This window comes from Panicum virgatum, chromosome 3N, assembly GCF_016808335.1.
Source record: "Panicum virgatum strain AP13 chromosome 3N, P.virgatum_v5, whole genome shotgun sequence".
Classification (NCBI taxonomy): domain Eukaryota; kingdom Viridiplantae; phylum Streptophyta; class Magnoliopsida; order Poales; family Poaceae; genus Panicum; species Panicum virgatum.
The window spans coordinates 8593112-8710707 of NC_053147.1; the positions used below are offsets into that span (position 1 = coordinate 8593112).

Here is a 117596-nt window from a genome sequence, read left to right on the forward strand (position 1 = left end):
GACACTGGGTTAAGAAACCCCTCGTACGCAATAAAAATATGATACTGTGTAATTATTTATGTGTGCTTAACATTCTTTTTTGCCGAAGAACTGAGAAAATGTCGCCACTGAAGTTCTTGACACGGAATGTTTTCCACTACGTTCTACAGTCAACACTAGCAAGCTAGAAATACACGTTGGACCATGTAACCGTTTGAAATGTCCATACGAGACTAATGTTCTAGATGCGTGGATGATCAATTCTTGATTTGGGAGGTCAATATTGTTAGTGACAAACGTCACCACCCTAATATTTGATGTTCACGTTACTTACGCCAATATTCAAACAAAAAAAATGTCCATTCGCTGACGCCAGTCCAAAGAAGCCAGCCAGCTGCTACTTCGTCCAGGTCCAGTTCACACAGTCAAGTCCAAACCCAGAACGTGCGCACCACGACTCGTACAAAAATGAAGCCGAGAACGAAAGAGTCGCACGAGCGCGGCTGCTTCGGCGCGACACGACGACCGGGGCGCCATGCACCGGTGGCGAGCAGGAAGAGCGCACCACCACCACCCCTTGCTCCCGGCGGCGGCCGTCCTGACCCACCTCCTCCTCGCCGCAGCCGCCGCCGCTGGCGCCGATGAACCGGGCACGCCGGCGATCCTTGCCACGGTGTGCGGGGCCACGCAGACGCCGGACCCGGAGGGCTTCGACGTCAGCTTCGTCACCACCCTGGAGATGATCTACCAGAACGTCACGCGCTCCGGCTTCGGCGCCACGGGCTCCGGCGCCGGCAACAACACCGTCTTCGGCCTCGGCCAGTGCCTCGCCTACCTCTCCCCGACCGACTGCCAGCTCTGCTACGCGCAGAGCCGCGTGAAGCTGCCCCACTGCCTCCCGGCCGACGGCGGCCGCATCTACCTCGACGGCTGCTTCCTCCGCTACGGCGCCGACAACTTCACCGCCGTCGCCACCGACGCCAGCGACACCGCGGTGTGCGGCTCCAACGCCACCGGCGCCCCGCCCGCGCCGGGGTTCGCGGCGGCCGCCGCGGCGCTGGTGCAGAACGTCACGGCGGCCGCGCCGGGCGCGAGGGACTACTACTACGCCTCGTCGTCCCCGGACTCCGGGCGCGCGCTGCGGGCGTACGCCGCGGCGCAGTGCTGGAGGTCGCTCAACGCCAGCGCGTGCGCGGCGTGCGTGGCGAGCGCGCGCGACCGGGTGCTCCGCCAGTGCCTGCCGGGCGCCGCCGAGGGGTACGGCCTGAACGCCGGCTGCGTCGTCAGGTACTCGACGTGGCCGTTCTACCTGCCGGCCGCCGCCGCCGCCGGCGGCGGATCATCCTGTGAGTACATTTTTTGCATTAAATATTAGTGGCTCCATTATTTCTTCCTGGAAAAAGGACGTTTTGTTGGACTTTCTGGTCTGTTCTTGGTCCAAAAAGTTTCACGGGGAAGATCAGAGATGCGTGCCGTGTCTGAATTTTAGTGATTGCAACAAGTCATGTGCTTGTTGTGTGGATGCGAGTAGTATCATGGAAATAGAAAAGATCCATAGGGTTAAACTGCAAAGTCCGTAGATACAAGAACATCACATTTGACATTACTTCCTCCAAAGTTATTCTGAGCTTGACATTTTTTTACTTTGGTTTTTCACGGCAGCACGGCACATAGTTATCATCGTCGTCGCTTTGGTCTTCTCGGCACTGGCCGTCATCGGCATAGCGTTCGTCTGGACGAAAATGCGGCCGAGAAGAGACGATCTCCATGACGGTATGTAAACGGCAACATGCCATTGGCACCTGATGCCAAATTCCTATGATAACTGACATGGCGCCATGCCATTGGCCACACTGCGCAGACATGGACGGCTCCGGCGAGGTCATCCGCGCCATCGCCGCGTCGCACCTCAGCTTCAAGTACCAGGAGCTGCGGCAGGCGACCGACGAGTTCAACCAGATCAACAAGCTCGGCCAGGGCGGCTACGGGTCGGTTTACAAGGTATTCTGAAAAAAATGTTCAGATTCGTGAATTGTCTGAACATGTACTGTCTGCATTGCAACTACTACTGTACTGGTCCTGTGAATTGTTTGTGATTGCAACGACGGCTTTGGTTTCTGACCTGCGTGGTGGCGTAGGGTGTGCTGCCGGACGGCGGGGAGGTGGCCGTGAAGCGGCTCTTCTTCAACACGCGGCAGTGGGCGGACCAGTTCTTCAACGAGGTGCGGCTCGTCAGCCAGGTGCAGCACAAGAACCTGGTGAAGCTGCTCGGCTGCAGCGTCGAGGGCCCCGAGAGCCTCCTCGTCTACGAGTACCTCTGCAACACCAGCCTCGACCACTACCTGTTTGGTATCCTCAATGACCTCCCATCTGAATCTCCTCTGCACCTGAAATGAAAACGTGTGGGGGTTGCATCTCTGACCTCCCGTGCTCGCCATGGCGGCGCAGACGCGTTCAAGAAGAACGCACTGGATTGGGAGCGGCGGTTCGAGATCATCCTCGGGACGGCGGAGGGGCTGTCCTACCTGCACAATGCTTCGGAGATCAGGATCATACACAGGGACATCAAGGCCAGCAACATACTGCTGGACGAGAGGTTCAGGCCTAAGATCGCCGATTTCGGCCTGGCGAGGAACTTCATGGAAGATCAGAGCCACCTCAGCACTGGTCTGGCTGGGACCTTGTAAGTTGGAGCCCGGCCTCAAGATGCGTATCATAAAACAATAGCAAGAAATGGCACTCATACTCCATTGTTCTTGCACAGTGGGTACATGGCTCCAGAGTACATCGTGCACGGGCAGCTGACGGAGAAGGCCGACATCTACAGCTACGGCGTGCTGGTCCTCGAGATCATCACCGGTCGGAAGAACCACAACTCGGTGGCTTCGTCGGCAGAAGGCCTTTCCCTCATGGCACTGGTACAAATTCTTCTAGCATCCCACCATACTGTCAGTGTCAGGTAGTAGTAGTACTACTACTAGCTACTGTGGCATTTTCAGAAAACCTGATGGATGCTCTGTGTTTCCTCAGATATGGAAGCACTACAACGCAGGGACCCTGACGGAACTCCTGGACCCGAACCTTCGCGAGCAGTGCTCGGAGGAGGAAGCCCTGCAGGTGTTCCACGTCGGGCTGCTCTGCGCCCAGGCGTCGCCGAACCTCAGGCCGCCGATGTGGAAGGTGGTCGAGATGCTGAGCGGCCGGGACAAGGTGCTTCCCCGGCCGACCCAGCCCCCGTTCATCAATGTCAAGGGGTCGAACGCGAAGAGCGACGGCTCAGGGTCGACGTCTCTTCTGTCGAGCTCGGACAAGTCGCCGTTCTCGCTGAACCAGCTCTCGGTGAGCGGGGTGGAGGCCAGGTAAACGGTGTGGATGCTGATGTTAACGATTATCCGTCGTTATTTTTAGGACGCGTTTGACTTTTTTTGGTCATGGATCTTTCGTCGATCTGATAACCTTACACTTGAGTGCCATGTGTAAGTAAGTCTTCGGAAGAATGATTCCTGCTTGTAAGTAGTAGACATCCAGAAAATGTTGGATCTTGGTATTCTCCAAACATTCAGAGCACAGCCGTCTCGATCACAGTCGCGAAGAATTTTCTTTCTTGTAATCGCTACGTAACTGAAAGTTAACGTTCAAACTAATGCTAAAATGAAACAGTAATACAAACAGCCAGTAAAAGTCAGACAACTCATACGTCAGTCAATATTGAGTTATTGACTGAGAAAACACCGATTGCTTCTGCATAAATTGGAGACCTTTGCTTCAAAAAAAAAAGATTGGAGACCTAATCAACACTAATTAGCCGCCTCATTTGCGTCACAAAGAGCAGTAATCAAGCTGCTGTTTCCCTTTCGGAAAGTCAAGCACACGGATTAATTCATCAAGGCGGGGACGGGCAACATGAGACCTCAACCTTCATGGTCTGATCAGAGATTCAGAGCTGATGCTGCTGGCGCCGCCTGGAATGCTCCTGAATTTACTGGCTGCGTGATCTGGTCCAGCTATAGATGGCCAACGGGCCAGCCCGGCACGACATCAGGCTAGCACGACCCGTTAGTGCTCGGCCCGTCGTGCCTCACGGGCTAGGCCGCTGCGTGCTTCGTGCCTGGTCTTCGGCTCAGGCACGGCACTATGGGCTATTTTTCGAGCCGTGCCGACCCGTGAAGCGCGCCCAAAGCAACGGGCTGTGCCAGCCCACAACCCGATTTCCAGCTCATCCGCGAACTCAAGGCGAGGTGGAGGAGTGGCGCGCGCGGTCACCGGAGCAGGGGACGGTCGGAGGCGAGTGGCGGCCGACAGATCCAAAGACGAGAGGTCGAGAGCCGACAATAGAGAGCGAGAGCGAGTGAGCGGCGGGCCGCTGATCTGGGTTTGGGGGGAGGCGGGGCGGGCGGCTGGTGAGGGTCCAGGTCGTGGCTCGCTGGCCATCGTGCTCGCTGGCTGTGGCTCCCGCGGGGGCCGAGAAGGAGGAGGCGCTCCCGCAGGCGGCGACGGCTGGCGGCGTTCATGGCAGTACGGGAGGACGAGGAGGCGGGAGGGGGCGCCGGGCGGGCTGGATCTGAGGTGGTGAGGTGCCGGCGGTGCCGTGGCGGCGGTAGGCGGTAGGGTAGGGGATTTTAGGGTTAGGGTTGAGGGGCGGGGAGGGGGTCGGCATTTTATATGGGGGAGGGGGGAATTTCGTGGGCTGGGCCGGCAGCAGGAGAGAGCCGTGGGGGGCGCTACAGGGGCCGTTGGGACCGGGCAGCCCACGTGCCTGGTGTGTGGCCCAGGCACGGCCTGCACCCCGGGCCGTGTCAAGCTAGGCCCGTAGGTCACCGGACCGGGCTGTATTTGGACCGAACCAAAAAAACGGGCTTTGGGCCGGGCTAGTGGGCTCGGGCTGCTTGGCCATATATAGGTCCAGCCTTGTCGATTTGTGCAGGTTTGTCAAAATTTACTGCTGAGGAGGAGTGAATGGGACAGCAGCGGAATGGCCTGACCGGACCAGTGGCGCCAAAGAATATTGATGAGCAGGTTAAGTGTTCGCCGCCGTCCAAGTCCAAGTCCTAGACGGGGACGGTTGAACGACCAGCATCAGCGTTTGTCAAACTGAAGACAGAAGCAGGCGCTACCGTTCTACTTCACGCCTCCAAGCTTTTTCTTCCGGTGCACATACTAGAGGACTGGCAACAAAAAGGTGGTGCCATACTGCCATGCGGCCACGGTGAGCTTTTTGGTACGCGTTACGTAATTTTCTCGTGTGAAAAACAAGATGAGCATTTGAAAACGGTGTGATAATTCTTAGGGAAATGGTGTGCACACAGCACACGCTTCAAGAGTTCTCAGAAATTATTATTATTATTATTACTATTATTATTATTATTATTCTGTAAAGCAAGCGTATTGTAGATCTAAGCACTCAAGAACAGAAGACGTACGAGGGCAATCTTCACGTGTAACAGACTAAACGTGCAGAACTATGCACACAGCGGAATCGTTCGCACTGTTAGAAGAGAAAAACCAGTGTGTTTCAGCTCTACTGAAAACGGGCTGGAGTTTGATCTCGAGGTTTAGCATGAACATACAAAGCTCAAAAGAGTTATAAAAAATAATATTATAGATATAATTATGAAAATATTGAATGTAAATTTTGCATTAACCTAAACCATTAGATAATTACAAAAAATAATATTATAGATATTTTTCTATTAGCTTTCCAATTCAACACATATTTACGAATGTAGCTTAAATAAATTTATTCTGTATGGCTATTCACATATGTCATTTTGCTTCACAACTCAAATGAAATCAAAATATTTGTGATTTGTTATTCTATTTTCAAATCTCTTCTTTATTAATCTTATTTATGACATACTTTTATTTATCTATTGTTATTTAAAAATCAAATACAAATTAACTACTCATTTTTATTATTTTTATTATATATTTAAGTATATAATAATAATATTTTACATGAACTATTTAGTTCATTTGTAATTTCTTTTTAACTTCAAATTTAATAATTTATTAGTTGTGCTTAACATATATAATTCATCAAGCTATTTTCCATCATAGTCTGCTTCTCAATCCCTATACAAATCTACTACTAATATTTTCATTTTTTCTAATAAATTTATATATTCATTAGTCGTATTCAATATGGACTCTTTACTTTGACTGTTATTCTTTATATTTTTATTTCGAATTTTACTGTTTAATAATTTTATTAAATATGTACTTTTTTCAAGTGCTAATTTTTATTTTTATTTTTAGTTCAAAGTTCAGCTATTTTAATCGTATTCGTTATGGACTCTTTGGTCAAATCCTAGTTTTCTCTGTATCTTAAATTTTGAATTTGCTACTCTATAATCATGTTCAGCAAAGACTCTTAATTATTAATCATATTTAACATGCACTCTTGAGATCTTTATAAAATCCAATGGTGTAAATCTTCTCCCTTTAGATATCTGCATCATACTATTTATGAATAGCGAGGAGGGGGTGAGAGCATGGTTAACCAAACCGGTGGGAACCGGTCCGGCCCGGTTTCGGTTTGGGCCGGTATCAAACCGGCCCAAATTCAAAACTCAAATTTGAATTAAAAAATGAAAAATTTCTTAAAATTTTTTAAAATACTTCAAGGTGCGACGAATCTAATGGTGTCAAATTTTCTCAAAAATTCGTTCATTTACTATAGTTTGCGAAATTTTGAAGTTAAATCAAAAAAGAAAAAGAAAAAACCGATAGCCCATTAAGGCCCATCGCGCGGCAGCGGCCAATTAACCCCCCCCCCCCCCAAGTATCCCTTAGCCCCGGTTAGCCACCTGAGGAGCTCGGTTTACCGGCCTGGAGAAGCGGTTGAAAGGATCACCGGGGTGTCCGACCCTAGAGGGGGAGGGGGTGAATAGGGTCGCTAATTGCTTTTTAACCTAGGGTTCAAACTACTTGCATAAGATAAACCTAACACGTCCTATACATGCTAGTTATGACTAAGGTTTATCTATGCTACTCTCTACTTACCCCTAAAAAGACTTGCAACCTAGCTAATCCTAATCAAACTAACTAGGAAAGTAAAGGTATGCAAGGTAGAGTAAATGCAGAAACGTAATGCGGTAAGTAAAGAGGTAAGTGCAAGATGGATGCAAACTCCCGAGTAGACACGGTCATGTAACGTGGTTCGGCATAAACGCCTACGTCCACGGGACACCGAGGCTCTTCCGATCACCGTATTGCACTACGCCACCAAGGCGATGCCGGCAAGCAAAGGCAAGTACCCACAAGACACTAAGTCTCGTGCACCACCACCGTCTCTCTCGGTCACCCGGCCGAAATCCACTACGGAGCTTCTCCACCAAGGAGGGGGCCTCCTCTTCCCCCGCACAAAGTGTCGTTGCCACTCCACACCAAGACGGAGGGTCACACAACGGATCACAAGTTGCTTGTCGCAGCAAGACTTCTCTCAAGGGAGCTCTCGCAAGAACTAATCCCTATTACAAGTACTAAGCACTCTCACAAGTGTGCTTAAGCCTATATGATGTACAATGAAGCTCTATGGTGGTTGGAGATGATCTTTGGCTCTTGTATACTTCCTTGGTCTCCAGCACTCTCAAATGAGCCGTGAGGTGGCATATATATAGCCCACACACCCCAAACTAGCCGTTAGAAAAAGGCTGACAAAAACCCTTAACGTCGGTTGATCCGACGCTCAACTTTTTGTCATCACCGGTTTAACCGGTGAGTGCATTTTCCAACTAGGCGTTATACTTCAACGGCTACTTCAATCGACCGACGTAATCAACCGGTGAATGTAATATAAACGCCGGTTCAACCGGTGAGTGAAACTTCTTCTCCTTCCTTGGAAAACCATCCTTCTAGACAACTGCACCGATGTGTTTGACCGGTGATACATCGGATCAACCGGTGTATGTATTTTTCCTGATCTTCATCTGGCAATGCACCGACGTATGCTTTTTCTTCAACGTCGGTTAATCCGGTGAGTGTTCCTTCAGTTTCTTGCTCCTGGACAATTACACCGACGTATGCTTTTTCTTCAACGTCGGTTAATCCGGTGAGTGTTCCTTCAGTTTCTTGCTAGCGGAACCCCCATAGGGGCGGCCCTTCGGGCCTTGCTACGTCTCTCTTCTGTTTGTCATCACTTGAACCTAAAAGCCTGAGAATAGTCATCTTAACAATCACATTAGTCCAAGTGTTGTGTTGTCTATATCAATCACCAAAACATTATATTGAAATATGGCATGAGAGGCCATTTTCGCTACAGCGGTAAACCGGCCACGAGCGGCGGTAAGCCGCGGCCAGGTAAGTTCCCCCCTATGATTTAGAGTATTAGATGATTTGTTTTAGGATTTAGGTGTATGACTTAGGTGTATTTAGAATGTAGGTAAGGTTTATTTGTATTAGATGATTTTTTGCACTATGTAGTAGGATTTTAGGTGTATGACTAGGGTTTAGGTAGATTTGATTTAGGTGTATTAGATGATTTTTGACACTATGACTTAGGAGTTAGAATATTAGATGATATGTTTTTGTTGTCCATGTATGCAGATAGACAATGACAGGCAGAGATGTTGTATGGGAACACGGTGAAAATCTTTATCCCGGATGACGATGCAACTATTGTCGTACGCAGAAAGGAGGAGGTGGTGCGACTAGATTGAAACAACATTTGGCTGGGCGCGTGGCAGAGGTAGTCCATTGTAGGAATGTGCCACCTGATGTGCGGGACTTCTTTCAGCGTGACATTGATAGGGCAAAGAAGGCAACTGCTGACCGGGCTTGAGAGAGGTTGAGACGAGAGAAGTCTGCAGCGGAGGAAAACTATCCCGGTGATGAAAAAGATGAGGAGGCTCAGGTGCAGCATGACATGGATCTATCGAGAGAGGAAGCAGAGTTACGACGGGGGGTGGAACAGAGAGGAGGTGCATACGAGCGTGGATGGGGTAGTGGTTCGACGAGGGGAAATGCTATGCAGAGGATGTTTCGAATGGCCACTTCGCAGAGGGAGAGTCCGGTGGTGGAGGACTATAACTTGGCAGCTGGTGGGAGAAGAGGAATGACGCAACCAAGGATTGATATAGACTCCTGGACGCAGAAGGGTAAAATGCAAAGGAAGCTATTGATAAAGCTTTGTCAAAATTTTTCCATATTGTAGGAGTACCTGGAAGATAGGCTGACAGTCCATACTTTGTCAGCGCGGTCAGGGAGACACAGAAGTGGTGTAAGTTTTCTTTCATTGGAATGACATCTATGAGCTTACATTCTTGTATCTCATGATTTTCATATGGTTGCAGGTGAAGGTATCACATCACCTACTAGACGGAATATTGATGGCAAGTACCTTGATCAGAACGAGCAAGACTTGAAGACGAGGTACGTAAAGTTTCAGAAAGACTGGCTCTTATTTGGCGTCACGTTGATGTGTGATTCATGGACTGGCCCGACGAGGATGAGTGTCATCAACTTTTTGATATATTGCAATGGGGTCATGTGGTTCCATAAGTCTATTGATGCGAGTGGAAGAACTCAAGATGCTGCATATTTGCTCAAGGTAGCCCCTAAACATGTTCCATTCACATTGAGTATGTTTTGACATGTTACTAAACAATCTGTCTTTATTTGCAGGAGATTCGAAAGATGGTGGAGGAGATTGGACCGGAGAATGTCGTGCATCTTAGTTCAGGAATGACAGACAACATCGGTGTGGACGGGCCAAACTTGGTAACACTACAAGGCTGAGCTGCTTAGAGTGCAAGGTATCGCTTTGATGTCCACCGCCGAATACCAAACCGCGTTCCAAATGGGGGTCTTTCCATTCCTACGTTGAACTTTTATTTGATGTGTATAAGTGTATGACTCGGTATTTGTATGCACGTTTATTACTATTGTATTTGTATGCATGATTATAAATTGTTGCTTTGGTGTAGTCATTTACATTAATATGTGCATAGCTCATGCTGAATTTTTTATTTATTTCACACCGGGAAACCACTTTTAACCGTCGGAAGATATCATTAAATCAACGGTAAACCGGCCAAATCGGTCGGTAAACCGGTCTAACCGGCCGGTATACCGGTACGAACTGGTTGCATTACGACTTTTGAATTCAAATTTGACTTCAACTGGTTTGGACCGGTTTCCGGCCAAACCGGTCCGGTATACCGAAACCGGACCCGCTGGTTTGACCGGACCAGTTGGTTTTTTAAACCCTGGGTGAGGCGAAATTTCTATTCATCGCGTGTCACCAAAGACCCTATTCATCTTCTTCCTCCAGCTGCGGTGATCGGACTTCGAGGAATGGGGTTGCTGGGGGCGCCTGTGGCCATCGGCACCTTACAAGGGGCGGTGCAGCGAGGAGACGGGGGCGCTGTCGTCTGCCAATGGTCGGAGGATTACCAGTGGGCCAAGGAAGCTTGACGTCACAGTGGAGGTGGGCGGTGGAAGCAGACCGGGATGGCGACGCTGCCGGGACGATGGCGGGGTGGAGGCGTTTGGGTGCTGTGAATTGTCATTATTGTGGGTGGAAAATTGGCATCAATCGGTCATTTTTGGACTGAAATAGCTGAACCTACACACCTTACATATGTACGCTTGAGTCTCTCACTCTCTCTTATCTCTCTGCACACGTATGCACGCGTGTTGTGTGTTCGGGGGAAAAAAGGTATTGTCTCCCTAAGATAGGAAATTGATGTCTGGTAATTTTTCCCTATATATGAATGGTCGATATTATTTTCACAGTATGCGGTGAATTAGGGAACACTGTATTTACATTTGGATACAAAAGGATAGTATCTGAATGTGTAAGCTATTTGATCAGGCGATACATTGCTCTGTCCCGCTTCGACAGAAACTGGACATCAGGTTCTTTGCGTGTTTGAACTTTTTGTTATGTGGAAAGCTAGTTTCCAAGGGATCACTTCTCTATACTGGTGAGGGTATTGGTAAGTGTGCGATCGAGTTTGCTAGCACTCGAGACTCAGTGTTATTAGTCGCTGTAATAAGGAAATAATTAAAAGCTGAAAGATGACCTGCAACGCAATCAAGGATTTGCTAGCATGCGAGGACGATGGTAAAGTGTGTGAGGTTGCTGGCATTGCTGTTCTTTAGAGAGGTGACGGGACGGGACGGGACATGCCTGCTTGGCTGCTTTTCTTGCTTGGATGTATATGTCTAGAAGTCTTGAGATAAAATCTAGCTGATGTGTGTTTCATCATCGTATCATTCACCAAGAAATGGAGGACGTACAGGGTCGTGTCATATAGCAGTCAACCAAGCGGTACACGGAAGTAGTCTTGGAATCGAACTTGGAGTCGGTTCATCGGCACGTCAATTTATCCTTGAGCAACGGAAGCACCAGTTTGTATTGTGATAGAGGCCTATGAGGGTGTAACTCTCTGCTCACCAAAGTTCATACCCACACGATTACACACGCATCAATGTCCTGAATGTCCTGAACGCATCAATCACAACATTAAATATATGTAGAGGTGAAATGTCTATAAAAGAGTAAACGAAAGTATAATACTCCCTCCGTGTTTGTAAATGAAGTTGTTTTGGGTTTTTCTTAAGTCAAACATTTTAAACTTTGACTATAAATAAATTTTTTTGGGTTGAGTTTGAAAATATGAAAGTGATGTAAGTAGATTCATTTTGAAATGTAGTTTCATAAAATATATATTGACAATATTTTATAAATTTTAATAAGATAGTGGTCAAAGTTGTTTTTAGCGACTGTATCGATATCCGAAACAACTTCCTTTAGCAACCTGGAGGGAGTATAATAGCTTGTTTGGCACTGTCATCTAGGTCTCCAAACTACTAGATTTAGGGCTTGTTTGGATATAAAGGATAATCCTTAGCCCTCACCTTTTAACTCCAAATTATCCCTCATGCATCCAAACATGTGGGATAATTTTGAACTAAAGTGGATTATCCCTCATGCATCTAAACATGTGGGATAATTTTGAGCTAAAGTGGATTATCCCTCCCAAAATCCTTAGCCCCTCGAAGAGGTGATAATGGGGCTAATTTTGCATGGCCCCCACAAAAGGATGAGTATGCACACACACCTAGACATGAAAATGAAAGAGAGAGTGTGGGCATTAACCCATGGATTCAAACAACCCGCCTTGAGCTAATCCTTAACCTACCAATACAACGCTAAATATTATCCCTCAAAATTAGCCATGAGCTAATGTTTCGAACAGGGCCTTAAGAGTTTTGTGTCATTCAACTTGTTAGTGGATTACTCCATCGAAACCTCATAATCAAAATTTAATCACATAATTAGCATGTCAACTATGCATGTGCCATCCTTTTGAGACCCACAAGTCAGTGGTAGAGTGCCTTGTCTGTCCCCTCTGTCTCTCGGTCTCTCCCTCTCCCCCATCTCTGGAAATTTTCATTTACAGTCTTGTTTGAGCTTGAGCTGTTAGTCATGTAGGGGTCTCTTTATTTTAAAATATATCAAATTCTGGTGGTAACACAGTCGATTCACAAGCCTTCTTTAATTTCCGCACTAAGCTCAATTTTCTCTCGGCTCATTAATTAACCCTGTTAATTTATGGCGATAACACATGCCCCCCAAGTTTCAAAGTATGAATGCTTTGAAACTTTGTATAGTCGATGCCTCAATCTGCATGACAGACTCAGCACCTCGGCTCTTCTGATGTTGCTCTTCTGATGGCTGATGCTTTACTGATAGCTGACGCAAAGAGACGAATCGACTTTACTCCTCCTGCTAAATAACTTGGATCTTTTGAATAGAAAATAACTTCACTCCTCAAATGATTCTCTCAAATCGCTCAATGTGTATGATTCCTCATCAAAGCATTATATTGCCTCCTTTCTCCCTATCTCTAGTATGGCTTTTTGTGGAGTTCAGGGTAGGGAATGAATAGGTAGCATACTCGGGCCGCACATGTTGCAAAGTCAAAGACCGGACCCAATAGAGAAAGCAAGTCATACAATCATATCAAGATGTGCATGTGTGTCATCCTTTTGCAGAACTCTCCCTTTTATCTTTTGCTGAGATATGAGCTGTCTTTCATTTTTCTTTCTTCTTTTTTTCTTCTCATGCTTTTTGGGGCACGGACATTTATATTTTTTTTCTTCTTTTTTTTACATAGCCCAAATCTTTCTACATGATGAATATAAAGAGTTCTGTCAAAAAAGGAATGGAGCATTTTTATGGATGGAAGGCATATACTTGCGTAACTTCTAGTGTAGAAGTCAGCATATGAGTGGTTGAGTACATGGAGTGTATGTGATCTTGATCTTAAAAATATGAAGCGAATCTCACAAGGATCACAAAGAATTTGACAATGCTCAATGCAAACACAAGCAGCATATGTATAAAGGTTTTAAATGTGTATATATGGCTCTGGTAGGAATTTAGCATATCACTGAGGAGCTAAGCTATTTAAATCCAAAATTCCCAAGTATTTTGCAGTAAGAAATAAAGTTTGCTCATCATACCGGTATCAGTAGTGTTGGCGGCATCGGCAATTTGTTGGTGATCTCCTGTAGCTCCCCGATGCTCTCAACAATTGGTCGATAGAATAGATCCTGCTCTTTTTTTATATGCTGGAGGTGATGCAATGCATCGGCTTTCCTTAATGTTACTATTCCTGGAGGTGATGGCAACGCATCGGCTTTCCTCACTTTCCCTTGAGGCGATGGCAACATATCAGCTCCCCACACTGTTCCTGGAGGTGATGGGTTTCAACTCAACGTGTTGGCCTTTTATAATACAGCCAGATGGATTTCATCGGCTCTTGTTATTCGCCTTCCCACATGCTCGGGAAATATTTCTTGAGGTGCTGGCCATTGACGGCTACAGGAAACTTGACACCGTCTAATTCTTCAAGCATGTACACATTTCCAGGCAGGACCTGATCAACCTTGTACGACCCATGCCAAGTTGTAGACCATTTACCATACTTCCTATCTTTAGTTCCCAATGGTGGCACTGCCTCCCAAACCAGGTCTCCAACCTGGAAATTTTTTGGCTTGACTATTTTGTTGTATGCACGAGCGACTTTAGCCTTGTTTTCCTTGATCTTCTCAAGTGACCAAAGTCTTAGCTCTGTGAGATCCTCCACATTGTCGCTCATCAAGGCTGCATACTCCTCAGCTGATAGATCATTTTGGAACTCAACATGCCTCGATCCGGCCGTGATCTCCCATGGCAACATAGCGTCTTGATCGTAGACCAGATGGTATGGTGACGTCTTGATGGATCCGTGACACGAAATACGATATGCCCACAAAGCCTCTGACAACACCTCATGCCAGCACCTAGGATATTCATAGATCTTCCTTTTGATCAGCTTGATAAGGCTCTGGTTGGATGCTTCAGCCTGTCCATTAGCCTGGGCATAATATGGGGATGATCTTATCAGCTTGAACCCCATGTCATCGGCGAACTTCCTAAATTCCTCCGATATAAAGACCGATCCCCCATCGTTTGTAATGGTCTGGGGAATCCCGAACCTATGAATGATGTGCTCTTTAACGAAACTGATCACATCTTTCGATGTCACCGACCTTATGGGTACCGCCTCCACCCATTTCGTGAAATAATCCATGACAGCCAACACCCATTGGTGACCTTTGCTGGATGGCGGGTTGATCTGGCCAATCATATCCATGGCTCAACCCCTGAACGGTCATGGCTTAATGATAGGATTCATTATTGATGCCGGCACCATCTGAATCTTGCCGAATCTCTAACATGCCTGACATCCCTTGTAATATTTAAAGCAGTCCTCAAGCATGGTAGGCCAGTAATATCCCGATCGCCTAATCAGCCACTTCATCTTATGAGCCGATTGATGAGTACCGCAGACTTCCTCATGAACCTCATGCAAGAGCTGATTCAACTCCGAAGGCCCCAGACATTTAAGCAGCAGTCCTTCCGAAGTCCTGTAAAACATATCGTCCCCTATCAGAACATACTTCATAGCTTTGAGTCTTATCCTTCTGGGTGCCCCCCGAGCCGAATCCTTCAAATAATTGAAGATATCGGCTCTCCAATCTCCAGGTTCTAGAAATTGAACCTCTACATTTACCCCATTGGTTGTTTCCTTGTATCCGGAAGCCATCTGTGCCAAGTCATTGGCTTCATTGTTCAAAATCCTACGTATCTAGTGGAAATTAATGTACCTGAATTGTGACATCAACTCACGGCACTGCATCCATATCGGAAAAAGAGCCTCGCTCTCACATCTGTATTCTTCCGTGAGCTGAGAAATCACCAGTTTCGAATCCCCAAAGATTTCCACCGCTTCTGCACCAGCTTCCAGGAGTAATTCCATCCCCTTGCGAACGGCCTCATACTCTACTAAATTATTGGTGCATGGAGTGGTCATCCTGATGGAAAAGGAATAAGTCGCCCCTCGAGGCGATACCAAAATAATTCCTACACCGCACCCATCATCACACGCCGATCCGTCGAAAAACATGGCCCATGGACGTATGAAAAGTGCAGCCACATCAGTGCTGATCCTGTCTGCAATGATCTGCCAGTGCCTGTCCCTTGACTGCCGTTGCCGGTTGATATCGGATATCGAACTCTGACAGCGCGAACATCCACTTTCCGAGTCGGCCTTTCAGAACAGAAGCCGACAGCATATGCTTTATGACATCCGATTTGCAAATAACAATTGTTTCCGCCGAGAGTAAAATATGACGAAGCTTTGTACATGTAAAGAATAAATAGAGACAAAGCTTTTCAATCTCAGGGTATCTGGTCTCGGCATCCAACATGCGCCTACTAAGGTAGAACACAACCCTTTCCTGTCTGTCATGCTTCTGAACCAGCACCAAGGCGATGGAGGTGTCGCCTACAGATAAGTATACGTAGAAGGGCCTGTCCTGCTGTGGAGGAACCAAAACTGGATGCTTCGATAAGTATTCCTTGATTTTGTCAAAAGCTTGCTGCTGCTCTGCCCCCCAGTGAAATTCATCATCGGACTTGATTTTCACGAGACCCATGAATGGCTCGATACGTCCAGACAGATTGGAGATGAATCGTCTGATAAAGTTGATTTTGCCGATGAGCTTCTGGAACTCCTTTTTCGTAGTAGGCGATCTCATCGTCCTTATAGCTTCTTGACTTTTTAGACCGATCTCGATCCCTCGCTCATGTACCAGGAATCCTAAGAACTGACTGGCCGATACACCAAAGGCGCATTTCTTCGAGTTCATTCTGAGCCCAAACCTCCGAGTCCGCTCCAATACCTTACGCAAATCTTCCAGATGTCCCCCAGCTGATGTGGATTTGACCACGACATCATCAATGTAGATTTCTACCAGTTTGCCGATGAGATCATGAAAAATGTAATTCATGGCGCGTTGATATGTCGCACCGGCATTTTTCAATCCAAAGGTCATAACCAAGTACTCGAACAAGCCGACCGCGCCTGGTACTCTGAACGCGGTCTTACTTATATCCTCTAGGGCCTTGAAGATCTGGTTGTAGCGGCATTACCATCCATAAAGCTCAGCATTTTGTGACCGGCAGCTGCATTGATCAATGTTTCCGCGACGGGGCATCGGGAACTCGTCCTTTGGCGTTGCTCTGTTGAGGTCTCTGAAATCCACACAGACTCGCCATCGGCCATCCTTCTTTTGTACAGGGACCACGCTGGAGATCCATTCTCCATACAGACATGGCCTGATGAACCCTGCGTCCAACATTTTTAGCACCTCTTTCTTAACCTCCTCTAGGATTTCGGCCTTCATCTGTCGTGCTCATTGTTGAAACGGCCGAAATCCTTTCTTAGGTGGGAGCCGATGTTCGACAATGCTTCTATCTAGACCGGGCATTTCAGTATAATCCCAAGTGAAATAGTCCCGGTATTCTTTCAATAGTGCTATCATCGGCTCACGCAGGCTCGGGTCTAACCTTTTGCTGATAAATGTTGGTTGCGGCTTATCCCCGGGACCTATATCGACTTCCTCCAAATCGTTAGCTGATGTAAACCCATACCCCAACTTGCCGTCGCCTGTAAAATCAACTATGGATGCAGGCAACTCGTCGTCATCTGCCACATCGACAGCAAATACGGAGAGATAACAAAAGAAAATTTTCGGCCGACCGCACGGGCTGGCCGTTTCTGTATTACCATTCAAAACTGAATGCTCATTAACTAACCAACTGCCAGAGCAGGCTATTGTTTGTTCATAATGTAACAGTTTCAACTCCAAATAAGAATTATCTACCTTTTGGGGCCGGTCGCTGGGACCGGCCTCTCTAAACCTGCTGAATTCCGTAGCGTGCCAGGATGTGTTTATTCTGTGAGGCCAGTGGATAAAACCAGCCTCAATCCGTTTTTTATCACTTCGATCTGATCAGAGTCTTCTAGCACAATCCCTGAGATCGGCTCTTGTCCTTCTGCATCCCAGGCGTTCATGTCTGCGAGCGAAACCTCGCTGGACTCATCTGCACGGACCACCTCCACTTCATCGCCATCCCGTTGAACCAAATACTGGTGCATTGTGGAAGGAACACAACAATTGGCGTGAACCCAATCCCTCCCAAGCAGCACTGTGTACGTACTCTTACTGTTGATGAAGAACGAAGTTGGGACGATCTTACGACCAACTGTCAACTCCACATTGAGGACGCCCTTTGCCTCCGATGGCTGCCCGTTGAAATCATTGAGCATTATGTTGGTCTTGATAAAGTCAGCAGCAGAACGACCCAATCGGCGCAGCACTGAATACGGCATTAAATTAACTGCGGCACCAGTATCGACCAACATCCTGTTCACAGGCTTGCCATCGATGAGGCCCTTGAGATATAACCCCTTCAGGTGTTTGTAGCTTTTCTCCTTGGGCTTCTCGAAGATGATCGGCTGGGGGCCAAGATCGAGCTGTGCGACGGCCAACTCCTCTGGTTGGGGCGCCCGAAACTCTGATGGGAGCACGAACACCATATTCACATCAGCCGATGGCTTCTCAACGGCTTTTGGCTGCTTGGGGCGCCACTCCCTCCTTGGAGGGCGCCTTTCCACCCTTCGCGGGTGCCAAACTTGCTCCGCGAGATCCGGACGCGCCTTCCTCAGCACGTCGAGGTACCTTGCTTCCACCTCTTCGAGATTGCGTAAGCGCTACACTCTGCGCTTCTGCGAGCGACTAAGTCCGTCAGGACACCATCGTGGACGATGATACTTATCCTCTCCTTCGAGCTCAAGATCATCCCTGGATGGCCGCTCAACATGGTCGTCGTGACGCGCTTTGGGCCCCAAGCGCCGGAACACCGACGTCTCGCCTGACTGGCATCCCCGAGGCCTGCACTCCAGGCAATCATCGATAGTAGGCAATCGGCTCATGCCAGAATTCCAACAGTACCTGAAGAACGGGCAATGCCAATGGTCACGCACAGCCTGGCGCCTCCCCAGCGTTCTCCCCGTGCGGTGCTCGTACTCCTCCTCTTCCGATTCATACCGGCAACGTAGCTTGTACTGATACTCGTATTTTTCAAGAAGCTGATTGGAAGCTGGGAGTTGATTGCGGATGTGACGCACTTGTTCTTCAGTAATATGTTGCTGCTCCGACTCGTCTTCATCTTGGGGCCGTTTGCCAGAATCGGCCTCTCTAAATCTATGCTCGTCACGGCGGCGTATGGGTCCCGCCATGTTAATCTGGAACGCAAAATTCTGGCCCTCAGGTCTAAGATCCGCCAGCTCCACCACGTTAGCCTGTGGGAACGGTTGACTGTCAACCTTCATCGTGTGTTGGGCCAGAATTAATCGGCCTTGCTCAATAGCCGATTGGATCTGCCGACGCAGCTCCTTACAGTCATTCGTGGCATGGGTGAATGACTGGTGCCACTTGCAGTATGGCCTCCCTTGCAGCTCTTGCGTCGTTGGCAGCTTGTGATACTTTGGAAGCTTCAACTGCTTTTTCTTGAGCAGTAAGTCGAATATCTGCTCTGCCTTGGCCACGTCAAAATCAAAGCCCTTCACAAGCCCCTTCTGTTTGACCCACTTGCATGGGACGGGGTTTGCCCCCTGGGTCCACTCTGCCACAGCCACTTCTTGTTCCCCGCTAGAATCATCAGAATCATCTGCTTGGGCCATATTCACATGGTGCTTGAATTTTTCCTGGTATAGCTCAGGGTGATAGTGTTCATACGTCGTGAGCTTCTGTACCATGTGTGCCAGAGAGGTGAATTCCAACTGAAAAGCCAGATCCTTGATTGGCTTAGCGAGCCCCAGAACTGCCAAATCGACTGCCTCCTTTTCTGTGATGCGCGATTAGTAGCATCGATTCTTAACTTCTCTGAAGCGCTGCACGTACTCCGACACACTTTCCCCTCATTTCTGCTTGACTTGGGCGAGGTCAGCAATCCCGGCTTCAGCAGCCTCTGAGTGATACTGGGTGTGGAACTGATCTTCCAGCTGCCTCCAAGTACGGATCAAATCTGGGGCCAATGATGTGTACCAACCAAAGGCTGAGCCCGTGAGAGACTGGCAGAAGAACCGGACCCTCAGAGGATCCGATACTGAAATCATCCCGAGCTGCGTTAGGTATCGGCTCACATGCTCGATGGAGCTGGCCCCTTCTGCCCCGCTGAACTTGGTGAACTCCGGGAGCCGATACTTGGGTGGCAACGGGATCAAGTCGTAGTCGCTTGGGTACGGCTTGGAATAGCCGATCGCCTTTCTCTTGGGCAGAATGCCGAACTAGTCCCTTAGTATTGCGCTGATCTGTTCCACACTAAGAACTCCTGGGGCCGAGGGCTCAGAACTCGGCCCGGTAGCGTACTTCGCTAGCCATGCTTGTTTCTCCGCATCTATCCCTGAAGCTCCTGTACTCACCAACTGTCCCGCGCGTGTTGGGTTGATGTTGTCAGGTATGTACACGCACGTGTAGCCGTGTGGGATCTCCTTAGGCGGCTCGCTCAGGAACTGGATTTCCCCGGGATCACCGCCGATCTTGTAGACGACGTAGATCGGCGAACTCTGCGGCCCTGGAGTTGTGAGTGAGTATGGCAATGGCGGCCTAGACTGAGTGGGGCCTCTCCCCTGTGACTCCCCAGGATTGGTCCCGACGGGGAGTACTGGTTCTTGATCACCTCCTGGACGACGCGATGTGCCACACGCTCGAGCTCGTTCACCAGGCTTTCTGAGTGCCGATGAAGCGAGTGAGCCACCATGTAGTTCATCTCCTGGCGCAAGGCTCTGGTGCGCTCCTCTGATGGTACGGACAGGTCGACGTTGTCAAGAGCGCCTTCGGGTGAAAACCCCTTCCACCTGATGCCGTGGTTGCGGGTCCTCTCGAAAGAACCAATGAGATCGGCTTCGAACTGAGCTTTGACCTCATCATACTTCTGCTAGTGTTCGGGGGTCAGCTCTTCATACGTGACAGGGTTGGCGCTGGCTGGCACCGGTCCCTCGGTCAACGTCCCAGATCCTGGCACACGCCGACGCTTCCGGAGATGCAGGTGAAAGGATCGATGGACCAAGAGGGGGTGAATTGGGCCTTTTTCAATTTCTAAAACACAATAAAGCAACCTTAACCTATGCAATGCTAGTAAGGCACCAATTCACCAACCGATAACTAAGCTACCTACACAAGCTAAGAGAGATATAAAGAGAAGTAAAGCCTAGTAAGGTAGAGCTAAGTTATGATCTCTAAGTCAAGCACATGAATAAATTGCATGAAAGAAAATGCTTGAATAAAGAGAGTGGACAAGAGACGACCAGATTTTTTCCCGTGGTGTCGATGTGTTGGCACACACCCCTAATCCACGTTGTGACACTCACTAAGAGTCTTGTCACCTTCCAAGTCACCGAGACTTGGGCGCTCACTAAGAGTCTCCGTTCACCATCCCGGCGTGGCGGAGATCAAGCCATGTACAATCTTCTTCTCCGGGCTCCCACAATCCTTGGCAAGCTCTGCGAGAAACACCTCGATCACCAAGATCGCCTAGGTGATGCCAATCACCAAGAGTAACAAGCTAGGGCCTTCACTTGAGCAAGAACCGATCACCAAGAATGGATGCACACAAGCTTCTCTCTACTCAAGTCCTTAGCCTTGCTTCTTGAATGATTGAATGATCAATTTGATGGAAGATGAAGCTCAAGGTGGCTCTTGACTGTTGTATTAGTGTATGGATGTTGCCCTGGTGTCAAGAGTAGCAAAATGGCCCATTGGAGGGGTATATATAGGCAGCTCACACGAATAGAGCCGTTGGAGAAAAGCTGCCAGAAAACTGCGTAGCGCCGGTTAATCCGACGATCCTCCAATAGCCAGCGTCGGTTTAACCGATGAATGTAAACTGCCCCTTCTGAAAACTAGCCATTACAACTTGGGCAGATTAACCGACGTATCATCAGTTTAACCGGTGAGTGTAGTTGTCCACTGATCAACTGAAAAACCAAGTCTCTGGACAACTGCACCGACGTTAACTCAAACCAAATCGTCGGTTTAACCGGTGAGTATAATCTTGAAATACCCTGGAAAAACCAACTCTCTGGACAACTGCACCGACGTTAATTTTGAACATTGTCGGTTAATCTGGTGTTAATACTGTCCAGACACTGATCACAACGTTTAACCGATGTATAGAAAATGGTCAGCGTCGGTTAAACCGGTGTATTGAACTTTTTCTGTTTTTGCCTTTTCTGATTTGAGTCTTGAATGAAAACCAAATATTCTTGAGATATGAGTTGAAAACCACTTATTTGAACTTCTAAGAACCTGAGTGACCATAGTGTGCATCCATTTTTGAAAGATCATGTCCATGCTCAAGTTACTTGGCCTTAACCCCTCTTAATAATGCGACCTCTACAAAACTATAAAACCTATACTAATCTAAGTGTCCTTCTCAACCTTGTGACACTTAGTACTAGAAAGATCCTTAGTCTTGTTATAATCTTGAGTTGAATACGAGATCGCCTTTTTGAATAATGAAATTGAGGGGCCTCTTTTGACATGTGACCAAATGAGCGATAATGATTTATTAAGCTGCACAAACTCATTAGTCACAATAATGATTGTCATTAATCACCGAAACATACCTTGAGGGCCTAGATGCTTACAGCAGGGCGTGCCACCTGACCTATACCTGATCAGGAAGGTACAAACGTGCTCTCGATGGTTTGCCTGCATGCATAAACACGTGTAAACATTAGTCCGAGCCGTGGTTAGCTCCCCGGGACGACTCTTGCATCGGCTTTAAAGAGCTGATCGAGTCCCGGTGTCAGATCGGATCTGCATATCTAGATGTTAATAGATAAAGCAAATAACTGCAAAAACTGCTTCAATTAGATCTAGTTAATCCAATCCACGACGGTAAAAGCTTCACTGCTAGATCGGAACATCCTACACGTAATTAGGCCTAACGAGCGTAATAGATAACCAAACCTTAACCAGAAAAGAGGCCTAAGAATAAGCGAAAGCCGATTCCCGGATCAATCCCTATTAAGATCAATGCGAAGCATCTAATACGTCGCCGGATCATCCAACCCGTTTGCAAGGCCTAACCTAGCAGATATTAAGCTGATTCTTAAGTATAAGAACAAACCATAACAGATTAGATCTACTAGATAAAAAAGAAGCAGGGTGTTATCTCTATGCGATTAATTTCTATGCAACGAGAATTAGCATAAAATTAATACATGATCACGCAGAGATAACATGATATTCGTAAATGATAAACAACAAGAGCATGATAGATCTACTAAAGGTCGTGCTACGAACATCAGGATAACTAGAACTACTCGCCATAAAAAATGCTTCAGTACGAGTAATACCAAGGTAAAAGCAAGAACAATGCTGCCCTGATCACAAGAAGTGATCAGGGCAGCATGACGCTTACTTGGATGAAACCCTAGGATTAGGGGTGGCGGTGCGCCGAGAATTGTTGTTGCGAGACGTGATGTCGTTCTTTCTTTTACGAATGTCATAGGGTACATATTTATAGTCTTGTAGACTTGACGACCAAGTTAAACAAAACCTAGTTCAATACGAAAACTAATCTATCTCTAATGATTATAGATAAAGAGAGGCCATCGGCTCCCGACGCATACAGATAAGAAAAGCCCATCGGCTCTTGGCATGGACCACAATCGCCTCTTCCCTGGACAATCTGTATACGCCATCGGCAGCTTCGGCCCATATCCTTCTCGACCAAATTCTGGTGGTAACACAACCGATTCACAAGCCTTCTTTAATTTCCGCACTAAGCCCAATTTGCTCTCGGCCTATTAATTAACCCTGTTAATTTATGGAGATAACACCGGCGCCGGCCCCTCTTCTGCGCCGAGCACGACCCCCTTCTTCACGTCGCCGAGCGGCAGCCGGTGGCCGGCGCCTCCTCCTCCTCCTCCTCCGTTCCGCGGCCACCTCGCCCCTCCCCCCATCGACGCGCGGTGGCTGGTACTGCCGCCTCCTTCCTGCCCCGCAACGCGACCGGCGCCGCACCTATCGACGCCACAGCGGCGCCATCTCCTTCGTGCCTATGAGCTTGTGGTCTAATCGGGCCGATGGGCCAGACCGACACGGAAAACAAACCCTCGTGCCATGCTTGGGCTGAGACCAAGGCACATGAGCTGGCCCGCCCGACGCAATTAAGTAAGCAGCCCAATTGTGCCGGGCCGAGTTGGGCCCGAGCCATGTCGTGCCGAGCGGCCCGAATGGCCAACTATAGTATAGAATGGGCCAGCAGCCAAACTACCAGCATCAGTGTTCGCTGAAACAGAAGACAGAATGCGGTGCACAGTGTTCGATGATAGTTAAGAGGTTACATGCACGAATCTCAAACAATATATAATTATGGCAAAAAAAAATGTAGGCAGTTTCGATCGGCGGGGAAAATAAACAAATGAATCACCGTAAAAGCAAAGTAATAAAATTTTGTTTCTACAAGAAAATTGAGTTGGGTGCTGCTAATTAACTTCAGTAGGGAAGATAAGATTGTGCTGAAAGTAACACCATCTATCCGTTTGGCTTTGACCTTGGAGTGGGTTTCTGGTGTTATACTTAGTGCTTGAAGGATCCGTAGGTCTGCAGTATAGTGGAGATGAAGGTGATGAATGTGACGAACTCGGCGACGACGGCCCATGGCACGGTGAAGTAGTTGCGCTGCACGTCCGCCCACATCACGAAGAGCGGGTACTGGCTCCGCTCCCGCAGCTTCTGCAGCGTCTCCCCGAGGTAGCTCTTCTCCAGCTCCCCCGCCGCCTCGCTCGCCGCGCCCACCTGCCGGAAGAAGCGCGCCACGTCCTCCTTGCTCTCGCTCCCCGTCGCGGCGCTCTGCACCACCTCCGCCGCCACCAGCTCCCCCGCGTCCTCCGCCGACTGCACCAGCTTCGCCATGAGCCATACGTACGCCGACACGGCCCCGGCGCGCTGCTCCGCCGACTGCTCGAACGCCATCAGGTTCAGCAGCAGCGGCGCCGTCCGGAACTCGATCCGCAGCTGCGGCAGCCGCAGCCGGTCCTCGTGCGCCAGCTTCAAGGCCAGCGGCACCGGCCAGCACCGACGCGATGCCCGCCGGGGCCTTGCTGCTGCTCCCGCCGCGCGCCTTCTTGAACTGCACCCACATCCGCTTCAGGTCGCTCGCCGACGGCAGGTCCTCCCGCCCGTAGCTCGCGCGCCACCGCCGCTCCTCGGGCAGGATCGGGTACAGCAGTGGCACCAGGAGCAGCACCGGGAGGCGCCGCAGCAGCCGCGCCGCCTCCTGCATCATCTCCAGCGTCGCGCCGTCCTGGATCCGCGGCGGCGGCTCCCACCTGGTGCGCGCCGCGCTGACCATCGCGTGAAGCAGGTGCAGGATGTGGCACACGGCGTCCGCGTGCGGCAGCGCCTCGCTCATGTCGCGGCCCTTCTCGCCGCCGAGGTAGTAGAGCGCCAGCTTCATGAGCAGGACCGGCGGGGCGTAGCCCGTGGAGTCGAACTCCGGCAGCCTGGTGCTGCTGATGAGGTCGGCGAGGACGAAGAACGGGATCTGGTTCTCGGCGAGGATGAGGTCCACGGACAGCTGCGCCGGGCCGAACGGCGTGGCGTGCAGCGACTGCTCCTCCTTGCCGGTGGCGACGTTGACGAGGTGCTCGAGGATGAAGCAGCCGTCGAGCACCAGCATCTGAATCAAGTCCTCGGCCCTGACGTCGTCCACGTCCTCGGCGGCGTACATGGCGCGTGCCTCCCGCTCGCGCGCGGCGGCGAGGCGGACGTACCCCTGGATGATGCCGAGGTGGCCCGCCGGGTCCGGGTGGCCGCGGGAGATGAGGCTGTGGAGGTAAGCCATCTTGAGGCGGTTGCCCGGGCGGAGGCGGCGCTTGGCGTCCTTGGCGTGGAGCGGGCCGATGGCGACGAGCCCCGGCGTGTAGGCGTCCGGGTTGGGGATGCGGACGTGGCCCGGGACGCGGGACACGCGGTGGGTGCTCACCATGATCCGGTCCTGCTCCGTCGCCGCAGCGTCCTCCTGCTGCTGCGTCAGGCGGCGCGCCAGCCACTCCACGTGCACCGTGATGTCGTCGCCGGCCCTGGCCGGCATGGTCGGCGGTGTCTAGTTAGCTAGAGTTGTCCACCAAGGGTGCCGCAGGCCGCAGCACTGTAGGCGACCACCATGCATTATATAGGTATAGGCAGGGTGGACATGAGGGAGGGAGGGAGGCAGATCAAGGTAACATCATGGATGGATGGCATCTGAACCGAGAAAGATTAGAGACGATGATGACATGGACACGCAAGAATTTCAGCATACGATCTCTGGAGTGATGAAATGGGGGATTCGTAGCTTCCCTTGCTAACAAAGATGATCTAATACTGTGCTAGCTAGTGTGGCAGGAGGGGACGATTCCTTGCTTTGCCGGCACAGCAGGATATGCGCGCGTGAGCCTTGTCTTTTTCAGTGTAGTTATTTGCGTCCAAAATCAGATTGGTTTGAGTTGGGGAAGAGTTTTATGCCATATGCAGGCAGACCTGGTTGCTTTGCACCCATGAGGTGATTCTGATTGGAGCAAGGATCGGGACTGAAGCTTTTAAGCGATCATCATTTGATCAAGGGTGTACCTACACATGATCTTGTTGTGTGTTCAGAGCTCAGACTCCATGTCTGGCAACTGCAGTACTAGTAATTGGAAGCTAGGCACTTCTTTGTTTTACTGAACTGTCGATGTTACCTCGGCCATTAGTGCTACCATGGAGGATTTACGATTTTGTCAGGATGCAGTCTGCTGGGTGACATTAGGTTCATAATTACAGGTAGGGAGGTCAGAGAATTATGCACAATCGTCAGAGGTCTATTTCCCATTATTTCACAAAGACAATACGTCAACGTGTATGCATTGCAATGTAGAATTGGTATACCACAGTTATCTTAGATTGTTGCACGATACTACTGACAGGACATATATGGTGGGTTCCAGTAAGGATCAAAACAGGGGCACCATCACTGGGCAAGTACCATCTTAATATCTTATCTATGCTCATACTTGTTCCCAAGCAGTGTATCAAACTTGGGGGCAACTGAGATCATCCGGGCCACTATTTCTGCCGAGCTCCCTGCGTCTCCTCGCGTTTGTGCAAATGTCCAAGCAGGGTTCCTTGAGTGCTTTGTCACTATCAAGAGGTGGTGGCGGCAACCCAAAGCTGAACTGAAATAAACGACAGCGTAAACTGTGTTATCAGGTGGTGTGCTTTATCTCGGACTTTGGTTGTATATTGCACAAAAGTGGGCATGTACAGATAGCATGCCATAGCTTTTGTTTAGCCTGACAATCTAGTACACACTGAAAGTCTGGAACTATATTACCTGGCAGCTATAGTCTTCTAAATTTGGCTCCATGTATAAATCAACGCCCATGTGTTCTTTGAAGAAAGTCTGAAAATAGAAAGTGCAATTCATTCAGGAACTTTCTTTCGGGTGGGGGGGGGGGGGCATTTTGAAGACCATTCCGTGAAACCGACGATAGCCATACAAAAAGCATAGCCAGATTGCATATCATTGTGCCTGTACTTTTGATATACAATTCCACTTGGGCACAAGAGGCAATAGCGGTAAAGGAATATCTGGAGGATAGAAATCTAGAATTCCATATGCAACACATTAGCAAACCTGAGTTGGCAGTTTGCACGTGTTGATGCAGATACCAAGGCATTTGCTCTCTTCCAGATACTTGCATTTCTCAATGAACACCTGGTGATTGTCATCAAGAAAATCAAACATGATTTCAACCAGAGTCTTAGCAAAGAAAAAAAATCAAACAAAGTTGGAACAAATTGATACCCCACTTGACCAAGATTTTCCATTAGGCAGAGTGATGGAATTAACTGAACATGTGCCCATCAACCATTGGCATGAAAGTGCTGTCGCTCTAGCTTCTCAAGTAAGACGCCAGCAATTCAAGATAAACCAAGTTAAATAGAGAAGAATATGAAGTATAATTGGAAATGATGTACTATTTCCTTGATGTGAACTCACCGAGCATCATGGCAGCTAGTTGACCATGAGCAATTGGTGCTAAAAGAGCTTTGTAAAGAACAAGCAAGAGAGGCGGAAACAATGATTGTAGTACTCTGACCTGGTGTTTTTAAGGAGGAGAGATGCAGAAAACTAAAATTGATTTAGGTATTAAGTTCACGTGCTAGATAGATGTCCAACATAATAGACTTGGGAGGAAAAAGAGAGGTGATATACAGCTGCCTGCTCAGTCTCTGAAGCACTCTTCCCCTTGACCATGAGACGATTTGCAACCTCCATCAACCCGGCATACCCAGGCTTTTCGGAATCCCATCCAACCTCCTACAGCTTTTCAGAGAATTAAAAATGTAATCGCATGTCTTTTGTTCGAAACTAAGATATCATATATTGACCTAGAATTTAGTAAATACAAGTGAATAGGTGATTGGTGTTATAACTAATTGTACCTTATCCGAATTCACATGAATTTTTCTTTTACCACTTCCAGGGAATTGTCACATTAGATGCAAGTGTAATTTTTCCATTGATATGGCATTGAGTATTTTACGTTTCTGGAGTGGCAGGCTGTCTGAAAACTATGGTAACATATGAAATCTGCCATTTTAACTTTTTTATGGTTGAAATCTGAAAGGAATATAGGTCCCCCCCCCCCCCCCCCCCCCGAGAAAAAAAAACTGAATTCAACAGATTGAGCATTCAATTTAGATTATAACATAATAATAATAAAAATCCCATTTCCGAGATAGAGAGTTTCGAGCTGGTTCTTTGCTATTACCAGAGTACATACTGCGATAAACTAATAACTGCCGGTGCAAGTTTATCCATGTGCGTGGCGTCAATTCTCAGGATCAGTCAAGCTATTTTTGTTCTTTTTGAAGAGAATTAGTCAAGCTATTTGGAAGCAAAGCAGAGTCTATTGTCGAGTAATGTTCAGAAGATTCCTCTATCTATCCTGACAGAACCCTGAACCAACGAAGTCAATATTGTCAATTCATTCACTCTTCCATCGACCGAAAAGAAGCTAGCACATTCGTGTAAGGTTTAACTGCAGGAAGGAAGGAGTGGGTCGATGGAGCTCACCTCCACCATCTTGCGTCGGAAGAAGGCGAGGAGGAGGTCGTCCGCGAAGGAGGGCCGGTATTTGCGGCTCTTCCCCGGCGCGGCCGCAGCATCGACCTGCATCGAAACCAAGTAGCACCACACCATCACCTCCGGCCACTGCCGCAGATGGACAGACAGATAAAGGTGCGTTGTCTGGTACCGAAAAAATCACCTGCGGCGAGGAGGAGCGGAGCCGGCGGCTAGGCCGGCGGCCGAGCAGGAGAGGAGAGGGCGGCCACGAGGAGGAGGAGGAAGACGGCGGGCCGCGGGAGGCGAGGGGCAGGCCGCGTGTCGCGAGCGGCGTCGCCATGGACACGGACAACCGCGAGGTCCGCTGGCGCTGGTGGTGGGAGAGTGAGGACGACGGCGAGCGAAGCATCGGGGATAGCCGGCCCGCGAGGACCCACAGGCTCCGCAGCTGTGTGGGACCCAGTCCAATAATGGAAGAATCCTTATGTCATGGGCCATCGGACAGCCCAAGTAAAAACACAGTCGTTTCAGTTTCAAAAACACACACACACAGTCGTTTCTTCACAAAAAAAAAGAAGAAAAAAGAAAAAAAGAGTCGTCTCCGTCGATTACTTGTGGACGGCCGACGACGCTTGCCGGCTCGGCCCCGCACCAGGTTAACATTTTCGGTCGAATTTCGCCGAAATTTCGGTATTTTTTTCGTTTTTGCTATACACTGGGAAAAGAAATTTCGGTATTTTTCGTCATTTTCTGTTTTCAAATTTAAAAATTCAAAAATATTTATAAAAAATTCGGAAAAATATGATAAAAAACTAGGTGTTCTTCTGAGCAAATAGGACTAGAACACACTCAAATCTAAGATCATTTGCTAGGCTAAAATTGCATTTTAGTTAAAAAACAAGGTTATTTGTAGTCTAATGAGGTAGAATTTATAGTTGAAAGTTGGCATGCTTTCAGAATGCTTTAACAATTCTCTATACAAATTGAATAAAAAAAATTCAAACACTGTCACATGAATTGATAACCAATTCAAATCATGTTTGTCCTGGATTTAAAACAATTTTCAATTGGATCAACCAATGTCTCTGAAATTTTATAGGCATATCCGCAATAACAAGAATAATAAAAGTCTAGTTGAGGCCCAAGAGAGAAAATGGAAATTGTCATATGAAATGACAAGACTTTTAATTGGTAGTTTTTGAAATAATTAAATAACTTTCAAGCCATTACTCAAATGAAAAAGTTCCTGAAACAAAAGTTGTAGATCTCGGAAAACTGAACAAAGTTGGTATTCAAAAGTTTTTCATTTGACCTCGGAAACAGTAGGAAAATCACAACTGACATCATTTTCCGGTCGAAAATCACCGAATTTCGGTCGAAATCACCGAAATTTCGTTTTTGAATTTGAATTCTCTTTCCGTTCGGAATTAGCAAAATTTGGCGAAATTTCGGCCGAAATTTTGTTTCCGGCAGTTGGCGGGATTCGGTAAAAAAAACGAAAAGGTAAACCCTGCCTCGCACGCCTACTTGGGCTGGAGAGGGCCGGGAGAGCCGCTGGAAGCAGCGCGCGTTGCTGGCGTGGATGCGGATGCAGAACGGCAGAACCCATAGCGGCGGCGGACTCGAACGGGTAATATATATATATATATATATATATATATATATATATATATATATATATATATATATATATATATATATATATATATATATATATATATATATATATATATCGAAGGGCAATTTTGTTAACTTCTGTCTGTAAGATAAATGAATAATGCATCTAGAATTACAACTTTGGAGCTTTTGTTTCTGATAGCAACAAAGTTTTTGAGTGCTACAGTAACTGACAACGTTTGACCACTGATTAGGAGTATTAAATGTGGATAACTGACAAAACTCATTCCACAACTCCCGAGTGAAATTGCGAGACGAATCTTTTAAGCCTAATTGAACTATGATTGAACAATGTCGTGCTACAATAACCAACCTCTAATGACAAATTAATTAGTCTTAATAAATTCGTCTCGTGATTTCCCGTCCATCCATATAATTAGTTTTATAATTAGTCTATGTTTAATACTTTTAATTAGTGGTCAAATGTTGTCTAAACCTTTTCACCCAAAATTTTTTGGGAACTAAACTCCCCCATAACACACTTGGAGCTACACAAGTTAACAGAATGTGTCTCTATCTCTTGGATCAACAATGGAAGAGTCGCTCGAGCTCGTCGGTGGGGTTGGCCAGCCACGCGCAGAAGAGGCACGCGGGCACGGTCACCGATGCCGCCGATAGCGCGGCCAGGCAGCCGAAGTGTGCCGCGTCCTTGGCGACCACCGCCACGGCCATCATGGCGAGCTCGGCGAGGCTGGCCACTGCGATCTCCGTCGCGCCGATGAGCTTGGCCTTTCCCATCGGGTTCCCCGTCTGCACCACCTGCAGGCTGACCACGCTGTACGCCATGTGCCCCAGCCGCGACGCCACCTGCATCATCCATGCAGTAATGCACAATGGTCAATCGATGATCGTATGAAAAAAAAAGTCCAGGCTCAAGCTATGGCTGCTCCACCCATGGCGAGATAGGAGGTGGCGGCCTTACGATCAAGCCGAGGAAGGCGAATAGGGAGCCTTGCCGTGAGACGGGGCCGGTGAGGAAGACCAGGACCGCCGCGCCGAGGAGCGCGCTCTGAGCGATCAGCCCAGCAGCTCCGGCCTGTCACGGTGGAACGGAAGATAGTAAGGCCGGCAACATTCGGTTTCAGAACTGGAACGATCGAGCACGATGTCATGTTCCTTGGATGAATGCATGACCTAGCTGGTCCTGGCTTTACCTTGAGGATGCCCAGCTCCTTGACGAGCTTTGGAACCATGAACAATTCGCTAGTATAGTAGTATACGGCGAGCTCGATGATCACCGAACGAAGAATATACAGGGGAGACAACGCAAGCATCTGTGCTGCTGCGCGTACCGTGGTGGATGAGGAACGTGGTCATGAGAGCGCCGGGGCGCGAGCGCGACGTTGAAGCAGACGAGCACGTAGGCGAGGCTCGCCGGAAGGACGGGCTGGCGGAGGTACTTCGTCCAGCCGTGCCTGATGGTCGCCCAGGCCTCGTCAGCTGCCATTAGAGAGAGGGGAACAAACAAAGTTTACAACTGCTCTACTAGTGCACTTAAGCTTCCTCGATTGATCACAGTGGCCTACAGTTCAGGCCGCTTACCCTTTTTCCTGATGCTGAAAGGAGGATCTGTGTGCGTGCTCCCATGTTCAGAGAGCTGGAGCGAGCCCAGACTGGTAGAGTGGTCGAAGATGCCGTCAGCGAGTCGATTCATCGCACCACCTAGAAATAACTGTAGAACAAATAAGGGATTTAAGACCTTCTGAAACTGGCGAATGCAGCATACTAATGAGAATGAGAACTACTGTCGGAGGCACCAGAAGTGGGAGAGCGCAGAGCGAGATGGCGCAGGAGAGCCTGATGCAGGTCAGCGGCTCGTTCCTGGAGAGCAGGACGGCGAAGATTGACGCCCCTGCCGTCTGCACACACGACAGCACGCGCAGATTACAGGAGATATATAGTAACAGAACGGGATGTCTAGAGCTTGCAATGACCATGCCGGTGCGCACCTCGCAGAGGAGGTCAACTCTGCTGAGCGTCGCGTTCGCTCGCGCCAGCGCGATCGGCCTGCCTTCCCCTGCTAGCTTCAGCCACAGTCACAACAAGTGGCAGCAGCGTTCTCATGAGCGAAACTGGCTTCAAATCTGACCTTTTTAGGGGAATGCGTGCTCGGGAGTTAAGTCACCTGCACGACGAAGTCGCGCTCGGCGACGACGCCGAGGGAGACGCAGGAGAGCCGGTCGACGGCGGTGGACGCCACCAGCACCGCGAAGGCGCGAACCACGGCTGCAGGAGCAGCGCCGGCGCCGTGGAAGCCCGGGGGAGCGTGAACGCGTACGCGATCATCGCGGCCGACACCCAGTGCGCTGCGGTCTGACACGCCACTGGCACTGTCAGAACTAGCTAGCTGATATAGAATCAGGCACACGGATCCTTGTTGCATTCACCTGGATCACGGTCAGATATCTGTACGCGGGGATCCGAGGGAGCGAGCTGATGAGCTCCCCGACCAGCGGACCGGCCGCGAACACCACGAGCTGCGCATCGGAATTTCGTCAGAGGTCAAAGCTAGTCTGCAAAGATCGAGCGTGGATTGAATTGCAATCAGATGGCAGTAACAGAGCATGGCGCACCTTGGTGAAGAAGCCGAGGACGGCGACGGGGAGGAGGCTCGGGTGGAGCGTGGCCATGGCGGCGGGCCAGGCGAAGTTCCAGAGCTGCTCGGTCACGTTCCCGGCGAGGCAGGCCGCGTACAAAGCTGTCATGGCGCCCGGGTAAGCAGCGGTTTCGCCCAAGAGGCGATCGCCGTCGGTGTCCCTGCTCCGAAGGGCGGCGACGGGAGACGAGCCGGCGGCGGGCTCGCCGTCCTTGAGCAGGGTCAGCTCTGTCCGGAGGATGTCGGAGGAAAGCTGGACAAAGGGCAGGACGTCGACCTCCTTCTCGGCAGCGGCGGCGAGGCCCGTCGCGCCGGCGCGGTCCGGGGAGGCGCAGCTCGCGGCGGCGCGCCTTGCTGGCACTAGACTGCAACAATGCGCAACACGGCACGCGGGCACGGTACGGTGAGGTTGCGAGGACAGGGAGAGGCGAGGGCAGAGCAGCACGCTCGGTACCCACCTGTACGGCGGAGCCGCGACTCGACGGCCGACTGGGCTCCGCGCAGACGACGTGCGGGGAGGGAGGACGCGCCGGGAGGTGGCGGCGTGCTGCGAGTGAGGCGGGGCGAGCAGCTTGGACACGGACGCCGCCATGGCCGTCGGCCCGGGCCCCCGTCGCCGTCCTCTGCGCGGGAGCCGAAACGGATAAGGTGGATGGTTCGCCGTCCTCTGAATGAAAATAGTTTTGAACAATAAAATTAGTTATAAGTTTTTGAAAGTGAGCTGTCCAGACTAGGAAAATTCCGCCAGATGAAGGTAAGGTTACCGCGGGTTCATCCGACTGCAGACATTCATTCGGTGGCAAGCAGTGGTATAGATGAGTAAATTTTTTTGATGGGATGTGTATTTTTTAAAATTCGTAAAATAAAAAATATAAAAATTCAAGATGCCTGATTGGATCGGCCCATGAACACGCGGGTCACGCGCGGGAAGGGTCCCCCTGATTTGCCCGCGCGCGCCCACTTTTATTAGCCGTCTCCATCCTCACACACAGTGAAGCCTCTGGCGCTCCCCCACTCGGATTCGATCGGATTCTTTCTTCCTCGGCCGGCGTCCAGCGCGGGACGGAACGAGCCTCCAAATGGCAGGTGCGTCCCCCGCCCGCTCGCGCGCCCGCGCGCGCTTCCGGCGGCGCCCGTCCGCGCACCTGACCGGGTTCTCCTCTCTCCTCCTCTCGCAGCCACGCGACGGCCGGCGTCGGGGGCGAAGCCCAGGGGTGGCGGCGGAGGCGCGGGGAGGAGGAGCGCGTGGCTGGCCGAGGACGGGAGCAAGCGCTGGGGGGAGGCATTCTTCCTGCTCTACACGCCCTTCTGGCTCACGCTCTGCCTCGGCATCATCGTCCCCTTCAAGCTCTACGAGGTACTCCTGGTTGATCTGCGGCGGCATGCTTGGTTTGGTTATCGGTTCATGCTTCATCGGTCGGGTCCTCGATCCGATCTGTTGGATCTCGGCCGTGTTCTTGGAGTGGAGTGGGTTAGCGGATAAATTATTAAATTATCTAAGACATTCTTGGATTTTTGTGCCATGTGCAGAGGTTCACGGAGCTGGAGTACCTTATTCTCGGATTGGTGTCCACCGTGCCGGCGTTCCTCATCCCCCTCTTCCTCGTAGGGAAGGTAAATAAATAACACCCTCTTGTTCCCTCGTCTCTGTCAGCTCGTCAACATTTGCTCTATGTCATTGTCATTCTTTTAGAGGACAATGTAGATGTAATTTCACTGATATGTATTAGCCATCTGCCACCATTAGGTGAGACCAAAAAAACCTGCAATCGAGAAACACTGAGTGCCTGTATGCAACAACATAGGCATAATTAAAACTGAAAATCCAGAGTGGCGCTTGTCTTGGTGCGTGATGGCTGGGTAGGAAGGAAAATATTAAACACTTGGTATGGGGAGAGACTAAGGTTGGTGATGTTTTGGTGTTGCCACTTGCCAGATCTTGAGATTTTAAAGATTTAAGCACCCACCAGTATGGGTCCTTTTGCCTATGCCCCCCTCCCCTATGTGCTCAGAATTTTACAAATGTCGGCCACAAGCCCAATGGCATAGCTTGCGCCTTGCAGGCTCACTGTGCTTGAACAAACACTAGATGCGCTCTTCTTCCCACCTTTGGGACGACCTGGTTATTTTTTTAATCATGTATCAAAATAGGTTCAGTTTCTATGTACTCATGAAGACAACCACATGATTGATTTGTACAACTCATACCAGGTCGCATGTTAGTGTGTCCTCATTGCTTAGTTTACTCCTGAACGTTTGCTCTTGTTCTGTCATTCCATTACTTTACTTCCATTTTGCGTGCTGGCTATCATTCTGGAGATAAAAAGAAAAGAGCTGGTGTTTGACTTTTTTGGTGCCCCTAAAGATACAGCAATTCATTTTTTTATTAAAAATGCACTCATTTTCGTAAGAATATTTAATTTGAACCTTTCTTTTTAACATAAAGAGAATTCATATGTTCACAAACTAATTCATCTATACTTTCACTTTTCAGGCAGATAGTGTTAGAAGTTTGAAAGATCGATACTGGGTCAAGGTAATTATTCTCTCTGTGAATCATTTGTGGCAATTTATGTTTTATAGAAGTCGTTTTCACTTAATAGGTCAACATTTTGTAAATTGTATTTGTTACTGTACATCGGCTCCTAAAATTTCAGCTAGTTAACTTTAATGAGTTGCAGTTTGATCTGGTGAGTGCTGGAAAAACAAAATTCTTGGTGGCATATAATGAATATTTGGGATTTTTGCCAATTTGTATATGATTAATTGGCACTTTAAAAATTATTTATAATCTTAATTTAGTGTCCAGTTACTCTAATGATTCTGTAGCCATCTAGTAATGGTCTAATACAAGGAACTAGACTTGTACTAGTTCTCAACTGTTTATGGGCTTCCTTTGGGTGCTGAGGATTTGTTGGTTAATTTATCTTTTTAACATTATTTGCTAAAAATCCAAAATGCATCTTATCATTGCAGGCTAATATCTGGATTATAATTTTTAGCTATGTTGGTAACTACTTCTGGACACATTACTTCTTCACGGTCCTTGGTGCTTCGTATACTTTTCCATCATGGCGGATGAATAATGTAAGATTTGATGGCCTATAGTTGTTCGTGTTGATGTTATCCCTCATTTGCAGTGGCATCTCTACTGTACACATGCACAGTTATAAGACTGCGATTTGTTATCACGTGTGCCAACATGCTTGTGATTGCATAAGTAGAGGTTTCGTGTTTCCAATCCTATGTAAGAGCAGTTAAACTGAATTCTCTCTATCTTAGGTAAGTTTAGGTCAATTCAATGTTAGTTTTTCCGATGTTGCGGCTCAGCTGGTTTAGTGAGATTGTGTCTCCTATCTGTGGCGTTTTGGGTATGCAAGGTCTAGTTCCACCTCTATCTACTTTTCTCTATGCTCTACTGAAATTTGATGTACTACCAATAATTTTTCATAAACAAGGTGGGGGCTGCAATGCACCTGTTTCTTTCCTTCCAGTAAATGGCCAAAAAACGTGGTATTTACTTATCACGTGGAACGACTCTGGTATCAAGATTTGCATCCAATTTTGCAAGGTTCACCTATATTAGCACCTTTTCTGAAAGTTTTATTGTACTTGAATTTGATGATGGAAATGTGCATGCTTACTTCTCTTCCTACGTCATATACACCCTTCCATCAGTTTTCTTTCATCGAAAACTCGAAATAGGTGATAGTGGAAACTAGTTAGCTACCTGGCATGTATATTCTACAAAAAAAAAAGACTCCTTTGTTGTGCAATCAATGGATTATAATCACTTTTCTGCTTTTGTCAATTCTTTCTTAATACAAATTTAATCCGAGTATTACACAAATTACTTCTCGCAAATGTGTCAAAGAACCTTTGTGCCCATTTTGCTGAGTTAATCATAGATCATTGTTCTAGTAGTTTCTATAATTTGTAACGTTTCTTTAATTACTTTCATGTTTCAGGTACCCCACACGACGTTTCTCCTGACTCATGCTTGTTTCCTGTTCTATCATATGGCGTCAAATATGACACTTCGCAGATTACGTCACTCTATAGCTCACTTACCACAGTCTATTCGGTGGTTATTTGAAGCCGCATGGATTTTGGCACTTTCATACTTCATAGCATTCCTGGAGACCCTAGCCATTGCAAATGTATGCTCGAGCGTATATTTCTAGTTAACTTCCTGATTTCTATTTCTAGCGAAACTAATTTTCCTTTTAATATACCGTGTTTGATGAGTTCATGTCTTATTACAGTAAAGAGTTTAATGGTCACCAATTTGTAGTGGTGTTTCTGTATGTCCCTTGCTTAGTCAATTGGGCACCCGCATATCATTTGATTCATTTCCAATGTTTGCATGCTGGACCTGGTAGACAGTTCAGGAATCTGGTCATTTGGACATACATAGTCGTTGACAATGGAACATAAAGCTTCTAAATAAACCATGTTTTTTAAGACTCATTATTTCAGTGAGTTATGTGCATGTACCATTAGTTGCAAATTTACATGATGTGATAGTTCCCATTATTTTCCCTGAACACAATGTGTTAGTTTCATTTGACCATTGTTGTACTCTGAGAAAAAGATGATTGTTTTGATTAAATTATTGCAAGTATTGGGTCTATTATCATCAGATCATGTGACAATAATCGTGGAGTTTAACTAATTGAGAGCATCCATCTATCAATTCCTTTTGGCATGACATGCTTCCTGTTAGTCATGTGGAAAAATATAGCTTGAATCTATAATTGGTAGCCTGCATAATGGAAGAGTCACGGTTCATTTGGATTAACTATATACACCAAATTTAGGATAAATATTCAAATCTGACCATAAGTTTGGGCAGGTATGATTGTTCAGTACATTTTGTTTCTGGGCATGGTTGACACGGTTTATGTTCGATAAGATGGCCTGCTTATGAAACCAAATACAACTCATATTGCTTTTCATGTTTCAAGAATGTTATCTAAGAAGCCAAGCTTTCATGTTTGTACTTTGTAGATATATGTGACGGTATCTGTCTATTTCTTGTTTCCACATGCTAATGGTTGAAGTTTTTCTGCTGACTTTTGCAGTTCCCGTATTATGAATTTGTGGATCGGGATATAATGTATAAAATAGGTTCATTGTTCTACGCAATATACTTCATTGTCAGTTTCCCAATGTTTTCAAGGTAAACTTGAATCCACCTTATATATGATCAACTAGTTCCTACAGATATTCTTTTTGCTCAATTTCTTGTACTTGAATGCATCTAGCCCCCCTTTATCATCAATTACTATTTCTTTGTGTTTTATCCACCATGCTGTTTGCCTTTGATAATAAATCAGACTCTGTTTTATCTGTCTTAAGTTTACCCAAACATCTATTTATACTAAGATGTATTGAACATGTGTAGCACCTCTCAACCCTCAAGCACCAAAATAGTATGAATTTAAAGTTTTGGCTGGGTATGTGGGAGTTTCAGTTCCTTGAGTTCTGTGAATTTTGTTAATCCATGTTTTGTCTATGTGAAGAATAATGTTTAGTCTGAGATTAAGTAACCAAATCATATGTATCATCACCTTACGAAGTAAGGGAACCAAATAGTTGCACTTCCCATGTTTTAATTTAGTTGACAAGTCGTGGCTACGATTTGGTTCAGTGCTTGTTTTATAGAAAACACAGATAATCATCATAACCTCAATGCAACCTACTGAGCCTCTGCTACTTGTGATTCAGGATCGATGAGAAAGATGAGAAGTGGAACCTGTCCAGGGTAGCTGTTGACTCTTTGGGCGCGGCGATGCTCGTTACGATAATACTGGACCTGTGGCGCATATTTTTGGGGCCAATAGTGCCCATCCCCGAGTCGAGGCAGTGCGGTCAGCCGGGGCTCGCGTGGTTCCAGCCGCAGAACTAAAGCATCTGATCCGGTGAAGCTGCAGGTATCCTGTGTTTCCACGAACATTATTGGGGACTGATAAAATCCTCCTCTCCCTTTGAAGGCTGAGGCTGCGCCGGAGAGGCATGATGTGAAGTGTAGAGCGGCTGTGGCATCGTGAATATTTGCGTGTTGTGATCTTGTAATGTTGTGTATCAGGTCCATGCCATACTGTAATATGCATGTATCTGTAGTCTATCTGTACGAGATGTGTAGCTTCGCCATCCCGTGGTCCGCAACATTGCTGTAGAAACGAGAATGATACATTTTTTTGGGGTTTTGTTTTGCATTTCATTATTGCCATCCATTTGATTGGAATAATAGTAATAGCTATCGTCAAGGGTGCATTCTTTACAGCAGACAGCAGTGGTGGTTATTCCTCCTCTTTTTTTTTTTTTTTTTGGGGGGGGGCATTCTAGCTGCCCACCTAGTTAACTTGAGTTGCTAAGGATCGTCATAGGTTTTGGCAATTGGTGAATATAGTATTCCAAACAAAATTGTAAGGAAGAAACACTAGCCCAAACGGTCGCGAAGAAAAAAAGAAACGCTTTGCCCAAGGCCCATGGCCTGTAGTCCTTTGGGCTACAAATCAGTGTTATACTATCCACATCAAGAAGTTGTGTAGGAGTAGCAACTAAGCATGTAGACTAGAGATGATGGCACACAAAAAGGCAATGATCTAATTCTAATCATGCTTTCTCCATGGAGAAACAAACACTAGTCGCAAAAAAAAAAGAGAAACAAACACTAGCGATCCAATTCATTCATCAATCTAGACTATAGAGAGAGAGGAGAGAGAAACGCATCGACGCAAGCACACCTACATGATGGAGAAGACGGGCATACAGCGAGTAGGTGCTTCCAGTCCACGGCAAACGGCTTGGCACTCGAGCACCGACCCTGCACCCTGGGCTGGCTCCCGACGCTCCGCCGCCGACGCCGACGCCGACGCCGACGCAGGCGCGGGGCCTCCAAGGACGGGGGCAGCAGCAACACGTGTGGCGTGGCCCACTGCGAGATGGAGAGGCTCATCATCAATCCAATCGGTCCCCGGGTACCGCTAATTTACGGTCAACCGTACGGGAAGCGTCCGGTCGATTTTCCGACCACACTTTTTTTTCATTTTTAGAAATTTTTTTGTCGTTTTCTGAGAAAAATGAATTCATACATTTTTTATGAGTCAAAAAAAATTTCAAGTGAAAATTTAGTGGGTAGAAAAATTTCAAGAAACAAATTGGTGAGATAAAGAAAATTTACGAGAAAATTTTTGACAAAGAGAAATTTATCAAATGGAAGAAACAAAAAAAGTACATCAAAAAAATTTTGTATGCAAAGAACCAAAAAAAACTGGATCTGGGCCGCTGCCGGACCCACCGCGCCCCGCCGCCGCCGGACCCGCCGCTCCCCGCCGCAGGACCGTCTCGTGCCGCCGGACCCGCCCCTCGCGCCGCCCGCCCCGCAGTCCCCGCCGCGCCTCCCACCCCGCCACCGACTCGCCATGGAGTTACCGTGGGGGAGGGGGAGTGAAGGGGGAAGGGGAGGGGGATCTGGGAGCGGACGGACCGGGGGCGTGGGGGAGGGGGAGTGAAGGGGGGAAGGGGAGGGGATCTGGGGCGCGCGGATGGGTTAGGGTGACGGGGTGCGGGCGGACAGGCCGGGGTGACCGTGAGTTTGGAAACTCACGGTCAACCTTAAACTCAGCATTCCGTCGGTCCCCTGCCCTGCCCTGCCCGCAAGAGAGGAAAGAAAAAGCACATCCAAATCTGCCAACGCGACGCTTTTGTCTGGTCGTCATGCTCGAGCGCTGCCGCCGCGGTCATCAGGGCCCTGTTTGGACGTCCAGATCCAAAATTTTAGATAGAAGAATCTTAGTTTTTAGAGTATTAAATAAAATCTAATCACAAAACTAATTGCAGATCTCTATGGCTACTTTGCGAGATGATTCAAACAAGTATATTAATCCATGATTAGTGGATAGTTACTGTAGCATCACTGTAACAAATCATGGCTTAATTACCGTTATTAGATTCGTCGCGAAAAATTACACCCATCTATAAAAAAATTTCGCAAATAGACTTTGTTTAATATATCATACATATAAAATTCCTTGATCCAAAAATTTGGATCCCTGTAACCAAACAGGACCCAAGGCTTCCAGTGGGCGGCGCGCCGCGGCGAGGTGTCCAAATCGTCCAAATCTTCCAGAAGCACACGGCGCCGCTCAACTAGTAATGGATAGAGGGGTAGAAATACCCTACAAGGAAGCTAAGACCTACAATCTATTCTCGCACACCGCAATCTATTCTTTATTGTTGTTTATTGTTGTCTGTTCATGTGCAGAGCACGATCGGATGAGGAAAGAAAACGGAAAAACCCTACAATCTATTCTCGCACACCGCAATCTATTCTTTATTGTTGTTTATTGTTGTCTGTTCATGTGCAGAGCACGATCGGATGAGGAAAGAAAACGGAAAAACCCCGGTGAGAATCACAGGCCGAGCAAAGCTCGAACCCGCGACCGGCGGCTCGCGCCACTCGAGCCTTTACCGTCCGAGCTACCGCTCGTTCTCTAGAGGGGCGGAAAAGTTGTGTGTAGCAACAATGACGAAAGCCGTACTAAAAAGGAACAACAATGGATCGGAGGCCCTGGTGGTGACTCATCAGGAGGCTCCAAGCAAAGACGATACTAATACGGCCTGAAATACCCATCCAGGCAGAAACCTTTCATTTTCTAGTACCTGAAAGGAACTTTTAACAACTCTTCTTTCAAGATCAAAGGGTGAGGTCGGTTCAAGACTTGCTACAAGAAAAATTATTAACGAAACAAAAAAGCCTTGCTAGAACAATAATATATTTACGAAGGAGAAGGTCCTGCTAAAAGAATAGAGTAATATCCTTTCCGTCGGTTGGTGAGTTGGTCAGGGTCCTTACCCTTGTGCTTGGCACGTAGGGAGGACAGGTGTAGCACTCACTGCGACTGCTCCTCCTTGCTTGAGCTGGCCAACATCGACCAGCAGACCCTGCCTTGTTTATCTCGTGTCTGATCATGTCCTCGGTCAGACCCCACACGTGATTTAAAATCTTCTGCAGACATCACCAATGAATGGTGACAATGAAGCTGCTCCTGCACCTTTTCTATCCTGAGGGTAGCTCCACTCCACTACGTCAAGTGCTAGTCTTTAGCAAAATTCACTTTGGGGGCTACATGCTAAAGTTAAATTGTTCAGCATTATCTAGATGATCGATAATACCGATGCCACGTACTCCCTCCATAAAAAAATAGAACATTCTATGAATTCTATAATAAATTATTAAGGAAGTAAAATAATTTATTGTCCATCTTCACACTAATTAATTGTTATGTGCATAAAAAGAAAAAATGAACAAAATTTGAACATAAAATAATTTGTTCGTTTAGAAAGATGGGAGAAGATATCTATTATCTTATTATTTGGCCAACAAACGGAGCCTCCACGTTCGCTTTCAAGGCCTAGAAATTCCCAGTTAATCGAAGAAAAATAGAAAAATAAAAATTACCCACCACTACCATTACGATAAAAATTAGTCTAAAATATCCCTATGCCTAATTAAAAATCACCCACCAATGCTATTATGAAAATTAAATATAAAATACCAATTAGCTATGTATAAGTTACAAACATATACTATTAGTAAAAACTAAAGTTAACAATAATTAATCAAAATAAAATGAAAATAAGAATAATTATATGCATAATATTATTAAAGCTCAACAAATCAAATTGTTATTACAGGTAGATCATATTTGAATTGTTTTAACCAACAATAAGACATAATTTACGATAATGAATATGATGATGTATGATAAAAAATAAGTTTTGCAACAATATAGCTAATTTTTGAATTTTCAATACTAGCCGCGCAAATGCGCGGATTGTACGCCTAGTTAATTATATTAGAGCTGCAGCTGTTAGAGTTTGAACAGCTAATTGCACTACAACTGTCTAGTGTTTATCCTTAGGCGACTCAACATCCACAGGATATTTCAATTTGCAAGTCCGAGGACGTTTTCCTTGCAAGTCTGCGTCAATCGCCTTAAAATAACACAAAGTATTTTTGGTTTTTGTCAATTGGAAGCAGCTGGCTAGCTGTCTAGCTGACGCCGGCGGAGAGCGGCGTCGAGACCGACGCGCACGTCCAAGGTCTTCGATTTCCCTTCTCCGTGGGCTCTGTGACAACAAGGGTTCAGCAAAACCTTGGGCTGCGTGATTAAAGAAAAAACAACCAGCATCTTGCGCTTTTATGGACTCCAGCACTATCATCTACGCACGTCATCGAGCAAATCCTGCTACTAGTAGTGCTTGTTTACCCAAAACGGCGAGGTAAAATTTTAAGCAGGTCCGTTTGCCATAATATATCAGCAGCTCGATTCATAGCCATATTTTATTAATTGTGGTCTAAACTTGGGAGGGCTTCAGCTATTTTACATAAATCGAGATAGTGTAGCGTCAAACTGTTTTGTAAGCCGAGGTAAAAATGAAATAGAGCTTGAATGATGCCGCAATTTATAATTCACGTCGAAGCCGTTTTGGGAGACTAAACCAAAAGTAGAGGAGTTTTTACCTCTAGTCACCAAATGTGAAAGACGTTTGCAGGCCACCTCAATGTTTTTATCCCAGGCTGGACGGCTACAAATGACAAATGCAGTCTTTACTTCCTTACCAATGTTTCACTTGGGTACTTATCTTTTACCCAAGACAGTGATTGATCAAATAGACAAGTATAGAAAGCATTGTTTTTGGAGAGGGTCTAACATCAATGCAAAAGGACCACCAAAAGCAGCATGGAAAATGGTTTGTTTACCAAAGGAAGGAGGTCTGGGAGTCCTCAACCTCAAAACTCAAAATGAGGCTATGCTGTTAAAAAATCTTCACAAATTCTTTAACAAAGTGGATACTCCTTGGGTGCAGCTGATCTGGGACAAGCACTATGGAAATGGCAGATTGCCCTCACAAATCAAAAAAGGTTCTTTTTGGTGGAGAGATAATCTAAAGCTTTTAGATGCTTTTAAAGGAATGGCAGTGGTCAACATTCAAGATGGCTCCACTTGTTTGTTTTGGTTTGACCTTTGGGGTGGGCAGGTGCAAAATCATACTTATCCGGAACTATTCTCGTTTGCAAAAAATAAGCTGCTGTCAGTGCAAAAAGCCCTAGAAGTTGAGCCCTTCCACAGAATGTTTCACTTACCACTTTCGGAGGAAGCTTTTCAACAGATGGAACTTCTTCATCAATTACTTCAAGAACAATATTTTTCAAATAGTACAGATTTATGGCACTATATTTGGGGCTCTCCACTATTTTCTTCCAAGAAGGCCTATTTGCACCTAACTGGACATGCTCAAGTACATGCAGTCTTTTCTTGGCTCTGGAAATCAAGTTGTCAAAATAAACATAAGGTTTTATTTTGGCTTCTTCTTAAGTATCGACTCAGTACTAGGAATATCCTCCGAAGAAAAACAATGGTTCTTGATTCGTATGCTTGTGAGTTATGCAACACTGGTCAAGAAGAAATGTTGGAACATCTCTTCTTTTCAATGCCCATTCGCTGTATCATGTTGGAATCTATTACATCTTCAAGTCCCACTTCAAGCAACAGTTTTGGAAATTATGGACAGTCTAGCAGCTCAGCTTCGCATGCCCATTTTTATGAACACCTTAATCCTTCTCTGCTGGACAATCTGGTGCACAAGGAATGGAGTTATCTTTGAAAATCAAAGTGCATCTTTGCCTAGCTGCAAAGTTTTTTTCAAGAAAGAGATCACACTGCTTTTGCATCGTGTGAAACCCAAACATCAAGTTTGTTTAGAAGAATGGACAAACTCCTTTGGTTAATCTTTTTACTTGGTCTGATTTTCTTTGTAACTTTTTTTGTCTCTTGAGACAAAACTTTCTGTAAAGACTCTTTTCTAATTTTGATATATATTTAATCAGTAGGGGATCCACATCCCCTCCTGTTGCTTAAAAAAAAAAGCCGTTTTGGGAGAAGCCATCCAAACGCCCCTGTTGCATGACCAATGTACCCATTGGTTACAGATATACATAGATTTTGTTTATCCTTAGTCAAATATTTTTCTACTTTAGCTAGCAACCTCTAAGAGCGTCTCCAAGAAATTTTTTATATCTTCTCTAATTTATAGGAATAGATATTTTGATTAAAAATCAGTTCCAACAGACTCTTTAATTGAATATCCAAATATGGATATTGTTCATTCTGGATTTCATGCTAGCTAAAGATGGAGAGCAAGGATGGATCTCTAGACTGTGCACAAGATATAGAAAAGTTATTGTAGAATACAAAGTCATAGAAAATAATTTTTACTCAAGTGACTTCAAATGATGATCCAAAGAATAGATTTGAGAAAAGCTCTCGAAGATGCTCTAAAATTTAGGTGTATATACTCTTATTTCATAGTATAATTTGTAAATTTTGACTTTGACCACGCTGACAATGCCAATGTTTGACTTAAATGTGGTTCTTAAAAAAGGCCAGTCACGCTCTTATTAGATGGTTTGTTCCATTTTTTCTAATCTAAGCTTAAGAAGTTGGCAAAATGTAGCTCTACTAAAAATTTAGAGAAAGCAGGCGCATCTTCCAAAGTTTTTCTAAATTTGATTCTCTAAATTATTATTTAGAGAGCCTTATACATAAAAATCGTTTTCTATATATTTTCACTCTCCAACAGTTTTTCTATATCTTGTGTACCCTCTATAATGTCATTTTCGTTATCTATCTTTGGCTACCTAGAAACGTGGAATTGAGAATGGACACACTTAGATAATCACTTAGAGAATCTGTTGGAGGGTAATTTTTCATCAAAATTTCTCTTTCTAATAATAAGGAGAGAGATATAAAAAGTTTCTTAAAGATACAGAAGAATCAAAAGTGGATATTCGGTGTGAGGACAAAGGAAGTCTTTTTCTCCTCCCGGACCCGGAGATTCAGTCTCCTAAATTTACGCTGTACTCAGTTGGAGCATGTAAAAATTTGCATGTAAATTTTTTGGCGCTTTGACCACTAATTAAATGTATTAAATGAAGTCTAATTATAAAACCAACTCAACAATTATGATATTATAGTAGTTACTATAGCTAATGATGTCTTTGACCGTATGATTAGAAAATGATTAGGTGCGGTTACTATAGCATCACTGTAGCCAATCATGGTGAAACTTGGCTCATTAGATTCGTCTCGAAAAGTTACACTCATCCATAAAAAAATTTCACAAATAAACTTCGTTTAGTATTCCATGTATGTATTCGTCTTTTTGTGTAAAATTTTACTGAACACGGGCTCAGGAAGAGATAAGAAGAGGCGGCAAAAATAAAGCGCCAGCACGATCACGGTGCGGATCACCCATTTGGCGATCCGACGGCCGGCGATGGGTTCTGCGGGAGGAACGGGATTAAATACCGCGTGATCCCCGAGGCAGCAGGCGGGCAAATCTGGATGCTTCCAACCCTGCCCTGCCCTGCCCCGGGACGCACGGGACCCCCCCCCCCCCCCACTCTGCCTTCCTCTCCCCCCTCCCCGATCCCCAAGCACTCTCCCCTCCCCTCCCCTCTCCTCCCGTTGCTCACGCGTGGGTTCGCGAGTCGCCGCCCTTTCCTCCCCGGGTTCGGTGGCCGCGCAGGCCGGGGAGTTCTCGATTCGGCGGGGGGATCGCCATGGGAGGGCGCGCCGTGGCCGCTGCAGCTCTGTAGGTGGGGCTCCTGCTCTTACCGTTTCCTCTGTTCGGATTTCTCTGCTACTCGTTGTTTATATGGGGGGAAGCTGTGATTTTTTGAGGAATCTAGGGGATTTGAGGGCGTGATTCGGGTAGAGAGTGTGTGGTTTTATCCCCCTCTTGCTGGGGTGGTGTATGCGTGGGCCTAAAAGCTGCAATTTTGATGGAATCGCGGTGTTCCTAGGAGCCTACCTCCTCTATGAACTTTTTTTTATTACAGAGAGGGGCTTTTAATTTCCTGCATTTCCCCTCCTCTCCAACGGCCTCCGCCAGAAATTCGTGCGGGGTCTGTTCCCCTCTCCACACTGCGCGTGTTCGCTTGTCTTTTTCCGTGTCGGATTCCTGTTACAGGATAAGCTCGGCGGTGCGGCGAGCTTGACCGTAGGCCGTACCTGACCTCGTCCTACTGCGTGTCCTCTTCCCCGCGTCATTTCTGCATGCTCTGACTGCCAATTGCCCAGCAAATTCGAAGGATTCTTCCGGTTCTGTTTGGTCACCTAACGTTTCAGGTGCCAAATCAAAGTTTTTTATTTCCTTTTTTTTCCTCTTCTCTTTCCCCATGCTTTCTAACTGCCGTTCAGTTTAGGTGTAACGAAAAGAAGATTAGTTTGTTTTCTGACTGGTGTTGGGTTCTTATGTGCATGCTTGGTTTGTCCTTGCCCTGTTTCGGTGGATGATTTAGTTGCGCCCTCCTGTTTTCTCATTTGGAGTAGTGCCTGACTCGAAATGGTGATGGTTTGGCCTCCATTTTTAGAGTAGTTTGGGTAAGAAATAGCATTCCCTTTCTGCCACGACCAAAATGAGGTTGCCATTGCTCCAAATGGGACGTTTCTTGCGATCAAGAGTAGGTAGTTTCGATGCCCCTGCTTGGGGCCTAGCTGAGCAACTTTTTTTTCTTCAAATAAAAAAAAGCAAGCAGGAGAGATTGCCATGTGTAAGCAATGCCATGCTTTGTTTGCTTGCAAAGCCTCGTGTGAAAGGGAGGCAACCGAGGGGAGGGAGAACGACTGTAGCGGCCTTGCTTGTGACGTTAAACAAGGATAAAGGTTGCCACCTTTGCGTGTTTCCCTCCCGCGCTTCTGCTTAATTTAGGCAGCCTGTTTTCTCTCTTTGTACCACCTCTTGTTAGGAAGCAACCTCCTTTATTTTTCTGCCCTCGTTCCATGAGTCCTAACACGCGTTGCATGTGTGATTTTCTTGTAATGGTTAGACTTTCTAGGAATCCGTCGGGTGTTTTAGTTTGGTAATTCAGGTAGGGAAGTTTGAAACTGTTTCTTGTTTGATTCATTCTTTGGTTACACCTATCCTCTGATTTAGACTTTTTAACTGGAGTAACCTAATTTGTGCCTAACTTATCTCCACAGGTAGCTGGTATTTCAGAGGCAACTTCTCCTGATTGACGGAGGGGAGCTCTGATTCGTGATTCCTAGTATAAGAGAGTTTTTTCTATTGATGTTTTAGATCCAAGTACACAAGTTTTTGCAGTGCTGATGGAGGTTAAGGATGGCCAGGATCCTTTGGTCGACCTGGAGAGTGGTAATGGCACTGCAATAAGCAATCATACCAATGGTGTGGATGCTAGTTTCTCAGTAGGTCACGGAAGAACAGCGTCTAATGGTGTGTGGAATGGTTGCGTGGGCGCTAATGGATGTTTGAAGGATGACAAGAATCAGCACATGGATTGCTCCCCTCTTGCTTCAGATGTTGTTGCTAAAAACGGAGACGACACGAAGTCTGAAGGGGAGGAGAAGCTGGGCCTTCTGGACAGTTCAGGAGGGGAGAAAGCAAAGAAGAAGCGGTCAAAAAAGCCACCACGGCCACCAAGGCCGTTGACACCTACACCATTGGATGTTTCTGACCAAAAGCTCCTCAATGAACTGAGTGAGCTTGCAATGTTGAAAAAGGCGAGGATTGAGAGAATGAAGGCTTTGAAGAAGATGAAGAATGCCAAACAAGGGGCATCAGGTGGCAACTTATGCCCACTGATCATTACCATTATCTTCTGCATCGTCATACTCTGGCAAGGTATGCCAAATTAGTTCAATTTTAGGGATACTGTTGGTTGACATGCTTGTACCGAACAGAAGTTTATATCATGAATAAAAACCTTGATTAACCCCAGACAAACCTTGTCAATTAGAAATTCTTTTCTGTTACTACGTTGATAGCTGCTAATGAAAAATTGCTGCATTTGCTTCACAGTTAAATATCCTGTCAAACTTTAGCAAAATTAGTTACATAATTGCCAGAGTATATATTATTAGACCTTCAGAAGTTCTATATTGCCCTGCCCATTTAGGATAGCCTGGGTACTGGACTTTGTAAGCTTATGTTCTCAGCAGATGGCATCTGCCCTGCAGTAATGTTAAAAAGGCTAGATCGTGTGCTTCTATTTGCTTTGTATGTTCAAATTTTCTTTTATTACTTCTCATAATATGAATTGAATATGAGACTAATTTGAGACATGATTGACAAGAATAGTCAGCAAAGAACTTTCAGTTGCCACTTGATATAACTTCTGCAACACTGCCAACTTTTGTCCCGATAAATATTTTAGAATATGGTTTGTTGATCCAAAGGATAACTTCAACGAGGTGTAGTGATAGTGAAACCAAATAATAGTAATACTAGAGTTGGTTCATCAGAAAACATTTCCTCAAAGCTTCTCATCTGGGATTTGCAGGTTTTTTCTCAGGACATGGTTCGGCCGTAAGTTTCCATGGATCTCCTGAATCATCAATTAGAGCACATAGCAGTCTGATCTCCATCAGGTTCTACAAGAACCATTCTAATGTGAGACCACCCAGTGTGACCACTGCAGCTCCAGAGTAAGTGAACTTGTTTTGTTAGCTTATATATCTGGGAATACTCGTTGCAATTCTTTTTTCTGTTTAGCATCGAACTTTGTATATGTTACGTATCATGCTTTATCTGATGCTGATCCCAATGTTTTCTTGAACCTTCGCAGTAATGTCGAAGCGGTCTCGACGCTGGCGAATCATAACCAAGCGAGAAGGTTGGCTCGATGATGGCACGTGGTGGCCACCACCATGCGCCTCAAAACTCGCCACATTTTGAAGCCTCATCTCGACCCGGGTTATGTAAATTTTCGGAGACCGTTAGCGCGCTTCCTCGAGGCGCCATCCTCCTCGCTGTAAAAATGAACTCCTAGTGTGTTGTGCGCCCGGGTCGTACGCTAACTAGTGGACCTGTTGGCTGCCGTGCCCTTTGGTCACGGCACTTAGAAAGGAAAGCAAGCTGTATGCCCGATTACAATAATAAAGGTTTGCGCTTAATAATGAAAGCTCATATGATGCACCTTGTGCTGTACAAATGCTGCATGTGTTAGTCTGGGGCTGAGATTTGCGGTGCCGCCCAGTATATGCTGTGGCCGGTTGCTGTTCATGTGCAGAGGTTAACTGAAAAAAGTATCAGTTCAGAATGTTAAAGAGCTAGATTCACAGGAGCATCTGTTGCAGCTGGAAATTCTCAGCTCAGACTCCAGAGTCCAGACTGTTCAGTGAGATCCAGGAAAGATGCATACAGGTTGTAGATCTGTTGCAATGCGCGTAGCGTGGATGCTCCAGGTATTTGTTCCAGAGGTCGCTGGACGATCTGATCAGATACGATTCAGATGATCAGATCGGATCCACAGGTTTCTGTCTCCCGTCTCCGTGTGCAATTTTCAGTGTTGTAATGGCAAGTTCCACATGGCACTGCTTGCTGACCAGACTGACACTAACTTGTGAGGAGAGGCCAGCACGAGCACGACGCGTCTGTTTGTGACAGCGTAACACGTACTACACGCCTTGTGAGTTGACTTGTGCAGATGGAGTACACCTACACAAGCACTAGATCTCCGCTGTTTGACTTGGTCTGAACGAAATATAGCTTTGATACTATGTGTGTGTGTTTTGAGTGCTCTAGTGCTAAATGCCACATGACATTGTTTCCTAAGCGGAAGCTTCTGAACCGGCCGGTGAGAAGCGTTTATGGGCTCAGTCTGCGAGTTAGACTTCCTTGAACTGGTTAAGTAAAAGCACTAGATCACGCTACCATGACTGTCGAGCTTAATGCTCATTGACTATTTGACCTAGGAAGGATAGATGGCTTCACGTACAGGCAAGTTGTGGTTGGGTGTGTAATAGACTAATCGACCCCTATGACAATATACTTCATCCATTCCAAATTATAGATTATTTTAATTTTTCTAAATGCATAACTTTTGTTGTTGGGTGTGTCTAGATATAAAATAAAAATAAAAAAAAAATAGTTATTAAAAGTCCAAACGACCTACTAATTTAGGAGTAGAAAAGGAAATATTCATTCATTCTCCAAAACTTAGTTGACTGACTACCTCCTTAATTTTATTGTTCTCAAGCCATCCTAGTTATGCGTCATTGTACAAGGGATCTTTATTCCATTATTATCTTGAAAAAGGAAAACTAGTGAGACAGAAATGGAGAATGGAGGTCTTCTTACATGAGTGGAACACTGGGCCGAATCTTTTTGATTGAGATGGCCCATTTGTCCTCGCTTGTCGATCCAAATAAGCGAAACTGTGCGATCCATTGTGCTACCAGGGCCCAAATCGATCGCGATCCCCCCTGATCAAACCGGAGGACGAGGCACATTCGGGGAAGGAACCCGAACTCGTCGTAATTTCCGAAATTGCCCCCATATCAAAGCCCCCGCGCATTCGAACGGACCTCACCTGCGCGCCATGTGTTCGATCAAATGCCGCCTCCTCCTCAGGCCGCTCTGCTGTCACCGCAGCCGCCACTTCTCCACGGCGGCGGCGAACTCTAGCCTCCCACGGAGGAATCATGCAGAGGATCTTCCACGGGGGGCTGGTCCGCCTCCCGCGCCGGGCGCCGGGGACGCTGCGAGAGCCCACGAGGCGGCGGTCAAGCGGCTCGCGGCGGCGGGCGACGTGGACGGCGTGCAGCTCGCGCTGCAGGAGATGCGGCTCCGCGGGGTTCCCTGCACCGAGGGCGCCCTCGTCGCCGCCATCCGCGCCTTCGCCCGCGCGGGGGCGCCCGACCGCGCGCTCAAGACGTTCTACCGCGCGGTCCACGACCTCGGCTGCGCGCGCCCCACCGCGCCGCGGCTCTACAACCACCTCATCGACGCGTTGCTGCGGGAGAACATGGTCGCGGCCGTCGTGCCGGTCTACGAGAACATGAAGAGAGACGGCGTCGAGCCCAACGTGTTCACCTACAACCTGCTGGTCAAGGCGCTGTGCCAGAACAATCGGGTCGGGGCCGCCCGCAGGATGCTCGACGAAATGGCCAGGAAGGGGTGTCCCCCGGACGACGTGACCCACGCCACCATCGTATCCGCGATGTGCAAGCACGGCAGGGTGGAAGAGGCCAGAGAGGTGCTGGCTGTGGCACCGCCAGTGTGCGCCTCATACAATGCCGTCGTTCTAGCTCTGTGCTGCGAATTCAGGATGCAGGACGTGTTTTTGATTGTCGAGGAGATGGTTCAGAGGGGATTGCGGCCTAATGTCATCACGTACACAACTATAGTTGACACGTTCTGCAAGGCCAGGGAGCTGAGGATGGCATACGCCATTCTAGCTAAGATGGTGGTGACCGGATGCACTCCAAATGTCCCAACATTCACTGCGTTGGTGAAAGGTCTCTTTGATAGTGGATGTTTCCATGATGCACTCCGCATGTGGAAATGGATGGTGGCTGAAGGATGGGCACCGTCAACGGTATCTTACAATGTTCTCATCCATGGCCTTTGCAGCTTTGGTGATCTCAAGGGAGCATTGTCTGTTCTCAATGGCATGGAGCAACATGGCTGTTTTCCTGATGTGAGGACCTGCTCCACTCTTATTGATGGTTTCTCCAAAGCTGGGGACCTAGATGGTGCCATGTCAATATGGAATGACATGGCAGGTGCTGGTTGCAAGCCAAATGTTGTTGTTTACACGAACATGGTGGATGTGTTTTGCAAGAAGTTGATGTTCGATCAGGCTGAGAATCTTATTGATAAGATGCTATTTGAAAATTGTCTTCCTAACACAGTGACTTTCAACACATTGATCAGAAACCTGTGCGACTGTGGAAGAGTCAGGAGAGCTCTAGGTGTGTTCCATGAGATGAGAAGATGCCCGCCAAATGATCGGACTTATAACGAGTTGCTTCATGGTCTTTTTAGAGAGGGAAACCGTGAAGACGCCCTTCAAATGGTGAATGAGATGAGAAACCATGGCATGGAGTTGAGTCTAGTAACATACAACACAGTAGTAAGTGGTCTTTGTCAGATGAAAATGAGCAGAGAAGCTATGCTGTTTCTGGGGAGAATGATAGTTCAAGGAATCCAACCAGATGCAGTTACCTTCAATGCAATGATTCATGCTTACTGCAAGGAAGGGAAAATCAGGATGGCTGCTTGGATGTTAGGTGGGATGAATGCAGTGAACTGCCCTCGGAACATAGTTGCATACACTATTCTGATGGCAGAGCTTTGCAATCAGCATAGGATGGAAGATGCCATGGTGTACCTACTAAAAATGTTATACGAAGGTATACATCCAAATACAGCAACATGGAATGTGTTGGTCCGTGGAGCTTTTAGAAACCTTGGCTGCATTGAACCAATCGATTTGTTCCAGCATATTACCACAGAATTATCGGCAGGGATCTGAGTTTCACTATTGCCATTCTTTGAGGTACGTTATATTATGTAACTTTAACAATCTTTGATCACAATGAACAAATTACATCTCATTTATAAATATTCCGATGACAGTAATCAGATGAGTTGAGGTTATGAAGATGTTCCTTGAGGTCTCATTAGGAGGCATCAGTCAAACTCACGTAAGCTTCACTTGTCCTATCACTGTGCAGTTGAATCCATTACAGTGCACTGTGCAAAATATCAATGTTTCCTGAGAACTTTGAAAATTTCAGTCATGGATAGTTATTATTTACCATCAGCATATGTTCTCGGTTCAAGTCATTAGCACTTGGTCTTACTGTCACGGGAGTACGATGGGATGAATGCACGAGGGCGAAGATTGTACTTGAAAGTGGTCGGGGCGGGGGATGCGGCCCTGGACCCTGATGGCACGGCGGAGCTGTGATGGCAGCTCGATGGCGCACTGTGATGGCAGGGCAATGAGGAAGAGATGGATTACAATCTTCTGCCTAACTAAACCACGCAGGGTCAGGGCTTATATGCTGCCGAGCCCATGCACAAAAATCCTAACAAACTTAATATCTAAACCAACTAGCTAACAAACTTATTATCCAAGCTAACTAGCCAACAAAATAGCTTATCGCAGTCTTCGCTAAACCTTCTGCTACCATGGTTTTCTTCTTGTTATGCCGGCTGTAGAAGAGGCCCCAGATGACACTTACACTCGTACAAGTAAACTTTTGTACGAAATGCTTTCCAAAATATGGTTACTAGTAGCTTCTGCACTCTCGTCATGCTTATTTACATTGGGACATGGAGACACAGACAAAAAATGTTTCTTGGACACAATTCTTTCTTACAAATTTCCATTGTCTATAACTATAATGCAAGTTCATAAAGGGGTTGTAGTCTTTTAGAAACTGATTTGGAGTTGGAAGTAAGAATCTGGTAGTCCCTAGGTGCTAGGCAGGCGACATGGCGATGCCTTCTGCTCATATGGGTTAGGCAAGGCGGGAGCGCGTAAAATAGTGTCTGAGTACTGCCTGTATGGGCTAGGATGCCACATTTGGGACAGTGGGGTGAAGTGGGTCGATGTTTTCAAAAAAGATGCTAGGTACTTTCTGTTCGCCAGCTGGTAGGTGAAGATCTTCAGAACCCTGGTTGAGACTCATGTGATCACCGTAGCTATACAATGGCACCATATACATTTTATTTCTTACAAATAGCCCTGAGTAGTTGATTGTCAAGGTTCAATACAAGATTTACAACGATGTTTCTCTTTTCAGCTTACGATAAAACAGCACACATATTTTCACTTAGCTTTGGCAGCATTCTTCTGTGTTTCCAGCTTTTTGTAAACTGTATCGATCTCGGACTGCACATATAGAACATCGGATTAGAACTACTCAAAATCAGCAAGAAAGGCTGACTGAAGAAGATCAAGAATCTCATCTGCCTCACCTGGTAATATTTCAGCATATTGTTTCTTCTCTTCTTCATTGTTGCCGTCACCAGATCCCTTTCAATGTCAAAAGGTATATGATCCAACACTATGCCTTTGATGTACTCGAAACCTCGTAGCTGATTTGTGGAAGACAATGACGGTTACCATATGGAACACTCAGAAGTGCAGCGAAAGGGTGAAACGCAAGAAGTCTACAGAACTAAGCTACTTACTCTTTTCTTTTCTTATACAAATGCAGGAAACAGGCACAAACATCACTACTTATGATAATTTAAGGTGTGACATGATAAAGTATTTAATCCATCCTATAAGTTTGTCAGAGTGAATAGATGACCTTACCTTGTTCTTCTGTGCAACAGCTGCCAGCTCTTTCAGGATATACTCTTTAAGGCCTTCAAGTTTGCAGATTTCACTGAAAGACCCTTTGTAGCCGTTGGACTCTGCCCACTTCATGGTGTTTTCTTCATGTGGATTGACTACTGCAACTAAATTTGATCTGAAGCTGTCCCCATATACCCAGATCTAGAGAAAGACGGAAATGGCAGTTTTAGATGTTGACCAGTATTCTCTCTTAATTCAATTTACTATATCCACTCAATTTTTTTTCTTACATCTTCAACAAGTGGAGGGAAGCCATATACTTTCTCGAGGTACTCAACTGCAACATACTCCCCCTGTGATAACTTAAATATGTTCTTTTTTCGGTCAATTACCTTCAGGATTCCATCCGGGCTCATCTCTCCAATGTCGCCTTAAAATAAGAGAGTGTCTAAGCATTCTATTGCAGAACCTTATCTATTTTTTTGTTAAATTAAATATTCACCTGTATGAAACCATCCATCAACAATGGCTTCGTTTGTGAGCTCAGGATTTTTGTAGTACCCAGCGAAGAGAGACTTCCCTCGGATGCATATTTCACCTCGTGAAGGGACACCAAGTGGATCATAGCCCATCTCAGGTACTTCTTCCAGTCGTATTTCAGTGTAAGTGGCTGGTACGCCAACACTTCCAACCAGGGCCATGTCATCAATATAGCAGACTGTGCTAGGTCCCAGTGTTTCTGTTAAACCTGAGCAAAGGCCAAGAAATCCAACCTCATTGGTTTCTTTTGGCTAACTCAGGATTTACAACTGGAAAAAACAGCTGTCCTAAACGATCTTGCTTCTTGTTATAAGGAGTAAGGTGCAAGCAAGTACAATAAAGCTAAATACTTCACACAGTAAGTTGGCAAAAGTTCAGAAAACTAGTATTTGCAGTGAAAAATATGAAATTGTGATTCATATCATAGGACTATGATAGTAAAAAGGAAACCTGAGCTCGACATAGACAAGTAATGGCATTAAAAGTGTTTAATTCTCTTTTATTATACTCTACTCTCTACCCATTTCTCTATAATAAACATTGCGAAAACAGCCTAAGGTATTCCTTTTTTAACATTGAATCAGTAACTTTGTTTTGATGCTACAGGAAACTGTAGAAAGTATTACCATAGCCTTGGATAAAGTATGCACAGGTGGTCACTCTCAAGAACTCTTCAATCTCAGTACTTAATGGAGCCCCTCCTGAGATTAATAAGCGAAGACGACCTCCAAGCCTTGCCTTGACCTAATGAAGCAAATGACAAGGAAGTACCCAGTATAGAAATTGTGAGTACTGCTTCTTTGACTCTAGAGACTTTTTGTTCTCAATTAGATACTTATGCCTAAGGAATATGGAACCTTGCGAAAAGCCAGCATGTCCGCAAAAGGTGAAGCAGTTTTGTGTGAGTAGCCTGATTTCATGCTTGCCAGTTTGCTGGATTACAAAAGCTACAGTAAGCACTAAGCAGACATAACTGATTTGCAGCTTGAGGGAACTCATGATGCCAAACCACTTACCGGTTGTACAAAACATTAAAAATCACCCTTCTAAGTGGTCTGAGTTCCGCAATGGCTTTTAAGATACCTAGAGCCAGTCATAATAGGTTGTCTGAGTTAACAAATTATGAGCTTAAATTATACAGAATACAGATACGTTCTAATTTCACTACCTTCATAAATTCTTTCATACACTCGGGGTACTCCAACTAGTAGAGTTGGCTTTAGCTCCTGGATATCGTCCCTTAAGGCATTCAAATCCTGAAAAAAAGGAAATATTTGATTGTGCTTTTAAATGATAACGAATGACTACTTGTATGATTAGAAAGGCTAATGTATAGCGGATTGACTCACTCCGTGGTAATAGCCAATTGAGGCTCCTTTGTGAAAGAAATACTCTTCGATCATGCGGTCAAGAATGTGAGCAAGTGGGAGAAAGGATAGAAAGACATCATCTGTTGTCATCTGATTATATGAAGGCACCGAGTTAGGCATAAAACGGAACAATCTATTGAATCATATTCGGAGCAGTAAAATTTAAGGGAAGGGAGAGACCTTATCATCGAACTGATCCATAAAGAGGTTCACTCCTTTTACATACAGGGCATGGCTTTCATGGGTCAGGATCACACCTTTGGGCTTTCCGCTTGTTCCACTTGTATACATGATAGTACATATATCATTTTCTTTCGGAGGGCAAGGTTGACTAGGATTAACTTTTCCCTGAAAAATCCAATTCCGATGCTCACTCAAAACATATATGCCATTAAAACATTGTTAGGTCATTTCAAATATAATTTTTACAAACGCGACTACAAAACTGACTGATAGGTTTTTCCCCCCGTAGAGTTTATAGGGTTAATTGTAAACATCGTACAATATATGTACCTACCACTTTTAAGAAATCATTCCAGGAGTATACTTTCATCCCAATCTCATCTGCTTCTTTGATCTGCTCCCTTGTTGCCAAAGTGAATGCCACCAATGCTGTATTCATATTTGGATAATGATGTTAGAAAATATATTCTTTCCAAATTACAAATGGGCCCTATTGCCTTTGCTTACCTTTTAGCCTCTTAGCAGACTTGCAATTTGGGGATAGTATCTGCACATGAAAAGCTCTCATGTAATGTCAGAATTCAAGATGAAAAATACTAAAGATAGTGACATAGTTGATCCATCTTAATTATACCTCTTTTATTTTCTTGTCCTGTATGAAGACAACATCAATCTCAGCATGATCAATAATGTAGTCAACAGCTCCTGCACCTGTACACCATGGAAAGGTATTAATGCTAAAACCCTGATGCATGGCATGTTTTTTAATTAAGAACGTATGTTTTTATTAAAAACATATGCATTTCAAATATTTTTATTAATCATTCTGAAACATTCTATGATGAGGGTCCAATACTATTTAATGGTTTCCAACTTACCTAAAGTATCGTATAGTGGGACACAGATTAGACTGTAGCCATTGCAAGCCTGCAAAAGTTTATTGTGGATTAACGTTTTATTTGGAAAAGGAGGAAATTAACAGTTAACATTCATATAAGTCACTGATGGTTACCTGCATTGCCACTATCCACTGAGGGCAATTGGATCCATAGATTCCGACCCTGGAACCCTAGTACCAGTGTAAGTCAAACAAAGAATCATTAGTTTGCCTGGTTCATGTGAATGATACATGATCTATATGACATATGCAGAGCCCAATTTACCAACATTGGAATAGTTACGTGGAGTTGAAAGTTAGCTTAAGTTTATGCTCTTACTGGTGGCACTCCGAGCTGCTGCAATGCTGAGCCAACTTGCAGCACTTCATCGTAGACCTCCTTGTATGATTTCCACAAGTAGGGCCCTGGCTAAAAAATGGAAACAGAGAAGTTTTCACCAATTATACAGAAAATTATAATTAAGAAAGACCAGATACATAATATGCATGACCCCATCATTCATGTGAGCCTACCACTCCATCTTTAAGTGGACGCCACCCAAGCATCCGGTTGGTGGGATACTTGTCTGCTGCTACCCTGCATGAACACAAGCAAACGGTGGTTATTGATTTTCTTAGCACTGTACATAATTATACTCGGCTCTTTTTTTTGCACCAGTTATTTTCCACACAATATGAGTAAAAAAAGTTTCCATGTATGGTATGCTAAATTACATTATATATGAAGTTGAAATATAAAGTTTCCCCTTTCCAAAAAAAATATGAAGGCTGAAATGTCTTTTGATTTATTCTCTTTGGCATTATAATCTACAGGTGCTCTAAAAGATGTCAGATGAAGTTCAATTGGTGCAACATTACTTCAAGACTAATGCTGGACATGCTTATTGAATTGTTGATGCCATGCTATGGCATGTTTCAATTTCTGTTTCATAGCAAGTGCTACTTGAATCCAACTGCCCCTGAAGATTCCTTCAAATTTAAACAGTTTATGCAGAAAGAGTAAACAAAGAAAAGGATAGAGCACAAAAGATCCTTAAAGTACAGAGAACACTTCAAGTTTTAGACTTTTAGTGCAGAATTTGCTTTGGTGGCTACAAAAAGAAACATCTCGTCCTCCTCAAAGTCATACATGTGCTCATACGAAAAACTATAATCATATTTTCTTAACAGCAGTAGACAACCAAGCATTTGCGGAACATAAAGATAGATGACATATACTGGAAGAGTTGTACGTATTCTGTTTAAATTATTGTTTACTACAGCCTTTGCCTTTGTCATTGATAAAAAGGTGTGTAACACTGCAAATTTGTAACAGACACTAAAGAAGCATATAAATTAGACAAGTGAGCTTTATTGTTGTTTCAGTTGTGTGTTACCTGAACACATCCCATGATGTTTTCATGTCAGGCTCAAGCTGTGGGAATCCATCCTTGGCCAGCACGCTCCGGAACACTGGCCCTACCGCTGGTTGGCCATCCTTGCCGGGCTTCCCATCTTCCACTTTAATCGTGAAGATGTTCTTCGGGTTTGCCTCCATCTCTTAGGATGGCGTCAAAGCCTCTGACATCCAGAACTCAAGGTTAGTTCCTCTCAGAACTTCTGATTTTGTCACTCTGTGACTCCCTTAAAAGATGTATTTGAAGCACAGTAATTGAACCCAAAAAAATCGTGTGCTAAGAAAAAGAGAAAAATCTACTAAGCATGGAGTTGAATAGTGAGCAGAGGAATCTTCCACGGAAGACTATCTTAGACTTTATAGCTCCTCTAAGATCCTATTTGACATTATTAGAAAATGATATCCTTGTGTGCGTGTCTAGTCGAAGAACATTGCTGACTTTCAGGTTTTGTTGATCAAACTTACAGAGAGAGAGAGAGAGAGAGAGAGAGAGAGAGAGAGAGAGAGAGAGAGAGAGAGAGAGAGAGAGAGCTTACAGACAAAGGAGCTGGAAAGGGTAGAGCTCTTGGACCGAGTTGAGAAGAAGCTCGCACCGATCCCCTGTCGACGAGAGGAAGAGAGGTCTCTTTGCTATATAAGCTGCGCGCTGGGGGCGCCATGGCGAAGAATAGTTGTGCGGCGATGGAGAAGTGGCGTCGGTGGGGCCCACATGTTGAGAGACCGAGCGCTCGACCTGAAACCGCTTACCCCCCAGGTTTAGAGAGAATCTTCCAAAAAATTAAGCTTTGTGTGCTTAGCGCGTGAGCAATCGATCTTTCGTACAGAGATTGAGCGTCATCACACGCACGCGCAGATAGAGAGAGAGAGTGCAGATGGGAGAAAGAGAGAGGGTGGTTGGCCCAGGAATAACTAGTGTACCTTCCTTTCCCTATCAGTTGGTCCGTAAGGTCAATCGTCACAAAATTACCCAGTAGAACATGATGCGTTTTTTTCACTGCACTAACATGTTAAGAAAAGTTTTGTCATACACATCCACATGATTTACACTTGAGGTTTAGCCGCTGTTTGTTGGGGCCGTGGAATAGAACCACACAGTGGTGGCGATACTATCCATGCATGGACAACATTGTATAATTTCTATGCTTGAAAAAAAAGGAAAGAAAAACATGTCCTGCCCCGGTTTCATGGGAAACCGAAGGCGCTGAGATCATAGCCGAGAAACAGACGAAAGCTCATTTAAAAAGTGGCACGGATAGCGTGACATTAGTTCGCAGAAAGAGATCAAAGTCAGGCAGCGTCATGTGTTCCACAGATTCAAAAGCCTTTTTTCTGAGCAAAGATAAAGTTCCATGTTTATATATATAACAGAAAATTTTGTTTGTGCAGTGTAGGACTAGGAGACGATAGAGAGGCAGCGGTCCGCACTCCGTCTGGAGATATGATGGCTGTCAGGCTGTACGTATGGTGCTGGTGACTGGCGACCTCTCAGCATCGACGTCCCTTGGTGGTTGGACGTAAGGTAACATTACACTACAAGGCTTCTGTTGGATGTCTCCAGCTTTCTGTCTAATTTGCTGTTATCTTTCTTTCCTTCATCTCCTGGGTACCAATAAAATCTGAATTTTCCTGATCTGGCCTCTGGGATATAGCTCTAAAACGTTGCGACATGCTGAGCGTTACTCCGACACGGGTGCAGTCGTGCAGATGTTGAACTCGAAAAAATTCTTCTGGGCACTCACATACCAGTCGGAATGCACACATACATGGGTGTGGAATCTGACAGAGGTGCTGTCGGACTCGGCGCGGGGGGGTGGGTGGGGGTTGTGCCTTAACGCTGCATATTATTATATTGTGTTAAGAAGAAGAGTGAAATTGTTCGATTAGTGCACAAGGTGCACTAATAATAAGACAATAGAAACAAGAGACAACACACTCCCGCCTAAGACAACCTAGCTGATGAGCTCCAGACAATATGAACAGTGCGCTTTCCTCATGATCTATTAAATGTAATCAAGTAGTAAGACTTACTGAGTTATCAAGTAACCACTAACCAACAGTATCAATCAACCAGTTGGCAACTTGACTTAGGATTATCTGGTCATTGACTGAGTCGTGTTTTTTTTCTTTCAGTTAAATTTCTTTATTATTTTGAGAACGGTTTATAGGAAAACTTGGTTGGCCGTGTAAAAGTTTTCGCGAAAACGTTTTAGTCATTTGATCACTAATTTAGAGTATTAAATAAAGTCTAATTGCTGTAGTAAATGATCAATTAATTACCGTCATTAGATTCGTCTCGAAAAATTACACCCATCCCTAAAAAGATTTTGTAAATAGACTTCATTTAATACTCTATGCATGCGAGATTCTCTTTTCGGAAAACGTGTGTGTAAAAATCACTGTAGAAGTTAACTCTTTCCCATGCGAGGATGCCAATTCTGCTCTCGGAGAAAATAAAATTAAGAAGACTATACACACAATCACTGCGTTCTGCTTGTTGCTCCAGCTCCAGCCGAACAGTATTTTTCTCTCACACCGCTCCAACTCCAGCCTCCAGCTCCAGCTAACCCAACAGTATTTTTTCTCTCACACCACTCCAGCTACAGCCTGCCGAACGCAGTAAATGGAGTCTTACCGCTCTATTACGTGACCGAGCTATCAAGGCCTGTAATATTCACTTGGTTTTAAGCTTTCAGAAATGTGTTGTTACCCAACAACAGATGGTGTACATGATGATTCCCATCAAGGAATAAATGATCAACAGTATATCAGCCGTACTGTAGAGTAATTAACCGATCGTGTTTGTTTTTCCAGGGAGGGAGATGCACGTCCTGTTAATGGCCCCAGCATCAATGTAGCAACACTGCTACTGCGTCCTGCATGCATGTGGGTGTGAGAGCGAGTGTCGTTTCACCGTGGTCTGCAACCTGCCAACCTCTGTCTATCTCTCTCTCTCTGACAATCCCCCCCCCCCCCCCCCCCACACCCCCACAAATATGCAGGAGCAACATTGCAATCTACTCCACGGCTAGCCAGCTGTAGGTGAAACAGTAGTGCCATTGATGCATGGTATGGGGCTAGGCTCTATGCATGTTGGGCAAGGTGGACAGTGGCCTTGTTTGGCTCAAGCACTTTTTTCGGAAGTCCCTATTACATCAAAAGTAATCTTACTATTTTATAGTATTAAATAAAATCTGTTTATAAATGTTTTTTGACAGCTGAGTGCTTTTTCGCGAGACGAATCTAATGAGCCTAATTAATTCATAATTTGCTACAGTGATGCTACAGTAACCATTCGCTAATCATATATTAAGATACCTCATTAGATTCGTCTCTCAGTTTAGCCCCAGGGTTCTGCAGTTAGTTTTATAATTAATATTTATTTAATACTTCTAAATATTAAAAAGTCCCTAGGACTTTTTTGAAGTCTCGTTTCTAAACACCCCCTTAGGCTTGCTCCAACGGTGCCCTCTATATGACCCCCACCCCACGTAGGGGGAGCTTTGGGGGAAAATCCGATCCAACGGTTCCCCCCAAAGCTCCCCCTATATCTCTAATCACACCGTTTCTTCATGATATTAATCTCGTTTGAGCCCCGTAACATGATGATAATACGTATTATGACAGTACAAATACTGTATGATTTTTTTAAAAATTCAAAAATGATAAATTAATAGTTAGTTAATGAGTGATAGTATATAGAGGGAATAGATATGGAGAGAATGGTTGGAGAGGAGTTATAGAGGGAGGAATCTTTTGGAGGGAGGTAGTAAAATATAGTAAATAGTACGTTTGGGGAGAGTTGGATGGGGGGAATGGTTGGAGATAGCCTTAGACATGGGCCCTGGTTGGTTCGGCCGTTCTTTCTTGTATCGTAGAACGTACGTTTTCTAATAAAAAAATTTCGTATGCATGGAGTACTAAATAAAATTTATTTATAAAATCTTTTTAAAGATGGATGTAACTTTTCGTGACGAATCTAATGACGATAATTAATTGATGATTGACTACAGTGATGCTACAGTAACCATCATCTAATCGCACAGTCAAAGGTCTAATTATATTCTTCAGAGTTCCTAGCGCAGGGATTCTGAAGTTGGTTTTGTAAACTGGTTTTATTTGACACCGTAATTAGTGGTCAAACTATGTTCTAGAATCTCTAGAAAACAAACCAAACAGGGCCATACTTATGGGCCAACATTAATTTGGTTGTTCATGCCTATCCGTGTTTTAAAAAAAATTATCGGCTGATTACATTATTAGGTCACTGCACGGTGAAGTACTGGATTGCATTCGTATGGGTCAATTAATTTGTAAGGTAGTAGAGGTGTTGGTTGGGCTGCTTGCTACCGGTATAAGTATCAATAACACAGGGAATGCTCAACCTCTTTCCAAGATTAAAAAAAAAGCTCAAACTTAAAGGTCTCATGTTGCTTTTTTTTAAAAAAAACTTGAGATATGGCTTTTCTTTAGAGGAAATTGAGATATGCTAGGTCAGTTTGATCACGATGCCTCTCCACAAATTTGTTTCCCACGCAGTTTCATCTCCCAACCCCCGCGCTATCTGCAGTTGGTTGCAATCAGCTGAAAATGGGTCCTATTTGCCTCTCGTGACAAAAGGAAAAATATCATTACCTCCGTATAGGAAGCGGTTAGCAAGGTGAACCGTTGTCTCAACTAGACGAGTTCTTTCAATTTTCATAAATCTGTTTAGGACTACTGCATTGATCGTTCCTGCAAGTGCACTGCATTTCAGTCTTTCCTTTTTCTTTTTCAGATGATCTGAGAGCTCTTTGTGCACAAGGGCATAGTACTTGACAGGGCCATTTAACAGGCCACACCTACCAGCCCCTGTCCAGGACTCAATTGTGTGGGTCAGGTCTCAGGCTCCGTCCACTGGACCATCCGTTCATTCCATTGCCGGAAAGAGGAGCCAAGCAATGGAGGCTGCCGAACAAAGAGAGCAGGAAAGCAGCCATAGTGGCGATGTCATGCAGATGCAGAGTGGGTGGGGGCAGTTGGACTTAACTCCGCCTTGTTGCATCCGCCCCGCCAGCACAGCTTCACACGCCAAGGGAAGCGCTTGGCCTGGCCTGAATTTTGTAAACGCAGCAAGCTGATGCGTCTCATTCTCCTTCCTACACTTCGTTCAGGTAAATGGAATGACTTACATGAATGCAGTTCCCTACTTCTCTCGCTAGCGTGCTTTGGTGATTACAAGTCTAGTTCCCTAATAGGTGTCCTGAAACTTGGGATAACAGTGTCAAGATCACACGCAATTAATTTATTGTTTATTGCTCTATCTAATCTAATCCTGTGTGGGTGCAGGACAACTCCCAGGGTCAAGGGAAACTGCACCTGGACGTGGTCTCATGATGAACGGTTGGCATCCGGACAACTACTCTAGCTATGATGATTGATAGCTTCCGGACGACATATCGTTGTGTCTGCTGGGCATATATACTTGTCAAAGAAGATCATCTGGTGGACCATTTCTTCATTCACCTAATCTAACAACATTTGCAAACCAAAACTTAATGCATTAAAAGGCAGATGTCTCACCACAGGACCGCAATGATTTCGTAAGTTTTTCGCCAAGCAAATGGTTGGGAGAAATACTGTTTTTACCGAGCCCGTTGATGCTGGATTAACGAGGCAGATTAAAGATATCATGTGGCACTACATCGTGAGCAACCGGACAAAGTTGTTTGGTGATCCGCACATGCTAAAGTCACCAACTTCCGGTGATGACTGAGGAGATCAGGACATGGGCAGGGGAATGTTGACGAGGCAGGGGCTCCATGCAAGATGGTTTGGTGATCTGTAATTCCAAATGGCAGATAGATCAACAAGTTTACGATTATGGTTGGTGGTCTGTAATTCTAGTGAAATCTTGATTGCTTTTTTAGTTATTGATTGATGGTTAAATAAAATCGAAAGGTTTTAACTTGGACAATGCATGTGTAAATTAAAGCGCGCGAGCAGCATCAACGACACCCTTTAAATTTAGGAAAAAGTTCAATTTTCACTCTCGAACTATCGCAAAAGTCTAATTTTCAACATTCAACTACGAAATTGGACAACATAGGTCATCCAACTGTACAAAACCGGGCAAATTTGGCCCTTGGGTGGTTTTGAAGGTGGTTTTGCATTTTCTAAAAAAATTAAATAAATCTAATTAGATTTAAAAAATCAAAACTAATTCACTTTAAATCAGAAAAATATGAAACTAGTACCCAAATTTTTCTAAAAATATAACCTATCTATTATTGCTCCATTTGAATCTTAGTTATTAAAAACAATAGTCATAGCTGCAAGTAGCCAAATATTATGAACATAAAAAATAGATCTGAATAGCTCACAAGTCATGTGACAATAGATAGGTTACATTTTTAGAAAACTTTTGAGACCCATTTCATAATTTTTTGACTTAAAATGAATTACTTATAAATTTTTTTAGTGTAAAATTGAATATTTTTAATTCTCACAAAATGTAAAACCACCTTCGAAACCACCCCAGGGGCTAAATTTGTCCGGTTTTGACAGTTGGATGACCTATGTTGTCCGGTTTCATAGTTGAAAGTTGAAAATTGGACTTTTACGATAATTAGAGGATGTAAACTGGACTTTTCTCTTAAATCTATCTGTTCATCCTCATCTCGCTTGCATTGCCTGGCCCTGCTGCCTGCATGCCTAGCTACCTCAACGACAGGCTAGGTCACAATGCAAGTGATCGCGCGCCGCCTGCCACGATCGACCCACGAGTTGCTCCGATCCATCTTTTTCTCACTTCACTGGAAGCATGGATGTAGTCAGTAGTGCATGGTGGTCCGCCGCCCATGCATGCCTCCATGGTACGGTGGCCTAGTCGTAGTAGCGTAACACGTACGTGGCTGCCGGCAATCGCACACGGCGTGCCGGTCGCTGCTAGCAGCTGTGGTACCGCCCGGTAGCACTGCATGCACGCTACAGAGTACAGTACACCGAGAACAGCTAGCTCGTCGTCGTCGACGACGACGACGCAGCGCGGCGCGGCGCCTCACCGTAAATGTAACCATGCATCTCGATCCGGAGCAATGGAAGCTCGCTCCATCAGCTTGGGGGTTAATTTGGTGGAGGGCATGCACGAAACAACAGAAATGCATGTGTAATCTCGATGGAAACAAGGAATGCGCGCGGCATGTGTACTAGCTAGACGGTGGAGTACGGTCGGCGACGAACGCCGGCCGGCGAGGCGGCGACAGCTAGCGGAGTGCGTGATCGCAACGCGGAAAACGCAGCGGATATGATGGACGGCGCTCCGGCCATGTGATCTGACGACGGAGTAATTGGGGTTTCCTGCTACTGCTGGTGTGCGCTGGTGGTCGCTCTCGCTCTGCCTGTGTCCATCAAGGATTCAAGCAGTAGCAGCAGCTGTGCTGCTGCCTGCTACTAGTAGCACTGTGCTTTATACTGCCTTTTTTTTCTGTTTCCATTCAAGTGCTTTAAAAGCGTTAGCTGCTGGCCGGCTTTGTACTCGCATCGCATGTACCGCTCTCCAACTGCGGAGAGGATATTAGGGGTGTGTTTAGATCACTTTGTATTTTACATTTTTATATTTTTAGAAGAAAATTTTCAATATTTGAAATATTAAATGTAAACTAATCACAAAACTAATTACAGATCTCGTCTGTAAACTACGAAACGAATTTAATGAGCCTACCTAATCTATCATTAGAGCATGTTTACTATAGTAATTTAGTGTCTAATTAAATCATAATTAGGCTTATTAGATTCGTCTCGCGATTTACAGTCCATTTATATAATGTGATTTATTTTTTTACTACATTTAGTATACCATATAAATAATTTACAAAAATTTTACGTTTTAGAATCTAAACAACACTTAGGATGTTCGATTCAACCCCCCCCCACCCACCCACACACACCGGGTCTTGCTATTGATTTTTTGGTTGAAAAGATGGGGGGTGCGTCAGTTAAGGCGGTAGTCATTTTCACCGCACGTTTCAGTCTTTATTATCCGTATCCACCTCTACAACGACTGAGAGAAAAAAAACTTTCCTTGTTGCACGAAAACACGATTTTGGACCCGGCAACTCGGGTAGATGTTATCGTGACCATGAATTCTGTACCGAGATCTGTGCTATCTTGTCTCATATGAGTGTATTACCATGTATTTCATTTTTGTTGGGCTGTATCTCTGCATCTGTTTGCAGTGAGTCTGCTGCGATGTGATAGAAAGGTGTCAGGTGATGCCCCCTGTCTGCTGCATCTGTTGCTAGCTGTTAATGTGTTGTTGGGTTAGTTCAATTTTTTTTAAACGCCACTCCTGCCAGCTGTTAATGTGTTCAATTTTTGAACCACCGCTCCTGCTAGCACATTCAAATTTCAAATGTTTTGATATTTAACATTTTTTTTCAAATGTTCTGATATTTAATGCTTTTTTTTCATTAGACTGTACGAGGCATGCGTCAGTTATTAAATATTCTGATATTTCAAATGGGTACCATATATATTTCCCAGCCGTTGAATCTGAACATCTAATAAGTATTAATACCATATTTAATTGCATATGCCTAGTACAATCTATTACATGATCTCACATGTAATATGGAAAGAATCCCCTACAGAACCAACTCTGTTTTAAAATATTTTAATTAATATTTAAATTATACTAGTTTGTACAAGCATAAAATTTGTTACATATTCTCGTTTGTACATCCTTGTACAGACAAACTCTTTAAGAATCGAGTTTATAATACTTCAATTAATATCTAAATTATTTACTACATACATTCCTCTTCCGCCTTACTAATACTCCATACAACCTCCTACCCAGTACACCCCAGTACCCCTTCACCACCGAGTCATGTAAGTGGCGCGAACCAGGTAACTGGTACCAGGAGATACCGCCTTAAGTTGAAGTTCTAGGTGATGAACCTTGAGCATTTGAGCATTTTACCTTGTACCATCTAACACTAGGTGGATGATGGAGAAAAAATTTTAAATACTTTTCATGCTTCCAGTCCAGCGGTACATTCTGGCACCACATCCACATAGATAACCCTGGTAGTACCGTCTCATCCCTCGTAGCACACCTAAGCAGCGATATAAACATTGAATTACTAACAAAATAATAAAATTTCATCTCAAGTGAGCAGATTAACTAGTTAAACAAGGACATGCCTTAATCATAGTACCGCGTCAGTTAGGAATGCAAAAAAAAACCATGTTCCAAGGGTATGTTTAGTCTTTCAAAAAAAGATAATGGACTGATAAATTCTTTTTTTTGCAGTTGATTGACATGTATGCAACTTGAATTAGAAAATTATATCATTTTCTTATTGTTGTAGACATATACATGAAGCAATGTGTTAATGAAAGAGATGTTCAATAGTTAGAGGAGTGCATTTAGACAATATACACAGGAAGAGATGTTGAATATGAAGCAAAAAACTGAATTAGCAGCTACACTTATGCAGCCAATTAACCAACCAAAACAGTAGGACCGGCAAGCATAAACATCATCCATAAAATGAAGCACAGTGATTATGCAAGAGTCAGCAAAATAATTTGTGCCGTCTTCAGTAGTGACCTTAACTCCATTGTATTGCCGGGAAATTTTGGTGACCCTGGAGATCATCATTCAAGTACAGTAAGCAACTTTGTTTGTCATTGGATGCAGTAAAAGTGGAATGACCAATGGAGTAAAAATGGAACTGGGGTCATTCCTTTCAGACATACAGAATGAAGATTTCAGATGCTTATTCAGTGCAATTATATTTTTGCTAGTGTTCTATTCACCAAACATAATAACCATGGCAAGAGTACACTCCAACAATTTAAGATACGTGAGAGAAACAAACCTTTGATTAAGCCTGATGTCAAGACCTCGAGCAAGAGCCTCAATAACAGGATAATACCCATTTACCATTAGCCCATGACCTCCTGCAGATTGAAAATGAAAGGAAAGGTTAGTCAGACTTAACATGCTGGACCTAACCTGCCCTAAGTTTTATCCTACAGTTAGCTTTTTTTGAAACCTTATCCTACAGTCAGCTAAATGGTTGAGTTTCATTTCACTCGAGGGCATGGCACTAACCTGATCCCATTTTTTGAGAGAGATTTCATCTGCATCTGCAGCAAACCATGCCTCGAGCCGGCAGACACACCATTTCAGGACCTGGTCATCTAGCCCTTCCAGCCTACCAAAGTGGCAACTATGTCAGTCAAGTACTAGCCAAAGAGAAGATTTCATGATTTATATTAAATTTCAACATGGTACAATGACACAGTGATAGAAAAAATTACTTTAGATGGGGGTGCCTCTCAAACACAATAGAAATTGCCTGTAGAAGGGGCACGTCATGTTCCTGTTCATCACGCACTTTCACCGTCTGTAATGCAGGACAGCAGAAAGTGAGCTAAAAATGCTCTTAAAAGAAACACCCAAAGCACTCTACATATGAATGAGTTCACTCTGTACCTCTTCAAGAATTCTTTCAAATGTTTCTCCAACTTTATCAACTGTATCCTTTGGGACCTGATTGCCATCCTTATCAAATAGAGCATAGCTGCAGAGGAATCAATGAAACACATTGAGATGCATGAACATGATCAAGATCACAGTGGAAAATGAATTTGAGTATATCAGATAATAGGTACCTTTCTAAATCATGATCATACAGAACAGAGTTGTCATCGCTGGTGCGATATAACCTCAGCCCGAGATAGCCGATCAATGGTGCCAGTGAATTCTCATTGCACACACCGTGCAGCCTGAATTTGACAAAGACCAACGAAAAGGTAAGTAATAGCTTACACTAGGGAAATCTTCAGTGGTCGTGCTGAGCAATTCAAGTTAAGGCAAGGCAACTAACCATGAGGCTCCCATATCAATTGTGCATCCAAATGAGTAATGAGTATGAACACGTCCACCAATACGATCTCCGAACTCCAGAACAGTCACCTGATCATGCAGAATCGGAGTCGGTAACATGAACACTCACCACATATGAGCATCACTGACTCACTGTAGATGAAAGTAGGTACATCACTCATCAGTTACCTTAAAAGAAGAATTGGAGAGAGCACGAGCAGCTGCCACGCCCGAGATGCACCGGCGACTGGCATTGGACAAGTTACTAATGCCTCCTGATTGAGCAAGTTATCAGTGACATCATTGAACGCCTTGGACCACCGGCGACTGGCATCCGTGGGGCCTGGCCACGCTGCTTGCTGATCGCCGCATCGATCGCGCGCAAGCCTCGGAGCAGCCCGCCTCGGGGCAAAGCTGGACGTCGTCGTCCCCCCGCGCCCTGTGCCGGCCGATGCCGCCATGTACTACTGCAGGATGTACTGCACCGACGAGGTCTCCTGCAACGACTAACACCATATCGAGCGCGGTCGCCGGCGTTAGAACAGAACACGAAATTGCTGCCGCATTTGCCAAGGCGAAGCTCGCGAACAGAGGAGACCGAGATACGACTGACAATGGGGGCGCCATGGACGGAGAGATGCGGCAGCGGCTCCGTGGCGGAGGCCGAGACGGAAGCGAGCGCCGCGCCCATGATGTCGAGGAGGAGGCGGAGCGGCGGAACGACTCGTCGCCGGCCATCAGCGGGGTGCAGTATAGGTGGCCGCGGACCCACTGTTTGAACCCATCCCGTCGTCCGGACTCCTCGCCAGACGCGTCGCCCCTCGGCCACCTCCGGGGTCCTCTATGAGCGGCGCCAGAGCCTCGCCGCCTGGGCAGAGGCTGCCGGAGTGGGCCCTCCCTTGCGACGAGGGTGCAGACGAAGACGATGAAAATGAGGGTGAAGCAGAAGCCCGCGAGTGCAAGTGCCATGCTCGACGACACGCCGGAGCCCATGGCGGCAGCCTCCACCTCAGCACCCCTCATTTCCCCACGCCGGCACCAGATCTACCATCGGGGTCGCCGGATCTAGCCCCTATGCCACTGGATCTGCACGGCGCAGCGCCGGCTCGTGGCCATAGTCTGCGCTGTCCCCGACACCGCCAAGGGCCCCACCTCCATCCGCAACGGCCCCCTCTCCACCTGGATCCACGCGCTCCGTGCGCGAGGCGCTGCGCGGGCAGGCTGCGACGCCGCCGCCGTCGCGAGTTCCGCCAGGCCCTTCCTCGCGGGCCTCATGGCGCCGCTCGTGTGCAGCGCGAACGCGAACCGGCTCACGGACGCCGTCGAGGAGCGCGAGCGCCTCGCGGGTCCCCCTTGACACCACCCGAACTTGGACGCACGCAACACCGCCAATGGGTTGGATCGGGACCTGCCATCACCGGATCCGGCTCGGGTGGTAGTGGATCTAGCCCCCGGCGGCACCGCCATGGCCGTTGCGGGCTCCGGCAGCGAATCGGTGGTGAGTGGAGAGAGAAAGGAGAGCGAAGAGAGAGGTGACATGTTCAAATGATTTTGAATCGCAACGTGAGATGGGGATTGGTGTTATATTATGTACACCGGCTGTACCTGTACACGTATAATACACATGATATGACAGCCCCAGCAGAGTCTGCCTTACCACTGACAAATGCACAAATCTCCAAGTACATATCAAGAGTACAAATAACAGGTACCCGACTACCCTGCTCCTATAAATCTTCATTCCTTGTTGCATTGCAGAGTAGCAAGTGTTGTCAGGGTATCCAACACCTCTACCCCGGACATTCCTTTCCTTTCGTACAAAGTCCTGTCATTTCGACCAAATGCCATGACACGAAACCAGGCGCACGCAAAACCATTCCTCATCCAATCCAATTCATGGCAGGCTGGCAGCGCTCTGCACGGCCGTGACTCCACTGCAGGATCCTGGGGGAAGTTAAGAAGGAAAAAAAAAGCAGGCGATCGTGACCCTCCAACCGCTGTACCGGAATTGAAAGAGCCAAGGATCGATCTCTTTTCAGCAGCCCGGACCCGGACCCGGACCCGGAGCAAAGCTGATCGCGACGGCGTCTGTGGCTGCATCTCATTGCACCCGTCAGGCAGGATGCGGGGAACAAGAAGCTGCCCCTTCCGAGTTCTTCCAACACGCCACAACCACCTGAGAACGCTGATTTGATGAGCCATTAGCCCATAATTCAGTTAAGTCACACAAACAACGCAAACAATCGACTCGTCAGACTGACAATAACCATCTACGATAACCGAAAGAGAAGAGATTCAGCTGGCAAGCGTACGAGGCACCAGCAAGAAGTTAAGCTGGGAGTGTTGGATCAGTCCACTTTACGTGATGATCAAACCAAACAGCCTAGCATCCAAGGACACGAGTAGCTGTTCTCCCGTTTCATGCTGCCACAGTGCTCTGCTCCCAGTACATGTGGCGGCTGATGACACGAGGGCCTGCCGCCTGCCCTAGCTCATCTGATCGTCGCACACCGGGCAAGGGCATTACTCGGCCATGTTCTCGCCCCCAGAGCACATTGAATTCACTACTTAAGAAGCCACCATGAGGTGGCCCAGATTCTCAATCAGGGAGCCTTCTTAAATTGCAGCATGTGACCTTGCCAGACGATGAATTGAACGTTCGACAGTGAAAGTACGGGCACTTGGCGTGGTTTTGAGTTAGGCCCCGTTTAGTTCCCAAATTTTTTCCAACAAACCGTCACATCGAATCTTTCCAAAATATAATTAAAAAATAACTAATTACACAATTTAACTGATTAGTACAAGATGAATCTTTTAAGCCTAATTAATTTATGATTGGATATTATTTATCAAGTAATAACGAAACGTGCTACATTAATTTTTCGCGAACTTTTCGCGAACTAAACAGACCCTTATTTATATTCGAAATAAGATCAAGCAAGCTACTGCAAAAAAGTTCCATGAAATGATCAAGCTTTTTGAAAAAAAATATATATATATATATTCATGGATGTTCAAGCAAGCTACTGAAAACATGGCACGGATGAAGATACTAGAGCGATCGTGGTCACTCAACTCTCTAACATTAGCACTGCAGATTCCAGATGCCAGTTCTTGACCATCAACACTAGCAGAATGCGCCTACCGGAATGCACACCTGATCTGACGGAGTGGCAACTTGCAGCAAGTGCAAAATGATCGTCACCCAACTCGCTGACCTTTGCCATGCGTATGACACGAGTGAACTTGAGTGCGGAGAGGACAGGGGCGTGATAAGCTAGTAAGGCCATTCATTTGGGTGTTACTGCTACCCCCAAGGTCCTATACAAAAGTGTGCGCCCAGTTCTTCAGCCTTCACATATCCAGTGCCTGAAAAGGGTTGTGGATTGCCGATCAGATTGTGTGCGACAAACAAATCTGTAGCGCAGCCAGAGTATAATATGATATCATGACAACTAAGCTAAAGAAAACAAAAAGGAATGCAAGCGGACTATATCCAGCGACAGTAGCAGTTACGACCAAATTGTTTGCCATGGATTCCTTAGGAACCACAACCAAAGACACAGGGAAAACTGATAAGCGAAGCGTACCGGGGAGGCCCGCATCCACCTTCCACCCATCCAGTCGCAGTGAAACCTCAGCTGTCCGTGCTCGAATTCCTTCTCTTCCTTAAAAGGCCTGAAGTAGACCATGTACTTCTGGTTGCTGATAACCTTGGATACCACACCAACCCACCATCCATCGTTGCAGAAGGCATCAACCTCGTCAAGTAACTTGAATCCGTCAACAACAGGGATATGTGGAGGGGAAGGTCTAATGTGCCGTGCTTCTACAGCTTCTGTCAAGGGTTTGGTCCCGTCATCGGCCTTCAGTGCAGCATATTCCACCAGAAACTTGCTGCCAGCAGATTTAAGAACAGTTGCCTCAAACCAAACTCCTTGATAACCTTCCTCATCGCTGCTGACTTCAACCTTGACGCCATGTGTAAATTTTGGTTTGAGTGCATTCTGGAAGAGACAATCAAAGGCATAAAAGAGCAAATTGGTTAGTTAGGCACATGGTTTGAGTGCATTCTGGAAGAGACAATCAAAGGCATAAAAGAGCAAATTGGTTAGTTAGGCACATTATTAGCAGTTAAAAAGGAATTAAACTGTGCATCATCCCTATTATGATCTTGTAATTAATCTTGTAGTTTCAGAACATACAGGAAAGCGAAAATACTTTCTAGATTACAACTAACCTAAGAGGAACATCCTTACCATAACTTTGATCGACACTTCGAACAGGATAAAAGAAGAGAACAAGCACCATGTAAATTTTGCTTTAAATACATTCTAAAAAAGGCATAAATAGTACATCATGAAAATTTGGTTAGGTACATTAGCAATTATAAGGCATAATAAAAAGTAGCACATGGATAAACAGCTATTGCTATGTGCTTCTCCCACACATCAGAATGAGCATGACAATCTTTGTTAGAGTATATTAGGCAACTTCGGATATGGTTAGTTTCGGATTGATTGTAATCTCGAGATAACCTTCCTTATCCCGGGATAACCTAAGAGGAGAGGCTACTTGCCCTCCAAGCCACTCCAAGTCATGTACTCCTATATATTCGCCTTAGAGGCTCAATGCAATACATCCCACGCAATCCTTATTGATTACATGGTATCACGAGACTAGGTTATAAACCCTAGGCCTCCGCTTCCGCTTCCGCTTCCGCTTCCGCTGCCGCACGCCGCCCCCGGGGAAAAGGCATGCCAGGGTAATATAGCTGAGAGTTTGTAGGCAGCTTATGAAAGGCACATACAACCTCAAGCAAACAACTGTCTTAATTGGTGGCAGCAACCAGCCCCAGATATACAGCATACAATGTGGTCCGCATTCAAACCAATAACACTCGAGACAATGCAGAAGATGTGAACCTGTAGGAGAGAATAATGGCTTGTATTCCTCCAAACCCTAGAAGGGTGGAATATATAGTTCCTATACATGGGCCTCTATACATGGGCTCAATATACACCAACCCCCCCCCCCCCCCCCCCCCGCGCAGTCTGAACTACCGGCGCAGCGGTGTTCAAGACTGGACAACAAGAAGTGCAAGTCAATCTCTACGTGTTTCGTCCGCTGATGCTGGACGAGGTTGGTGGAGAGATACATGCCGCTGACGTTGTCGCAGTAGACGAGCGTGCTCTTGGCGAGCGGGCTGTGGAGCTCCGCCAAGAGTTATCGTAGCCAGGACGCCTCCGCCACGCCGTTAGCGACAGCACGGTACTCCGCCTCGGCACTGGAGCGGGAGACAACCGGCTGCCGCTTGGACGACTAGGAGACCAGGTTGCCGCCGAGAAAGACGGCGTAGCCGGAAGTGGATCGACGAGTGTCCGGACAGCCAGCCCAATCAGCGTCGTTGTAGACAACCAACTCAGCAGAGGACGAGCGATGAAGAACTAGACCGAGGTCCACAGTGCCACGGACGTAGCGGAGGAGACGCTTCAGCGCAGCAAGGTGTGACTCTCGGGGATCATGCATATGGAGACAGACCTGCTGAACCGCGTAGGTGAGGTTCGGCCTGGTGAAGGTGAGGTACTGCAAAGCGCCGGCCAGACTCCGGTAGCCAGTAGGATTAGCCACCGGAGCACCCAGATCAGCAGACAGCTTCGCCTGAGTGTCGACATGAGTGGAGCAGGGCTTGCAATCAGTCATCCCAACCCGCCCCAGAATATCAAGTGCGTACTGCCGCTGGTGAAGGAGAAGACCAGACGGGCGAGGCTCAACAGTGACGCCCAAGAAATAGTGGAGCTGACCCAGATCCTTCATAGCAAACTCCTGCTGCAGAGAGGAGATGTCACTCTGAAGCAATCGCTGACTGGAGGCTGTGAGCACAATGTTATCGACATATAGCAGCAGATAGGCAGTCTCATCCCCACGGCGGTAGATGAAGAGAGACGTGTCAGACTTGGCCTAGACTTGGCCTCGATGAACCCCAATGTCAGCAAAAACGTGGCAATCCGAGAGTACCAAGCCCGAGGAGCCTGCTTCAGACCATAAAGAGACTTGTTGAACCGGCAGACCATATCCGGACGACTCGAGTCCACAAATCCCGCTGGCTGAGAGCAGTAGACAGTCTCTGACAGAGTGCCGCGAAGAAAGGCATTCTTCACGTCCAGCTGGTGCACAGACCAAGAGCGCGAGTGCAAATGAGAGGACCGTGTGCACCGTAGCGGGCTTCACGACTGGACTGAAGGTCTCGTCATAGTCCACACCAGGCCGCTGTGTGAACCCCCGGAGAACCCAGCTAGCCTTGTATCGCTCCAGTGTGCCATCAGCCCGACGCTTATGCGTCCAGATCCACTTGCCAGTCACCACATTGCAACCAGACGGACGCGGCACGAGGTCCCACGTCTGGTTGGGAAGAAGAGCCGCGTACTCCTCTTCCATCGCGCGACGCCAGTGAGGATCTGCTAAGGCATCGCGGACAGAGGAGGGTACCGGAGAGACCCGCGGCTCGCCCTCTGTGGCGGAGAGAGTCGCGGCCTGAGACGCCATCCGCCGAGTCACCATGGGATGGATATGCCGAGGATCCCGATGGATGACTGGTGGGTGGTACACCGCCGGCTCCGGTGTAGAAGGCGGCGGCGACGGCTCCGGTGTAGGCGCCGCAGGAGCCTCCGGGCCTGGAGGTGGCGCCGGTGTCGGCGCCGAACGACGCCGGCACACCTGCACCGGCTGAGCGTACCGCGGCGGCGCCAGTGTCGGCGCCGAGCGACGCCGGTACACCTGCACCGGCTGAGCGTACCGCGCAGGTGCAGGGAGAGGCACCGGGGCCGCTCGTGGCGCAGCAGGGATCACCGGAAGCGGCGCCGGTGTGCCGGGAAAACCTGCAGGGAAAGGACGGACAGGAAAAGGTGGCTGAACCACCGGGTCAGTCGGAAACAGAGACTCCAGCTCAGGGTCAGGAGAAGGTGTGGCGGAGGGGAAATCCGACTCGTCAAAGACGACGTGTCGGGAGATCAGGACGCGGCGAGAGGTGAGGTCAAATCATCGGTACCCCTTGTGGTCAGGGAAGTAACCAAGAAACACACAACGAGTCGAGCGGGGCGCCAGCTTGTGAGGAGTAGTGGCGGAGGTGTTAGGGTAACACGCACACCCGAAGACCCGAAGGTGGTCGTAGCGAGGGGTACCGAAAAGAGCGTGGTGTGGAGTGGGAGCAGGAGAAGCAGTGGACGGAAGACGGTTGAGCAAGTAGGTGGCGGTGTGGAGGCTCTCAGCCCAGAAACGCGGGGGCAGAGAGGCCTGGATCAGAAGGGTTCGCACGACGTTGTTCGTCGTGCGAATCATCCGCTTAGCCTTGCCGTTCTGAGGAGAGGTATACGGATAAGACATACGCAGCTGAACACCCCGAGAGAGGAAGAAAGAACGGGAGGTGGAGTTGTCGAACTCCCGCCCGTTGTCACACTGGACGGCCTTAACGGTGAGGCCGAACTGAGTGGACACCCAGACAAAGAAGTGGAGGAGGGTGGAAAAGGTCTCAGACTTGGCACGAAAAGGAAACGTCCAAGAGTAGTGCGAGAAATCATCGACCACCACCAGATAGTACTTATAACCAAAAAGACTAAGTACAGGAGAGGTCCACAGGTCACAGTGAACAAGATCAAATGCATGCATCGCATGAGAAGAAGAAAAAGGGAGCCGAACATGACGACCGAGCTGGCAGGCATGGCAGAGGGGCTCAGCAGGAGCCTTAGTACCAGGAACATCGGTACTACGACTGAGCTGAGCCAGAACGTCGCGGCCAGGCTGACCAAGACGGCGGTGTCAGGTGGTGGAAGACGGCGTCGCGGCAAAAGCGGCAGACCAAGACAGCCAGGGCGAAGAAGAAGGCGAGAGTGGTGCAGCGGAAGAAGGCGGGCAAAGGGTGTAAAGGGGTCCCGTGCTGTCACACCGGAGTAGCGGACGCCGGGAGGCCGAATCCTTTATAGTGATGCCAGAAGAATCAACCTCGATGGAACAAGAATTGTCAGCTGTAAACTGACGAATGGAAAGAAGGTTATGAACCATCTAAGGAGCAACAAGGACATTGGGAAGACGAAAGGAGCCAGGAGCAGAACCCACGGTGGTGACAGGAAGAAAAGACCCGTCACCAACCATGATGGAAGAAGGACAAGAGGGGCGTGGGGGTCGGACAGAAGAGAGAATACCGGCATGTGGGGTGGGGTGGAAGGAGGCACCCGAGTCGGCGATCCACTCAGTGCTGACCGGCGGCGTCCGCCCCATGACGCTGAAGGACTGCGCGAACAGGGGAGCAGTAGCGGCGAGCATGGCCGCCGGCTGGGGCTGAGGACGAGCCCCCCCTCTGACCCTGAAACGGCCACATCGGGATGCGCCCTGGCCATGGGGCGCTGAAGGATGGCCAGGGCGTACCTCCAGGGCCAGGAGTAGGAGTGGGAGCCGGAGTTGAGGTCAGAGTGCCCCGACGGCCTCCACCAGTACCACCAGAGGTAGCGCCACCAGTACCACCACCACGTCCGCCCCGATGACAACGCCCGCGGCCTCCCCCGCTCCCGGTCTGGAGAGGAGTACCAAGGAGGGGGTCGGTCCGGGATCCAGATCCAAAGGGCGGAGCCTGGTGGGTCTTGGCGGCGAGGAGGGCCGCGGCGAGAGCAGCTTCGACCGTAGTAGCGCCGGCGGCGATCGGCCGCCCGCTGAAGGTGGCGGCGGCGAACGGCGCGTCTGCGGGGGGCATCCCGAACGCAGGCCACGCGGCGGCGAGGGAGGCAGCGGCCCGCGCGGGGTCCCTGGGCGCGACGGCAGCGACGGCAGCCTGCGCGGTGGGCACCCGCGCGGCCTGCGCGGCCGCGAGGCGGGAGGCGGCGACGGCGCTGGGCGCGCCCACGGCCGCGGCGCCCGCGCCCTGGGCGGTGGCGATGGCAGCGGCGCCCGCGGCGGCCACGGCGTGCGCAGCGGCGGCGACCCAGGGGCGGCGGCCCAGGGGGCGGCCGGCCTAGGGGGAGGCGGCCCTGGCGGCAGCGGCGGCGCGCCCCCTGCACCAGTCGCGCCAAGGGTCGGCTCAGGGGGAGGCGGCCATGCGCCCGTGGCCGACGTAGGGAGCTGCGCCAGGGGAGGTGCCAGCGGCGGGGGCCAGGGGCAGCCCGAGGAGGCGCCCGCGGCGGCGGGTGCTAGGGGCAGCGCGCCCACGGCGGCGGCGCCCAGAGCAGGGGAGGCGAGCGCGGCGGCGGAGCCCGGGGCCAGCGCCCCCGTGGTGGCGGCGTCCGCAGCGGCGGCCGGCGCTGGCGCAAGGACGTCTGTAGGGTCGAGATGGCGGACTAGAGGGGCAAACTTGTTTGCATATCGGTCATCTAGTGCCACTTGAGCGATCTAACATTTCGATATTGCTAGGATCGAGTGGCGTGGTGAGATCAAGTGAAAGTTCTTTGAAAATGATTGTGAAATGCTAACACACATGCACATGGTGTTGTTCACGTCGTGGTGTTGGTACATTTGCAAAGGAGAAAGAGTTGGAGTTGATGTTTATGAACTTGGGGAAGCAAGAAAGGCTTTTCGGTGTTCTTCGGAGATTAGGTTGGCTCTTGGAGTGAAATACTGCTTTGATCCATTGTGTTTTGAATCAAATATTCAGTTGGGTTGTGTAGCCCTCTGAATAAGCTTTCCATAGAGTCCAAGATCACCAAATTTGGACATTGGAACTAAGAGTTATGGTCGTTTTACCGAGGTACATTTCTGCTGGAAATAGACCTGCGGACGGTCCGCTCCTTGGGGGCGGACGGTCCGCCGTTATCTCGGATGAGCTCGAACAAAACCGTTTTTGGCTCTGTTGGTGGTCCAAAATGAACTACGGACCGTCCGGTCCATGGGGGCGGACCGTCCGCCTTTAAAAGCTGAAACGGGCGCAGACACTTGTTAGTTCTGTCTTGGATGTCCAAATTGTACTGCGGACAATCCGGCCCTTGGGGGCGGACGGTCCGCCTCCTACTGAAAATTCTGGGACAGAAACACTGCAGTTTCTGTGTGCTCACTTTTTGAACGGTGGACGGTCCGCCCCTGGGGTGCGGACAGTCCGCCGGTCACTTCCAGATTTAGTCAGAGACGTTTGCAAATCGGTTGGTTCGAAGTTTTGAACCGCGGACGGTCCGCCCCAGGGGTGCGGACAGTCCGCCCGGGGCTCTAACGGTCGACTCTGACACATAATCATTGCAGTTCTAGCCGTTGGTTTTGAATGGCGGACGGTCCGGTCTCTGTGAGGCGGACAGTCTGCGAAAACTCTGTTTTCACGGGATTTGAGTGTAACGGCTAGTTTGGGGCCTCCCTCTATAAATAGAGGGTGTGGCCGACCATTTGAGGTTGCTGAGCACCTTGGGGACTTGGTGTCCATGTGTGAGAGTGCTTGAGAGCCCTCTACTCACTCTAACTTGATAGTAATCATCCGATCGAGTGAGAGAGCGATTCTAGTGCGATTGCTTTGAGAGATTGCATCGAGTGGCACTAGGTGATCGTGTTGCAAGCCGGTGTGCTTGTTACTCTTGGAGGTTGCCACCTCCTAGACGGCTTGGTGGCAAGAGACTCCGTTGAAGCCCGCAAGAAGATTGTGCGGTGCTCCGGAGAAGAGATTGTGAGGGGTATTGTGCTCACCCCGCGGGAGCCGCGAAGAGCAACTCTAGTTGAGCGAAACGTGAAGAGCAACAAGTGGTTCGGCCGGATCATGTGCTAGAGCTCGGTGTGGGCACTCCACGTGGGAGAGTGTGACTTGAGAGTCACCACTAGGAAGAGGATCGGCGGCAACCTTGGAGCTTATCTCAACGGGGATTAGCTTGGTGGCAACCAAGTGAACCTCGGGATAAAAATCACGGTGTCAATTTTGTCTACTCTTCTCGGTGGTTTGCATTCTCCAAATCACAAGCCTTGTATTTACATTCATATATATTTTGTGCTTGTGTAGTTGCTCTCTAGTGATTAGTTAGCTTGTGTAGCTTGCTAATCATCTTCTTACTTGTGTAGCTAGAAGTAGAGATCCTAGTGTAACTAGTTAGCTTGTGTAGTTTAATTAGTTGCTCTTGCTTAGATTGTGTAGCTAAGCAAGTTGTGCTCTTGGGTTTGAATTGTGTATCCTTGTCCTTGAGCATCTAGTGAGCTTAGGTTTGGGTTTGTGCTTTTGCTCATTAGAATTATGTAGGAGCTCCCTTTGTTTGTGAAGTACTAGTGCTTAGTCTTGTGTGGCTTGGCATTAGAATTGTTAGGAGAGCTTTTGCTAGCTTGGCACTCCATTTGCTTTGTGTAGGATTTTTTTGGAGGTGCCTTAGAGTCATAGTTAGAGGGGTGAAGTCTTGGCTAAGCGAATAGTTTCAATTCCGCATAAGTTTCAGTTAGCCGGCGCAATTAGTTTTAGAAAAGACTATTCACCCCCCTGTAGTCCGCCATCTCGACCCTACAATGTCCAGGGCGGCGGCCGGGGCGCGCCAGAGGCCACGGGGGCCAGCGCCCGCAGCGCCAGGGCCAGGCCCGGCAGATCCAGCAGCAAGGGAGCGCCAGGCCAAGGGGCCTGCACCCGATCCAGCAGCAGGGGAGAATGGAGGGAAGGAGGAGAGGGGAGGGAAGGAGAGGGCCGGCGGCCGGCCGGCCATGGAGGCGGCGGCTGGTGAGGTAGGAGAGGAGAGAGAGACAATAATACCATGTAGGAGAGAATAATGGCTTGTATTCCTCCAAACTCTAGAAGGGTGGGATATATAGTTCTTATACATGAGTCTCTAGATGGGTCTCTATACATGGGCTCAATATACACCAACAGAACCAAAATGCTTGAGTAAAGGAAGATTATTGGTGTAAAGCAAACTTCACATCCAAATAAAAAAAATACAGAGGCTTTGTTCTTAGCTCACAGAAAGTGCCTGATAATCATGACGTAAGGAGCTACATGATATATTATAGACATCCCAGGGGAAAACTTCACGGTGATCAATTGATCACATGTAAAGAAATAAAAGCAGAGAACTAAAGAGACTAGATATTATATCTTTTCTACAGAAGTGAAAGGACAAGAACCAGATAATGCTTTGGAATGAAACAGAACCACTGCAATCAACTTCCTCGTGGATCATACATTGGCATGATATCAGATTCCAAGAAGGCATGAACTAGGAGTATATGTTAAGAGATTACACAATACAACATATTCCCAATATTAGGATGCAAATTCAACCAAAGTTCCCATCTATATTGATTATCTTAGCTAAGAACTTTTGGGCCTGGTGGGCATTCTCTCATTTTTAATACGTATATATATGTACTTACTAAAGAGTGAAAGAAAAATAACCCACAATAAATAACAATTCAGGGTCTGATTTTAAGCAAAAGTGAATTTCTATAATACAAAGTCTGCAGACTAGTCAGCTGTACGTTATTCTTTGAGTTCCAAGAGAACCAAGCCAGCCATACAAAGGAAACAGAATGCAAGCAACATTTGCTTGCAAAGTCAATACCTAAGCCATCTAAACAACAGACACATGCTAAGATTCTACCATTTGATATTCCAATTGCAGAAATCATTATACTTCATTAGCATTGTCAAAAGAAACTGAAACTTCCAGAGAACAAACAAAGGCGAATGTAAAGTGTATTGTATTTTTGTGTTACTGAAGCAGATGTTGTGACTGTGAAATGTGCAAGAACTAAAGACTTCCATATAAGCAATACTTAACCAAACAAAACTTCATGGAACATAATTTAGATTTTTTTAATAATCATAATTTAGATCTTAACAATGTCACATCTGAATGAAACTGTGGAACTGGCCAACTGACTACAAATCGAAACAGAAGCTTCAAGGTTGTAACATCTACTTCCAATTTAATATGTCCAAAGAACAGCATCTGCATCAGAAATGGTGCAAAATTCAATGCACCATTTATCGTAAATTCATAACTTAAAAATATCTAACACAAATTGCAGCCAATAGTTAAAATCTCATATGCTAACAAAACATGTAAATTTCACTCATTTCAGAAGTCACATATGTGATTAGTTAAAATAAGAACAGAGCAACCCAGGAAGTGTGAACAATAGCTGCATCAAATTCATGTTCAACAAATATTTGAAAGAAATATAGATCCTCGGGAGTTTGCACAGACCTGTGATTCTTGTTTCCATTGACCATCAACCCAGTCATATCGAAGCCTCAGTAATTTCTGGCTCAACTGAACTTCCACCACTAAATGTGCCGGCTTAATTGTGTATTTTAATTCTGGATGAACCTCAGTAATCACACCTAGCCACCAGCCACCACCTTGGAATGCTTCAACCTCATCATTGATGCAGAAACTAAGAGCTGATGCTTGTGGTGGGCAAGGCCTGACATGCTTCACATCAACAATCTCCTCAGACAAGGCAATGCCACCACTCTTTGAAACAGTGTACTCCACTAAGAGGTTGTTCTTCCAGATATTCTTCGCCACAACTGCAGGTAACCAAGCAACAACAGAATCATTTTCCACTTTGGAAACTTCTATTTGCATTCCTTTTGTGTATGGCATTGTCCTGGGTATCTCCTGGCAGGCAACAAAGAAGTGGTTTAACACTCAGAACAGACCAGAGGGGTAAGAAACATTATACGGGTTACAGAAAAGAAAAAAAAACTAATACAAGAGCTAATCTAACGTGACCAACACAATTGAGGAAAAATACAGATGTTGAAGCCCACATATTTATGTTAGCAATCAAAGAAGAAAATTGAATTAATGTAAATGACCTAACTTCTAACCAACAATGCTAAGCAGTAAAACACTACTAGGAGATCCAACAGCATCCATCTCTAGCACATCTACTATGCAGCTGAAATAGAAAAATCATTCAAAGATTTTTGCTTTCAACAGAAAGCATTGTAACATCATTAGGAAATTGAGGGCTAACTACTTCTTCAATAGTTTTGAGCATTCTGACTTGACGAGGCTAATATCAACTAGTATCACTTCATTCCAGCACCATCATCTCTAATTGAACATATTCAGCGCATCCAAGTAGCTTGCTTTGGTAACTCAGCTTAAATGCTTAATATACAATCTTGTGACTGGTAATATTCCAGCCAGCTGCCAGCAGGATCACAAGCACAACATCTCGCGAGGTCCATACTCCATATCCTGCAACATCTTGATCCCTTCTCTAACTCCTGAATTTCTCAAGACATGCATCTCTATCTGTTCCAACTTCCAACTTCCAACGTCCAGGTTTTCAAACTAATCCAAGGATCGCCATTTCTAACGCTAACAATGGAACCACATAGAATGACTGAAAGGACATGGTTTTTCACTGACTCATCAGAAGATGGAAACTCTTTTTTTTTTAAAGAAGATGGAAACTTTTAGTACCATGCTATCGGGGGAGCACCACTCGCCGTCGGCCCACTCGAGGTGGGGGCGGACGTCGGAGGCGTCGAACTCCATGACCTCCCTGGTCTCCGGGAAGCCCACCTTCACCTTCCCGGTCCCGTCCGCCCTGCCGAGGGCGACCCCGAACCACCAGGCGTCGTCCAGGAGCGCATCGACGGCGGCGTGCACCGCGGGCGCCTCCCCCGAGGCGGGCGCCCGGAGCGGCGGCGGGCGCGGGCGGAGGTTCCGAGCCGGCACGGCCTCCCGGAGTTTGCGGTCGGAGTCCTCGGACTCGAGGAGGGCGTCGTACTCGATGGTGTAGCCCCGGGGCTTGGTGCTGGGCCCCACGACGACTGCCGCGAAGTGGGCACCGCGCAGGCCGGGCTCGTCAGGGATCACCTCCACGAGGTCGCCGGGGTTAAACGCCTCGGCATGCTGCAACGACGCCGCGTCGCGGCGGCGGGGTGTTCGCGGCGGGCGCATTGGGGCAGCGGTGGTGGGAGCTCGGCGGAGGGGAAGGTGGAGGTGGGGGGAACTGGAGTGTACTGCACGAGACAACAGGGTTCCTACGGCCCGGGGAGAAGCTACCCGCCGTTGGATCTGCACGTGGACGGCCAGATCACTGCAGGATTCCACATTCAGGGACCGTCACTGTCCAACTTTCAAAAATTTGTAAAAAATTGCAAATGTGACTTCTGAAGACAGAAATGAAAATCATATTGGAATTACCTAGGAATACAAATCTATCGATGCATTTTGACTAATCGTTGGTGAAGCGTGACTTCTCTAAAATAAAATAAGTTCTATAAAATGAATGAGTACATTACAGGAAACAGTTCAATTCCCACAGAATTAGTCTTCACAGACAAATCCCACAGAACTTGGAAACAATTTCGTCGCATAGCCATCTTTTTGACAATTTTTTATCCAAACATGAGCAGATTTGATGTGGAACAGAGACTTTTCGCATAGATGCAAAACCACTAGGTTTGCAATAGTTTCACAACATTTTTCCATTCATAGCACAAGCATGTGGAGTGCCAACTGAACTCCGTAAGCAAACTCTTTAGCAATCAACCAAGTACAGACCAGACCTGCTCAACTAACTCTCACACACGCAGCAACTGAGGGGGCAAAACGGCAAAGCCAGTTCTGCATTTTGCATATGCACATCACTAACCATTGTATCATTACAGGTGCAAACTCAACTGCATCTTCAGATGCACTACTTACTGATGTGAGCTTAACGAGATCAGCTTTATTAATTGCAATTTACAAGGATATCTCCCTGTTCTCCCTCCGAAGAGGCTCTGCAATTAGAGATAAATTTCTTGTTACAAACTCCAGGACTTCCCCGGCTTATATAACGCCAGCTACTAACAAATCCCTAACAAACCTGACCTGATAAGATTGCCTTCCAACTATCCTAACCTCTTGCTGATCTTCTGACGAAACTAACACCCAACTTGCCGACCCCTACCCCTGCTTGGCCCTACGCCTATAGGTACGCCCAACAAAGGCATCCACAACACTCACCGACAGCCCAAGACGCTCGATGAAGGGTTCAACTATTGGACGAACTTGATCGGCCAGAGCTTGGGCCTCCGCAGGCATGCATGCATACCCCTTGCTTAAGATCCCGATATCTAGATCAGGGACATGATTTTTCAGAATTCCAAGAGCATGGGAAGCGACCATCACAGCGCCCCGGGGTAGCGCAGCTTCAATGCAGGACTTCTGCTCATCCAAATCAACGAGCTTCTTTTTCAGGTCTTCAATCTCCTTGTCCTTCAGCTTGAGTCTTTGTTCAAGGCTTGCCTGCTTGTTCCTCACCTCCCGAAGGTGCTGTGCATCAGCTACAAGCCAAAACAAGGGTGTAAGAGAATGAACCAGATGCTGGAGCCTAGAAGCGTGGAACTCATGATGACATGATCAGAAGAATTAAAGCACCAACCTTCATGGGCTGCTCGGAGTTTGGCCACCTGTCCCTCCATTTCCTTGGCCTTAGTCGCTGAATGATCTAGTTGAGACTGGGCTTGAAGCCATTGCTCTCGGCAATCTTTCAGCTCTTTGATTATGTCATCCAAGGGAGTGGGCAGGGATTTGGCTGGGGACTTGGTGCACGTCCCTACCTCAGGAACAGTATTCTGTACTGCCTCATTCCTCTGGACATCAGATTCCCGAGTATGGGGTGAGACGGTGGTGTCTGGAACAGCTGCAGGCCTGAAATCAAAAGTAGCATCATGAGCGAAATTCTCCAAAAAGAGAACTCTGCAAAACACACCAAGCCCACATAACTCACTGAATCATTGGAAGAGACAGCTTCAGAATGGTTTTCCTCCTTTGAGCACGTGCAGGAGTGGGCTCAGGTTGTGGAGCAGGTTCCGCCTGACCGGAATTCCCTCAAACAGGTTTCAGTGATGTAACACAAGCAAATAAATGGCTGAACACTATCATCAGCGGTACCTGCTCATCTGGACGAGGGGCATCTCTGAGCAGATGCTTTTCTTGGAGGTCTGGATATATCTCCTTGGAAGACGACTCGCAGAGCTTGTTTTCTTCAGATGGCCTGAGTTTGGGAGACCTGTGTTTCTTCGCCAGGCATGGCGCAAGGTCCGGCAGTCCATCAGCTAGAGTTTTCCTCTTCTTTATTGAAGCAGCTCTGGGAGGAGTGCCGGATTTGGGAGTAGTGCTCTTCCAAGAAAAAGAGAGATTATTTGGTTGTTTCTTTTTCCTAGGAACAGCAGTATCCTTGCCGCGTGCAACCTCAATCCAAGCTCCACCAAACTCTTCATCATTGCTGCTGACATTCTGAAAAGGACAACCAAAGGGCATAAAAAAAGAAACATTAGCAGTTAAAAAGGAATAACACACAGTTGTGCATCATCACTATTATGTGCTTCTAACTAATATAGTAGTTTCAGAACATGCAGAAAAGCAGATACTTTGAAGATTAGCCAACCTAAGAGGAACATTCTACCATAACTTTGATCGACACTAAAAACTCAGTAAAAGAATAGAACAAGCATTGTGTAAATTTTGCTATTGATACATTCTAAAAAAAGAGACACAAGAAATAATTTGGTTAGGTACATTACCAAATTATAAGAGATAAAACACAGTAGCACATTATCCGCATTATGAGCGTGTAACCTATCTTGCAGTTTCAGAACATACAGGAAACATACAGTGACACTAAGGGCACCAAATTCAAGTTTAACAAATATCTGAAAGAAATAGATTATAGGGAGATTTGTGCGGACCTGTAGACCATAAACCCAGTCATATCTAGGCCTCAGTAATTTTTGGCTCAACTGAACTTTCATCCCTAAATGTGCTGACTTGAATGTGTATTTTAATTCTGGATGAACATCAGTGATCACCCCTAGCCACCAGCCACCGCCTTGGAATGCTTCAACCTCATCATTGATGCAGAAGCTAATATCTGATGCTTGTGGTGGGCAAGGCCTGACGTGCTTCACATCAACAATCTCATCAGGCAATGCAGTACCATCATTATTCGAAACAGTGTAATCCACTAAGAGGTTGTTCTTCCAGAAAATCTTCGCAACAAATGCAGGCAACCAAGCAACAACAGAATTATCTACCAACTTGGAAACTTCAATTTTCATTCCTTTCGTGTAAGGCACTGCCTCGGTTTTCTCCTAGCAGGCAAAGTGTAGTGGTTTAGCACTCAATGAACAGCCCAAAGGAGGGGGTGAAACTTTATACAGGTTAAAAAAAAACTTATAACAAGAGCTAATCTACAATAACGAGGGGAAAATGCAGATATTGACTCCTATAAATTTCCGTTAGCAATCAAGAAAGGAAATTGAATTATCACAAATGATCTAACTTGTAAGCAACAACGCCAGGCAGTGAAACCACGCTAGGAAGTGCAACAGCATATATATCTCTAACATATCTAACATCTACTACCTGACATAGAAACTTCTTCAAAGATTTAATTTCCAACAGAAAGTGTTTGTAACATCATTCGGAATTGAGGGCTCACAACTTCTTTCAATAGTTTCGAGCATTCTGGCTTCACAAGGCTCAAAAGTAGAAAAGGAAAAAGACAAGTACAGATAGACTAGTAAGACTTCATCCCAGCACTATCCATCTCCAATCGAACACATTCAACATTCAACGCACCCAATACCTTATTTTGGTTGGCAACTCAATTTAACAAAAAATCGGATGTCTGGCAATCTTCTGGCCAGCAGGACGACAAGCACAATTTCCATGTGCTGCAACATCCAGAACCCTTCTCTAACTGCTGAATTACTCAAGCTAATATAGATAGAAATCAATCAAATACAATGGTAGGTACGAATGGTATCACACAGGTCATAGCAGTATAGCACCCATCCCTATCCGTTCCAATGTCGACATTGTTCTCACTCTACCAAATCTCCAACCGACGATATATCATATATATGGGATCACCATTTCTAACCCTAATAATGAATCAACTGGAAATACGGAAAAGGGTGGAATTTTTCACGGATTAGGCCAGTCTCAGTGGGAGTTTCATGGGCACAATTACTAGACTGGGAACTACTAGGTAACTATGCGAGACGAGTTTTATGGTGATGAAACTCTCCTCACATCTTATGAAACTCTATCATTCTCTCTTCTTGTCATGTCAGCAAAATTGATGATATTTAAGCTATAAAACTCTCCATAAAACTCTCATTGAGACTAGCCTTAGTGGCTCGTCGAAAGATGGGAGGCCTTATTACCATGCCCCGGGCGGAGCGCTGCTTAAAAGAGCCGCGGACCCACTCGAGGTGGGGTCGGACGTCGGCGGCGTCGAACTCCATGACCTCCCGCGTCTCCGGGAAGCACACCCTGACCTTCCCGTCCCTGTCCACAACGCCGAGGTCGACCCCGAGCCACCAGGCGTCGTCGAGGAATGCGTCGACGGCGGCGTGCTCCACGGCCTCCCCCGAGGCGGACCAGCGTGGCGGCGGGCGCGGGCGGAGGATCTGCGCCGGCACGACCTCCCGGAGCGGGAGGTCGGAGTCCTCGCGCTCGAGGGGGGCATCGTACTCGACGGTGTAGCTGGTGGGGCTGCGCGCCAAGACGACGGCGGCGTAGTGGGCGGTCCCGTGCAGGCCGGGCTCGTCGGGGACCACCTCCACGGGGTTCCCCGGGATCGGCTTGGGCGAGTGCCGGCGGCGTGGCTTTTGTAGCGGCCGCATTGGCGCGGCGGAGATGGGGGGAGGGAGGGGAACTGCCGGACTGGGGGGGGGGGGGGGGGGGGGGGGCTGCACGAGACCGGAAGACTGGAAATGGAAGAGAGCAAAACAGAGAAGAGCACGTGACAGGGTTCTATTCGCCGTTGGATCTGCCACGTGGACAGCCAGGTCACCGCAGTGTGCGTTATCCAGACATTTTTTTTCCGAAAGTCTGTTGTGCCGCACAAACGAAATTTTAGGCCCAAGGTGATGGTCAATGGACTGATTGTCTGAAAAGAGGGCCCAAAACAGTTGAAAACTAGCCCAATAATAAAGAGAAGCAGATCGATCGCGTTTGGGCCTCATCAAAACGAAAGGAAGAGACAAAGAAAGAGAAAACCCTCACCACTGACTTGACAAGCGACCCCAGCCATCAACTAACTGTCCCAATGGCCATCAAATGTCATCATCTATTCATCTGCATCAATGGGGCTTTGAATTTCACCACCATGGATCGATCACATGGCACACAGCAACACAGGCCGTGTTTGGTTGATGTGTGAAAAAGTTTTGATGGAAACTTTTTGGTACTTTGACCACCAATTAAGGGTATTAAATAAAGTCTAATTACAAAATTACCTCCACAACTATAATACTGTAGCAGTTACTCTAACTGATGAGGCCTTTGACCGTACGATTAGTGAATAATTGAGCGCGGTCACTGTAGCATCACTGTAGACAATCATGATGAAACTTGAGTCATTAGATTCGTCTCGAAAAGTTACACTCATCCCTGAAAAAGTTTTGCAAATAAATTTCATTTAGTACTCCATGCGGGCATTCGTCTTTTTGTGAAATTGTGATGTGACTTGTAACCAAACATGGCCACAGCATAGCACATCACTGTGCTGTGGCAGATGCAGATATGCATGTTCAGCATGGGCTGTATGTGGTAGCTAATCAGCTAGCTATTCCCGCATACTATGCATTATGTTGTGGGCTGCAGCAGAGTAGCAGACAGCTGCCTGCATGGAGGGACTGATCGAGGCAACTGAGAGAGCAGATATAGCACGCATACACCTGTCTGAATGAATTTTTGCTGCTTCGATTTGGTAATCATATATGCCGTCTGCTTGGAATTAATGCCAAGAAGTATGTCTCTCATCCCATCTCGATCCTTGTATATATTTATTGTTATTGGTGTCTGTTATCAGAAATCAGCTTCCCATCCTCTCCATCAGAAGACCCAAGCAGTCAGTGCAATACTGAAAATTGAGCAAGTTAGTAGACAAGAAGTCGAGAAACTGCTCTCTTCTGCAGCAGCTAGCCATGTTTATGCAAACTGTTGTTTATTTATTTGACAGGCATGGCTGGGACATGTCTGATCCCTCTCCTGAATCCAGGGTGTCTTGAAGACCACATGCTCCCCCATTCTCAAGGAGAAGAGAGAGAGAGAGAGACGGGGCCATACTATTAACCATCGTCTCTAGCTCCTCCTTCCATGCATGGGGACTCAGCACGAAAACGACGACGCTAGCTTCTTCTTCTTCTTCTTCTCTATTACTATAGCGCACTTCAAATTGTGTGCTCCTCCACGTGCACGCCATCAGATGGCTTGGGAGTTTGGAGCACTGCGAGTTCGAGCAATACAGTATACTAGTAGTACTCCAGTCTCCAGGTTTCAGCTCTCTCATGCACATCGAGTTTGTGAGCTGACGACGTGCACCGGTTAACTGCTCCAACAACGACGCAGATGAAAAGGGAAATGTAATGCAGATATCATTGTGTATAGAGGTCAGTGAGTGATCTTCATGTATAAGTAATTGGTGCAAAGCACATTTTGGGAGGAATGTATGTGTGCCTTGGGGGATTCCATGATACAACTTGGTCGCTTTCCCTTGTCATCTTCACAAGACTAGATGTCTTTTTTTACTCTTCATCACAAGCAAATTTCTATAACCATATATCTGCAGATGATGGTACTTTTACAATTAAAGAGAAATACATAAGTGAGCTGTGTTATTAGCTTGAGATCAGCAAATAAATCTCTATGCAATCAGATGCACGAGTTTGGTGATTTACAATTAAAGAAAAAAGTGCGTAAGTGGACTGTGTTAGCTGGAGATCATGACAAAAGAAGAGGGGTGAGAAAAGGACAGAGATTCCCCTCCTTGTCTGAGAGCCAGGCTAAAAGGCTTGGGACTTGGGAGCCACTTGCCCGCTGCTCCCAGTTCAAGGAGGCCCTCCATATCAGCCCATCAGATTTGCCACTACTCCCTGTTTGGAGTATAAATAATTGTGCATCCAAGTGAGCGAGGACCGAGCAGCAAACTATAGTAGTGAGGGTGAGGGATATGTGCAGTGGAGCCTGGTCTTCTCTCATGTGCCACTGATTGCGGCTAGGTTATTACCAATATCTCTCTGCTGGCCGGGATAGTGGGATCTGAATAACTTTATAGCCTCAGCTCGATCAAGAGCAGGTGATCTTCATTTCTCATGCATGTTATTACTTATTACTCCTTGCTTTCAGTTATTTGATTCTTTCCTGCAGCTTCAGCTTCTTTTTGCACTTCACAGTAACAGTAGCCTATAGTTTTTGCTGCTCTCCTTCTCGTCATGTTCACTAGCTCGCGGTGTGTTCTTCTCTGAATTATTTTGTCCCTTTGAGATGTGTTCTAGGACCTTAATAATCTCCGGACGGACAGCTTGTATTCTAGATCTCCCCTAGCTACTTAGTCACTCTTTATTCCTTGTTTCCGGCATATCTCATCTTCTGGAAACTAGCTGCTAGCTAGTGTACTTGTGATCATTAATTTCCTTGCTTTCCTGCAGATCTCTGATCCCAAGCTGCCCAACATCATGGTGAACGATGACCCTCTGGATGGTGAAAACCCTAGAGCTCACACTGCGAATAGCATCCATGTAAGGGTATTACTAATTTACTATCATTCCTTTGAGCTTGGAAAGAATATATATATATATATATATATATATATATATATATATATATATATATATATATATATATACTGTTCTTGCAGTGATATGTCTATTGTTCTCTGCATCTTTCCAACAGGATAACAAGAGGGACCAAATGTTCAACCTGTTTTCATCCCATGATCAGTACATCAAAATGACGGTGTTTGACTTCGTCATCCAAACCGCCACCAAATCTTCAAGCCGACCCCGATTGCAAGGACAAGCTAGCACGGTCGCTCCCGCATAGCCTTTGAACTGGTGCTATCCCGATTGAGCTTTTCATACCTCTCCTCTCTGCAGCCCATTTTTTTTTCTGGTTTCTCCTACCAGAATTAGCATTCTTGACCTTGTAAGGCCTCTTCTTGACCTTGTAAGGCCCTGCCCCTGCGCTTGGCTCCTCCTTGCGCCTCTTGCCCGCTTCTTTCTTTTCGTGCGGGGAATCAGTCTAACCATTACCGTGTTTGCCAAGCTCCCGCAACCACCTATTCCCTGCTCCCTTCTATCCCTCCTGAGCTAGTAGCTTATCCCATGCATGTAACCATACATGTTTGATTTATATAAAGTGTTGGATTAATCTACTTTGTTTGTAAGAGTGGTAATAATCTGGTTTCTTTCTCTCATGACGGAGGCAATACCCGGCCATGTGCACTGCCCGCTATATATACTCCTTTATTTGGCATATGCCTTATAGTTTTAAAAGAGACATAAGAGATGCCGGTTAAAGTTTCTTTTCTTGCAATAAACCACATGACAACGAACTAATTAAGCTATCTATTATCTTATTATTTGGCCAACAAACGGAGCCTCCACATTTGCTCTCAAAGCCTAGAAATTCCCACGTTAATCGAAGAAAAAATAGAAAAAAAATTACCCACCACTACCATTATAATAAAAATTAGCCTAAAATATCCGTGTACCTAATTAAAAATCACCCACCCATGCCATTATAAAAAATTAAATATAAAATATCATTTAGCTATTATCAGTTACAACATACTATTAATAAAAACTAAGGTAACAACAATCAATCAAACCAAAAAGAAAATAAAAATAATTATATGCATAATATTATTAAAGCTCAACAAATTAAATTGTTATTATAGATAGATCATATTTGAATTATTTTAACCATGACATAATTTATGATAATGAACAGGGTGATGTATGGTAACAAATAGTACAATCTTTAAAAAATAGTAAAGATACAACAACATACAAATATTTAAAATTTTAATACTAGCCGTGCAAATACGCGGGCTATACGACTAATTCATCAAGAACAAGCAGCCGGGTGATGAAATGAAACCAAATCAAACAATGCCGGCCGGCCACTTCGATCTATCTACTCGTCTCGGATCGGACCAGCTAGCTTCAGAGCTTCCTGCCGGCCGATCGGTGACATGAGTGCACGCAAGTGTGTGTTCGCTACTTCGCTGGCTTTGCTGCATCCCGCTCCCAGGCATGTGCATAATGCATGAGAGCATGAGAGACTGACGACTGACGACTGACTACTGGAGCATGCATTGCAGTTGCAGAGCAGAGGCGTGCACACTAGCTGCCGCAGGTTATGCATGCCATCTTTTTGTGTAGCTTTATCAGGGCAGGCATCCGATCCGGCCACTTGTTGGGGGACGGTCCGGTGGTCGATCGGATCGTCGTCGTCGTCGTCGTCTCTCTCTCTCTCATCGATGTCGTGCAGCAAGCAGGACCACTGCCTGCGGTAGATTTAGGACTGCTAATGGGTTGGGTTGAAATGAGTTTTATGGGGTGGGTTTTGAAATGGAGTGTGTTTGGATGAATTAAAATGGGTTGTATTAGTTAATGGGGTGGGTCGGGGCGGGTTCTATATAAATGCGGGTTGGGGTGGGTTGAAATGGATATTTTTTACAAAATAGTATAACTATATATAAATGTGGGTCCCACGTGAGAGCTGGACTCTGAAATTAAAACCACGTGTTTATATCAGAAAATTTTATTGAAATTGACTGAATTTTGTTGGAGATGACTCAGTACGACTGGCAGCTATTTTGTGCAAAGCAGTGTGGCTAGAACTACCTGTGGGCCCCACACGAAGAGCCGGACCCTGGAATTAAAACATCGCGTTCACACTATAAAATTTTATCGAAATTGACTGAAATTTGTTGGAGATGACTCAGTACGACTGGCAGCTACTCTGTGCAAAACAGCGTGGCCAGAACTACACGTTGGCTCCACATCAAGAGCCGGACCCTATAATTAAAATCTCGCGTTCACACTATAAAATTTTATCGAAATTGACTGAAATTTTTAGAGATGAGTCAATATGACTGACAGATACTCTGTGCAAAGTAGTGTGGCTAGATATATATGTGGTCCCTATATTAAGTGTAGAACCATTAAATTCCTCTGCATAGTAGAACCCATGGATTTTTATGGTTTTTATGGGTTACCCGTTTATAATGGGGCGGGTTGGTTAGAGTTAAGAAATTAACTAATTGGGTTGGGTGAGGTTGGGTATCTAAATATGTTAATTTTGGGTGGGGTTGGGTATGGTGCGGGTTCCAACCCATTAGCAGGGCTAGGTAGATTATTATTTGGTAGCTTTGCTACTGCAGATCAGCAATTCAGTATGGCTGGTTGGCGTAGCCCGCGGTACAGCTCGCGGAGTCATGGTCATGGACATGCATGGTCTCCCCGGCGGGCCTGCAAATTAAAGCTCAGCGTGACATGATATAGCTAGCATGCAGCGCCGCCAGCAGTGGGATGTGCATTGCAGCATGCGCTCGGATGGTTGCCGCGCTGGACCTCATTTGTTCACCGGCTAGCTCAGCTCATCCACGGACGATTCGCGCAGCCGATGCAGATCTCTGTGCAGTGTAGGAGACTATACACAGCAGATCACAGATTGGATAGATTCCCTGCGAGCTCGCATGCGTTGCGTGCTGCCTGCTGAGCTATTACTCACTCCCTCCCGAAAAGAATGCAACTCTTGCTTCTGATAAGTCAAATAATTTCAAATTTAATCAAATTTATATAAAAATTACTAACATTCATATCTCCTAAATAAATTTAGCATGAAAACATATTTTTTTCGACGAACCAATGAGAGGAGTATATAACATACTACATGACTAATCTAATTATACTTATTTTGTAATATAAATGGTAATGCAATTTTATATAAATTTTCTCAAATTTAAAATTTTTTAACTTCTCGGGAAAAGCGGGAGTTGTATTTTTTGTGGGATGGAGATCGGAGGGAGTACTTGCTGCATGCAACTCCGGTCCCGTGCGTGCCTACGCGCCCAAGCCGGTCCTTTTCTTTTCCATGCGTGCCTGCACAACACCTCGAGTCCTCGACCGATCTCTGAATGTACGTATACGGCCTGATCCGTTCATGTCATGTGTCGCCGTCGACACGTACGTGCGCTGCGTGCCTGATCGACAACGACATCAGTAGTACACACGTGTACTGGGCCACCTGTAACTTTTTTGCAGAAATTGCTCCCGAGTGGTACAGTGCCACTACTCGTTGTCCGGTCCAGTCATTCATGCGCATGTGTGTGTTGGCCGGGACCTTGGAGGAGCGTAGCGACTCCTGAATCCTCATCACGAGCTTTGTGAGCCACTGATCGAGCCAGCTAGCTGTCTGTGTCCCGTGGATGGCGATCGATGCATGTGCTGCACTTTCTGCACGTACTACGTGCATGCTGTACTCCATCTATGCATCCGTGTAAAGCGTTCGATCTTACTTTGCTCTCACGTGACGACGTAACGTATAGTACTCATCAGCTTGTTTGTCCCGGATGTTCCTTCTCATCAGCACGTGGTAAAAAAGTGCAGCCGAATAGATAGAACAGGCCGCAACTCACCTCGTTCGGCCTACGGAAGGAGCTGGGCCGCAATGCAACTTATACACATTGTCCTTCAATTCGACCTATATATGGGCCTTCGATTATATGTATTGGAGCTCTGCTTTGTCATTCACTTCCAAATCCCTTCATTCAACTCATGTGTCCATACGCGAAAGGGACTGTAGTCTAGTGGTTATAAGAGCCCCGATAGCACTTGAGGTCCTGGGTTCGACTCCCCTTGGGAGCGAATATTCTGAGATTTAATGGCGTTGTGCATTAAGTGGTAGGCGACGTTCCCGTCGACAGCGATGCGTCTGTGGTGACTTCGTCAATCTCAAGAATTTGCCGGCTCAGTCTTCGAAGATGCTCATAGGGGTAGGGTTTGCGTACGTGTGTTCATAGGGGTGTGAGTGTGCGTGCATTGTGAGTGTCTGAGTTGTACCGTGTAATCTATAAAAAAAACTCATATGTCCATACTAAACGCAACACACTAAGTCTATTTTAATTGTTTTCCTTGTTTTACAAAAGAAGCAAAATTTGAAATGTACTATTGTTCTAACATTTCAAAATTGTCTGTGGAGCGAAAAAAATATGAGGACGAAGAAGAGAAAGCTGGAATGGATAACAGGCGGCAGCACAGCCCACCGATAATGAATGTCGTCAGTAGGCGGCCGTATTATGCACCCACAATTTTGTTTCCATATTTGGTATTTGCTTCATGTGTTAATTATTTGATATAACTGAATGGAGGGAGTAATTATCATCATTTCGAAATCCACATATCTAAATATCTAACTAATAAATGTTCACATATACGTACGTTGCTGTTTATATCAATCGAACTGTTCGAATGTTTGACTCTTGGAAAACAAATTGCGCATTGTGTTTTTCTTAAGATAAATTATGCTAGTGAACCACGTGTCGCTTGCATGCGTTTTGCAAACTCGAGTTCTAGCTTCATCATTCAAATCTCTCTCTCTCTCTCTCTCCCTCTCTCTCCCTCTCTCTCTCTACTAGAAATGCTTGCCGCGTATGCCATGTATGTGTGGTCTCCTTGCAGTGTTGATGAGCTTGTCAGCTATTGGATTATGATTATCTGGAACATCAATACTTGACTGAACCTTGTCAACATATATAAACTGTCGAAGTTGTAGTTTATTTGTCACATATGTCGAGTGCGAGGAATCTAAAACTTTAATGAAGATGTGGATTTAAAGAAACGCGGTCCAGCGATTTTCACATACTTTCACAAGTGGATTTAATATTTTTTTGAGAACCTTTAGTAGTATCCGTAGAGTAAGAGACACCATAATTTGAGAGCTAGGTTATTCTTTTTCTGCATTATTCTTCACACAGCCAACCGTTCTCTATCATCCATATGAGCTTAATAGATAAATCAGGTAAATGACTTCCTGATGGTGTCCGAATATAAATAAAGAATTGGTAGAGGCTTGAAGTTTTTAGGCTCCATCAAAGTAAAATATTACTTAATAACAGGAGCCTGGCAGTTTTAAAGAATAAAAGGATAGAAACTGATTAGCTAAAGCTTCAGAAACACATAAAGGGAGGTAATAGGTATTTATGATTTTTGTTACAAGTATTAACTCGTGCATCTAGCAATAAGGTAAACATGTGAATTGAATCTCGTGAATATCTTTGACGTTGGAGTTGTTCTCCGTGAAGTATTCCAAGCAGGCCAACAGATGACTTGTTCAGAGATGGGATGAGCATTGCAAAGTTCACAGAGATTACCATCCCTGACAAAGGTGTTGCAAACTGTTTAGCCATAGCTGTTGCAAGAACTTAATATCAGCAGGGAGACTCCAATGTCCATCAAAGATAGTGCACTAATGTTTCTGCAGTCTGTGCTAATGGTGGTGGTTACCAAACTGCATGGGATCAGGGATGCTTATTTAACAGGAAGCTGAAGTGAGCAGTTTTGCTACTTCAGTAGGCATTTCCTCGAGTGGTTGGCGGGCGGCTGGGCATCATCCATTAGATGAGGCAGGGAAGGGGCTTCAGGGGTTCGGTGCTGAGATGTTTAGCGGGAGGACGAGGATCATTGGCGAGCAGGAGAAGGAGGCAGGTCGAGCGTACCTAGGCGGATGGCGGCCACCAGGCGCCGCCGACGTGCTCCCAGAAGCTGGCGAAGATGGGCGCTCAGGGGTTGAGGTGGGAGGCCCAGAGCGGGTAGGCGCGGCCCCAGGTGTTGAACGCCAGGTACGTGGGCATCCGAAGGCATCCTGCATCGCGTGGCAGCCGGAGGGAGGACGCTATACGGCCGCGTGGAGCCGGCGGGCTACCGTGGTGCGGCAAGAAGCAGGCAGGAGAGGGAGGGAGAGAGAAGAAGATTACACACCTTCCGTTTGACGGGAGATCCTCAGATTGCAGGTGGGGCGGGTTTTAAAACGAACCCGCTAACCCACCCCGCAAAAACAGGTTTTGTGGCCAATGCGGTCCAGCTGCAATATTGTTGTGGCCCAACATTGAGTAGCCCACTGAAATCCGTGAAAGTTATATGAGAACCGAAGGTCAGCACTTAGGGAAACTATCAGGGACTCGGATTCAAGGTTGTATAAAGTCATATGAGATTGCTAATTGTTTTTAATAATATGCTTGTTCAAGATTGTAATTCTGAAATATATGTTCACCTCTTTGTCTTATTTCAGGCCATACTAATTTCAAGATTGCAGAAGGTGATATCAGCGATGATGAGGGTCAGTTAGAATAAAAGCTAACAGGTGTTTTCTTGAATCTGGTATTTTCTTGTTGAATATGTTATGCAGCAGTGTGCCTATAAGGGATTAGGAATCTCATTTTTAGTAACTTGTACTGTTATACATGCATTCTGCTTTTCAGACTTGACAAACTTGAACCCTGCTATTGATGTTTAATAAATCATCATCCATTTTCTTAACATATGTTATTTCAGCCTTTAATTTATAATGGCATGAAAGAGTGGAGCTGCTGCAAGCAATGAAGCCATGATTTTAGCTTATTTTTGGCGATACCATGTTTAATAAACTACAGTTAATTTGTTAGGCAATTTTGGAGTTATTTATTCTGTAAAAAAGCTTGACTGTCACACTGATACATTCAAGGCGCTTATGGTTCTTTCGATTGTCTCCCTCTGATTTCAGGTCTTTTTCTTCCAGCCGTTGTCAGGCCCATCTTGGATTCTTTTGAGACTGCCAAACAAGTTCCTCAACCAGCTCTAAGTGATGTATGCTCTTTTGTTCTATTGAATCTGTCACTTTATAAGTTTATATTGGTCCAAATTCTTTGAATTAAAGGCTAAATAATTCACATCGTTTCTGTATTTTCTACTGCTTCTAGGCTAAATAACTGTGACCAGATGTCAGCCAATACTCTTTAGTATATATGCTAATTCCTATTGTTACATTAGTTTCTGAATTTAAGGTGTTATGTCTCCCACTTTCTGAACTTAAGGAGTAGTATTGTGTTAAGAAATTTTTGATCTGGATACTCACCAGAGAGTACACATAATAACTGTCAATGCTTGTGGTTCTAATTCTGTGCATAGCTTGCATATAATGTGTGTTATTCTATCAATGATTGTTCTGAAATCAGAGCTCTAAACTCTAAATTACTATGATCAGATGTCACCTATATTGCAGGCTTCACAGGGCAGCAGATAGAGCTTGGTCCAGGCTGCACAGGCACTCAAGTCCTGAAGCTGAAGATACTAGTGTTACCTTATCAGCTAATTGTTTGCTTCACCGTGGCCTCAGTGACATGTGGCGCTGGTTCAGCTTACCGTTTGCCAATTGTTTGCAAGTCGATCTACTAAAAGTAACTGTCACATCTTGTTCATCCTAGTCTGGAAGAAGCTAACAGTTTATTAGAAGAAGTTACTGGTTCTTGTTTATTCGTGTTATAAGTGCTGTCTGTCGCACCTTGTTCATCCTAGATGATGAATTAATGATGTAACTGTTTTTGTGTCATCCGTGATGACTTAATGATGTAACATTGAACGACACATCCGTTCTCAATGTTGTTTTTGCTGTTCTTTTTTCATTTTTATTTAATATAGTATTCAGAGCATATCTTGTGTATACAGTATTTAGCGTGCATGCAGTGCGGCCAGCCTTTGCGGGACATGTGGGATTAGCATTTATTGCCCACAAAGCCCATGAAGAGTTGTTACCCGCTAGATTAAGTTTGCGGCCAGCCTCAAACCCGCAAAAGATCATTTGCGGCAAGCATTGTGGGTTTGCGGTGGGCCACAACCCGCCCCGCCTGCACTCAGAGGAGATCCTATTTGGAGCTCAGATTTTGACGGTGCCTCGACGGGAAGAAGCAGCAGAGGAAGAAGGGCAAAAACATTGTCTTCTCGAGCATCGCGAGAATTCCCGTAGCAATTAGAACCGGTAGAGATGTACACGGTGGCGGAGGACGTCAAAAAATTTAGGTGTGGCGAGGGGATGCGGCGTGCAGGCGGGGGGCGCTCCTGGCGGACCTGGCGGCTACCGAGGCCGGCGACGGCGAGGGGATGCGGCGCGCCGAGATATGGCGAGCGCCATACCTCACCACACTAGGCCCTCCGCCACTGGATGTACAGCAACGTTGAAGTGGTTGATGACGTCGGTTTCTCATCTAACGGCTAATGGAAAAAAAAGATGACGTAGCTCAATAGAATGCTTGGGTTTGGTGCAAGATCATATTTAGAGATTTGGAGATGATGATTACAAGATGGTTGTTACATGTATGTCACGCAAGTGCAGACCAATGATGTGCATGTCTCCTACACACGGAGAGGCGAGAATGAACTACTCCAACTCCACTGACCACTATAGCTAGTGGAGCGGCAAGTCACGGCTGATGCCAAGTGCTGCCGCTACAGTGCCGATGTGTCCGAGCGAGAGCGACAGGTACCTCGGACGGCCAGGATCTCTCGCTGGCAGCCCCGCGCGAGCGATCGGCGCCGCCCGCCGCCTGTGGCCCGCCGCGCGCACGAGTGGGCCTCGCCTGCCTTATCCGGTCGCGGACGTCACCCTGCTGACCGCCCGCTGGCCACGTTGACGCGATGACCGGAGCTAGCCGGAGACCGGAGACCGGGCTCGACCGGGACCCTTTGACCGCCCAGCTGGCACGCCCAGCCTGGCCCTGCCCGCCACGTCACCTGCTTCCGCTTGCTGGCCTGCTAGCTGGTTGGCGGCGCCGACCCCACGTTTACCATGCGAGGAAATTAAGGCCGAGGTAAACGTCGTTCGTTTCATGACGCGTCGCAGTTGATCGATGCAGCTGTATACTCTACACTGACACTCTTTCTATGAAGGTAACATGGCAGTAAGAAAAAAAAAAGATAATATATGTAGATTTGCTGAATTATTTTTACAGTAGTTCCAGGAAGAACTCTATGACACTACTACTTGTATTTGTCTGATGCAGAAGCGAGTAGTAAAGTTGTTGTCCGTAGCCAATACCCGGCGGGTCAAAATGTTTTTTCAAGCAAGCATAAAAGAAGCCAGCAGGTACATATAGCGCACAAGTACATATAGCGTAGTTGGTTTTGGACGCCCCCGGCCGATCAACAAGCATATCTGCATGCATGAAAGCAAGCCCATGGTGTATTTCTTTAAACTTTACAGAAAGGCATACAGTGTCCTCACAGCAGTTAGCAGAACATGTCTTGGGCTCGCATATCATACGCATACTAAATGAACGAATTTTTGAAAAAAAATTGATATTATTAGATTCGTCGCACTTTGAAATATTTTTAGGAATTTTTTGAGAATTTTTCATTTTTTAAAATTCAAATTTGAATTTTGAATTTAGACCGGTTTAATACCGGCCCAAACCAAAACCAGGTCAAACCGGACCGGTTCCCACCGGTTTCGTAAAGCATGCTCGGGAGGCGGAGACTCCCTCGGTTCCGTCTTCCGTCCCAACGGCCGCCGCACGGGCGAGTGGATGATGAAGAAAAAGAAAGGAATGGCGCGAGTGTCGGTCGTCATGAGTAATTGGCGTGGCGGGCCGCGCGTGCCTTCGGCTGTGGCCCAAGAGCAGAGTGTTGTCTTAATTGGGTTGGCGGAGCAGGGTAAGTGCGCGGCCGCGAGACGGCCCAGCACAGAGTTCCGCGCCTCGAGCCCACGGCCCTGTAAGCGAACTGATCCGTTTCATCTCCTTTGCTCAAAAATTCCTAAATCAGGAGGTGATGGTGATCAAACCACTCACATTCAGTCAGACTCTGTAAGTAGCTTGCAGCATCAAGTTACATGTGCTGAGGTAACCGTACACATTCTTGGTTTAAGTAGCCACGCTCACACATCTCCTCTCAAACCTGTGCACCTGCCTGTTGTGTCTTTCTGCACCTCGCGATCTCTGCTCGTCTTCCGTAGAACACCACACAGAACGGTGGTGCTCTTTATTAGTACCCTGAAACGATTTGCGTATAATTCACCACGCTTTCTGAAGGCAAGGAAGTCCAGTCAGGAGTCACTCCTGCCGGGCTTGTTCGAAGCTGGGATGACCTGCAAATTTAAAAGTCAGTTAGGGATCCACAGAATGCAATGCTGGCTTGCTCGCCAATGTTTTGGTTGGTTGGCATACGGTATCAGCAGAGGGTATCCAATCATTTGTCGCAGGATTGCTTGTGCATCGGACGAAGCTGGCAGACGAGTGGCCATTGGTAGTCACGCTGAAGGCCCTGCCATTGGGTCGCTCCACTTTGATAAAACCTGTACCCGTCTGCAACGAAATATGACCGGGTTAAACATATATCCATATAACAATGTTAAAGATTGCACACTGCAACTAGAAAAACTACTACGTTACAACGAAAAATAAAATTGTAGGTCTTTCGGAAAAAAAAATTGTCCACCACTAAGAGAGTCTATAGTATCCGGGACCAAAACTCATAAAACATAGGTTCTTGGGATCCTTGCATTTTCCTTTTGGTCTGGAGATACCATGCAGGCAAGCACCAGGAAGGGCCTCAATATTGAAACCTCTGAGTTTATTGCAAGTTCCTAATGCTCCTACTGATACTTCAGTTGTCCTATGCCAGCATCTGGGAATGATTATACTGCTTTGCCGAAGAACCTTCAGCAGAGTAGTACAACTTAAGCTAGAAAATGTTTTTTTAGCGACCGTGCCTGAGCATGTCTTAAGCTAGAAAATGTTCCATGCCCAATTGTTGGTACGTGCATTTTAGAACAGTTTATTTATTATACCAGTAGTAGCCCACCAATGCATGAAGTCAGCCTGACTATATATGCTAAAGAAATTGAAACTGTTCCCTTTGTTGGTATAGTTGGATGAGGTTTCAAGATTAGTTAGTTTTGCCATTAATGAACCATGTTTTACCACCCATCAGAAACAACAAATGTGGAGATTCTGGGCATGACCTTAGGTTCCTACCATACAGCTCTTGCCAGGTTTCACAAACTGCACTTATCAATGAAAATGTTCTTTACACTCTTGTTCTAAAACTTTTATGTTGTTCTGTTCAATGAAGTACTGGCGGTGCTCTTGCTATTACTTTTAAAAAGAAATCAAAGTGTAAAGCAATCTTCAGATTTTCATAGCCCATTCATATTTCATGAAAAACACATACTCCTAATGCATATTTGGCTAATCATAGCATTTTTGAAGGACAATTGGACAACTGATAGTGACTCTAATAACGAGCATGCTGAAAGAGGACTGGAAAAAACAAGAAACATGATGGTAATTGACTAGTACTTCTCTGGTACCTATAAGAAAAGAATTTCTCTTGTGACTGCAATCAGTTGTGCAAGCAAATTAAACACCATTCCGGTGAAAATTACACTAAACCCTTGTGTGAACAAACTTTATTCCTTGAATGCAGTTAAGATGTGAGGATTTCAATCAAGAGTTCAAAAGCAGCTATCGCCAGACGGCAGACACATTGACATGATAAGATCAAACGAAGAACAATAACTAACTATGGATAGAGTGATTACCTACAGGATCCTAAAAAATAATCTCTTAATGAAATACGTGCTGGCACGTTCGTGAGAAAAAAAAACAGAATCCTACCTTACAACTCGGCCAACCTACTGCACCGACAAGCAGTTTGTCACGCACAACTGGAATTTACAGATTCAGTAACACAATTTTTCCCTAAAGAGGGCAAACATTCAAAGCTTACCGTGTGATGCTGCTTGTCGATGCCTATGAGCCCATCGTAGTACCGCGTCTCCACGTACTCCTCCCCGCCGTCCACATCCCCTGCTCCGTCCAGCACCAGTTTCTGCACACGACAAGGCGCCACGCTTACGTCCACGGTCCACCGATCGATTTCAACGGCGAAACACGAATCAAGAATTCGAGTACCACCAAGGTGAAAGGCAAAAGCGGCTGACCTGGGGCTTCGCCTCGAGGTCGCGCAGCTTGCGGAGCTCCGGCAGGTCGTGGTCCCCGGGGCCGGCCTCCGCGCCGCCGTCCTCCGACGGGTCGCTGCGCGGCGGCTTGGCCGGGCGCCTCGGCGCGACGCTGTCGAAGTAGCCCCGCACCTCGGCCTCCAGGCGCGCCGCCTCCTCCGGCGGAAGGTGCGGGTCGCTGCGCGCCGGCCGCGTCGTCGCCATGGCCAGCGGCTTCCTGGGTCCGCCTGGCGCCTGCTCGAGGTGTCTCTGCTCTGGCTCTGTCCAAGGGACAGCGCGGGTAGGTGATTCGGTGGCGGACCAAGCCGTCGTCGGTGCCTGCTCTCTCTATGGGCGGGCGACACGCGCGGTTTCGGGCCGGGCACCGGGAAGGGCGGTTTTGCGGTGAGAGGATTACAGCGTGGGGACCCGGGCAGGTGGCGACGGCGACGGCGGCGGCGGCGTGATGGTGGCGTCTGATTGCGAAAGCTGGGATGGTGGATGGATTTGGTAATCCTGATTGCAGAGGAGACAATCCTATCCTGATGGCGATGGACGATGGTTCCAGATTTCGAGAGGTGCCGGCGTCGCTGCTATTCCTTTTGCACTTTGCAGAGCACGCCAAGCCTGGTCCTGGTAGCTGCTTGTGAGTTACAAATTACGGAGAGTGCCGGGCACAGTCGGGCACTCGGGCACCAAACAAAGCACGCTTAGAAATAACGAATGTTAAAGCAAAAAGAGACTTTCTAAAATCTACACTCTAAATCATTAGTATTTAGAGTGTTATTTGAGTAAAAATTATTTTCTATATTTTTTATTCTCCGACATCTATTATCTTAATACAATAGTGTTAAAAAAACCACCACGTTCGTCGTGAGGGTCTAGAAATTCCCACGTTAATTCAAAAAAGAGAAGAATATACACCGTTAGATTTTATGAAGATCTAACGATCTAGATTTATCTAAAGAGTCCATGTCAAATAAAACTAAAAAATATATAGACTAACATAAGGAGTCTTATTAAATATTTATGAATTATAAAATTTATAAAATTAGAAATAAAAGGTACATGTCACTCCGGTTCACCGACCCCCTTTTCCATCGCCATTGACGGAGACTTCTTCATCGACGACCGTCGTTCTCACTTTGTGGGTGCCATGGAAACCATTGGACGAACCTACTGGCTACTATAGCTAGCTTAGCTACAGGCGCTATAGTAGCGTAGCCATGCATGCATGTCTGCAGCAACAAACAATAACAAACCATATACCGCAAGGCAAGTTCGGGACGCCAACCAACGCGTGCCGGGGGACACAGACACGTCTCTAGAAGAGGTCGATCGACGATCGATCGATCGACGCGCGCGATGCGTGCCAACGCCTAACGTTTTGGGAGTCTCCATCCTTGCTCAAACAGAAAAAATGAAAAGAACCTATACTGCATGCATGATGTATCTCAATCTTAGTTTAGCTCTAGCCTAACTTCTTCTTCTTAGCTAGGGAAAATTATGAAGTTTCTACTTGCTAGGATATGTACTCTTTTTTCTTACCGGTGATATATGAAAATTGTTTAAATTGGAAACATATTTTTATGCTACTATATATACTGTTATATAACTAGGCAATTTTCGGTATATTTTAATTCTAAATATTACTAGCAATTTCTTGGCATAAATGAGTGATAATGTGTGAATAAGATATGTGCATGTATTCATGTTATTCTTACTAATAAGCATGAACAAAAAGTTAAACCAGAATAGGTTTAGAGTGTACCCCAAGGCGGGACCAGTGCCAGAGGCACCGGTTGAGCCGTTACCAGCTGGAATAGACATGCTATTCGACTGGCCTTGCCTGAAGTAGCCGAACGATGTCGATGCAGGAAGAGGTTCGCAGTGCAGTCCCACGAACGGTCACCAGGAAGCAGAAGAAGTAGTCGTTCGTTCACACCGGGAGCAGACGAAGTAGTCGATCAGGGAGCGAGCAGTCACGTTAAGACGCTCCCCAAAAACCTGATTGCCCGCGTCCCGTGCAGGACCTTCAGCGAGCAGAGGTTCCGGAGGCCTGCTCTCGCTAGAGCTTTGCGCACAGCACTAGCGATGGGAACGACAGAAAGCAGCAGAGGGAGAAGGAAGAGATCTCCTAAACAGGAGTACCTGAATCAAGTGATGAAGTGTGTAGATGAGAGGAGGAAGGGATGGTTTATATAGGCGTGGAGGTGCCTCAGGTTCAACGAACCTGGACGTCGTAAAGAGCTTTGATGAGTGGCAGTTACTGGTGTGATTCTCCAGTCATTACTGTCAACGTTTATTCTCTGTTTTAATGTTCTTAATAGCAAAATATTATTCTCATCTCAGCACATCACGTCGCACCTGCACGTCACGTCCGGCCGCGCACCGCACCGCCCGTCCGGCCACGGCCTCGGCCCGGCGAGGCGAGCGAGCGCGCGCGTGTGTAGTTCACCGACCTCCTCTTACCGGTTTCAGAAGTGGTGTACACGAAGTCCACCCTTTAAGTCGGTTGAGATCCTCCTCAAATCCCGGTACGGAATTAAGCAATTGATTCCCTAGCATTTAATAGTGGGCTTTAAATTCTTTTATTGTATTGATTAGAATAAATGGGCCAAGCCCATAATTCCAACATATACCCATCGTGAGAAATATTCTCATCACATAGTATATAACTAGCTCCTTTTTTAATAAATATATTTTCAGGAAATATCTAGTTTTCATATTGAAGATCATGTCAGTATAACCGGTTTCCGGTAGTGTGGTTCTATTAGTTGTTTTTTCCCTTTTTGTTGTACTCCCTTCGATTCTTTTTCTTTGTTACTGTTTTATATAATCCACTATTTTCTGCAGAAAATCTCTTGGCACCTTTCAAAAAATGGACCATATTGACGTCCTGAACTAATTGTATTCGACCACCAAATATATTAATTCTATGAACTACCATAAATGTAAATTGTATGTGAGGATGATCTACATTAGTTTTCTTAAAAATGATTAACTTATAATTTTTTTAAAAAAAAACTGCAAAGCAGTGTCTTAAATTAGATTTTAAGAAACACTAGATGGTCACCGTCTATGAGTTTCTTTACAATTGAGGATGCTGAACAAGAAATGAATGCAAAGTTTGTAACGAAAGCACGCACACGCAAAACTGAAACTGAACTAAGCACACATACGAAAATATCTAGTTGAGTATGAAAACTATGCACATGTTTCGAATTCATCATCATACTAATATAGACCATATTCTATGAACTATAGTTGCTTACAGGCTTTAGCCCAACTCGTGGGAGAATGGTTGGGATTTGGGAAACCACCAAGTCGGGAGTTGGGGCTTGCGAAATGTTTTTCCTCATTTGTTCTATGTCTAAAGCGTGGTTGGGGTCCGATCCTTCTCACGGCTAATAGACCACTATGTACGGATGGGGTATTGAGTCAGAGGTTCGGAGATTTTCTTGATCTATGTGAGAAGGTCTTCTTGGTTAAGTTTTTTTCACTGATTTCCTTGCTGATGTACATGTGGTCCTTGTCTTGATTTTTTCCTCTTTTTTTTGTCTCCGACAATATTCTTTCACATGTTGAGTATTATTATTCACTTTGTGGCTTGATGTGTCCCTCTATCTTGTCTAGTAGTAGTTGCGTACGTGCATCTGCATCAGCACTAATTGATCAGCACAGCTGCTGTAAGCAAAGATCCTCCAGGCTCCACATCTCAAAATCGCCCAACTCGAAGTCCGGCAGGCCGATCTTGGAGTTGGAGTCGTCGTCGCGGCCGGCGGTCGCGAGGAGCTCCGACCTGGTCCCGGCGAACACGTCCTCGTCCTCCTCCTGTACCACGCCGTCGCCGTCCATCATCGGTCCGGCGGCCTTACCACCGACCCCACAGCCTTCGTTCGTCGGAGTCGCGGCCGACGTGGCGTAATGATGCTGCTGCGCCGCGTGCGAGGCGTCCGTCAGCGTCGACCGCAGCGCGCTGGAGGTGTTGTCTGGGCTCATGGCTGCCGGCGCCGCCGCTTGGCCAGGCTCGCTGTAGCTGTAGTAGTCCGCGTCGGCGTAGCCATTCGGCGGGACGACGACGTCGGCGCTTTGCCGGTGGCCGCCGTACGGTCCGAGATGGTACGCGGCCGGCGCGCTGGCCGTGGTCGATGCCGGCGCAACCGCGGGCGCCGCCGCCGCCTGGGCCTGGCCACCACCTTCGGCAGCGGCACCAGCACCAGCGCCGGCGCCGGCGCCTGACGACTCCGCCTGGATGCGCTCGACGAGGCGGGGCATCCAGACGCGGCGCACGACGTCGCGGAAGTGGCGGCTGTTGACGTCGCAGCGTAGCTGCTTGGCGTGCTTCTGCACGCGCGTCCGCCAGTAGTTCTTGATCTCGTTGTCGGTGCGGCCGGGGAGGTGCTGCGCGATCTTGGACCAGCGGTTGCCCCACCGCGAGTGGAGCTCGAGGATGAGCAGCTGCTCCGCCGCCGTGATGTTGCCCCGGCGCACGTCGGGGCGCAGGTAGTTGAGCCACCGGAGGCGGCAGCTCTTGCCGGTGCGCTTCAGGCCTGCACGTGTCATCGATCGGTAAGCAAGGTCCGGCGAGCAAAACGCAGGAATTGCGAGGGCCTAGATGAACACTAGTCTAGTCCGGCCGCCAGCACAAGTTGATCGATCCATCAGTGGCTGCCGAGCTAACTTTGCAACTAGCAAATGTCAAGCCATAGCTAGAGCTAGCTGCCTACGGTGGCGACGGAAAGTGTGTCATCTTTGGGCAAGTGATCACCAACCCATGTACTACTAGTATATTATTCCAGAATTTATCTCTGAACTGAACTGAAATATATACTGGATTGAGGTGGGGATAGATTGATAGATACCTGCAGAGCGCGCGAGCGAGTTCCAGCGGCCCTCGCCGTGGGCGGCGATGTAGTTGACGAGCAGGAGGTCCTCCTCGACGGTCCAGGGCCCCCGGCGCAGGTCGGCCTCGTCCTCGCTGCCCGCCGCGGCCGCCGACGCCGCCGAGCCCCCGGGGCTCATCGCCAGCACCTTCAGCTCATCCAAGTCCAAGCCGCCGCCTGTGGCCATGCCCATGTCCATGCTCAAGGCTGCTGACGCTGCTGGCTGCTGCGGCAAGCTAAGCTAGGCAACAAGCAGGCTGGATCGGATTGATTGTTAGTAGGTAGAGGACGATCAGTGAGCTGCAGGCTGCTGCTGCTTTGGAGTGTGGTGAGCCGAGGATCGGGGACAGGGATCGAGAGGCGACAGGGATCGAGAGCCGAGAGGGACAGGGCCCGAGGGGGCTGTATATATAGGTGATCGGAGAGACGACAGGTGGGGTTGGCCTGCTGCTAGTGTGGTTAAGGGGCCCCAATTAGGGAAAAAAAATCAGTGAGGACGGTCAGCATACTCTCTACCGTGCGGACTCCTCCCGATGCTAACCATCTGTCCAACCAAAATATCAGACGGCATGCTCATTCGGCTCGGCTCTTCAGCGAATCGATAGGCTGCTCGCTCGGCTCAGTGCACGACATCTTCAGCTAGTTTGGCTCGGCTCCTGGGCATACTCTAGTCCGATCCTCTCCAGTCTCCAACACGCTCTCATCCACGACCGCCGCATGCCTGCTTTCCGTCAGCCGCCGCCACTGCCGCCTGCGTTGTCCACTGCCGGTCTGCCGCTGCCGTCTCCCTTGCCCACTGCGGCTGCCGTCTCCCTTCTCCACCGCCGTTGTCCAGTGCATTCTTATGGTCTGCCGCTGCCGTCTCCCATGAATCTAGCATTTTCTTATTTTTTACAACACATCATGCCTTTTGTATACCCCACTACCAGGGGCGGAGCTAGGTAGTCGGCGCTGGGTGCGGCACCCAGAAAAAAAATTCGTAGTCCCTTATCATATATAAATTTTCACCATGCCAAATTGAATATCCACGGATGCTATGAAGGTGCCGCACCCCCCTTCATTCTTCTCTACCTCCGCCCCTGGCCACTACCATTGCTAATAGCTTCCATACATCAAAATGATCTCAAACTCTGAATAATTGTTCTGAAGAATCTCTTATTTCTGATAAACACAAATTAATAACTTTCTTTGTCAGACCCAAGTACGATTGATAAAGAAATTCAGGAAGGTAAATGGTGAGACAGGCCAAATTGCTACTTTACAGTATGCTACACCATGGATGCTGGCTTCAGAGTTATCTAATACTCCGGTGAAGCTGGAGAACAAGTTCTGAAAAGCTGAATTATGCAGCGACTGAATGCATAGAGCAGCTTCTTGGTGCCATCCGTGTTAATTAATGGCGGTGGCGATGCTCCCCTCTCTCAACGAACCTTGGCGGGTTTGCGGCTGGGCGGCGGCCTCGCGGTGGATGACTGGGTAGACACCGAGGTGATGGCAGCAGTGAACGAGGGAGGCAACGGCGGTGGCCAGGGGATGTGGTGGCGGATGAGATTCTAAGTGCCAGTCAGAGAACTTAGGCTGAGGAGCCAAGCCACGTGACCTGAAGATACTGCGTTGTGCGCACTGAGCCGAGCGAGCAGCCTATCGATTCGCTAAGAGCCGAGCCGAATGAGCGTGCCGTCCGATCCTCTGGTTGGACAGGTGGCTAGCATCGGGAGGGGGTCCGCACGGAGGAGAGCTTGCCGACGGTCCGCACTGAATTTTTTTCCGCAATTAGGAAGTGGAGGAGGGCGCGTGCGCGCGGCACCCGACTAAACAACTGTTATCCAACCGGATCATCAGGGAGAAACAGGGGCTGCCAGAGCTCTGACCGTTGACGACGACGGCCGTCGCCAGCCAGTCCACAGCGTCGCCGTTCGGCTGCCGTGCAACCTCGCTCAGAGCTCAGGCTAGCTGGTGATCGGCACTGTAGCACCAGGTAGAAAAGACGTAATTCGGTATGGACACCATTTCGTACATAGTTTTCTTACATGAAACTTGGAAAAGGATAGCCCGGACAAAAGGAATCTAAAATGCCTACTTTTTTTTTCATACACTAGTACTTCCTCCTTTGTCCCTAGAAGAATGCAACTTTAACTTCCCGATGAGCCAGTCAAACGATTTCAAATTTGACCAAACTTATATAAAAATTTACTAACATTTATATCTCCAAATAAGTCTAGTAGGAAAGTATATTACCTGCTCAATCTAATTATACTTATTTTATAGTATAAATGTTAATACTATTTTTATAAATTTGATCAAATATAAAATTGTTTGACTCCTCGAAAAATAAGAGTTGCATTTTTTTTAGATTTTTTGAGAGTGAGTAGCATACTGATTTATTTATTTTTCTCTTCTGTTTCCTAACAAATATTTCTTCCCATTCCCTGCGCGACTTTCTGTATAAGATTTACTGGCCACAGTCTAATTACTAATTATTTTTTGAGGTGAGATGATGATTACAGATCCAGGTGCTAACTGTCTTTGTGAACATCATTAATCGGTGGGTTCGATTGCCGAAAGCGAGGTGATGGGGGTAAGGACGAACCATTGCGAATTATTGTTAAGAGAAGACGGTCACAGGGCATCTTTGAAGTTTGAACAGCACCGGAACTTGTTCCATGTTCCGCTTGAATTCAAAAGTAGAATCTCCATATTCCCTTCCCTAAATACGAGTTCGATCAAGAGCCGGATCAAGAAGATATACGTGGAAAACCATTTTAATCCTGCTTTTGGCAGAGGTTGACTTGTAGTTTACTAATCATTCAAGAATCTCTCCTTTTCCCCCTATTACGCTTTGCATGCTTATCTTTTTGCTGATGCACTGCTGTCGCCCTTTGTTTTTTTCGTGTATTGAGATGTAGAGATGTAGAGATTCCAAACAATGTTGCCACCATGCAAGCGATTCATGTTTTTGAATCGATCGACACTAAAATTGAGACGATCTCGTTCAGTTCTCGCGCGTGTGTATACAGTACGTCGGCTGCGGCGTCAGTCTCCTCCGGTCAAACACGAGGGAGCAACAGCAACATACGTACGGGCCTCCATCGCCGACGCTCTCTCCAGGTTCACGCACCATTTGTACCTGACAGTACTAGCTAGCTGTTACTGAATTGTTGCTGATGATGCATGCCCAACGTCGTCCTTCTAGTCCACGCAGTCTAAACATGTCCAACGTGTCCACGCACGCACAGCTGGATTGGCTGGTCTTGGCCACATCATCACCCGGAAGAACCGAAGCTTCCATACGCATTAGAGGACTTGGTCACTCATATCAGGAGCAAGTGAAACATGTGCGTTTGAACGATCGATCAAGAGCTGACAGAAACAAAACTATTACTACTAGCTAGTTAAATGGTTCGCTAGAAAAGACCAACTAAAATGCTGGTCTTAAAAGGACTTGTTGGACTCTCTGGTCAACCCAACTACCCGAGAGGACTGAAGCAGTGGAAGCAATGCATGCACCTCCCCTGGTCTGATGCGTGGCAACAAAGTCTGGCTTCTTTTCAGCCCGGCTATAAGCTGCTCGCTCGTCATCTCATCCATGCTTAGACCAGGCCATGGCGGCTGCGTGCCTGCGTCTAAACGCTCTTAGAATAAGGGGCGCGCCACTGGCTAGTAACCTCTGTCGTCCCTTGTTGGGTGCGTAATTCTTTTGCTTTTTCATTTGAGTTACGGATTGGCTTCTCTACTTCCTTCTCCCTCGCTATCCGACGAGACCCTGTATCCGACCAAGATATGCTAGTTTAGTGAGAAGAGTAGAACGAGTGAAAGATTTGGACGACCAACTTTTTTTTTATGCATGCAGAGGGAGAGAGTTGGACCGACAATATATAACACATAACTTAAGGTGCCGGTAATTAATTTGATTTATGGCTGATGGTAAATTTCGGTCGTTCACATACTACGCATCAAATTTGAAAGTTAAACTCTGACGCGATGAGTCCATGCCGTCCGTCAGCGTGTTCGGTTGGGTGATTTTGGCTGGCTGAACACTGCAGCAGCTAATTTTGCGAGGGGGTGTGCACTGTAGCGGATGCTTACTGCAGCGTCTGATTACTGTAGCAGCTGCCTGTGGTAGAGACTCGATTACACATGGGAACAGGGCGCATAGTGCTGCGCTGCTCGGAAAATGGTTCACTGGTTAATCATTGGTTATTGTTTTTTCTTTGTCATTTTGGACATCGTTTGTGATAAAACTAGGCGTACAGCCCGCGCATTTGCGCAGCTAGTATTGAAAATTCAAAAATTCACATGTCATTGTATCCTTACTTAAAGATTATACTATTTTTTACCATACATCGCCCTGTTCATTATCGTAAATTATGTCTTATTATTGGTTAAACCAATTCAAATATAATCTACCTATAATAACAATTTGATTTGTTGAGCTTTAATAATATTATGCAAATAATTATTCTTATTTTTGTTTTATTTTGATTGATTGTTGTTAGTTTTAGTTTTTTATTAATAGTATATGTTTGTAACTGATGCATAGCTAATTGATATTTTATATTTAATTTTTCATAGTGGCATTGGTGGATGATTTTTAATTAGGCATAGGGGTATTTAGGTTAATTTTTATCATAATGGCAGTGGTGGGTAATTTTTATTTTTCTATTTTTCTCCGATTAACGTGTGGATTTCTAGGCCTTGAGAGCGAATGTGGAGGCTCCGTTTGTTGGCCAAATAATAAGATAATAGATTGATGAAGAAAAGCGCGAATATACAAATTTATATAAATCAGTGGTTAATGTTCTAGAAAGTCCGTTGCACACGTTTTTAGAAGCATCAGATAGGAATGGCCCCCCATCTGCAATTGTTTGTAATGTTTATAATTTTTTTATATATTAGATCCATAGAGAGAACGAAGGTGAAAGTGTCCCCAGTCTTTTCTTTCCTTTTCTTTTGTCAAATTGAGGTAAAATATGGATCCATCCCCTGCGCCTATTGTTTTCTCTGGATCAGTCATGACACTGAAAGATGAAAGGTACACAAAGCTGCCCCAACAACTAACAAGAACTCCAGAAATATTCCTTTGGCTGGGCCCCATGTGTCTGCAACAAACTACAACTAAAACAAACGCTTGCAACTAACTTTGTCATATCCTAGCACACACTACTTCCCGTTACCCCTTTAATTGCTCCTTTGTGGAAAATAATCCTTTTTAATTGCTCCATAGAACCTTAAACTCGTTGGCCATTGGGTTCATCCAGCTATACATTGCTAATGATTAAGCACGTGAGTTGCAGCCACTTTGACTAAGCTGACAGCTCATCAATTCTCAAACGAGGCCAAAGGAAAAAAAAGCCTTTGCATTTGTTTAATCGCCCACTAATTCCTCCCACCTTATTTTTCTGCAATATTTTGACCAGTCAAATATATATTTCTGTGTCTTGTTGTGAACTGGATTCAACTCAACGCCCTGTCATAGTAGTCCCTCAGCTGCTGCTGCTACATGCATGCTTTGGTTCCAGGCTAACTCGTTGACCAGTGTCGGATGGTACGATCCAATTAAGACTACTGATCAGATATATTAATCGAAGTCAGCCTTCAGTTTGACTCACAAGGAACCATTTGTTCCAGATGCTTTGATTTGAGCTACTAGAAACTAAAGATTGTCTGCTCTTGCTGTTGTCATGAGACAAACAAATGTTAAATGGTTGACCACTGGTTGTTGGTGTTAGGATTCTGAAGACTAATAGAGGCTCAATTGCAGAAGCAGCAGTATGACTTTGGTTCAGTATTTTTTTTTTCATAATGCAATGTTAGGCCACACACATTATGAAAAATTAGAGGTCTACTTTGCCACATACTCCAGTATATACTTTAGCTGCCACCAGACGGTTTGAAACACAGTTAGGAATAGAAGCTTCCAAATGATGACACTATGCGTTGAAACACTCTCAACACTGTGGTTCTAACAATGGTAAAATATGTTTGTGGTCAAAGCAATGGCTGCTGGGAATGCAACATGCATGAGTCAAATCTCTATAGCTTTTTTTAAACGAAAAATTCTCTCTATCCTTGATGCACATTAGCATAGATGGGATTAGTTGGGAGACTGAGACAGGCCTAGTATAGAAAGCCACCGGTCTGTTTGTCTTCCTGCAATGTCAGTAAAACAAGATTTTCTTAAATAGATGACATTTAAAGTACATAATGGGAAACAAACCAGATTTTGGGAAGACAAGTGGTTGGGGAACTCGGCCCTTAAAGATCAATATCCCAATTTGTTCAATCTGGTTCATCGCAAATATGTTACCGTTCATACAGTGCTTAATGGAGACCCTTTAAATGTCTCGTTTAGGAGACACCTTACGGGAGTTAACTTGAGAGACTGGATGGATTTGGGACATCACGTTGCTAACATCCAGCTGGGAGATAATAAGGATATCAGAATCTGGCAACTTCACAAAAGTGGCCAATTTTCAGTTCGTTCTATGTACTCAGCTCTATTAGATATTCGAGTTTTACCCATAAACAAGCCTGTATGGAAATTGAAAATTCCTTTGAAAGTAAAAGTTTTTATTTGGCTACTCCACCGTGGGGTTATCCTGACAAAGGACAATTTAGCCAAGCGTAATTGGAAGGGGAGCAAACAATGTTGTTTTTGCATGAATAACGAAACTATTGTGCATCTCTTCTTCGGGTGTCTTATGGCTAGGTTACTTTGGAGGATAATTTTCATCACCTTCAGTCTTACAAAACCCAATAATATTGTGCATTTATTCGGGTCGTGGCTGCAGGGTTTTATATGGGAAAAGAAAAAAGTTATGTTTATGGGCTTATGTGCGCTTCTCTGGTCAATCTGGTTATCCAGAAATGATGTAGTTTTTCATAATACTCAAAAACAAACTGTTCTTCAGACCCTTTTCAGGGCCACTTATCTTACCAGGACATGGGCGATTTTGCAAAAGGAGGAGGACAGAGTCTTGATTGCAGATGCATGTTGCGCCTTGGAAGTGACGGCGATGGACATCTTTGCACGGAACGGGTGGCAGTTTAGTAATAGGCTTTGTGGCTTGTAATTTGCTTCCTGTTTATCTCTCTAAGTTTGTAATAAGGGCCGAATATAACTCTTTGATATAGAGGCCGGGATATTGTTCAATATTCCTTTATCTAAAAAAAGTAGCTAGGTAGACTCAAATCTATCACTGGTTCTCTGGCATATTTCGACACGAAAAAAGTTTGACTCCTTATAGGGTAGGGTGGTTTAGGGTTCTTGAATAAAAAAAAAGAAAGTGCGCGATCATGATTGGTCGTCTAAGGAAAATATCACAATGTACTGAACTTGGCCAATATCTGACAGAGGATTAAGCTCTGTGTTGAGCTAGGCCAGGCTGGTAAAAAGTTACTTATAAAGACCAAAATGACAATGCCAAAGTTCTTACAGTTTCATCATTGGGTGTTAAGTTTCTCTCTTCTACACCCACATTTGTCTATCCCCCTCGCTGTTTAGCGCTATCCTGATTCACACTATCCCCAACTCTAGAAACAGTGTGCATGCCTGCACGTTGGTTGGAGGGAGGTGTTATGATCTGTAGCTGCGATACTTATGTATACATGTTGGAACTTATGGAAGGAGAGGAACAGGAGGATTTTTGAACAAAAAAGCATGCAACCACATCAAGTCGTTCAGCTGATTAAGGAGGAGGTCAACCTGAGAAGGGTGGCCTGTCGGACACCTGAGGTGTTTTAGATGTTTGACAATGAGTTTGAGTAGTTCAAGTTTTTTGTAATATCTATGTATCTTTGAACAACTTGCTTCCTTCTTAAATGAGTTGGCAGTA

The 117596-nt window shown here is 46.4% G+C and overlaps 10 protein-coding genes, 2 long non-coding RNA genes and 2 pseudogenes across 26 annotated transcripts; 6 read left to right on the plus strand and 8 right to left on the minus strand.

The window, feature by feature from the left end:
* Positions 1 to 419: 419 nt before the first annotated feature.
* On the plus strand, positions 420 to 3535 carry LOC120664155 (cysteine-rich receptor-like protein kinase 2). Its single transcript, XM_039943195.1, has 7 exons — positions 420 to 1325; positions 1642 to 1752; positions 1841 to 1980; positions 2118 to 2328; positions 2428 to 2662; positions 2744 to 2897; positions 3010 to 3535. Exons 1-7 carry the CDS (start codon positions 515 to 517, stop codon positions 3340 to 3342), a joined length of 1995 nt encoding a protein of 664 aa, XP_039799129.1. The 5' UTR covers positions 420 to 514; the 3' UTR covers positions 3343 to 3535.
* A 20294-nt stretch (positions 3536 to 23829) lies between these two features.
* On the minus strand, positions 23830 to 28875 carry LOC120664157 (annotated as a pseudogene).
* A 1667-nt stretch (positions 28876 to 30542) lies between these two features.
* Positions 30543 to 33419, minus strand: LOC120664158 (annotated as a pseudogene).
* A 287-nt stretch (positions 33420 to 33706) lies between these two features.
* LOC120664159 (cycloeucalenol cycloisomerase-like) lies at positions 33707 to 39048 on the plus strand. Its single transcript, XM_039943196.1, has 8 exons — positions 33707 to 33848; positions 33941 to 34119; positions 34293 to 34376; positions 35257 to 35298; positions 35739 to 35849; positions 36731 to 36922; positions 37847 to 37944; positions 38493 to 39048. Exons 1-8 carry the CDS (start codon positions 33842 to 33844, stop codon positions 38671 to 38673), a joined length of 894 nt encoding a protein of 297 aa, XP_039799130.1. The 5' UTR covers positions 33707 to 33841; the 3' UTR covers positions 38674 to 39048.
* A 7174-nt stretch (positions 39049 to 46222) lies between these two features.
* Positions 46223 to 49786, plus strand: LOC120664163. 3 transcript variants are annotated; one of them, XM_039943215.1, is made up of 4 exons: positions 46223 to 46434; positions 47919 to 48482; positions 49141 to 49285; positions 49426 to 49786. In XM_039943215.1, exons 2-4 carry the CDS (start codon positions 47948 to 47950, stop codon positions 49484 to 49486), a joined length of 741 nt encoding a protein of 246 aa, XP_039799149.1. In that variant the 5' UTR covers positions 46223 to 46434; positions 47919 to 47947; the 3' UTR covers positions 49487 to 49786. The 3 variants fall into 3 exon arrangements, with proteins under 3 accessions (XP_039799149.1, XP_039799148.1, XP_039799147.1); XM_039943214.1 differs by having other exon boundaries at positions 46224 to 46434; positions 47816 to 48482; XM_039943213.1 differs by having other exon boundaries at positions 46225 to 46434; positions 47822 to 48482.
* Positions 49787 to 51077: 1291 nt separating this feature from the next.
* Positions 51078 to 65237, plus strand: LOC120664161 (pentatricopeptide repeat-containing protein At3g48810-like). 13 transcript variants are annotated; one of them, XM_039943206.1, is made up of 10 exons: positions 51080 to 53142; positions 53223 to 53290; positions 54460 to 54852; positions 54936 to 55534; positions 55698 to 55795; positions 56044 to 56222; positions 59296 to 59467; positions 60671 to 60803; positions 64059 to 64434; positions 64610 to 65237. In XM_039943206.1, exon 1 carries the CDS (start codon positions 51181 to 51183, stop codon positions 53116 to 53118), a length of 1938 nt encoding a protein of 645 aa, XP_039799140.1. In that variant the 5' UTR covers positions 51080 to 51180; the 3' UTR covers positions 53119 to 53142; positions 53223 to 53290; positions 54460 to 54852; positions 54936 to 55534; positions 55698 to 55795; positions 56044 to 56222; positions 59296 to 59467; positions 60671 to 60803; positions 64059 to 64434; positions 64610 to 65237. The 13 variants fall into 13 exon arrangements, with proteins under 13 accessions (XP_039799144.1, XP_039799145.1, XP_039799143.1 ...); XM_039943205.1 differs by lacking the exon at positions 55698 to 55795 and having other exon boundaries at positions 54460 to 54575; positions 54693 to 54852; XM_039943208.1 differs by lacking the exon at positions 55698 to 55795 and having other exon boundaries at positions 54460 to 54575; positions 54815 to 54852.
* Positions 54258 to 60023, minus strand: LOC120664160 (long chain acyl-CoA synthetase 1-like). Its single transcript, XM_039943198.1, has 20 exons — positions 59821 to 60023; positions 59265 to 59448; positions 58402 to 58465; positions 58208 to 58297; positions 58003 to 58059; positions 57869 to 57917; positions 57625 to 57701; positions 57498 to 57537; positions 57325 to 57419; positions 56988 to 57155; positions 56787 to 56897; positions 56606 to 56693; positions 56454 to 56520; positions 56295 to 56370; positions 56064 to 56181; positions 55400 to 55645; positions 55188 to 55327; positions 54916 to 55098; positions 54573 to 54692; positions 54258 to 54486 (listed from the first exon to the last, which is right to left on the minus strand). Exons 2-20 carry the CDS (start codon positions 59423 to 59425, stop codon positions 54424 to 54426), a joined length of 2013 nt encoding a protein of 670 aa, XP_039799132.1. The 5' UTR covers positions 59426 to 59448; positions 59821 to 60023; the 3' UTR covers positions 54258 to 54423.
* Positions 65238 to 68746: 3509 nt separating the features above from the next.
* On the minus strand, positions 68747 to 70443 carry LOC120664164 (polyamine oxidase 4-like). Its single transcript, XM_039943216.1, has 8 exons — positions 70350 to 70443; positions 70162 to 70250; positions 69947 to 70060; positions 69768 to 69855; positions 69593 to 69678; positions 69384 to 69486; positions 69148 to 69229; positions 68747 to 68913 (listed from the first exon to the last, which is right to left on the minus strand). The coding sequence occupies exons 2-7, from the start codon at positions 70173 to 70175 to the stop codon at positions 69215 to 69217; spliced, it is 420 nt and encodes a 139-aa protein (XP_039799150.1). The 5' UTR covers positions 70176 to 70250; positions 70350 to 70443; the 3' UTR covers positions 68747 to 68913; positions 69148 to 69214.
* A 2673-nt stretch (positions 70444 to 73116) lies between these two features.
* On the minus strand, positions 73117 to 85078 carry LOC120664166 (protein AGENET DOMAIN (AGD)-CONTAINING P1-like). The gene is made up of 4 exons (XM_039943218.1): positions 84533 to 85078; positions 83300 to 83716; positions 73751 to 74167; positions 73117 to 73529 (listed from the first exon to the last, which is right to left on the minus strand). The coding sequence occupies exons 1-4, from the start codon at positions 85013 to 85015 to the stop codon at positions 73515 to 73517; spliced, it is 1332 nt and encodes a 443-aa protein (XP_039799152.1). The 5' UTR covers positions 85016 to 85078; the 3' UTR covers positions 73117 to 73514.
* A 579-nt stretch (positions 85079 to 85657) lies between these two features.
* Positions 85658 to 89773, minus strand: LOC120664165 (DUF724 domain-containing protein 1-like). The gene is made up of 6 exons (XM_039943217.1): positions 89278 to 89773; positions 87796 to 88197; positions 86999 to 87343; positions 86835 to 86920; positions 86487 to 86755; positions 85658 to 86388 (listed from the first exon to the last, which is right to left on the minus strand). Exons 1-6 carry the CDS (start codon positions 89737 to 89739, stop codon positions 86009 to 86011), a joined length of 1944 nt encoding a protein of 647 aa, XP_039799151.1. The 5' UTR covers positions 89740 to 89773; the 3' UTR covers positions 85658 to 86008.
* Positions 89774 to 92003: 2230 nt separating this feature from the next.
* LOC120667345 lies at positions 92004 to 93272 on the plus strand. Its single transcript, XR_005672160.1, has 3 exons — positions 92004 to 92195; positions 92548 to 92637; positions 92792 to 93272. It is a non-coding gene; the product is annotated as an uncharacterized LOC120667345 (long non-coding RNA).
* A 5762-nt stretch (positions 93273 to 99034) lies between these two features.
* Positions 99035 to 100592, plus strand: LOC120664167. Its single transcript, XR_005670791.1, has 4 exons — positions 99035 to 99097; positions 99197 to 99268; positions 99668 to 99750; positions 100166 to 100592. It is a non-coding gene; the product is annotated as an uncharacterized LOC120664167 (long non-coding RNA).
* Positions 100593 to 102649: 2057 nt separating this feature from the next.
* LOC120664168 lies at positions 102650 to 105255 on the minus strand. The gene is made up of 4 exons (XM_039943219.1): positions 104879 to 105255; positions 104665 to 104766; positions 103101 to 103238; positions 102650 to 103021 (listed from the first exon to the last, which is right to left on the minus strand). The coding sequence occupies exons 1-4, from the start codon at positions 105098 to 105100 to the stop codon at positions 102980 to 102982; spliced, it is 504 nt and encodes a 167-aa protein (XP_039799153.1). The 5' UTR covers positions 105101 to 105255; the 3' UTR covers positions 102650 to 102979.
* A 3087-nt stretch (positions 105256 to 108342) lies between these two features.
* Positions 108343 to 110118, minus strand: LOC120664169 (transcription factor MYB2-like). Its single transcript, XM_039943221.1, has 2 exons — positions 109741 to 110118; positions 108343 to 109428 (listed from the first exon to the last, which is right to left on the minus strand). The coding sequence occupies exons 1-2, from the start codon at positions 109958 to 109960 to the stop codon at positions 108551 to 108553; spliced, it is 1098 nt and encodes a 365-aa protein (XP_039799155.1). The 5' UTR covers positions 109961 to 110118; the 3' UTR covers positions 108343 to 108550.
* Positions 110119 to 117596: the final 7478 nt, after the last annotated feature.

What these genes read in the sequence shown, in the direction of transcription:
- LOC120664155 (XM_039943195.1), top strand. Translation starts at nt 515, where the DNA reads ATGCACCGGTGGCGAGCAGGAAGAGCGCACCACCACCACCCCTTGCTC. An exon ending in GCTACGGGTCGGTTTACAAG is followed by an intron (nt 1,981 to 2,117) that starts GTATTCTGAAAA and finishes GTGGTGGCGTAG; the next exon opens with GGTGTGCTGCCGGACGGCGG. An exon ending in CCTCGACCACTACCTGTTTG is followed by an intron (nt 2,329 to 2,427) that starts GTATCCTCAATG and finishes ATGGCGGCGCAG; the next exon opens with ACGCGTTCAAGAAGAACGCA.
- LOC120664159 (XM_039943196.1), top strand. An exon ending in TCCCCTTCAAGCTCTACGAG is followed by an intron (nt 34,120 to 34,292) that starts GTACTCCTGGTT and finishes TGCCATGTGCAG; the next exon opens with AGGTTCACGGAGCTGGAGTA. An exon ending in AGACCCTAGCCATTGCAAAT is followed by an intron (nt 36,923 to 37,846) that starts GTATGCTCGAGC and finishes TGACTTTTGCAG; the next exon opens with TTCCCGTATTATGAATTTGT.
- LOC120664163 (XM_039943215.1), top strand. Translation starts at nt 47,948, where the DNA reads ATGGAGGTTAAGGATGGCCAGGATCCTTTGGTCGACCTGGAGAGTGGT. An exon ending in CATCGTCATACTCTGGCAAG is followed by an intron (nt 48,483 to 49,140) that starts GTATGCCAAATT and finishes TGGGATTTGCAG; the next exon opens with GTTTTTTCTCAGGACATGGT. An exon ending in GTGACCACTGCAGCTCCAGA is followed by an intron (nt 49,286 to 49,425) that starts GTAAGTGAACTT and finishes GAACCTTCGCAG; the next exon opens with TAATGTCGAAGCGGTCTCGA.
- LOC120664161 (XM_039943209.1), top strand. Translation starts at nt 51,181, where the DNA reads ATGTGTTCGATCAAATGCCGCCTCCTCCTCAGGCCGCTCTGCTGTCAC.
- LOC120664160 (XM_039943198.1), bottom strand. Translation starts at nt 59,425, where the DNA reads ATGGAGGCAAACCCGAAGAACATCTTCACGATTAAAGTGGAAGATGGG. An exon ending in ATACTTTATCCAAGGCTATG is followed by an intron (nt 55,646 to 56,063) that starts GTAATACTTTCT and finishes GCCTTTGCTCAG; the next exon opens with GTTTAACAGAAACACTGGGA. An exon ending in ATATGCTGAAATATTACCAG is followed by an intron (nt 54,487 to 54,572) that starts GTGAGGCAGATG and finishes CTATATGTGCAG; the next exon opens with TCCGAGATCGATACAGTTTA.
- LOC120664164 (XM_039943216.1), bottom strand. An exon ending in TTGAAAGAATTCTTGAAGAG is followed by an intron (nt 69,679 to 69,767) that starts GTACAGAGTGAA and finishes CCTGCATTACAG; the next exon opens with ACGGTGAAAGTGCGTGATGA. An exon ending in GAGAGGCACCCCCATCTAAA is followed by an intron (nt 69,487 to 69,592) that starts GTAATTTTTTCT and finishes CCACTTTGGTAG; the next exon opens with GCTGGAAGGGCTAGATGACC.
- LOC120664166 (XM_039943218.1), bottom strand. Translation starts at nt 85,015, where the DNA reads ATGCGCCCGCCGCGAACACCCCGCCGCCGCGACGCGGCGTCGTTGCAG. An exon ending in GGTGCTCCCCCGATAGCATG is followed by an intron (nt 83,717 to 84,532) that starts GTACTAAAAGTT and finishes GTTGCCTGCCAG; the next exon opens with GAGATACCCAGGACAATGCC. An exon ending in AATGGAAACAAGAATCACAG is followed by an intron (nt 74,168 to 83,299) that starts GTCTGTGCAAAC and finishes TGTCTCTTCCAG; the next exon opens with AATGCACTCAAACCAAAATT.
- LOC120664165 (XM_039943217.1), bottom strand. Translation starts at nt 89,739, where the DNA reads ATGCGGCCGCTACAAAAGCCACGCCGCCGGCACTCGCCCAAGCCGATC. An exon ending in ACTGGGTTTATGGTCTACAG is followed by an intron (nt 87,344 to 87,795) that starts GTCCGCACAAAT and finishes TGTCCTTTTCAG; the next exon opens with AATGTCAGCAGCAATGATGA. An exon ending in ACTCCGAGCAGCCCATGAAG is followed by an intron (nt 86,389 to 86,486) that starts GTTGGTGCTTTA and finishes TTTGGCTTGTAG; the next exon opens with CTGATGCACAGCACCTTCGG.
- LOC120664168 (XM_039943219.1), bottom strand. Translation starts at nt 105,100, where the DNA reads ATGGCGACGACGCGGCCGGCGCGCAGCGACCCGCACCTTCCGCCGGAG. An exon ending in TCGACAAGCAGCATCACACG is followed by an intron (nt 103,239 to 104,664) that starts GTAAGCTTTGAA and finishes ATTTCGTTGCAG; the next exon opens with ACGGGTACAGGTTTTATCAA. An exon ending in GGATACCCTCTGCTGATACC is followed by an intron (nt 103,022 to 103,100) that starts GTATGCCAACCA and finishes TTAAATTTGCAG; the next exon opens with GTCATCCCAGCTTCGAACAA.
- LOC120664169 (XM_039943221.1), bottom strand. Translation starts at nt 109,960, where the DNA reads ATGGACATGGGCATGGCCACAGGCGGCGGCTTGGACTTGGATGAGCTG. An exon ending in CTCGCTCGCGCGCTCTGCAG is followed by an intron (nt 109,429 to 109,740) that starts GTATCTATCAAT and finishes TGACACGTGCAG; the next exon opens with GCCTGAAGCGCACCGGCAAG.